General features: G+C 54.3%; 2 protein-coding genes across 7 annotated transcripts; both read left to right on the forward strand.

The window, feature by feature from the left end:
- Positions 1–1,266: 1,266 nt before the first annotated feature.
- IFITM10 (interferon induced transmembrane protein 10) lies at positions 1,267–14,351 on the forward strand. 2 transcript variants are annotated; one of them, XM_009903782.2, is made up of 3 exons: positions 1,267–1,432; positions 2,770–3,184; positions 14,047–14,351. In XM_009903782.2, exons 1-3 carry the CDS (start codon positions 1,320–1,322, stop codon positions 14,194–14,196), a joined length of 678 nt encoding a protein of 225 aa, XP_009902084.1. In that variant the 5' UTR covers positions 1,267–1,319; the 3' UTR covers positions 14,197–14,351. The 2 variants fall into 2 exon arrangements, with proteins under 2 accessions (XP_009902084.1, XP_054027766.1); XM_054171791.1 differs by having other exon boundaries at positions 1,423–1,500.
- A 13,442-nt stretch (positions 14,352–27,793) lies between these two features.
- On the forward strand, positions 27,794–74,525 carry DUSP8 (dual specificity phosphatase 8). Of its 5 annotated transcripts, none has more exons than XM_054171797.1 (7): positions 27,794–27,970; positions 44,493–44,899; positions 52,407–52,545; positions 68,948–69,114; positions 72,540–72,699; positions 72,913–73,036; positions 73,397–74,525. In XM_054171797.1, the coding sequence occupies exons 2-7, from the start codon at positions 44,669–44,671 to the stop codon at positions 74,493–74,495; spliced, it is 1,920 nt and encodes a 639-aa protein (XP_054027772.1). In that variant the 5' UTR covers positions 27,794–27,970; positions 44,493–44,668; the 3' UTR covers positions 74,496–74,525. The 5 variants fall into 5 exon arrangements, with proteins under 5 accessions (XP_054027772.1, XP_054027771.1, XP_054027773.1 ...); XM_054171796.1 differs by lacking the exon at positions 27,794–27,970 and adding an exon at positions 29,040–29,119; XM_054171798.1 differs by lacking the exon at positions 27,794–27,970 and adding an exon at positions 29,458–29,516.
- Positions 74,526–119,600: the final 45,075 nt, after the last annotated feature.

Below are 119,600 nucleotides of genomic sequence, written 5' to 3' on the forward strand. Positions count from 1 at the left end.
GAGAGCCCCAGGGCTGGTCACAGGCACTCGTGGCTCTAATCAAGCCCTCTTTGCTCTGGCAGGACCCAGCACTGCTCCAGCAGCCATAAATCCCCTACCAGAGGACAATTTGTCCTCTTTGTAACAGCGTAGGCACCTTCAGGAGGATCTTCAGTGGCAACTGGACCCACTCCAGCCTGGGAGCGCTGTGGCTGCACAAGAAGTGTCCTCACATCACACCAGCCCACGGGGAGGAACACGAGGGGGGTGTCCCTACACAGGAGCCAGACCTGCCTGTGAACAGGGGAGGGAATTTCCATCCCTCTGCCTGAGCTCAGCACTTTGTGGGCAGCCTTAAGGCGTTTCCAGAGGATTCCCCTTCCCCTGCAGGTAGGGCTGGCACCAACTCCTGCGCTGCCCAGCCTGTCTCCGGCGCTCTGGGACTTCTCTGCTCCCCTTCCCCAGCGCCTCGGCTGAGCCCAGTGCCTCCAAGCCACCTGCAGCAGGCGGGGCTCTGCTGCTGTAAGGTGACACGGTGTGTCCTCCTGTCCTCACCCTCTCCGTGCCACGCCTGCCTCCTCCCGGACGACCTGACAGCTGTCCCGGTGCCGCCAGGTGCTCTTCGCCATCACGTCCCGGGGGAGGGGGGTGCTAGGGCAGCACCCCGCAGCCAGGTTTCCATGCAGCTCCCAGGGCAGCAGGAGGCAGCAAGCGTTTCCCTGGTGCTGTGCCAAGCCCAGGCACAGCCACATCCTGCCGGGCTTGTCCATCCTCGGTGACATCTCCACCTCCCCCCACTACAGCAGCAGCATCCCCTGGCCCCGGGCTGCTCCCGCCCCTGCCCGCCCCGGGCTGCTGAGCGCCGGCAGGATTTATCACCCCCCCCCACGGGGGTCTCTCTCTTTCCATTCATCCCCCCACAACCACAGCACGTCTGGTCCCCACAGCACTGCGTCACCACCACCTCCCCTTGTCCCAGCTGTCCCCACACACTCCTGCCACCGCACTTGCTTTAGGTTTTCACTCAGGCCCGTGGGAGCAAAGCCACAACCAGAGCTGCTGCCAGTCCCCACTGCAAAGATCGCTGTGGGTGATGCTGGGGAGACAGGGGCTGAGCATCCCCTCCAGATGGCCGAGGCCCAGGGGATGTCTTCTCTCCAGCGAGGTGCTACCAGGATGCTCCAAGCAGGAGGTGACGTCCCCGTGGGGGGGGACAGGAGGAGAAGGGCTGAGACACGGAGGAGCTCTCCTGCGTGGAGTATGCTTGGAGGAGAGGAAGGAGGGGGGGGGCCTGCAGGTTGACCTCCCCATCCCCAAGGCTCTTTGACCACCCTTAGCCCATGGGTGCCCCCCCGCCCTCCTCCCTCCCCTCCTCCCGCAACTCCAGCGCCGAGGAAGCCGAGCCGGAGGCAGTGCTGAGCCGGATATGCAGCGACTCCCCGCATCCCTCCTTGTGAGTATCCCCGGCTCCTCCTGATGCCTTCGGAGGAGACGGATGGACGGACAGACGGGCAGCCTGAGGTGGACTGGTCTCTCTTATTTGCAAAGCTGGGGTGGGAGTGGTGGTGGTGGGGAGGAACCTCTTCCCAAATCCCCTTCCCTATCCTCTGTCTTCATCCTCCTCCTCCTCCTCTTTCTCCTCCTCCTCCTCTCCGGCCACGCTATGATCTCCAGGGGTCTTTTCTAGCCCCCCACCATGCTGGGATTTTGGGATCCTGTGATATTACCCTTCCCCCCCCCCGCAAAAAAAAATGTAAAACATAAAGGGAGATGGGGGTGGGAACCTGCTGGCAGGTGGAAGAGGAATCAGGAAATGCAATCCCATCTGGAATCCCGCAGGGATGAGGACTCAGCCCCCGAAACATAATATCCTCCCCACAAAATAACCCCTCCGCCACCGAGGAGGGAGGGAAGGCAAGGGGCAGGGCTGCTCTGCCGCACCGGGAGACCCCCTTGCATCCCGGAGCGGGACAGAAAGCAGAAGCGCCCCCCCCTCCCCGCCTACAGACAGACGGATAGACCGACTGACAGACAGACAGGCGGGGAGGGCTGCGGTGGGGGTGTGTGTGTGTGCAGCAGGGCTGGCTGAAACTACCCTGGAGCCCCCCACCCAGACACCCCCCCCGCCACCTCCCCGCGCCCCCCCTCCCAGCTCCTCCCAAGTGTTTCTTTCTGCTTTTATTTGTTTCTTTCTTCTTTGGCTGGGGCTGGGGATGAGGACGGGGATGAGGATGGGGATGGGGGCGTGTGTGTTAATCTATTTCCCCACTCGTGACTTCAGCGCGGGTCACGCAGGACAGCGGGCAGCGGAGGGGGGGGCACAAACACACACGACACGACGAGGGCGAAAGGGAGGGATGCTGCCCGCTGCCGCCTCTTGCTGCCCGTTACTGCCAGGTCCTGCCCGCCCCTGCCTGCTCCTGCCCGCTCCTGCCCGCCCCTGCCCACTCCTTTCCCCCCTGCCCGCCCCTGCCCGCCCCTGCCGGTGCCGGCGGCAGCCCGGGCTCGGCGGTCTCTGGGTGTAGCTCCCTCCTCCTCCCCCTGCCGCCTGCCCTCCTCTCCTCTCCTCCCTCTCTCCTCTGCCCACTCCCCCACTCCTCTCCCCGCTCTCTCCTCTGCCTCCCGGTCCCTCTCTTTCCTGTGTCCCCCCGCATCTCCCCCTTTCCCCCCTTTCTCTTCTCCCTCCTCCCCCAGCCCCCCCTCACCCCGGGCTCTCCAGCCCCTCAGCCCCGTTTTTCACGGCGGGGGGTGTGCGTGTTGGTTGTTTGGGGTTTTTTTCCGCTTTGCCAGGGCAGAGCGCGGTGACACCGCGGCAGCCACCACGGAGAGGACACAGGATCCCCCGCTGGGCCCGCCCTGCCCCTTCGAGGGGGTGGCCTGGACGCCGAGACCCCCCCAGGGCCCCCCGCAAGGCTGCTTCGCCTGCATCGCCAAGCCCCCAGCTCTCCGGCAGGCTTCGCCCGTCCTGTCTCCTTCCTCCGCCGTTTATCTCATGGAGAGCAAGAGCTGCAAAGGGGACAGCCTGCGGCCGGCGGTCCCGTGCAAGCACTCGGTGGAGAAGAAGACCATGACCAACCCCACCACCGTCATCGAGATCTACCCTGACACCACCGAGGTGAACGACTACTATCTCTGGTCCATCTTCAACTTCGTATACCTCAACTTCTGCTGCCTCGGCTTCATCGCCTTGGCCTATTCCTTGAAAGTGAGTGCTGGGGGGGAAGGGGTGGCAGGGCAGCTGGGGAGCGCTTCAGGGGTCGTGCCTGACGGCAGTGCAGGTCTGTGCCGCCCAGAAGGAGAGGTTTCAGAACCTGAAGGGTCAGGCTGGGAGAGCCGAGGTGTGTTTGGGAGCCGCGGGGGGCGATGTTGCATGGGGGGTGGGGAGAGGCGCCTTGACTCGCTGTGGGACCCTCGGAGCCTCCTCTGGGCCACGGTGGCTTGGTGCCAGGCAGGCAACATGAGGCTGGCTTGGCTCATGCTGCACCTGCAGGCTCCCCAGCCCTCGGTCCCTTCTTCAGCATCCTTCTGTCTCTTAGAGATCATCAGCATGGGATCCAGCAGTGCTGGGTGGTCAGGCAGAAGCAGGAGAAAGCAGCAGGCCAGGATCAGCCAGCAGCTGGTGGGGGAGAGGCTGCCAAGGGGCAAGGCAACCCTGCCCCTTTCCTTCTTGCCTTCTCTCTGATTAAAACTGGTGGCCAGCTTCCCCTCCAACTCCTATAAACCCCAAGGCAAGCCCCAGAGACCTGCCAGCACCATGGGAACAAGCCCTGGCTAGCCGAGGAGGTGGCTGAGAGTGCAGGAGGGCTTCACCTCACTCAGCATCAGGGCTGGGGGGACAGAGAGATGTGTGAAGCATAACCCGTGGTGGGCAAGGAGAGGGTGACAGCGTGGAGCATTGCCCATGATGGGCAAGGAGAGGGTGACAGCATGGAGCACTGCCCACGGTGGGCATGGAGAGGGCAGTAGTGTGGAGCACAGCCCATGGTGGGCATGGAGAGGGCAATGGCATGGAAAACCACACATGGTGGGGATGAGAGGGTGACAGTGTTGAGCACAGCCCATAATGAGGAGGGCAGTGATGATGGGGAGCACAGCCCTTGCTGGAGATGGAGAGTGTGTTGGCAAGGAAAACAACCCCTAGTGGGGATGAGAGCGTGACAGTGTGGAGAACAACCCATGGTGGGGATGGAGAGGGTGACAGTGTGGAGAACAACCCATGGTGGGGATGGAGAGGGTGACAGTGTGGAGAACAACCCGTGGTGGGGATGGAGAGGGTGACAGCATGAAGCACTGCCCACGGCGGCAATGGAAGAGGGCAGTGGTGTGGAGCACAGCCCATGGTGGAGATGGGACCAGGTTACAGGCAGTAGCTGCAGGGGCGAGCAGCCCCTCAGCAGCTGCCAGGAGAGAGGGGCCTGGGCTGCCCTCCCCATCCCTGCCTGCCGGATGTAAGCCAAGCGAAAGGCTGCGCGGAGAGCCCGGGGCGGCGGGGCGGCCCGGCAGGAGGAGCCGGCTGATTCGCTTTGGCAGGCAGCGTTTAGAGGAAGGCCAGGGCAGGATGAGCTTCGTCACAGCAGCAGATCGATTAACCCCTGTCAGCTCCCGCGCTGGCCTGCCAGTGCCCAGCGCTGCAAGGAGCCTGCTCCCCAGCCAGCAGGGAGGCAAAGGGACGTGGCCATGGCACCTGTGCCCTGGGCTCGCCCAGCGCTGCCAGCGTGGAGCCTGCCTCCCTTCCCCTTCCCCACGGTGGGAGCTGAGCACCTCTCACCATCCCTGGAATCATGCTGGGACTCAGTGTCACCATGGGCAGAGCCAGGCAGGCAGCAGCAGCAGCCTGGCACAAGTGGGAGGGGGAGTCCATTAACACCCCCCACTCTATTGGGCAGTGAGGGAAGGATCTGATTTCCTCCTTGGCTTTCTATCTTTGCTCATCTGAATTTGCCCTCAACAATCAGAGTCTTTCCTGTGCAAGAGGACAGCCACAGCAGGCTTAAGAAAGGGTATCACGACCCCAGGATGTGGTGGGAGCTGCAGTGGGTACCTGGGGAGTTGTGGTCCCTCAGCTGCTGGGGGCAGGACCAGGCTGACCCATCCCCAGGGGACAGGATGCAGCAGGACCTGCCACCAACAAGGGCCCTTCACTATCCTTGATGACATGAGGTGGAAGGAAAGGGCAAAGCCCAGAAGGAACCTGGGTCTGGAGTCCCACATGGGCTACAAAGGTCTGGAGAACATCAATGTGAAGGCAGTGGTGAGGGAAGGGAATTTGGTCCAGATCAGGGTAAGGAAGCCAGAAGATGGCTGTCAAAACCCAGCCCTTGCTGGTGGACTGCAGAGGCAGTAACTGATCTGGTGTAATGGTGATACCCAAAGTGGTGTGGAGCTGAGCAGGTAGAAATGACCAAGCTCTGGTCTTGGAGCTGCCAGCCAGTGGGCTGTGACTGTGGCAGGGTGAGAAGAGAAACAAAATGTCCCTCAGATGTACAGGACAGGACTACCAAGTGGTCAAAGGGATGGCAAGTGCCCTCACAGGCTGCTGTCGGGATGGGTGCTGGGGCTTTAGCAAAAGGTCTGTGCTGGGATGTTGAGGAAGAGGAGTTCCTTCCTCACTCATAGCTACTGCAGAGACCTTCACAACATCCCAGCCAGGCTGAATGTTAGGGCTGGTTTCAGCTCTTAGAGCCAACACAGCTTTTTTCCAGAAGTTCAGGGAGAGCAGGAGCAAGAAATGCCCTGGGGACAGATGTCCCTTTGAACAGACTCCTCTTGCACCTCTGCAATTAAATCCAAGGACAGCTCAGCAGCAGATCCTCAAGCCCCAGCCCTTCCAGGATGCCTGTGCTCTGCAGAGACCAAGCAAGGTGCTGTGGTAGGGAGGGGAGCAGCACCTTCCCCTCCCTGAGCTCACTCTGGGACTTCTGTGGCAAGTGGAGGTGCAGACTCCCTGGCTGAAGGGCCACCAGCGCACTGGTGACACTCAGTGGTTCCTGTGTCGTGGGTTCTGCATTTCCTTTCATTAACTGAAACATCTGGCAGCACCAGGAACCACTGCTCTCAGCAGCAGCAACAGGATTTTCACCACCCTGCCATAAACATCATCTGCAGCATCTTAGGTCCTGAGCTCAGTTTTGGGCCCCTCACTACAAGAAAGAAGGAGAAGGTCCAGAGAAGGACAACAGGGCTGGGGAAGGGTCTGGAGAACAGGGCTGGTGAGAAGCAGATAAGGGACCTGGGGTGGTTTGCCCTGGAGAAAAGGAGGCTGAGGGGAAGACCTTCTGGCTCACTACAACTCCCTGTAAGGAGGTTGGAGCCAGGTGATTGTTGGTCTCTTCTCCCTAGTGACAACTGACAGGAGGAGAGGAAATGGCCTCAGGTTGCACCAGGGGAGGTTTAGCTTGGGCATGAGGAGCAATTTCTTTCCTGAAAGGCTTGTCAAGGGCTAGAAGAGGCTGCACAGGGTGGTGGAGTCACCATCCCTTGTCACCATGCAGATGTGGTGCTTGGGGTGGGCTTGGCAGAGTAAGGTTAGTGATTGGACTTGATGATTCATGGATTCATACAATGGGCTGGGTTGGAAGGGACCTCAAAGATCATCTAGTTCCACCCCCCTGCCATGGACAGGGACACCTTCCACTAGCCCAGGCTGCCCAAGGCCTCATCCATGACCTTAAAGGAATTTGCCACCCTAAATGACTCTCTGGTTCTACCTGCCTGGCTCTTTGCATGCGAGCTACGGTCTCCTAGACTCCTTCCTGCAGGCAAATGCGATTTCATGGGCATGTGGTGGGTTAAAATTCCACACCCCCCTCCCCCCCAACATTAACTTTGCCAGACCAGCTCAGCTGGAAGCAAATGAAAGCTGTGCTGACAAGCAAAACTACAATCTACAATGAAATGCAATGACCACCCAAACCCCCAGCCCAGCACCAAAGGGCTTGTGCTCTGATTCAAAGGAACACACAGAGCCAGGTGAGGGCAGAGACTGTGGCACCCAAGCCAAGTACTCCGTGTGACAGCCACCCAGCCAAGCTGTCTGAGGGACAGCACAGCTCAGCTCAGCTCTATTTACACCCAGAGCAGGCCAGATCCTCTCCTGAAGCTGCTTGCTGGGCTGCAACCAGTGGCAGCACCAACTCATGTATCCCTCCAGGGGTTATTTCTAGCACCTCAAGCTTCTCAAGGTCAGAGCACAAACATCTCCCTGGGAGTGTGTGCTGGTGCTGGGGAAGAAGAGCTCAACAGCAGGGCCAGGGAAGTTAGAAACCCTAAAGTAACCTTAACCCCAGCCTAGCACAGGTGTGAGGGCTGCCCCGAGAGCAGCACTTTGGGTTCAGTTTGGTTTGATCAGGACCTGACATTTGGCAGCTTCCTCTTTCCCTCTTCCCCAGCTCCAAGTGGTCATAAAGGACACAGAATTAACCAGCTTGGAAAAGACCTTTGAGATCATGGAGTCCAACCCAGCACCCAGCACCATCTGATCAACTGAACCATGGCACTGAGATGCATCAGGGCTCAGTGGCAAGAGATCTCTCTTCAAGCTTTAGGAGGCCCTTCTGTGGAGACCACCAGGGCTGGCCAAGTCCTCCTCAGTGCTCATTGTGCCACGAGGGAGTAGATCAGAGGGGCTGGGGGCTGAGACAAGCCATGGTACCAGTATCTGGATATCTCCTTGGGGTTGTATGGAGATGCAGATGGCAAGAAGTCCCTCTGTGAGCCTGGGGGGTTGCTCTCAGAGCTTTTTCTGCCCCTTGAAGCCACCAAAATATGAGGTGTGACAGCACTCCAGGAGCTCTCCTGGCTGTGTTCTGCCCAGCCCTTAGCAAGCAGCTCCAGGCATGGTTGGTTGTCTCCCCCTCTCACCACTTCCTCCTATGGAGTGGAAGCTGAGCAGCACAAACCCATGGCTGCTTATTAACCCCATGAAGCTGCACCTGACCTCTCAGGCAGGCTCTCAGCCCACTTTTCAGGGGGGGCAATGGTTTGTGGGGATGTGAGACATGCAGGGGTGACAGCCCTGGGATGCCAGGGTGGAGGAACTGGAGAGCTCTTGACCAACTTCCAGAGCAAACAAATCCAAGGATCCTCTCCAGAGCTCCTTATGTGCAGGGATGGAGAGGTCTGCACAGAAACAGGTTTGCATCCAGCCAGCTGGGAGCTGCGTGCTGGGAGCTGGGCTGCCTTAAATGCTCCTTAGGCTGCTCAGCACCAAACCATCAGTGCCCTCCTCCATGCTGAGGCAGCACTTTTTCCTCTGGCTCCCAAGAAAGAGGGAGGCCAAGTCCCAGGACAGAGAGAGGGGAAGTGGCTGCTTGGGAAAGGACTAGAGAAGAAGTGAGGTGGTGCACTTGGAGAGGAAGCTGAAGGCAAAACCCCAAGGAGAGGAAGGGCAGGGAATGGTGGTCAGAAGGAGGAGGGAAAGAGCCCTTTGGGAAGTGGCATGCTGGAAATGTTGGAGGACAGGTTGAGGTGGAGATAGTGGAGGACAAGGTGAGATGCAGAGAGAGGAGGACAAGGTGAGATGCAGAGAGTGGAGGACAAGGTGGCCTGGAGATAGTAAAGGACAGGCTGAGATGGAAATAATGGGGGACATGGTAAACTGGAGATGGTGAAGGACAAGGACAGCAGCAGGGAGGTGCCTGGCAAGCAGGGATGAGGGAAAGACCACCACTACCTTTTGCTGGTGGGAGAGGGGAGGAGAGAGGCTGGCACAAGAAAAGCAAGCTGTGTTGCATGGAGGAAGAAAGGAACTGTGTAAGCTGCCAAGCTGGAGCAGAGGTGAGCTCTGTGCTCTGTGGGATCTCCAGAGGGGCCTTGGGGTGCCTGGGGAAACACCACAGGTAGCAGACGTAGTGATCCTCACACAGGGGTCACCTCAATGCAAAGCAGGGCCAAAAATCTCCCTCAGGTTTTAGAGAAGGTGAGAAAGGTCAAAGTGATGATGAGAAAAGAGTCTGTGATTAAGGGAACACCACAGCTGGGGCTGGGAGGGCTTCAGTCTTCTGACCTTGGGGACCTGTCCCTCAGGGTGCTTCAAGCCTTTGGCTGTGGAAGGCAGCAGCTTCAAGGGCTGCTGGTAGCTCATGTAGCAGCTGCCAGCAGCTGATGGCAGTGGTGACCACAGGAGCATGAAAATGGGAAAGGCTGAGGCTGGGCTGTGAGACAGACACCAGCATCTCCTTAAGGACAAAGCAGGGAAGGAGCTTCTCTGCTCTCCAGGAGAGCTCCTCCTCCAGAGCCCAGCCTGGATGCTGCAGCAGGACATTCAAGCAGGACATCTGGAAGCACCTGGGGGTGCAAGGCTGGGTGGGAGGAGGTGAGGTCACCCTGGGTAGATGTGGGAGGCTGGGGCTTCTTGTGTGCTGCAGGGGCCCTGGCACTTGTCTGGCACTCCAGAGCTCCCTATCACTGTAAATGATGATGGACAACAAGAGATGATCTGCATGAGGGTGACCACAGAGGCTGTAGGGTGGGCAGGAGGAGAGGAAGAGCACCAAAGGCTCAGAGAGGGTGAGGGATCCAGGTGAGCAAGGCCAAAGAGGCTGGAGAAGAGCTAGGGAAGGGAAAGGGCAGGGGACTGCTGGTGATCGAGGTACCATGGGACCATTTGTTTCCACTTCTGCTACTTCATTATCATGATCTTAGAGGTCTTTTCCAATCAAACCAGCTCTGACCCTATGATCCTGTTTGGGCTGCTGGAGATGGGGGCTGTGGGCAGCCTCAGGAGCAGGTGGATGCACCCAGCTAGAGGGACAGGGAGAGGAGGCACCTGGGTGCCCCTTGGCAGGAGTGAAAGCTGGCTGTCAAACCATCATTTGGGCCCAAACAGCAGGAAAAGGGCAGAGGTGGGAAGGACAAAAGAAAAAAGGCTCTGGGAGGAAATGGTGACACTGGGGAGGGCACAGCCCCGGGTGCCCCTTGCCAGAGATGCTCAGCAGCAGCAGCAGGGGCTGGAGCAGGGCCAAAGGCAGAGCCAGGGGAAGTGAAGGACAGGCACTGCTGAAGCACAGCGTGGGAAAGAGCCAAGGCACCACCAGGGTGAACTGGTGTCGGGTGAGAGAGGCTGCTGGGAGAGGCCTGGGCAGGGAAATCAAGGCAGGAAGGTGCCCTGGGGACAGGTGGAGTGGGAGAGAGCTCCTGGGGCCGAGAGAATGTGGCCCCCACAAAGGCAAAGCGAGTGGCTGGGCTGTGGGAGGCTTGCAGAGCTCGGCGTGCCAGCCATGCCAGCCTGCTGGAGGAGCCTCTGTCTGCCTGGCAAACGCAGGCAGCCAGCTCTGGCTTGCCTGTGGCAGAGCAGCCTCTCCCAGTCACAACTGGGCTCTAATGGAGGAGGAGGCAAAGGGCACTTGCTTTGCACAGGGTTTGCCTCCGGCAGCCCTGCTGCTGAGAAGAGGAAATTGCTGGAGAGCTTCAAAGAACCTGCCAGGAGCAGCAGGAGATGTTCCTGGCCTGAATCCAGTGCTCCTGGGGCTCTGGGTGCAGGGACCTCCACCTTCTCACTGGTGGGTGGGTGAGGAAGTCCTGGGGTTAGGGGCAGGACACTAAACCCCTCCAAGGTGAGTCATGCCAGGCAGGCAGCTGACACCATGAGGCTGTGAGCCCCCAGGGTGCCAGTGTGCTGCCTTCCCAGAGGTCACCTCCCCTCCTGGGAGCTCCAGCCAGAGGTGGTGTGTGACTGTCCCCTCTCCCTGCTCTCAGGAGGATGCCCTGTAGCTGCCAAGCACCCAGCAGTGGTGATGGGTGGGTGGGCACAGCTCCAGCTGGGCACAGCTCCAGCTGAGGGCACGGCGGCACCGCAGGGCTTACTACGAGGAGGAAAACAGAGCTCTTGTTCTTGCCCCTGTGCCTGCTGGTGCCAGCTCCTGTGAGCCTCCTGCCAGCAGCAGCCTCCCCAGCCGTGGCCCAGGATTAAGGAAGAGCAGGGGGTGCTTGTGCAGAGAGGTCCTCACTGCTTTAAGAGTGGTTGAGGGTCTGAGATGCGGGTTTGGAGGCTCCAAGGACCAGCGTGGCTCAGTGGGAAGGAGGGGTTCAGCAACCCTTCCCTGCATCCAGCATGTGGCAGAAGGCTCTCAGGATGGCCCTGGTGGGTTGGCACTGCAGGAGGGAGAGAAAAAAGGCCTCTAAGATGTGATCTGAATCCATCACAGAGGCTTCTTGCAAAGCTCCTGGTCTGCAGAAGTCTGTCAGTGTTTCTAGGTAGGATTCTGAGGCTGACACCAATCCTAGCATCAAGTCAGCCAGGTCCTGGCAGGGCTCACACTGCCAGCAGCAAAGGGCCCTGACCCCATGGCACAAAGTGGGCAGTGAGGCTGGCACAGGTACCCCATGCCAACCCCTGCTTGGGGAGGGGCAAGGGAAGAGGGGTAAAGTCTCCTGCTCCTTCCTCCCACACCCTCATGTCCCCAGCTGCCTGGCTCTGCAGGGCACTTGCTGGCTGAAGGGACAGGTTGGGGACAGGGACACATCCCTGTGAGGGAGGGCTGGAGCCTGAGCCCTTAGCTGCTGGACTTGAACCGCAGAGCTGCTGCTGGCAGGCAGTGCCCTCAGCTGCCTGGCCGTGCCACCGCTGCCTGCTCACGTTATTCCCTGCCTGGAGATGCCATCTGCCGCCTGGTAGTGCCATCCTTGCCTGGAGTGCCGTCGCTGCCCTGCAGTGCCATCTGCTGCCTGGCGATGCCGTCGCTGCCTGCTCACGGTATTTGCTGCCTGGCGACGCCATCTGCTGCCCGCTACTGCCATGTGCCGGCTGTGCCACCACTGCCCACTAGTGCCATGTGCCGGCTGTGCCACCACTGCCCGCTAGTGCCCTGTGCCGGCTGTGCCACCCACTGCCCGCTAGTGCCGTGTGCTGGCTGTGCCACCACTGCCCGCTAGTGCCGTGTGCCGGCTGTGCCACCCACTGCCCGCTAGTGCCCTGTGCCGGCTGTGCCACCCACTGCCCGCTAGTGCCATGTGCCGGCTGTGCCACCACTGCCCGCTAGTGCCCTGTGCCGGCTGTGCCACCCACTGCCCGCTAGTGCCGTGTGCTGGCTGTGCCACCCACTGCCCGCTAGTGCCCTGTGCCGGCTGTGCCACCCACTGCCCGCTAGTGCCATGTGCCGGCTGTGCCACCACTGCCCGCTAGTGCCCTGTGCCGGCTGTGCCACCCACTGCCCGCTAGTGCCGTGTGCTGGCTGTGCCACCCACTGCCCGCTAGTGCCCTGTGCCGGCTGTGCCACCACTGCCCGCTAGTGCCCTGTGCTGGCTGTGCCACCCACTGCCCGCTAGTGCCCTGTGCCGGCTGTGCCACCACTGCCCGCTAGTGCCGTGTGTTCCGGCTGTGCCACCCACTGCCCGCTAGTGCCATGTGCCAGCTGTGCCACCACTGCCCGCTAGTGCCATGTGCCAGCTGTGCCACCACTGCCCGCTAGTGCCCTGTGCCGGCTGTGCCACCCACTGCCCGCTAGTGCCATGTGCCGGCTGTGCCACCACTGCCCGCTAGTGCCATGTGCCGGCTGTGCCACCACTGCCCGCTAGTGCCATGTGCCGGCTGTGCCACCACTGCCCGCTAGTGCCGTGTGTCCCGGCTGTGCCACCACTGCCCGCTAGTGCCGTGTGCCGGCTGTGCCACCACTGCCCGCTAGTGCCATGTGCCGGCTGTGCCACCACTGCCCGCTAGTGCCCTGTGCCGGCTGTGCCACCACTGCCCGCTAGTGCCCTGTGCCGGCTGTGCCACCCACTGCCCGCTAGTGCCCTGTGCCGGCTGTGCCACCACTGCCCGCTAGTGCCGTGTGCCGGCTGTGCCACCACTGCCCGCTAGTGCCATGTGCCGGCTGTGCCACCACTGCCCACTAGTGCCATGTGTCCCGGCTGTGCCACCACTGCCCGCTAGTGCCGTGTGCCGGCTGTGCCACCACTGCCCCCGGTGCCATTCCTGACTGCAGTGGCATTGCTGCCTTGCTGTGCCATCCACTGCATCTTAGTGCCGTCCCTGCTGGTTTGTGGCACCCCGGCTGTGCCATCTGCTGCCCTGCAGTGTTATTGCTGTCTGGCTGTGCCATGCACTGCTTGGCACCGCCTGGTATTGCCATTCTGGCTTGCTAGTGCCATTGCTGCCTGGCTGTGCCATCTGCTTGCCTGGTAATGCCATCACTGCCTGCTAGTGGCATTGCTGCCTGGCAGTGCCACCCACCACCCTGGAATGCCATTGCTACCTGCCAGTGGCATCACTGTCTGGCTGTGGCCCCCACTTGCCTGGTAATGCCATCACTGCCTGCTAGTGGCATTGCTGCCTGGCAGTGCCACCTGCTGACTATTTGTGCCATCCACTGCCTGCTGGTGCCATCACTGCCTGGCAGTGCCATGCAGCCTGGAGGAGGTGGGTTCAGGCCAGTGACAGGGACAGCAGTGCACCAACCCTTGCCCCAGGAGCAGCCCGGGGAAAGCCCCAGCCTGCAGGAGGACAACGAAGAGAGCCCAGGGCGCTGTCAGGGCTGAGGGCTGCTGGTGGCAGGGACACCAGAGGAGCTGCAGAGACCTGCAAAAGGATCTCATCAACCCAAGGCTGCTTAATATGCTGGAGGCTGAGCACAGCCCAGGAGCTGCAGTGGGAGGCTGTGCCAGGTTTCACCTGCTCACCGCCAGCCTCGCTCGCAGGCTGGGCAAGCCCAAGCCTGGCGCTGCAGGGCCGGGGGGCTGCAGCGCTCTGGGAAGGGTGCTGGCAGGCATGGGGGGCACAATGGCACCTCAGCTCCCTCAGGCTTTCTCCACAGACCACGGGGACCTGGTTTGTGGCAGCAATGGGGCAGTCTTCCAGGTCATCTCCACTCCCAGGGGCTTCCAGCCTACGGGTTGGACACCGCTTGGCCCCACAGGCTCATCCCACAGCAGAGCTCGGGTGCAAACCTCACCTCAGGGTGCCTCATGCCTCCCCCCTGAGACAGCCAGATGCAAAGAGACAGAGCCCAGCCCTCAGCTGGGCTGCAGAGGGACCTGGGAGGTGTGCTGTGTTTTGTGGGTGTTGCTTGGAGCACCTCCTCAGGATTTCATTTGAGCAGCTTTGGGGTTGGGGTTTTTTTTTTTTGCCCTCAGGTCCGGGATAAGAAACTCCTCAACGACTTAAACGGAGCAGTTGAAGATGCCAAGACAGCCAGGCTTTTTAACATCACCAGCTCAGCCCTTGCCACCTTCTGCATCATCCTCATCTTCATCTTCCTGCGATATCCCCTCACTGACTACTAGAGGGAGGCCAACAGCAGCGGTGGCCGCAGCCCAAATGCCTCTACGCCAGAAGTGTCTGCAGTGGTCTCTTTGGAGCAAGGATGCAAAAAACCACAAACCCACAACCAGAGAGAAAGGAACCAAACCCACAACCAACACTCCACCCTGATGGCAAAAACAAAAAAGAGGCCCAAACAAAAACCCCACAAAAAACCAACCAACCAACCAACCAAGACCCCCAACACACACAGACACACACACAGAGCCAATGAAGACATCAGTACAAATGAAATGGATTTATTAGCCCAGCTGAGCATCCCCAAGCAGGGTGTGAACTGCTGTGGGGAAGGGTCTGGCCTCTTGCATCTGCACAGGGAGGCAAAACAGAGCAAGGAAGATTTATGCCGTGGCCAAGAAGCCGTGTGAGGAGGGTGTGCAAAGCCCTGCGCGCCTCCTGACAGACTGGGGAGCGCTGGGCTCCTTGCTGAGCGGTGGATGGGGGACCCCAGCAGGGCTGGCTCACAACATATCAGGTGTGCTCTGGCTTCCCCCACCGCCCCCAGGTGTGTGGGGAGGTGGTGGTGGTGGTGGGGAGGGGGTCTCTTTTCTTTTTCTTCTCTTGATTTTCACCCAGTGGTTCAAACACATCCCAGCCCCCAGAGAGTGCAAGGGGTGCCCCAAAGCCTCCAGAGGAAGGGTGGAAGGGCAGGTTTCTCCTCGGGCTCTCCTGGCAATGCTGAGAAGGAAGGCACCGTCTGGAGACCTTGCCTAAGCCCCCCTCAGCCGAGTGCTACTGTCTTTCTGTAAGCAGTCAATAAAAGATACCTCTGATATCTGCTGCTGCTGCTGTTCCTTCCAGAGCAGGGCCAGGCTGCTGATCCCTGTGGGCTGGCAGGAGAAAATGGTAATGCCACCAGCAGCTGCTTGGCAGAGATTGAGAGCAGGAGTGAGGGATGCTGCTGCGGGTCAGGGCTGCGAGGAGGAGGATGCAGCTCCAGACGGAAGAGCAGAGACCTCAGCGCCGGTGGATCGGTGGCAAGCAGGCAAAGGCAGCCCAGTGGGCAGCTCTCCCCCTCTTCCCCTGCCAGGACCAGCCTTGAAGGTGGAGATAAATGGCCACAGTCAGAACCTGCTGCTTCTGCAGCTCTTCCTGGCATTGCTGCCAAGGGCCAGGGTTTGGAGCTGCTGAGCTCAGAGCTCTTCCCAGAGCTCTGCCTGCAGAGCTGCAAATCATCGTGCCCTGACTTGGGAGCACCACAGATGAATGGCAGCACCAGGACTAGAAGACAGCTTTCCAACCTCTCTGATCCTTCCTCTCATCTCATAGGCTGCAGCTGCCTCATCTTCTGGCCAAGGGAGACCGGTGGCTGGAGACCAGCCATGGAACCAGGAGGAGGTCACCAAAGTCAAGGTGCAGCAGGAGGTGGAGAATGCAGCCAGGCCGTGCTGGGGCACCTCCTCCTCTGCTCAGGGTGTGGTTAAAGTGGTCTCTGAGGGTTGTGCTGTAGTTTGCTCTGGGGACAGACCATGAGGGTGCTTCCCTGGAAGATGTCACCACCTTCCTGCTCAGGTCTCCACACCTTAGCCCCAGCCTCAGCTTCCTTTGTGGGGGAAGCCATGGGCAGGAGGAGCTGCAGTCCCACCTGCTCCCCACTCTCTGGAGGGCATTCCCACACCAGACCAGATCAGGGGGTCTGGTTTGCACTGAAGTTTCCACTGGCAGCACAGTACATGGTGTCCTGGGAAGGCTCTCAGCCATAAACTGCTCTATGATCACTCAGCCAGAGGTCAAGACTCTTCCCAACCTCTCTCAGTTCCCTGAAGCAAGATCTGAGGGGTCACAGCCCCCAGGTTTCCATCCTAACATATCTAGGGGTTGTCTGCAGTCCTTGTCCCTGGCAGAGGCAAGAGGTGGCCTGTCATGGTGCCTTCAAAGAGGGTGCAGCCAAAGTGACTCACCTTGCAGCCACCCTGAACAGGCACCTGGTAATTGGAGCAAATTAAAGCCCACTGACACGGGGCTAGTTTAGGCAAGACCTGGACTAGTCACCCCAAAATCCTCTGAGGGTGAGGAGGAGCACAGAGGTGAGGTTGCATCACCTTTTTTTCCAAGCCCTGCACCTGCACTGAGCTCACATTGGCCATTCCCAAGGTCTTGGCTCAAAGTCCAGCAGTCAGCACTTGCAGCCCAGAGAGCCAGTCCCAGCCTGGGCTGCAGCAAGAGAAGCAGAGCCAGCAGGGGCAGGGAGGGGATTCTCCCCCTCTGCTCTGCTCTGGGGAGACCACACCTGGAGCTGTGTCCAGTTCTGGAGCCCCTAGTACAGGAAGGATCTGGAGGTGCTGGAAGGTGTCCAGAGAAGGGCCACGAGGATGAGCAGAGGGCTGGAGATGCTCTGCTCTGAGGACAGACTGAGGGAGTTGGAATTGTTCAGTCTGGAGAAGAGAAGACTCCAAGGAGACCTAATTGTGGCCTTCCAGTATCTGAAGGGGGCTCCAAGAAAGCTGGGGAGGGACTTTTGAGGGTGTCAGGGAGGGATAGGACTGGGGGGAATGGAACAAAACCAGAAATGGGTAGATTGAGATTGGATGTCAGGAAGAAATTGTTCCCCATGAGGGTGGTGAGAGCCTGGCACAGGTTGCCCAGGGAGGTGGTGGAAGCCTCATCCCTGGAGGTGTTTGCAGCCAGGCTGGATGTGGCTGTGAGCAACCTGCTGCAGTGTGAGGTGTCCCTGGCCATGGCAGGGAGGTTGGAACTGGCTGAGCCTTGGGGTCCCTTCCAACCCTGACAATTCTATGATTCTAAGTACACTTAAAGTAACAGAGCATTTCCCTTCCCCCCTTCTGTTAATAATTCTTATCCTTTTCTGTCTGATTATCCTACACATTGAAACCAAAATGATCCTGTCCTGCTCTGCAGGGGGGTTGGACTCCATGACCTCTGAAGGTCCCTTCCCACCCCTAACAACCTGTGACCCTGTGATCTCTGGAGGTCCCTTCTCACCCCTAGCATCCTGTGCTCACTGGAGGTCCCTTCCAACCCCTAGCATCCTGTGCTCTCTGAAGGTCCCTTCCAACCCCTAGCATCCTGTGCTCCTGTGATCTCTGGAGGTCCCTTCCAACCCCTAGCATTCTAGGACTCTCTGATTCCTCTCTGTCATCTGGGCCACATTGCAAGCTCTCTGGGATTAAAGCCCCACATCCTCCCCCTGCCCAGCTCCTCTGTCTCCTGGGGACAGTGCCAGTGTCCCCATCTCCCATGCCCCGCTTGGCAGGCAGGCGCGGGGCTGCTCCGATAAGAGCAGAGCTGACACAAAGTTGGCCGTGACCCAGAGGCAGCCTTCCCTCCCCTTAACGAGTGTGACAAATGAGTTCCCATCATCCCTTCCCCTGACAGACCTTCTTATCTGCAGCGAAAGGGAAGCTGCCGTAATGAACCGCGGGGGGGGGATGGAATATTCAAGCAGCTGACTCGGCAGCATTTCTCCCTGCGCAGCCCCCCGGGGCTGGAGAGGGTGGGCTGCTCTCAGCAGGCATCGTAGTTGTTAGCTGCTGGCCGTGATGTAGGAGGGGAAGCAGGTCACAGGGCCGCCCAGCCCTGCCTCAGCCAAGAGCTGGCATGGGCATGGGCCTGCTGGAGCAGGGTCAAGAGGAGGCCACCATCAAAGGGATGGAGAACTTCTCCTATGGGGACAGGCTGAGTGGGGCTGTTCAGCCTGGGTTAGTCTGCAGAGGAGAAGGCTGAGAGGGGGTTTAATGCATCATAGAATCATAGAATCAACAAGGTTGGAAAAGACCTCAAAGATCACCAAGTCCAACCTGTCACCCAAGACCTCATGACTGCTAGACCATGGCACCAAGTGCCACGTCCAGTCCCCAGTCTGAGGGCTGGGGGTCAGGAGGCAGGGGACAGGCTCTGCTCAGTTGCACTCTCTGACAGGACAAGGAGCAATGGATGGAAACTCCAGCACAGGAGGTTCCACCACAACATGAGGAGGAACTTCTTCACTGTGAGGATCACAGAGCATTGGAGCAGGCTGCCCAGAGAGGTTGTGGAGTCTCCTTCTTGGAGACTTTCAGGACCTATCTGGATGTGTTCCTGTGTGACCTGTGCTGGATTCTATGCTCCTGCTCTGGCAGGGGGGTTGGTCTTGATGATCTCCAGAGGCACTTTCCAACCCCTAACATCCTCTGATCTATGACCTATGATCTACCACAGCATCCCACCATAGTATCCCACTCCTCTCCTCTCCTCTCCCTCTCCTCTCCCTCTCCTCTCCATCTCCTTTCCCTCTCCTCTCCTCTCCTCTCCTCTCCCTCTCCATCAGTTTAATGGAGCACCCCCAGACCCACATCAGCAGGAGAGCAGCCTCTAAATGGGGAGAATCACAGAATTACAGAATGCTTGGGGGTGGAAGGGACCTTTCAAGGTCAGCTAGTCCAACCCACCTGCAGTGAGCAGAAGCATCTGCAACTAAAGCAGGTCAAAGATTCCTGAAGACCTGGGGAAAGGACTCTGCAGGCCAGGAATGGGGACACACACACACACCAATTTCCAAGCTTGCTTGGGACAAAAACCAAAAGTCATTTATTCATGCAGGGATCTTCCAAGCACAGCAGCAGCAAGGTCCTCAGCATTCACAGAATCCTAGCCACCCAGCATGGTGGAGGTTGGAAGGGACCTCTGGAGATCATCCAGTCCAATCCCCCTGCTACAGCAGGGCACCCACAGCAGCTTGCCCAGGAGCACAATGCCCAGGGAGGGTTGGGAATCTCTCCAGAGAAGGAGGCTCCACAGCCTCTCTGGGCAGCCTGCTCCAGGCCTCCAGCAGCCTCACACCAAAGCTTCAACATTTGATCCAAGTGCACAACTCCCTTCCAGTGTTGGGCAACCCCAAATCACTCTGAGCAACCTGCTCTAGAGGGAGGTGTCCCTGCCTGTGGCAGGGGGGTGGAACTAGATGGCCTTTAAGGTCCCTTCCAACCCAACCCATTCTGTGATTCAAATGAAGGCAGCAAAACCACGTCCCCATACCCCGGCAGGCAGGGACCTCCCAGGCTGCACAGTGGTGCTGAAAACAAACTGCTGAGAGGGAACAAGGGACAGAGAGGCAGCAGACAGAACTCTACAGCTCTTCTAATTGTTTGGGGGCTTGGGTTTGCTCTAGTTTTTTGCCAGGAGTGGGGATTGGTTTGGGGTTTGTTGGTTTGTTTGTGGTTTCATAGAATCATAGAATTGTTAGGGTTGGAAGGGACCTCAAGGCTCAGCCAGTTGCAACCCCCCTGCCATGGCCAGGGACACCTCACACTGCAGCAGGTTGCTCACAGCCACCTCCAGCCTGGCTGCAAACACCTCCAGGGATGAGGCTTCCACCACCTCCCTGGGCAACCTGTGCCAGGCTCTCATAGGGAACAACTTCTTCCTAACATCCAATCTCAATCTCCCCATTTCTAGATTTGTTCCATCCCCCCCAGTCCTATCCCTCCCTGACACCCTCAAAAGTCCCTCCCCAGCTTTCTTGGAGCCCCCTTCAGATCCTGGAAGGCCACAATTAGATCTCCTGGGAGCCTTCTCCTCTCCAGGCTGAAGAGAAGTTTTATTTTGGGTGGGTTTTTTTGGGGGTGGGTTGTTTTGTGGGGGGGCTTTTAATGTAGTTTTGCAGGAAAATTCTGGCAGCTGAGGCTGTGCCAAGGCTGCCACCCGTGGCAGCAGAAGGCAGGCTTCCCAGGGGCGCTGCTCTGCCTCTCCACTCCTGCCGCTCGCCGCGCCGCGCCGCGCTCGCCCCGTCGCACCTCCTCTTGGCTGCGAAGCCCCAGCCCCTGCTCTGGGAACCAAGAGGAGGAGGTGGAAGGGAGGAAGGGCCCAGTGCTGCCTGAGGAGCAGCTTTGGAGCTGGGGAAGAGCCGCTGGTCACATTGCCATGCTGAGATTTTGAATCATGTGCCTTCAGCAAATGGAAGCCTGAGGGCTTGGGGAGGGGTTGGGGTTGGCTTTTTCCTTCAGCTCAAGGGCAGAAATCAGAGAGGCAGAGAATTGTTAGGGTTGGAAGGGACCTCAAGGATCAGCCAGTTCCAACCCCCCTGTCATGGCCAGGGACACCTCACACTGCAGCAGGTTGCTCACAGCCACCTCCAGCCTGGCTGCAAACTCCTCCAGGCATGAGGCTTCCACCACCTCCCTGGGCAACCTGTGCCAGGCTCTCACCACCCTAAATAAGGAAGGGCAGGGAGATGTCCCTTCCATATGGGTCAAAACTGTGAGATTGGGCCTAAAATCCATAGATTCATAGACCCTTCACCAGCTTCATTGCCCTTCTCTGGAGCCACTCCAGCACCTCAAAGTCCTTCCTGTAGCAAGGAGCCCAAACTCAAGCCCAGGATTTGAGGTGCAGCCTCAGCAGTGCCCAGCAGAGCAGGACAATCCTTGCCCTAGATAATTCCTACACTGTTGCTGATCCAAGCCAGGATGCTGATGGCCTTCTTGGCCACCTGGGCACAGGTTGGTTCATGTTCAGCTGGCTGTTGATCAGCACCCCCAGGTCTTCCTCTGCCAGGCATTTTCCTGCCACCCTTCCCCAGGCCTGAGGTGTTTGTGGGATCACTGTGACCCAAGTGCAGAACCTGGCACTTGGCTTCATCCCTCTGGTCTCAGCCCTTCGCTGCAGTCTGGCCAGATCCCTTTGCAGAGCCTTCCTGGCCTCCAGCACATCAGCACTGCCACACAGCTTGCTGTCATCTGCTCACTTGCTGAGGGTGCCTCCATCCCCTCATCCACAGAGTGATCAAAGAAAACTGGCCCCAGTGCTGAGCCCTGAGGAACCCCACTGGTGACCAGCTGCCAACTGGAGTCAACTCCATTCCCCCCCCACCCCTTGGCCCCAGTCACCCAGCCAGTTTTCACCCAGTGAGGAGTTCACCCATCCAAACCATGAGCTGCCAGTTTCTCCAGGAGGATGCTGTGGGGAACAGCGTCAAAGGCTGAAGTCCGGGTAAAACAACAGTGAGAGCCTTTCCCTCATCCACTAAGTGGGTTAGCTTCTCATAGAAGGACATCAGGTTAGTCAAGCCCTTCATAAACCCTCAAAAGCATCAAAGCTGCTGCTGGAAGGTGGCAGGTTCCCCCCGCGGTGCTGCGGGAGGCAGCAGAGAGCTCCCAGGCACCGCTCCGCGGCAGCCAGCAGCTCCTGCTCGGCTCCTGCAAGTTCTCTCCAGAGGAGACTCCACAGCCTCTCTGGGCAGCCTGCTCCAACACCCTCACAGCAAAGAAGTTTCTCCTCATGCTCAGGTGGAAGCTCCTGGGTTCCAGTTTGTGCCCATTGCCCTTTGTCCTGTCGCTGGGCACTGCTGACCAGAGCCTGGCCCCAGCCTCCTGCCCCCCACCTGGTAGCTATCGATGATTCTAAGGCTCTGGGTGGCTCCTGCACCATAAACCAGCCAGGAGCAGGTGGAAGTGAGGTGACAGTGGGACTAGATGATCTTCAAGGTCTCCAAGCAAAACAGTTCTGTGGTTCTGAGACAGCCCCAGCCCTCCACAGGGATGTGCCCTTTGGTGCTTTGGGTCAGACGAGGGTCCAGCCACCACCACACCTTCACCCCCCACACTGGCAGGGAGAGGTGGCCTGGGGACAAGCAGCAGCAGGGCTGGGTGGCAGACCCATGTGTGAGCAACCCCCAGCACGGCTCTGCTGCAGCAGGGACTTGGTGATGCCACCCCTGTGCAAAGGCCACCCCTGTGCAAATGCCACCCCTGTGCAAAGGCCACCCCTGTGCAAATGCCACCCAGCCAGGCCGCAGACAGCACAGCATCAAATTCCAGCTGTGGTGAACTGGTTTGAGTCTGGTCAATAAATGAGGCCCCACAGCTCTCCAGTGTCCAGGGGTTGGTGGTGATCAGCATGGTGAGCTGGAGCTAAAGCAGGTAATAGCCTTCCAGCCCAGCACCAGTATCCACCCATTCCCACCCCGGGGGGGGTGAGCTGCGTGGTGAGTCAGGGCTGGAGCAGCCCTCAGCCTGGATACCCAAAGGAAGAGTCACAGAGATGCAAATGACCACCTCTGCTCTTCTGTGGGGTGTGTCAGCCACCAGCAAAACCCAGCCTGAGCTGTAGCTTCACAGCCCTGCTTCCCAGGAACTCCAGGGGCTAGGGAGCAGAGCCAGGCTGGCAGCAAGCAGCAGCTCTGGCCGCTCTTCCCAGCCATGTGCCGATGTCCTGGGTGACTTTGGCAAACTTCCTTCACCTCTGTGCCTTCCCCTCCAACGCTCTTTCACCAGTTGTTGGCTTCTCTGGGGACTGGAACATCCCTGTGAGGAGGAGAGGCTGAGACACCTGGGGCTGTTGAGCCTGGAGAAGAGCAGCTTGAAAAAGGATCTGATCAATACTCAGAAAGAGCTAAAGGGTGGGGGCCAGGTTCTCATCAGTAGTGCCCAGGGGCAGGACAAGGGGCAGAGGGCACAAACTGGGGCCCAGGAGGTTGCATCTGAATGGGAGGGGAAAATTCTTTACTGTGAGGGAACCCTGGAGCAGGCTGCCCAGAGAGGATGTGGAGTCTCCTTCTCTGGAGAGACTCCAAACCCACCTGGGCATCATGATCCAGGGCAAGCTGCTGTGGGTGCCCTGCTTTAGCAGGAGGGTTGGACTGGATGATCTCCAGAGGTCCCTTCTGGGATTCTCAGAGGAGGAACTGCAGACTTGCTGAGTGCCAGAAGGTGCTGGGCTTGCCTGGGACATGGGCCCCGTGGGCATCCCAGGCTGCAGGAGGAGCGCAGGAGCTGGTGGAGCCTCCTCAGCCCTCCTCTCCGTCGCTGGGCGTGCAGGAGCTGTTGGGCAGGTTGGCCGGTGCAGAACCCTGCCGGGGGGAGGAGGGGAGGCACAGATGGCAGCAGATGCTCTCATCAGTGAAAATGATTGAAGCAAAACACAAAACAACACACACAAAAAACCCTAGCAACTGGTGAGCAGCCGAACAAAAAGCAGCATGGGGGGAGAGAAAAAGGCTCTAGAGCTGAGGGACTCTTGCCTGCAGCCTGACTCCACGCTGCCCTCTGGCCTGGGATAAAGGTTTTCTCATCCCCAGTATGGAGAAGAAAGACCATGCCTTGTCCTGCAGCACGGGGCAGTGAGTATTTAGGCTCAGATACACTGATGTGAATCCATTCGGTGCCTCTCCCCTTCCCCTGCCCCTCTCCTTTCTCTCTCCCCTCTCCCACCACCTTCAAAGGACGACTCTGATCCTGGGTGGCTTCCAGGCACACCAAAACCGCTCTCCTCTCGCTGCCCAGGGCAAAGCCATGTGCCTGCCAGCACAGTGCTAGGGGTGAGGAAGCAGGCACGCATCCTGCACCTGAGGGCTGCAACTTCAAAGCCTTGGTGCTGCTTAGCTTCTGCCACTGGCCTTGGTTCCTCCTGTGCAAAGGTCCTGTTCCTCCACCCCTCCCAGCCCTGGACTTTGGCCCGTCACGTTGGTGCTCAGCAGCTGTGCCCCACGCTTGGCACAGCTCCCTGCTCCTGCCCAGCTTTTCCCAGGCATCTCCAGGGCAGAGGGGATCAGAGGGAAGTGATTCCGTGGACGATGGGGGTTTTTTTTGTCCCTCTTTCCCTCTGGCAGGAGCACAGCCGGAGCTGGGGAGTGAATGCTCCCGAGGCATGCCCGAGCTGAATGGCACAGCATGCAGCCCTGCAGCCGGCTCCTGCCCCGATTCATCATGAGGTGCCTGCTCCTGCGAGGTCCACAAGCAGCCCTGTGCCGTGCTGGGGCCTGGCCACACTGTGCCTGGGCAGATATTTCCATCAGGAGCTCAGAGCCAGAGCTGGGGCAGCTCCCAGAGTGAAGCAGGCAGCTGCCTGGTGGTGCTGCAGGTACCTTTTGCCTGCTCAAGCACCTCAGCTGACTTCACTAACTGCAGTGGCACCATGCTGGGCTTTGCAGGAGAGGGGTATGCTTGGACTCACTGTGGCTGGGCTCCATTCTGGTCATGGGGTGAGAGAGCTGGAGACCTGACTTCTGGGGAGGACATGAGCAGGAGGACAAGAAGGGAGCAATGCCCTTCCCACGCTGGGGTCATAGAATCACAGAACCATTTCAATTGGAAAAGGCCTCTAAGACCATAGAGTCCAACCATCATCTAGCTACCAGGGCTGGTGCTAAACCATGTCCCTCTGCCTCTTTCCAACACCTCCAGGGATGGGGATTCAACCACCTCTCTGGGGAGCCTGTTCTGGTGCTTGAGAAAGCTTCCAGACAAGAAGTTTCTTCTGATGTCCAACCTAAACCTGCCCAGGGGCAATTTGAGGCCATTTCCTCTTGTCCTATCAGTTGTCACTCTGGAGAAGTGATCAACACCCACCAGGCTCCAACCTTGGGCTCCAACCTCCTTTCAGGGAGTTGTAGTGAGCCAGAAGGTCTCCCCTCAGCCTCCTTTTCTCCAGGCTGAACAACCCCAGCTCCCTCAGCAGCTCCTCACCAGCCCTGTTCTCCAGACCCCTTCCCCAGCTACACTGCCCTCCTTTGAGCACACTCCAGCACCTCGGTGCTCTTTCTTGTAGTGGGGGCTGCAAAACTGAACCCAGTCCAGGGGGACAATCCCTTCCCTGCTCCTGCTGGTCACACCATTGCTGATCCAGCCCAGGATGCTGTTGGCCTTCTTGGCCACCTGGACACACACTGACTCATCTTCACACCCCCCAGGTCTTTCTCTGTGGGCAGTTTCCAGCCACTCTGCCCCAGTCCTGGAGCTTTCTGATGTGGTTGTGACCCACGTGCAGGACCAGGTACCAGACCTCATCGAACCTGCACAGTTCCCCACAGTCAATCTGTTTCTCTACAGCATGGGAAGGGAGATACAGAGCCTGGCAAACCCCTTCCTCAGCATCTTGCCATGCTCCACTCTGGGATGTGACAGTGAGGGTGACAGGCTTGGTAGAGCCAGGCTTGGTAGAGCCATGCCAGCCTAAGGGTCAGCTCCAACTGCAGGCTTCAGCATGGCTTGGAGGTGCCAACAGCCCTCTGGTGGGAATGCCAACACTGCCAGCCTCAGGGGGACAGGCTGGCTTGGCTGGGGGCACAAGAAATGGTTAGGGTTAGAACACATAGCAGGGTTAAAAGAAAATCCTTTGGCCATTTGGAGTGCTTGAAGGCTGGCAACAAGTCTCTGCTTTTTTGATGGATAAGAAAGCTGATTTGGCAGCAATTTCTTTTCCCTCATTTTGGTTTCTTTTGGGATCAGGTTCCCATTTTAATCCCTGTAGGCTGCAGGAGGCTCTGCTGCACACTTGGCCTGCTGTGACAGCCTGGGAAACCTTTCAGCCAGGGCTATTGTGTGGGCCAGGGTAGCTGGCATCTGAAACACGGAGTTGGGATGCACCTAAAATCTGGGAAAGAGGGAAAAACAGAGGGGGGTGTGGGAGGGATCATTTTTTTTCCTGCTCTACCTGAATTCAATGACTTTCCTTCAGCAATAAGAGACTTGCTGCAGAATTTCTGCTGGGCTCATGATGATTGTGATGGGGAAGGGGTAGGGCCTGGGGGGTTGATGCTGGCCCTGGGACTGAGACAATAGATTCACATAGGAGCTTGGAGCAGGAGGCTGCTTTGTTCTGCCTGCCTGCCCATAGCAGCATTGCCCAGGCTCTCCCTGCTCCATTTCCCCAGGGGGGAGAGGGGGCTGTGATTCAGAGATGCTGCTTGCCCCACCAGCACACCCCAGCCACCCTGAGCCACCTGGGTGTGCTGGCAGCACTCACACAGCCTGGCTGCCCTCTTCCACCCAGCCACAGGCCCGCACCCCAGCGCTGGGATTTCAGGTCGAGCAGGATTGGGATCTCCGTGGGGTTAGCTGCCGGCTTCGGGAGGCAGGGGAGGTTTTGCAAGGCTCCGTCTCCGCCTGCTCCTGGCCCCAGCCATCCCAGGAGCAGCTCAGGAGCAGTGAATCATTTGTTTTGGTTTCTCCTCACCAGGCTCTTGGCTGCAGTGCCTGGTGCAGCAGCAGTGGGCGTGGGAGAGATGCGCAGCTCGTGGGGTGGTACCTCTGCCACCGGCCCTGAGAACTGGTGTCCCACTGGTGCCCAGCTCTGCCACAGCATCCTCTCTTGGTTGCTGCCACCAGGGACTCTGTATGGGTCAGATCTCCTAAACCCTCACCTCCCAGAGGTGAACCATGGGGTGGTTGAGGAGAAGTTTCTGGAGACGGAGGCTCAAGAGGGAGCTTGGTTTGACCTCTTCTTGGAATGAGAAATCCAAGGCAGGCATCTGGCAGTCCTTTGGGACACTCCATCCTCTGCCTCTCTGAGGCCACACCTTGAGTACTAGGTTCAGGTTTGGGGTCCTCACTACAAGAAAAAGCACTGGGGTGCTGGGGTGGGTCCAGAGAAGGACAATGTCTGGTGGGGAGCCGCTGAGGGAGCTGAGCTTGTGTAGTCTGGAGTAAAGGGGGCTGAGGGGAGACCTTCTCACGCTCTGCAACTCCCTCAAAGGAGGCTGGGTCCAGATGGGGGTTGGTCCTTTCTCCATAGTGACAAGCAACAGGATGAGAGAGAACAGCCCCAGGTTGCACCAGGGGAGGTTTAGGTTGAATATTAGAAGAAACTTTTTCACTGAAAGAGTTCTCTGGAACAGGCTCCCCAGGGAGGTGTTTGAATCCTCATCCCTGGAGGTCTTCAAAAGCCACAGAGAAGTGGTGCTGAGGGACATGGTTTAGCACCAGCCTTGGAGAATTAGAGAGTGGTTGGACTGCATGATCTTAAAGATCTTTTCCAACCAAAATGTTTCTATGATTCTTCCTCACTGCCTCCCCATCCCTTCCTACCACCAGCCCAGCATCCTTCTCCCATCTCCTCCCCTGCCCCATGCCACCAGTTGGCCAGGGAGTGATCATCCTGACAGCCAATCTGGGATGCTTGTTTGGCAGCAGTGTGCCAGGCCCAGGGCTGCAAACATGGATTTTAACTGCACTTGGAAAAGAAAGTGCTGAAATCCTCTTCCTTCAGCAGGCTTTGTGAGCTCCTGGCTCCCTGCCTAGACAATAGCTCTTACAAGGAAGCTTTGGGGTTGTCCAACTCATTTCTTTCACCTTCTTTTTTCCCTCTGTTCACCCCTGAAAAGAGGTTTGGGAAGGGGAGGAAGCAGCCCCAAGGTGAAGCAAGAGGAGTCTTAGCTTTGACCTGCCTGGGGTGCTCCCCATAGCTGCGAGGATGGAGCTGTGCAGGAAAACCAGAATGGGAGGGAGGCCACAGCTTCGTTCCAGCCGTGCCAGGCATGCTCCTGTTCCCACTCCCCCAAGGACCAAGTGCTCCAGAGCTGCTCCACCTCAGCATCCCACCATCAGCTATGGCAACTGGGTTGAAATCCATGCTGTCTGGGTAGAGTGGCCCTGGTTCTGCGTGAGGTTCCTTGCTGAGTGAGCTGATTTTCAGTGGCAGGAGAAGGGTTTGAACTCAGCTCTCCTCCTGCAGCGGGGACAGCGAGGTTTCACAGCATCCCAGGGTTTCTTCCCTCTGGTGCTTCTGCAAGAAATGACCATCCCGGGAAAGATTTTGCCACCAGCAAGGGTGGGAGCTCGACTGCTCTGCTGAGCAAGCTGCTGGCTGCCTGTCTGGAGAGACAAGAGTTAATTTTAAAGCATCCGGCAGCAGTATCAGCAGGGAGGAAGGTTCCCTTGATTTCCTAAGCACAACCTAAGCTCCTAAACCCTAATCCCCCTCTAAGCTGGAGCTGCCAGGCCAGGGACAAGGACAGAGAACAACCCCTGTGACACTAGCCAAAGTGGCCACACAGCTGTTCAGTGACACCACAGCAGGATGGAGGTGAGTCCACTATGCCCAGGAAGATGATCCACGGGCCAGGATCCTCCTCCTCCCCCCCTTCCCCCAGCTTTTGGGCTGTTCTTTGCCGTGTTGTCCTCTGAGAACACGCTCGCATTGATGGCCATTGTTTGCCAGCTCAGGTGCTTCACAAGGAGCCCTGGGGGGCTGTCTCAGCAGTCACCCAGCTGCTCCAGGTTCGGTGATGGGGGTGTCTGAGGTGGGCACGGCTGGCATCTGAACCACAGGCAGGGTGCTCTGCCGGGTGGGAGGGGTGGCCCTGCTTGTGGGAGAGCTTCAGGTTGAGCCTTGCCAAACACACAGCCCGGGAACCATAGGATCATGGAATGGTTTGGGTTGGAAGAGACCTTCAAGATCATCTGCCCCCCACGCCCCCACACCCCCCTTGCAGTCAGCAGGGACATCTTCAGCCAGAGCAGGTTGCTCAGAGCCCCCAGAACAACCTGGGCTTGGACCCTTCCAGGGATTGGGACATCTTCTGCAGGCTTCTCTGCCACCACCCGACCTGGCCTAGGACACTCCAGGGATAAGGAGCCACCTATGAACCAAGAATCCATCAAGACAGCAGGTTTGCCAGGAGCAGCAGGATGCTGGAGGAGAGGGGGAGTCCCCCAGCAACCTCCACAACCAGGAGGGTCACCCCGAAAACAACAACAACATCTCCCCCCCACCCCCAACGGTGTCCCCCAACCTCCCTGCCAGGGAGCATCCCCGGGGCCCCTCCGAGGTGGGACCCCCCCGGCAGCAGCCGGGGATGAGATAAGAGGCTGAGCTGGTGGTAGTAGGGGGAGGGGGGGGGAATCATCTCCCGCTCCCTCCGCGCCTCTCCGCGCCCGCGGGGCTGACGTCACCCTGCCCCTGCTCGGCTCTCGCTGATTGGCTGAGGGTGACGTCAACGCTTTGCCTTTTTTTTTTGCCCTTTTTTTTTTTTTTATTATTCCTTTTCCCCCCTCCCCCCCCCCGTTCCCGAGGCATGACCTCATCGCATTCCCGGCGGTGCGCGGAGCGGCGCGGAACGGCGCGGAGCAGCGCGGAGCCAACCCCCCTCCTTCCCCCCCTTCCCCCCCCCCTCCCCTCCAACGCGGGCTCCGCGCCAGCGGAGAACCCGCGGAGCGGGGGCGGCCGCGCAGGGTCAGTGCCTCACACCCCCACCCCCCCTGTCTATAGGCGCCGGGTCAGTGCATCCCCTATAGGTGTCGGGGTGGGAGGGGGAGCGGGGGGGGAAATGGGGGGGACGGTACAGCCCTTCCGCACGTGCGGAGCCTGCGGACAGCGCGCAACGTATAGATGTGGGTCTGTATGTCTGCATATAGGGGTTGGGACTGTTTTAATGTAAAGACAAAAATGGGGAGGAGAAGGGGGGTGGGGGTGCTGGGAAGGGAGAGGGTGGAGAGAGGGGAGGGTGTCCTCTCTCCGCGGGTGCGCATGTCGGGGGCACTGCGCTTGTTTTGGGGGAGGGCTGTTGAAAATCCTCCTCCTCTCCCCCCCCCACTTCTGCCTCAGAAAGGTGCGTTTGGTGGTGGCGCAGGTGAGGAGGGGGGTCGGGATGGAGGGAAGGGTGGGAATGGAAGCGGTGTGTACTGCGCCGGGTCGGTGTGATGATGATGATGATGATGGTGATAGTGATGATGAAACTGGTTGGAGAGTCGCTGCCGTGTCCTTGGCGTTTAAACGCAGCCGGCATGTGTTCAGCGCGGGGGGGGGTGGGGAGGTTGGATGCAACACTTGGAAGGCGCTGCCGGCCAGGAGGGGGTTAAGCTGCCCCTTTAAAATCACCCCCCTCAGTGTGCATGGACCAATTGATGTCCTCCCTCCCCACCCCCCCACCCCCCCAAAAATTATTACCTAGCGCTCCGCGGTGCTTGCTGGGCTCAGCCCTGGTTGCTGTCACAGCTCCCTGCTCATTTCCCCTATTGATAAATAAGTTCCTTCTCCTTCCTGCTCCCCCCACCGCCACCCCCTTGCCTTTTCTCCTCCCCCAGAATTAAATTCCTGAGCAGGAGCAGAAGCTGATGTCAGTGCTTCAGCTGGCATTGGGGCAGCTCGGTGCACAGGTCAGTCAGCGGCAGCGGCGGTGGCGGCGGCAGGCAGTGCGGTGCGGGACGCGGTGCGGTGCCAGCCTTCCTCGGCAGCTCGGGATTGGGCTGGGCACGGATGCGTTTCTCCTTGCTTCCCACTGCGGTCCTTCCCAACAGCTCCCTGGTGGGAGCTGGGCTCTGGCACGAGCGTGTTGTGGAAGAGACCGTCCCTATCCTAAGCAGCTAGTGGTGGTGTTGACAAACGGCTCGGGAATGGGGCTGGACCTCCGATTTGGGGTATCAAAGCACCTCGCCCCAGCAGATGGTTGGGGTAGCCAGGAAGCCCTGAGCAGGTAGGGCTGAGGATTGCTGCTGGCACTTCAGGGGCCATGTTAACCTTGAAAGCAGCTTTCCCCCGGTGCGGGGTTTAACGCCCGCTGGCATTGTGCTGTCCTCCCGCACCGAGGCGAGAGGCTGGGGGCACGGCTGCCGATGCGCCCGAGCGCCGCTGTGGACAAGCTTTGTTTTGGGAAGGGCTCCATGCTTGGGAACTGGTGCTGCTGGGTTTGGCCTCCCCTCTGCCAGACGGGTGGGTGAGCTGCCGGAGGGTGGCCGTGGCAGGAGGACTCTCTGCAGGAGAGGCTGGTTTGAGGTTTTGGGGTCTGGCTGGGCGGGGGTCCTGCGCTCGCTTTGGTTTTGCTTGCACTGCTTTCCCAAAATGGAATTCCCAAGATGCTTTCTCTACAGCACTGAGAAAAGCCTCCTGGTCATAGCTGCAGGTATTTGGGGTTTTAAAGACCTGGAAGGATTGTGGAGGCGTCTCATCCCCAGTTTCCCTGGCACAGGCATGTCGGTAGAGCCTGGACATGTAGGACCATCTGAATGGCTGGGACAGGAGAGGACAGTTGGGTGCAGGAGCAGCAGATGGATGCCCAAATGCCTCTTTCCTATGGCAGCAGGCAGAAATTCCTGCCCTCTGCCCATCAGCAACGAGCTCAAGCAGCACAAACCAGGGGCTGGAGGGTCTCTGAGGTGAGATGGCAGCAACTCACCCCAAAAGGCTTTTAACCTGGCAGAGTTGCCCCCCGTGGATTTCAATTGTCCCTGCCTTGATGCATGGCAGGGAGTAGGGAAGGAGAAGCTGGATCTAGCCTTGCTGTTTCAAATCCAGCCCTGCGAGCTGGGCAAAGCAAGCAGAATTCTTTAGAAGCATTCACTGGGTGCTCAGCATGGAGGTGTCCTTGCAGATACTGCACCACGCTTGTCTGCAGAGCGGGTTCGTGCAGGCTCCTTGCCGAGAAAGCCACAGAGGTGCCTGCCTCTGGAGAGCTTAGATGCACCCAAAATTAATCACAACGTCACTACTCCTCCAAAGCACCCCTAAGGGCTGGGCAGGTCTTAGCAGTTAAGTGACTGTCCCAAGTGGCCCTTGGGAGGTGGGAGAAAATGAGCTTCTCCCCACAAAAGACTGGAAACCCACTGCAGCTCCGGATCCCTGAAACGACTTCTCTTGGCATGGCTGTGAGCAAGCCCTCGCTCCATCCCTACCCCTTTCCCTCTGCACCAGCTGCTTCCACCTACGTCAGAGACAGGGAGTGTGTTGTAGGTGCTTTTCCTCTTTGGCTTTGCTTCGTTGCCTTTAAGTGAGGCTGCTCGTAGGGCTCAGAGGTTGGGCTCTGCGGCGCGCAGCTCCCGCGGCCCTGGGCGCAGGCAGGTGCAGAGCGTGTTAAGGCTGTCAGGGGTGGAAGGAGGAAAAGGAGGTGCTCCAGCTCTTGGCAGCTTTGATTTATGGTGGGAGCTCCGATACACTGAATCTGTTCCAGCAAACTGAGTCTTGGAGGGAAGGAGGTGATAAAGAGAAGGAGCTTGCAGATTCAGACTCCTCTCTGCCTGCTAGGACAGCTGGGAGGTTGCACCAAGAGACCTTTTAGCCCTCAGTTCCAGGGGTAATGGCAGCATTAGGGAGGAGATGTCTGCAGAACCCCTCAGATGCTCCCAGGTGGGTCTCACCTCACTCTTTTAACTTGCTGCTATGCAGAGAAGCTGCAATGCCATCATCCTGTGAGGAAAGCTTCCAGCAGCTGCTCTGCATCCTCATACCCTCTGGGGTTTAAAACCTGTTTGTCAAGCTTTACTTTTCTCCTCTGAAGATACACCTGTCCCACCTGATGCTGGGTGGGAAGGAGGCACCTGACGTAATTACATGGCTAGGCTTGGGGAAGGGAGGTGAGTGGCCTGGGAGCAGTCACTGGATAAGAAGCTAAACCAGCTCTCCACTCAAGATTTTCTCAGGCTTGCTCAGGAGACCTGGGCCTTTGTCATATGCAGAATTATAGCACAGCCAGGATAACACTGGCAGTGCCAAGATGCTCTGCGCTGGTGATGTCAGGGGCTACCCTCAAAGCCAGAGAGCAGTGGCAGTGTAGGTTCTCAGAGGAACAGCAAGTGGTATATTGCACCTTGGTGATGGCCTGATGGCTTTGCCTGCTCCTCTGGTGGAGGAGGAGACCATGGCATGTGTCACATCCCCGTGGGAGAGCTGCTTTTTAAGAAGCCAGGCAAGAGCTGAGACCATGGTGGAACATACCCAGCTCTGGCCAGGGCAAGGTGCCTTGGTTGCCCTATCTCCTCTTCAGCATGAGGTTGTGGAAAGAAAAACATGGTCTTCTCTCTTCCTCTTTCAAGGGATGTTTGTAGACTTTCTACCCCCAAGCCTTTGGGTCAGTGCTGTCCAAGAGGCTCCTTTGGCTCTCAACCATCTGCACTTTGAGCAAGGAGAGGAAGAATGGCAATTCTGGGGGGCTATGCCCAGCACAGAGCCCTACCCAGCCTAGGCTTGGTTCTGCAGGATGGTTTGCTCCATGCCTCTGCTATTTGACTCTTCCTCTGAGGTGCTCTAGACCCAGCTGGACAAGGTAGCCTGGGCAGGTGTGCAGGGGGGATCTTCTGCTGCTTTGCACAGAGCTCCTGTGAGGGGTTTGCTGTGCTGGATCTCCAGTTTCCAGAAGTGAGAAGCAATACTTGTTTGCATGGTGCCTTGGAAGGATCAGGATTTCAGAAGATAGGTGCAGTGGTAGCCCAGACTATGACTGGAGGAGAGCCTGAAGGTGTTCACTAGAAACTGGTCCAGTACATGAAGAGTCTTCTAGCACAAAGAGGGAGCAACAAGAGCAAAGAAGTTCAGGGAGTGTCTGCAGGAAGGTGAAACAAGTGATGCATTTTGCAGTGACTTCAGTGAAGAACATCCCAGCAACCCATCTGGGGCTGGAAATCCTGCCTTGATTCCCTCTTTTCTTCCCACTCCTCCAAGCTGTTAGCTGGGGGGGGGGGTGGAAACCCTCACAGGTCTTGTTTGCCCACCTTGTTCTGTACATGCTCGACTCACCTGCCTTGGTTGTACCTTTTTCAAACCAAGCCTTCAGGTCTCTTGGGCAGAGACTTTGTGTTCTTCAGGAGTTTCTCCAGAGCCCTTGGGGGTGCTGCAGCTCTTTGTGCAGCATTTCTGCCTGCTGACTTATGAGGACCATCATTTCTGAGCCTGCTGGTGGCAGGGAACAAGTTCTTTGGCAACAAGAAGGGCAAGACAACCTGTTCTGGTGTTGGTGTTAGCTCTGCTTTAAGGGAGAGAGGGGTTGGACCAGCTGAGCTCCTGAGGTCTCCTTCAACCTAAATCATGCCATGACTGCTCCAGAAATAGCCAGCAGCCTGCTGCTCCCAGGCTTTCATAAAGTACCTGCTGTTAGGCAGTGATGGAGAGGGGACGTGAAACGAGGTCCTTTGATCCTGTGTGGAGCTTCCAATGACAGCATGCCGCTGGCATCCTCCAGCCCCTCCACAAGAGGTGTCCTCCAGCCCTGCTGCTGATGCAGTGCGTCCTTCCGCTCCGGCCCCGCCGCTCCGCCTTACTCACCCGCCCTGGAGGTGTGTGGTGTGCCTCCATCCAGGGCTTCTCACCTCACCTTTCTTCTGCCTCCTCGTGAGAGGAGAGCTGTGCCTGGCAATTCAGCTGATGCAGCAGAAGCTCTGCTGGAGGTTTCAGCCCTGTTTGTTGCGCTAAACCCCGCGCCTGCCTCGGCCACACATCTCCCGCTGCAACCCAGCCCCTCCTGGCTGACACCAGGCGCTCTGCTCCAGACAAAGAGTGTCCAGCGGTCTCTGGGGGTGTGCTGTGGAAAAGAAGCGACCACCAAGTCTCCAGCGTCACCTGATTGTTTTGGCGTTGCCTCTAGCAGCCCTCATTTCCAAGCTGGAGATGGCAGCCTGGTCCTGCCCGAGCCGGAGCCTGAGTGGAGTTATTCAATGCCATCTTCATCTGCCTTGGCCGGCAGCCCTGCGCGGGGAGCGGACGGGCACAGCCTGAGCCTCGCTTGGCACTTGAGGCTGTTGAGTAGAGGGCTGGCATGGAGAGGGTGCCAGCGCTGCTGACTTGTGAGCTAGCCTGTGAGAAACCAGGTTAACTGCTTTGCTGCTGGCTGAGGACCTTGCAGAGCTGTCCCTGGCAGCTTTGCTAGCTCAGCAAGGGCTGAGAGCTAGGAGCCAAGCCAGCTTGGAGCTCTCCTTTACACCTCACCTGCAGCTCACCTCAGCTTTGGCTCTTCTGGTGGAAAGTTAGGAGGACATGGCAGGGCAGGAAGGTGACCCAGAGGGACAAGCCTCCAGCCAGGGCTGAGTTGTTCGGTGGGGTGGTGAGGGGACAAAGCCCCTCCCATGCACTGGGGGAGGTTGACTGCTGCAAAAAGCAAAGCCCCAAATGCAAATCTCTGACTGGGCAGAATCTCCCCAGACATGTCCTTTTGTAAAGCACTACCAAGCATTGTGCCATTAAAAATAGATCAGCGTGTTCTCCACTCGCTGCCTGAGTGCTGATGCCTGTAGTTCTGTGTCATCCTTGCAATCCCTTCTGCTTTGAGCTTGGCTGCCTCTTTGTCTGGCACCTGAGCAAGGTTCATTCAGCAGTAAGTGATACAAAGATAAGCATGAGCTCAGTTGGAGTCTAGCAGGATGGGGCAGGAAGGTGAAGAGAACTGAATTGGTCCTTGCTGGGGGGGGTCAATCAGCAGCCCTAAAGGTTTGATGTGATCACCCATGGTCAGAAGCAGAGATGAGTGAGCCCTGCTGGCATGGGAACAAGTTGGAGGATGTTGAAGCTCTGAGTGAGCATCATGATATATCTCCAGGGCTTCCCCTCTCCCCTCAAATCATGGGGTGGCTTAAGTTGGAAGGGACTTTAAAGATCAGCCAGTTCCAGCCACCCTGCCATAGGCAGGGACACCTTCTATTAGACCACAAAGCCTCATCCAGTCTGGTCTTAAATACTTCCAGAGATGTGATGTCACACATCTATATGTATGTCACAGAGTCCCAGCATGGTGGCTACTGGAAGGGACCTCTGGAGATCATCTAGTCCAGCAGAGTCAGCTACAGCACCTTGCCCAGGATCACAATGTCTGGGTAGGTTTGGAATCTCTCCAGAGAAGGAGATTCCACAACCTCTCTGGGCAGCCTGCTCCAGGCCTCCAGCACCCCCAGAGCAAAGAAACTTCAACATCTGCCAGGAGTTGGTGAGGGGAACGTTGCTGCTCATTTCCCACAGTGAAGTTTGCTACCCAGAGTAGCAGTGAAGCTGTGGATGAAGAGGGAAGGCTCATGCTGCAAAATGCTGCAGGACCCAATGCTCCACAAAGAGGCCAGGCTGTAGAAGAGCTATGGCTGTGACTTGACATGGGCAATGGACACATGCTTGTCCAGGCTGGTGAGGATGGAGGAAGAGCTGCAGAGTGCTTTGTTTGACCCTCACCTCAGATTAAGAGCACAAAACCAGCTGGCCATGAGTCACAGCCCCCAAAGGAAGAGGAGAGAGTGGGGCAGGGCCAGCAGCTTGGGCTTTGCCTGCCTTGTGTGTTCTTTCTAGATAAAGGTAATCCTCTGAAACCCAGGGTTGGTGCCTCCTCATTGGAGCTGTGGTGAGAGGTGGCTCCTGAGCTGACAAGCGCTAATTCATCCCCAACCTGGGAGCAGTTTGGCTATTGTGTGCGCAGAGGGGATTCTGTGAGCCTTCAGCCAGGTCAGAAGAGTCTTGCAAAACCTATTTACTGCCCTGGGGAGTATCTTATCCCGTGGAAAAGCAGTGTAGCTCCTGGCATTTGAGCTGGATTCTGGGTCTCCTGAGGAGGGCCAGAGTCTGAGCGCGTGTAGGGTGACGTAAGTGTGGACGTTGACCTCTGCTGGCTGGAAGCCTGGGCTGGGATCTGCACCTGCACCTCAGTTTGCACCAGTTGTCATCAGAAAGTGTGTAAAACCCTTCCTGGGGCAGCAACGTTGTTGTCCTTCAGGGCCCTGTTTGTCACTTGACTATGGGGACTCAAGGTGCTGTGCTGCCAGTGGATCATCGCCCCCTGTGTTTGCTGGGTGCTTGCCTCACCCATGGCTGTCCCTGGCACTCTGCTGAGATGGGAAAGCTCATGAGGTTTGGGATGGTCCTTAAGTAGTGAAATGCTGCTGTGTTTATCTGCAGCCTGGAAGAGCCACAGCTTAATCCTGTGCTGTCTTCCACTTAGCATGGAGGTGGGGTGGGAAAATAGTACACAGGTCCTGGAAACCCTTTCTCCAGGAGGCTGTAAATGCACCCAGCAGGTATTTATGGTGTCTGGTGTCCTAGGATGAGAGAGACAGACCAGCTCTGCAGAAACATCTCACTGCATACCTTTCTGGGCTGCTTTTGCCTGCTCTTGTTGCAAAAAGGCAAACAAGCCCCTGGAGAGCCTCAAGCTAAGCTTGTTGGGCTCATGGGATCATGATGGGGCAAATGATGGGAGGAGTATCAGGCAATGGGCAGCATCAGGAGGACTAGATTTCCCTTCTGCAGTGGGCCATGTCCCCTGTGTGCCAAGCTACTCAAAGCAGAAGCTCTGAGGTGAGAGCCTGGACAGCTCTTGGCTTGGCAGGACGAGGATGGAAGTGAGATAGCTTTGGTATTAGAAAGCAGCCTGCTTGGGAGCTCCATCCCCAGCATGAGCAAGAGCATGGAGACCCTTTGGTCTTGGCTTTTGTAGGCTTTAAAATGAAAGCTTTTGTTTCTGCTGAAGGTAGAAACCATCTAAATCATGTTAGAGGCTCTAGTCTAAGAGGAGCAGGTGCTGGCCTTGTCATCTAGGGTCCTGCTAAATAACCTTCCCTGCTCTCTGTCCCCATTGCCTTTTCCTGATGCAACCTCCAGGCTGACCACCTCCAGTGCAGTCAGAGGTTGTTCTGGGAATGGACAGGCTGCAAATCCTTAAAGCACATGGATCACTTTGGTGGAAGCAGGCTAGGAGGTGACTGTTTGCAGTCATTGCCCATCCAAAGCTACTGGTGGTGGGAGGGGATGAGAGACAAATACCAGGTGGTGGGAGAGGACGAGGAACCCCCTTTGCTTGGCTGAACTTCAACCAGAAGAGCTGGTGTGCACTGGGGGGTGAGGGCTGCATGACAAAGACTCTTCCTGCAGCTAGGTAAAACTTGTCCCTTTTCCTTTCATCCCTTTGTTCCCATGGCTGAGCTGCTCAATGCCACCAGCCACCCACCCAAGTCTGACCACCCCATGCCAGCCTCACCAGGTGCCTCCACACCGTGCCCCTCACCCAGTGTGAATGCACCACCTGGCCTTTGCTGAAGGACATCCTGGTCCTTTGGCCATGTCCTCCAGTGGGGAAAAAACCCCCTCCTGTCCCGAGGGCTGCAGGTGCAGAAGGGAAGATGGGAGGCGAGCAGGTGCAGCTGGGGTGCCTGCAGCTCTTTGCAGGGCTCCTCACCGTGCTGCTCCCAGCCTACGGGGATGGAAAGGAGACTGCGGCACAGGGAGGAGGAGGGGAAAAAATAACCAAACAAAAATCGGGAGCTGAGCAAGAGGCTGGTCCTGAAGCCCTGCTGAAGGAGCAGCAGCTGCCTCCTGCGGTGTGCTGCGTGGAGAAGGGGAGGCTGCCCCTGCCCCCCTTCCCAAAGCCCTCCGTGCATGGAGGGCTGAGAGAGGCTCTGCTTCCAGGGGGAAGCTGTCTGCAGAGAGCTGAGGTGGGGATGTGGAGTCAGCAGGGATGAGGCTGGAGAGGGAATGGGGATGGATGGAGCAGTCCTCTGCCTATCCTGGAAAACCCCGGGTGGGTCTGGGGGGGAGAGGAGCCAGGGCAGTGGACTGTATCACCATCTCCCCTCCATCTTCACGCTGCTGGGGTTTGAGAGATGTCTCTCCCCGTTCTTAAGGTTCACCAGGGAAAGGTGGACAAGCAGACTCGTGCCTGGATTAGTGGATGTGGACGGTAGGGTTTCCTAGCATCGTTTTAAGGAGGAAAAGGTGGGGGTGGGAATGCTCTATTCTTTCCATCCTCCAGCAGAGAAATCTTTTGTGCTGCCTTTTAAAGGGACCTCGAGTAGCTGGTAAGGAACCATCGGTGGTTACATCACCTCCACAGCGGCTACTGCAGGCACCTGACAGCTTTGTCCCACTGCCACCCTGGGGAGTCATTACTGCTCCAAATTCCTCACCCCTGGAGAAAGGTTTCCTCTCTCGCTGGGGGGGGGAGGGAGAGGGGGGCGGGGGGAAGAAGCCGCTACGCAGTTTCCCATGCTGTGAGTGGCAGGAGGAGATGAGGAGATGGGCTTGAGCTTCGCAGCAGATGGATTAGAGCAGGGGGGGACACGCCTTGGAGGTTCCCAAGCCCACCTCATTTGCTAAGCTGGGTTCAGCAGCCCGCGCAGGACCTCGGCATCTTTCCCGGGGCGAGCCCAAGGCGCTGCAGTAGCATCGCCTCGGGCCGGAGACGCAGCCGTTGCCTGGCAGCTGCGGGTTTCCAGGGAAACCAGAGGAGCTAACTTGTTAATGAGCCCCACGTCCCTGATTGCTGCTGCAAAATAACAATAATTAGCCATCGGCCCCTGATTTAGGAATCCCTCACACAGCAGGAGCCTGCCGAGGGGAGCTCGCTGAGTGCCGAGGCACTCGGACGAAGGGGGATGAGGAGAGAGAAAAAGTGGTGGAGGGCTCGGAGCAAACGCCACGGTTTACATCTTAACCTGGCTCTGGAGAGCTGGGGCTGGTGGGGGTCTGCTGACAGAGTCCCAGTCAGTGAGCCTGGGCTGGTGGCAAGGCTGACCTGGATGAATGGAGGAGCATCTCACTGCAGGGCTCAGAGGACTTTGCCCATGCGGGCTGCAGGAGGAAAAAGAAGGTTGCTTAGCTCAGTGCTGCTGGTCCCCAGTGGAGGTGGCAGCTCTTCAGGAGCAGCTGCTTTCGTGGCTTCCTGGGCACAAACCAGCAGGCATTCCTCTGTGGTGCTCATAGCCCCTGGGAAACTCCAGGGGGAGATGCCAGCTGGGGGGAGTGTGCTGTAGGTCCTGTCTCGCTTGCAGGGTGGGAAGGTGTTCCTGGGGTCACACAGGCAAGCAAGGGGAGCTTCTCCTCAGCTGAACCATGCATGGAGAGTAGAGCTCACCAGGACACAACTCCTAGCTTGGTGCAAAGGGTGGACATGTTGGTTAGTGAGGTCTATGGCTGCTACAGAGACATGCTGGCCTTCTAATTGATGTCTCCAGGACAAGAGAAACCAGATCTGCACCCTTCCCATAACACATCTCTCAGGGACATTGTGCAAGACAAGAAGAGACTGAGGGAAGTAGCCTCCACCTCAGTGACCTGTGTTGAGCCAGCAGAGGGCTGAGCTCCCGAGGCCCATCAGGCCACACAGATAAGCAGCCTGGGGCATATTTTGGGGTTTCTCACTCTCTTGCTTGTCCTGACCAGAAGAACACCTGCCCTTGCCACACACATCTCTGTCATGCTCGTGGCTCCCATGGCCAGCGCCCCTCACGTGACACAACACACCCCAGGAGGTGGCACAGGGGACAGAGTCCTGAGCAGCAGGCAGTTGGCCCAGCCCATGTGCTAAGCTCTGCCCATCTTTCTGTCCCTCAGCTGCAGTGTGGCCTCTCCTGCTTGGCTGTCCCCATTCAGCTAAGCCATGTGCCCATCTCCTCATTACAGGCACTCCAGGGAGAGGTGGAATTAAAGGATTATGGTAATGTTCTTCAGGAACACTCAAGAAGATTAAGATGGCTTTAATAAACTGATAAGAGAGGGACACAGCTATGTTTCTGAAACCCTAATTTAGGTTCCAGGTTAACCTTTTCCCCTGGTCTCCTGTCACCATGGTGAGAAGCCTCTTACTTCAGCAGTGCTCCATGGCTATGCCTGTTCCTTCAGCTTCTCTTCTGATCCATCTGAGCAGAAGGACATCTTTCTTCCTTTTCTCATTGCCTTCCCAAGTATGGAGGCATGAGAGCCTTGTTCTTCTCAGAGACCACCTTACATACAGCCTGTGAGATACTGTGAAGGTCTTGTAGGGTCTACTGCTCTCTGGGATACCTGGTAGTTGGGGATAGACTCACCACCCCTCAGTTTGGCTTCAGAACGTCCTGTGGTTGCTGGCAGAGCAGTGGCTCATCTGCCTTTGACCTGGCTGGACATACCCTTAGAGAAGTCCTTGTGTCTTGGATCTAATGGCAAGGTTACAGCTCCTATCACCACACTCAGACATCTCCATCCCTTGTAAAGAAAGAGAAGCAGAATGGACCAACCTTGCCCTGTCTTCCTCAGGAAGAGCTGAGAGTGGGACCTGGCTGCTGTGTGTGGTACCAGGTTCACTTGGGCGTGCTGGAGTGGACATTCATCTGGTTGTCCTGCAGCAGGGCAGCTATTAGCTGAGCTGGGAAACCTCTTTGTCCATCTTCTCCAATCTCCAGGGAAGTGGTGGAGTCACCATCACTGGAGGTGTTTAGGAAGAGACTGGATGGGGTGCTTGGTGCCATGGTTTAGCTGATTAGTGCTGGGTGAGAGGTTGGACTTGATGATCTCTGAGGTCTCTTCCAACCTGGTTAATTCCATTCTATTCTATTCTATTCTATTCTATTCTATTCTATTCTATTCTATTCTATTCTATTCTATTCTATTCTATTCTATTCTCCCAAGCTCCTGGTCATCTGCCAGAACTTCACACATGGAATCCCTTTTCTGCAGGGGTTTCTCTCAGAGCAGTTAGGTGATGGAGGATCTGTTCTTTCCCAGACCACTTTGCCCATGTCCAAGGTGCCCAAAGCTCCCTACCTGGAGAGCAGACACCACCTTAGCTGCAGAGGTACAGCACAGTGCATGCCCTCACGTTGGATCACTCCTTCCTCCCACTTCAAACTTCCCCTCCCATCCCTCTGCTGGGGGATTATCCCTGCCTTTCATGTCTGCTGACTCGCTCCCATCCCCTTTTGCTTTCTTGGATGCGATGGGAAGAGCCAAGAAGAATTCACAGCTTGGTGTCCCGATGGGGATGGGATGCAGAAAGTGGTTTGGGGAGTGGGGTGTGAAAGGGAGCTGGAAGGGGAAGCAGGCTCATTTGCATCCTTTCTGAGTGCCCTGGCTCTATAGCCAAGCGACAGCAGGGGGGCTTCTGGCAAGGCAGCAGCGACGTAATGAGGTGTGTCATCTCCCAGCAGGAGCCAGCCTCGCTCCCCTTCACACCCCCTAATTAGAACTGTTTCCATTTTGAAGCCCCCCCTGGAGCAGTGCTGGGGGGGGAGGGGGAGCAGGGGTCCTGTGGCAGGGGGGAGGAGATCCCCAGCTGCCCACCGTGGGGGCAGCTCTAATTGGAGCTGGTGTGAGGAGCCACAGAGCTGGCATGGGGCTGGTGATGGCCCTGCCATGGTGCCAAGGGGCTGCCAAAACACTTGGTGCCGTTTGAGGGAACAGCCTCAAGTGGCACCAGGGGAGAGTTAGGCTGGAGATGAGGAAAAACTTCTTCACCAAAAGGGTCACTATGCATTGGACCAGGCTGCCCAGGGAGGTGGTGGAGTCACCATCCCTGGAGGTGTTTAAAAGATGTTTGGATGAGGAGCTTAGGGACATGGTCTGACAGTTGTGTGCAAAGAGATGTTAGGGTATGCTTGGACTCAGTGTTCTTAAGGTCTTTTCCAACTAGGGGAGTCTATGATCCCCTGTTAGGAGGAGCCATCCCCATTGCAGCTTTTAAGGGGCTGCCACCCACCCTGTAATTTGGATTGGTGCATTAACAGAGGCAGCAGGGGGGTGATACAGGGACACAGGAAGCCTCCTGTTGGCAGCTTGGATCCTGAAATGGAAGTCTGGGACATCTACCTCCTGCTTTGGGAGGCAGGTCTGGCAGTCTGAGGAAGTCTAGAAATGGAAATGTCTAAAGGGTGGGGGTCATGAGAATCAGGATGGGCTCTTTTCCCTGTAGACAGAAACAAGGCAAGGGGCAGCAGGCACAAACTGGAACCCAGGAGGTTCCACCTGAACAAGAGGAAAAAATTCTTTTCTGTGAGGGTGCTGGAGCCCTGGAGTAGCTCTCCAGAGGGGTTGTGGAGTCTCCTTGTCTGGAGAGATTCCAAACCCACTTGGCCACTGTGATCCTGGGCAAGCTGCTGTGAGTGGTCCTGCTTTAGCAGGGCAGTTGGACTGGATGATCTCCATCCTCATCTTCTGTGGCTTTCCCTGAGTTCCCTGCAAGCTGGCTGTGTTCTCCTGGTTGGGTGGCTGGTAACTGAGGTCCCTGCTTTTTCCCCTACTAGGACACACTACTTGTACCCTACTCAAATGTCTCTTTTTTATCTTGAGCAACCAATACAGTAGGTGCTCATCCCATTGTGGCCTCATAGGAGGAACTTGGATCCCAAGGATGGAGCCTGGGACCTCTCCCCTTGCTTTGGTAGGCAGATCTGGCAGCCCAGGGAAGAAGGGAAGCTGTTCATGCTGGAGTCATGAGCCAGAGTAAATGCTGGAATCCCCATCCTTGTGTTCTGTGGCTTTCCACCTGTTTCCTGCAAGCTGGCTGTGTCCTCCAGGTTTGGTGGCTGGTAGCTGAGGTCCCTGTTTTTTCACCCTACTAGGACACACTACTTGTGTCCTACTTGAGTATCTCTTTCAGGTCCTGAGCTACCACTGCAGCAGGTGCCTGCACCAACAGGAGCTTTGAGTGCAGGAGCTTCCAAGAACCGCTGGCTTACTCAGATCAGGGTGACTCTTAAGCCTCCTCTAGCCAGTGGACCAAATCCTGGCCCTGCAGAAGTCAATGAAAATCTCTGTGCTGGCCTTTTCAGGCTTGTTATTCATAGTCCTCCTAATTCAGCTGCATTAAGGCTTGCACAGAACAGCTTGTGGGTTCTGGCAGGAACAAGAGGAGCCTGGTAGCAGCCCAGGCTTATTTTCTGAATGACTGCAGCAGCATTAAAAGCTAATGCCATTAAAACCTGCCTGCAATGACGTGTGCCATTAAACCCTCAGAAGACACCCTGAGCTGAATGCTTCCCAGCCTGCCTATGGCTCTTGCAGATCCCATGGAGGAAGCTCATTCTTCTGGTAGCACTTCAGAAAGCACCAGGCTTGACTCTCCACAGCAAGAGAGATGGAGCCCAGATATGTACCCCTCTACATGAACCCCCTTTCAGTTAGGTGCTGGGCAGCAGTAGCCACTTTGAGGCCATCTCAGTCCAAATACAGCTTCTCAAGACCTCTGCCCTAATGCCTGACCTGTTACTTCAAAGCAGGAGTGAAGGTCAGCTCACCTTCTTGGCTTCCAAGGGAGGTCATCTTCTCTTGACTTGCCAGGAGGCAAGCTGGCAAGACAGCCATGAGCAGGCTCTGATAGAAAAGCAGGAGAAATCCAGTGTGAAGTGACAGATCTGGGGGAGCAAACCTGCTTTGGTGCTGTGTCTGATGGGCCCCGCACCAGCTATTACCATGCAGCAGCAAAACCTCAGAGCTGAGCTAAGCTGCTTCTGTGAAACCATTAGCTCTGTGCTCAGCAGAGGTCAGAAGCAGCAAATTGAGTGCAAGGAGGTGCTGGGCTGTGAACAGGGAAAGGAGAAGGCATCTTGCCCAGCACAGATCCCTGGTGCGCTTGCCGCTCAAACGTGGTGCGGTGGGGAGCACCGGGGTGGCAAAAGGCATCTGTGCAACCAGTGGTTCTGCAGATGCTGTGACCTGAAAGGGTCCTAAAGGAGGCCTCAATGTGGTGAGAACCTTGGGGAAGGTGCTTAGAGAACAGGTATGCACAGCCTCTCCTGGCGTGAGTAGTAAGGGTCACCTGGAGGAGCCAGCGGTTAGCAGCTTTGGAACAAAGCAGCGGAGTTCTTCATCCTAGCTCTGCTCCCTCTCACCAGCCACTGTGCCTGCTAAAAGCTGACATGGCTTCAAAAGCAATTAGACAAAGTCAAGCTCAGCTCAGCTCTGCTGAGGGCAAGTAAATACAAAGAGAATATCTGTGACCTGGGTGGCTCTGGAGCCACAGATACCCATGGGCTGGGAGGGCAATACCTGGAGAGTGGCTTGTTGAGCTCTGACACTCTTCTGAAGGCATCTTCTGAAGGCCAAGCTTCTGGGGACTTGGCCCAAGGTGAAGGTCACATCCTGCCCAACTGACCAGCTCTTTTCTCCTTTCCTGTCTTTCCAGGTTCAGCACAATGAGTTGGCATCCTGGGTGTTAGCAGTGTGAGGAGCCCAGGCCAGGTGCTGCCCCGCTCACCCCTTCCCCCCTTGCTCATCGGCCTCGGGGAGACAGGTGCTGGCGTCCCAGCCCTGCCCTTCCGCCCCTTGCCCCCCACTCTCCACAGAGGGGACGGGCCCGTTATGGCAGGGGACAGGCTCCCACGCAAGGTGATGGACCCCAAGAAGCTGGCCAGCCTCCTGAGGAACGGAGCAGAGGGCACCCTGGTCATCGACAGCCGCTCCTTCGTGGAGTACAACTCCTGGCACGTCCTCAGCTCCGTCAACATCTGCTGCTCCAAGCTGGTCAAGAGAAGGCTCCAGCAGGACAAGGTTTCCATCACAGAGCTCATCCAGCCTGCCTCCAAGATGAAGGTAGGAGATCTGGCCTTCACTTTTCCTGGGGGGAAAAGGGGGAGATTGGTGGTGGGATGCAAACTGGCCTAAGGCTCGGTCTGTGCTTGGTACATGAAACCTCTTCCTCCATCCTGTCACTCCAGCATCTGCTGGTGTTTCTCTGGCACTCTTAGGAGAGCTGGAGCCTGAGCTCATGTGGCCACAGGGCTGTCCTCAGGTAGCTGTTCATTTCCCACACCCCAGTGAGGTGGTTCCCTGCTCCAGGAGCCCTCCCCAGGCAAGTCTAACAGGTATATCAGCCTTGGGACTTGTCCTGTGCCAGCAAACAACCCCCCAAAGCCTTCCTGGAGCCGTAAGCTTAATCCCCTGCTAAAAACTCTTCCCCTCCCCTCTGTCATCTCTAACTCCATTCAGGGACATGTAATCCTCCTCCCCTGTGACGCCAGAAGCTCTTATCCGGTGTCATGGCACATTATCTCTCCCAGACTCCTCTCTCTATCGCTCCTGGTTAAATAATAGAGGTGGCTCTGAGCCACCGAGCTGGGCTGCAGGCTCCGGGTGCCCCGCGGTGCCATAGGCTGGGTCCTGCCCTCCGCCGAGATGCTGCTGGCGGTGCTGCTGGGTACCGCTGGGTGCCAGGCAGCAGGACAAGCCGGAGGGTGGCTTGCCATCGCAGCTCGCCCCGCCACCGGCTCGCTTTTACCGCTCTTCACCCCCCCACCCCCCCTCCATCCCCCGCCTTGTAATTTTATGGCAAAGCGAGGGTAATTCAGGCGATTAATCAAATGCTGGGCCCAGCTGGAGCCATCTGCAGCGTGTGTTCCCCCCCCTCCCGCTCCGCCGCCACGAAGCCACCGCTGCCCGCATTGGCTGCCGGTGACATCACCCCGGCGGGATCAAGGGGAAGCGTAGCGCGGAGGCGGGGGGCGGAGGGGGGGGCTCGGCCTCACGCCAATCTGCCGCCGTGATGCTGCGGGGCTGCGCGATTTGCAGGGGATTGCGGCGCTTGATTCCTGAAGGGCTTTAGCCGCTCTCGAATCCCCGGGAGAATCAAGCAGAATAATCAGTTTTTCGCAGGCTTGGGAGGGAGAGCGGCGCCGCTGCCCTCCTCCCGGCGAGGGTCACCTCTGCAGTGGCCAGCGTCACGTGGAGCCGCAGCAGCAGCGGCAAAAACGATGATGCGCAAGGGAAAGGGGGGAGGAAGAAGAGGAGGATGATGGGGAAGAGGGAAGCATGGAAGAGTTAGTGTCAGCTGATGCCATCCGCCGGCAAACCTGCTGATGCAGAGGAGCGGCGGCTCCCAAAGGGCTTGGTCCATCTTAGCTCTGTCCCCGAAGGAGAAGGAATCTCCTCCTCCTCTTCCTCCATCCTGGATCATTGTGTAGCGGTCCAGGCACCGGCTGGGGACGTGCTGACGACGAGGGGTGCTCAGGGGGTGGAGGAGAGGCTTTGTCGCCGTCTTTAATTGAGGGCTTTTGCCTTTTCCTGCTCTTTTCTGGCTGAAATCTCGGCGGGCGCAGCGGCGGGCAGGAGGCAGCGTGTCCCCGCGGCTGCTCTGCGCAGCCTCCACCGCGCCGGCTCTCCGGAATTAATGAGGCTTCAGGGCACCCTTGTGAGGTTAAGCCACTTGCCCTGGGAAGCTGGAAGGCGGGGGGACAAGGGAGATCACAGCCGTATCCTTAGCTGGCATAAAGCAGGGGTGGTGTCCACTGCTCGGGGTGTCCAGGTCCTTCCTCTTGCAACTGTGCATTTTGGGGGAAAGGTTTCTTGTCCTCCCTTCTCCTTCCCCTGCACCTCTGATTTCAGCTGCTTGGGTCATGGATGTATTTTCAGACCCTCGGATCTCAATATGATCTGCTGCCTCGAGGTGCACACAGCCTTGGAGGAGGATGCTGAAACCTGGTTTAGACCCCCAAAAGCTGGTTTAGACTCTCGTGACTCCCATATCATTTCCCTGCCTCCACCTGCCATCAACCAGGGCTGGGGGAGGCAGTGGGACAAAGCAGGGGGAGGAGGGGGAGGACAGGGGGCACGGCTGGCGTTGGGAGCAGATGGCAGGAAGGGTGACATCAGTGGCTCGATTGTCCAGCCCCATTATTCCTCCTGACGGCCTCCCGCCCTCCTCCTGTTTCCTGCTCCCAGCCGGCCAGGGCTGCCAAAACAAAGGCAGCCTGCGGGGATGAGGGGCTGCCCGGGCAGGGAAAGGGCAGCCCTGAGCCCCCACCTCATCCCACTCCTCCTTGCCTGCCCCATGCAAAGAGAGATTCATAGAATAGTTTGGGTTGGAAGGCACTTCAGAGATCATCCAGTTCCACCAGCCCAGGTTGCTCAAGGCCTCATCCAGCCTGGCCTTGAACACCTCCAGGGAGGGGGTATCCATGACCTCCCTGGGCAACCTGTTCCAGTGCCTCATCAGTGTAAAGAATTACTTCCTGATGTCCAGTCTAGATCTACCTGCTAGATCAACCAGAGCATCCCAGCTTGGTGATACCCAGCGTGGGGATCGCCGCTGGGGAAGGAGGCAGGAGCTGATCCAGAGCAAAGCTTTTGGGCAACCCCTCTTGTGTGTCCCTTCTGCTCCTCCTGACTGAGTGCAAATTGGGTGGGGGAGAGGGTTTGTGCAGTATTCATGCTCCTCTTTTCCATACTGCTCTTGATGGAGGGTACCATTAACCATGCTTCTGGATGGGCTGCCCAGGGAGGTGGTGGAGTCACCGTCCCTGGAGGGGTTCAAGAGGGGATTGGATGTGGCACTTGGTGCCATGGTTTAGTAGTCACGAGGTGTTGGGTGACAGATTGGACTTGATGATCTTTGAGGTCTTTTCCAGCCTTATTGATTCTATGAATGGTCTGGCTTGGATTGGATCTTAAAGCTCATAGAATGATCTTGGTTGGAAGAGGCTAGTAAGATCTTTCAGTCCAACCATTAACCCAGCACTGCCAGGTCATCACTACACCATCTCCCTCAGCACCACAATCTGCATGGGTTTGAAATCCCTCCAGGGATGGAGACTCCCCCACTGCCCTGGCCAGCCTGGTCGAGGGGTTTATGACCTATCTAATTCCAGCCCCCCTGCCATGGACAGGGACACCTTCCACTAGATCAGGCTGTTTAAAGCCCCATCCAGCACGGCCTTGAACACCTCCAGGGAGGATGCTGCAGTTTGGAGTGGTGCAGCTCCTGGCTGTTTTCCCTTTTTGGTGCAAGAGAAGGAGCACCTGGTTGAAAAGGGGAAATAAAAATCCCTTTCTTTCTTCAGTGAAATATTCTGAGGTGCTGTGGGACATGGTTTAGTGGGGACCTGGCAGTGCTGGGTTCGTGGTTGGACTCCATGATTTCAAAGGTCTTTTCAAAACAAGGTGTTTTCTGTGGCCCTCTGCCTGTGATCATGGGCACAGATGAGCCACCACCCCCCAAGACCCCGCTGTGCACCATTGTCCCATGGTGCTGGGAAAAAAACACAGCAGCAGTTCCTTTCCCAATTAGCAATAGGTTCTCTCCACACACACACACATAATGGCATCACCAAGTGTCCTCCTCTGGTTCTGGGTTTGAACCTTTCCCCCCAATACCAAGAATACACTCTCCCAATACTAAATTCCAGTCACAACTGGAATAATTCAGCTCCTCAGGGCAGTTTGGGGGGCAGAGGTTATGGGAAATTCCTGCTTGGGGTTTTCACTAGCGTTTCTTGAGGGAAATGCTGAAGATTTCACTTCTCCAAGATGCCCTTGGAAAGTCTTTCCAGCTCTCTCGACCTCTTCTGGCTTCCTGAAACGCAGCTCTCTCCAGGGCAGCTGTGGCCCTGGTTTGGGGCATGGCAAGGGGCTCTTCAGGCAATGGGAATATTCATTTCTTTGAGTTGGGAGCATGGCTCAGCAAGCAGCTGTTTGGCTTGAGGGAAGGCTGGGGCTCATTTCTGAGCCTTGTGCCTGGCTGCTCTTCATGTTGATGGCAGCCCTGTGATTTCAGCTGGGTGATTCACCGTGTTTTGAAGCGATATGTGACCGAGATGTCGGTAGTAATTGGGGTAATAATAATAATAGCTTGCTCTTATCTTAGCCTGGATCACCTGGAGAGCAGCAGCAGCCCTGCTTGGCAGCCAGGGAGAGGTGGAGCAGGGACCTGGACTGTGTTGAATCACCCAGTGCCCTGGATCAAATCCCCACAAGGAAATTTGCCTCCAGGCAGAACCGGGAAGGACCGTGGAGGGAAGGCTGAGCGTCACGCTGGGCTTGGCATGAAGGCAGTGAATGGTCTCAGCTAGGGTTTAGTTGGGTGGTCCTGCTCCTGGCTGGCCACCCCTCCCAAGCTGAGATGCTGATTGGTAGGAGGTTTGTCGTAGAATCATAGAATGCTTTAGGTTGGAAGGGACCTTTAAAGGCCACCCAGTCCAACCTCCTCTCTATGGTGAGCTGAGACATCTGGGGGCACCTCCAGTGCTGGGGTGGGCCAGCAGCTTTTTGAAGGCACACAGGGGGGTGCAAGCCCCTCTCAACAAGGGACAGCAAGTCTTTTGACCCCACACAGATGTTTGGGGAACCTTTCTGGAGTGGGGGTGTGAACCTCCTTTAAGTGAACCTGCCTTGGCAGGGGGGTTGGACTTGATGGTCTCCAAAGGTTCCTTCCAGCCCCTGTCACTGTGTGATTCTGTGTGGTGCCTGGCAGTTTGGTTACTTCAGCAGGCTTGGGGTGATGGACAACCTCCATGGAGTTGTGCTGCTCCTTGGAGGATCTCCTCTGTTCTCAGCCATACCCCAGCACCCAGCAGAGGCAGGAATCTGGCCATGAGCATCTCTTCAGCATTACCTTCCTCCTCTCCCTTGGTCACCTTTTCCCCTCCAGATGTACAAGGCCAGAGACAGGACCGTGCCTGCCCTGAGGTTCCTGGAGCTGGTTCAACCTCTCCCTCCCCTTTCTTTCCCTTTGTGGCCAGGAGCTGTGGTGCCGACGCAGGCTGCTCGTGTGCTCCTCGGGACCATCCCAGCAGCATCCTCACCCTGGCAGGCTGGGGAGGTGCTCTCTGCATCCAGGCCACTGGAGGCCGGGGCTGGTTTGGCTTTTCCATCCGGTGCAAGCCTGCAACTCTAATAAGATGTAAAGCGTGTCGCACATCCCTGCCGTCGCCCGGCAACCCCAAGCTAATGGCCCAAACAAAGCCTCCCCGTGCCGAGGGAACACTAAATCCTATTGTGGGATCATTCTGCTCAGCCAGAGCTGCTATCTCCCCCTGTGCCTGGGCCATGCAGCCAGGATGAGCCCCTCTCCCACCATAACTAGATGTGTCCCCCCACCGCCTCACTGTGTTCTTAGGGGAGATGCTTTTGCTGGCACAGAGCTTCAGGCTGGGAATGGGGTTTGGGGGATGGGGTTTGGGGGATGGGGTTTTGGGAATGAGGCTTTGGGGGTGTGTTGGCAATGGGGCTTGAAGGGATAATGGCCCTATTAAGGGTTGGTGGGCTCCTGGCTCTCAGCTGGCTTGGTGTTTCATACAATGATAGAATTATTTCTGTTGGAAGAGACCTCTACAACCATCAAGTCCAACCATTAACCTAGCACCACCATGGCCATTAAACCATGTCCTGAAGTGCCATTGCCACACGTTTCTTGAGCATGTCCAGGGCCTGTTCCAATGCCTGACCACTCTTTCAGGAAAGAATTCTTTCCTAATCTTCAACCCTTAGCACATTTTCAGAGGCCATTTCCTCTCCTTCCATCACCTGATGCTAGGGAGAAGAGACCAACCCTCACCTGTCTGCACCCTCCCTTCAGGGAGCTGTAGAGAGCAGTGACTCCCCCTTCAGAGACCAAACAATCCTGGTTCCCTCAGCTGCTCCTCATCAGACCTGTCCTCTAGACCATTCACCAGCTTGGTTGCCCTTCTCTGGACACTCTCAGCAGTTTCCCTCCAGCTGTGCTTGGGGTAGGCTCTTGTGAGCATCCTGCTTCAGGGATGGCCAAGGAAGAGAAGCTGGTGTGGATCTTTCAGCTGGCTTTGGTCATTTTCCAGTGCCTTCTTTTGAAATTGCCACATCATTTTCTCACCCTGCCACTGCCTTTCCCTCCCTCCCATCATCCCAGTGACCTGTGGGACCAGTTTTGCTCACCAGTGCCTGGGGACAGGCAGCTCCCTTGAGCTCCAGCCCCCCCCCCCCCCCCCCCCAGCAAATTTCTAGCGCAGAGCTGTGTGTGGTGCTCCAGGAGGATTTCTGTCAGTGCAGGGCTGTCCTCCTGCTGCAGCAAGCAGACATGATGAGCTCAGCTGAATGGCTGCACCCCATGCTTTGATTTGGATGGAGCTCACGTTGCCAAGCAGGGAAGCACCTGCAGCAGGGTGAGAAAGCAGCAAACACATCAACAGCATCCCTGAGCCAAGCCCAGAGAGAGCACGGCAGGGAGACAGCAAGAGGAGGCAGGTGGCCAGGAGTGGTTCCTTGCTCAAGTGGTCTCCTGAAGAGATTTTGGAGAGGACCAGGAAGCAGGTAGGCAATGGGCAGTGCCAGCAAAAGCCCAGGGGCACAGACCCTCCTTTTCTGCCTGCCACTGCTTCCTCCTCCTTATCCCAGGATGTGCTGGATGTGCCTTACCCCTGTGCCATCCCTGCACTCAGCAGATACACTGAGCCCTGCCTCTGTGAAGATTTTTATCTCCTTTTTAATGCATGGACCTTCAAGTAGGCACAGGAATGGTGCTGAGTGCTTTCACTGCAAGCCAGCCAGCACCAGGCATGGGGGGGACTCCTGCCTGCAGCCAGCTGCCTGTCCACAGGGTGCCCCACCAGCTCAACAGCCACTGCAGGGTCTCTGCAGTGCTGGGTGGCAGGGCTGGGTGCTGTCTGTGGCACCTAAAGTCCCACAAGAGCAGCCCAGGAGCTGCTTGCCATCTCCCCAGGGCATCTCTGCAGCATGCAAGCCCAATGCAAAAGGAAGTAAGGAGATATTCAGCCTGGAGAAGAGAAGGCTCCAGAGAAACCTTCTAGCTGCATTTCAGTATCTGAAGGGGACCTGCAGGAAAGCTGGGGAGGGGCTGTTCAGAAGGGCTTGTGGTGAGAGGACAATGGGCAACGATTTGAAACTGGAGACAGTCAAGATCAGCCTTGACATGGCCCTGGGCAGTCTGATCTAGTTGGAGGTGTGTCTGCTGACTGCAGAGGGGTTGGACAGGTTGACCTTTGATGGTCTCTTCCAACCCAATGCAGCCTGTGAATCTGAATCTGTCAAGAGCATCCCCCTGAATGTCCACCAAGATAAAGAAGGGATTTTTCTTCTCCTTCAGCCCTCAGGCATGATCTGCAAGCTCGGGCTGAGCTTCCAGAGGGGTGGTGCCTACGGAGGTGTTACCGTGCTGGGCATGGTGTCTCTAGGCTCAGCCCTGAGAAGCCGTTGGCAGCTTCTGGGGGTGGTGTGGAGCTGGGGCCTTCTGCTTGCGTGACCACAAACTCAGCTTTGCTTCCCGTGGTGGTATGAGCAGAGGCAGCCTCAGAACTCATCTCTCTGACACTCAGTTTTCACCTTTTCTCTGCAGGTGGAGGCTGAGGAGCACCAGGACGTGGTGGTCTATGACCAGAGCACGCGGGACGTGGCCGGCTTGGCTGCTGACAGCTTCCTCTCCATCCTCCTGGGCAAGCTGGACAGCTGTTTCCACAGTGTCTCTATCCTCACAGGTAGGAGCCTTGGGTTACTACCACTTCACCTGGTGCTTGTGCCCTTAGCCTGGAGTTATGGACACGTGTCCATCTGCATTTGCTTTCCTGGCCACCTGTGGCTGTGTTGGTGGAGGAACATCCCCACACGTGGACTAAGAATGCTTGACCCTCCCTGTACATTCATTCCTTTGTCCCCACAACTGCATCTGCTGGCCAGGGTGAGTGAGAGAGGAGAGTCCTGAGGGGTTGTGATGGCATGGATCCAACCACCTAGAAGGTGCCTGTTGTTCCCCAGCCCCTGCACTTCTCTGTTCCCAGTGAACACTGCAAGGGCTGGATCTGGCTCCCTCTCCTGCTCTTAGAGGGAGGGCAGGAGAGGGAATCTGTGGATGTGCTGGGAAGGAGAAGGAGAAGGAGGAGGGCAGAGGCAGATAGTGGTCATGGGGTGAGTGAGGATCTGCTGGAGGTGATGCTGTCCAGGTGAGCACACAGGCAGGAGGAGGCCCTAATGACAGCCCCACCGCAGAGCAAAGCAGGGGGCAGGCAATCTGTGGGCAAAATGCTCCCACCCAGCAGAGAGGAGGAGGAAGAGCTGCTGAAGGGATAGCTAAAGCTGCCTCCCTCAAGGCTGACTGCCCACCTGCCTGCTTTCTGCCCATGGAGGGGTGGGCAGGTGCTGCCCCACACAGGCTCTGGTCCCACTGAGCTCAGCCAGGCTCCTGGATAGTGCTGGAAGCAGTGAGATGGGATCAACTCCGTTCCCTGAGCTTGTCTTCATCCTGTGGCAACTGGGGACTGCTTTGGGGCCCAGGTGGTGGGATACCAACCTCTGTGTCCTTGGGAGCAGCTGTTCCCACAAACCCAGCCACGTGGCAGACCCTGGGAAGGGGTAGCTGTGATGAGGTAGGTGGCACAAGCCAGTGGCATTGAGGGAGCCCTGCCCATGCAAGGGCACTGCCTTCAAAGAGCTGTTGAACTAGAGCCATCTGTGTTGTGGTGAGGAGAGCAGAGACAGAGTGGGAATAAATCCCCTGGTTGAAGAGTTTCAAAAGCAAGCAGGGGCTGCACAAAGTCAAAGTTAATTCCCACGGCCCAGGAGCTCTGCCGAGGCTTCGGTGCTGGAGGACACTGGCCTGAGCCTGCTTTGGCAACCCCCAGCCCAGCAGCCCTGCCTGTGGCCCCAAGGTCGTCATGGCATAAACAAGGACAAAGCTTGATGAGTGGTGCAAGAGAAGGAGAAGGTGGATTTGGTGACATCTGGGAAGGAACCTGCTTAGTCACCAGCACGGGTCAGGAAACAGCCTTCAGGACGTGACCTTGGCACTCCCCAGCGCTTTCCCAGGGCTGGGCGAGAGGCAGTGCTGTGGCAGCAAACCCCCCACTCCCTCAGCCCTCCTTGGGAAAGAGGGAGGTGGCCCAGAAAGCCCCAGGGCCTTCTCCTTCCTAGGAAAGTGAGGGGAGCCTTGGGGGACCCCTGTGGTACTAGTGCACCCCAATGGCAGGACTCACAGGGGCACTCTGAGCCCTCCACGAGTAAACCTGCACCCGCCTTGGGCACACACATCCTCCATCCTTAGGGCAGCCTTCATCTTCAATGCATTCTCCATCTCCAGGGTGGCCATTTCCATCCTCCTGGGCTCCAGGAGCCCAGACCCTCAACCTGAAAGCTTCAGCCTCCTTAAGCAGCCCTGGTATGGAACACAGGCCACCAGTAGCTGGAGAAAACGGGAACTGAAATGTAGAAGAGTGGGTTTTGGGGTGGGGGCAGGGTTTGACATGGAAACCATGACTGGAAGTGGCTGCAGAGAGCATCCAGGGGTAGGCTGCCACAGATGACACAGCTTCCTCCTGCCTGTGGTCTGGGTTGGCTTAGAAGCAGCTCCACAGGGCTTGGGAAGTTTGGGATGGGATGTGAGGCCAGGTCTGATTCTGGACCCTCACCCTGGTGGGGGTTGACTCCTTGGTCTGTCCATTCTAGGCTCAGGCACCTTGTCCTGCCCCAAACCATCCTGTGTCCAAGGTTGAGGTCCTCACTTGTGACCCTGGTGGGGACATGGGCTGCTGAAATCTCAGGATCCTGTCCCTAAAAGGATGCCAGCACCCCAAAAATCCCCATCCTGATGATCCCCAGCCCACAGTGGCAGCCCTTCTGTGCTCCCCAGCCCTGACAGATGTGCCACACATCCTTGCCTCAGTGTCCCTATCTTTTGACTACTCTTTCTTGCCTCCATCTCATCATTTTTGTGATAGCACTGGGGAGAATGGAACAAAACCAGAAATGTGTAGATTGAGATTGGAGGTTAGGAAGCAGTTGTTCCCCATGAGGGTGGTGAGAGCCTGGCACAGGTTGCCCAGGGAGGTGGTGGAAGCCTCATCCCTGGAGGTGTTTGCAGCCAGGCTGGAGGTGGCTGTGAGCAACCTGCTGTGGTGTGAGGTGTCCCTGCCCATGGCAGGGGGTTTGGGACTGGCTGCTCCTTGAGGTCCCTTCCAACCCTAACAACTCTGTGATTCTTCAGAGCCTTGAAGCAGCTGACAGAGGCTGATGGGCAAGAACAGGGGGAGCTGGGGGTGGCAGGAGCGGCAGCAGGGATCCCCTCAAGGGTTAACAGCCCAGCAAGCAACGATTCCAGCAGGGCTGGGAAGGAGGAATCTGAGTCAATTATTCCCAGTCTTGGAAATCATCAGCTTCTCTTCTCTTTAACTTCTTTTCTTTTCTTTTTTTTTTTTTTGCTTTTCTTTTCTTTTCTTTTCTTTAATTGTGTCAGTATAAATAGTGCTGCTCACTGCCCTCCATCCGTGGGAGCAGAGAGCCTGTTGATTTATATGGTTTTCCTGACATCACATGAAGTGGTGGAAAACTGAATGGAGCCAACATTTTTCCTGCATTACGTAATGCCCCCTCCCTCCCTCCCAGCCCAGCTCTGCTATTCCTGCAGGAGCCTGACTGTTCTTTAACCTTTGTTTACTTCAGCACAAACCCTCAGGGTTTTGCCTTTTTTATGCTATTTTTTTTTTGCCTTTTCTTTGCTTTTTTTTTTTTTTCCCCTCCCATCCCCCACTCTTCTCTTTCCCCCTCTGCAAAGCCCAGCTTGGGTTTTATTAACAGCCATTATCTGTTTATGAAGCAGCAGCAGCAGCAGCAGCAGCAGCAACGTCTGGCTCCATCACTCCCTGATGGCTCCTGCTTGCCATTTCTTGTGTTGGAGCCTGGCCAGGGCTGTGGTGTTTGTGTGTGTGTGGTGCTGAGTTCCTGGGTGCTGAGCTTCCCCAGCTCCTCTCTGTTTGTCCAGCTGTCATGGAGGGTGGGGAGATTTTCCTTCGCTCCCATTTGGTGACTAAAAGTGACAGCTGAGGGCTCGGGCTGCTCAGCCCCACGATGCTTGGGCACGCATCCTGTCCTTCCTGCCGGTCCTTGGGCTGGGTGCTTTCTCTGTAGGTCAGCTGGGGACAACAGCAGGGTGGCAGTAGAGGTCCCCACAGCCTGGAGTGCTGGGCTTGGGACCCCCATGCAGCGCAGAGGCTCTTCCCATCACCATGTCGTGCTTTGTCGTGGCGATATCGCGCTCCGACCTGAAACTGGCCCCTCGCTCGCGTTCCCAGCCGGAGTCATGAGCTTTTCATCTGGCTCAGCAGCGTCTGTGAGATCATCTTCAGCACCCCCCCAACACCCCACACCACCACCCCCCCAGCACCCCCCACCCCCCTCTGCTTTGTACCAATTCTTCAAGGAATGTTTAAATTTTCCAGTCCTGTTCTTTCTAAATTTGGAGAGTCTGTTTACTCCCCGGATTCGGAAAGAATGTCCCAAGATCAGCAGCGAGAAATCCCTCCCAGCCCTCTGCTCACCATCCTCCTCCTCCTCAGGGCAGTGCTGGCCAGGACCCAGCTCCCTGCCAAGTGGGAAGAGCTGTCAGTGCCTGGTGGTGGTGATCTGGAGGGGGCTGGGATTTGGGGGATTTCAGGGGGGAATCTACCCAAGGCAGGTGACTTCAGAGCGGATAAAATGAGGTGGTGAGGAAGGAAAGGGGATTTCCACTGCAGGAGCTGCCTCAGGCAGGAGAGGGTGCAGCCCTGGCTGGAATTATCTTTAGAAACAAGGACTCTGGGAGAAAGGATTTTAATAAAATAAAGAAAAAATGCCTCTTTTTTTTTTCCCTCTTCTTTTTCCCTTCTCCCCTCTTTTTTTCCCTTCTCCCCTCTTCTTTTTCCCTTCTCCCCTCTTCTTTTTCCCTTCTCCCCTCTTTTTTCCCCTTCTCCCCTCTTTTTTTTCCTTCTCCCCTCTTTTTTTCCGTCTCCCCTCTTTTTTCCCTTCTCCCCTCTTTTTTTTCCTTCTCCCCTCTTTTTTTTCCTTCTCCCCTCTTTTTTTTCTTCTCCCCTCTTTTTTTTCCTTCTCCCCTCTTTTTTTTCCTTCTCCCCTCTTTTTTTTCCTTCTCCCCTCTTTTTTTTCCTTCTCCCCTCTTTTTTTTCCTTCTCCCCTCTTTTTTTTTCCTTCTCCCCTCTTTTTTTTTCCTTCTCCCCTCTTTTTTTTCCTTCTCCCCTCTTTTTTCCTTTTTTTTCTTTTCTCCCTCCTTTTTTCCCTTTTTTCCTCTTTTTTCCCTCTCCTTTTCCTCTTTTTTTTTCCTTTCTTTTCCCTCCTTTTTTTCCTCCTTTTTTTTTTTTGTGTGTGGCTGCATAGGGACAGAAAGGAGGTTAAACATCAGCTGAATGTGGCTTTGCTCCTCCTTGGCTGCAAAGATCGTGATGCTTTTGTATGTTGCCCCATGAGAAGCCACATGCCAGCCTCACATCCCCCTTGCTGCCTTCTCCTCTGGAAAGGTGTCAGGTTGGGGCTGGTTTAAAGGAGAGGAGAAGATGAATTAAATCAACTAAGCCAGGCAGATGCCAAAGCAGTATCTAGGCAGGGCAGAGCAGGGAGGGATTTGCCTTTAGTCAGAGGTCCAGGGGCTGAAGATGGCAATCTGCACCCAAAAAGCAGCTGAAGTACAAATGAGTCCACAAAGGTTCTCATGGCTGATGCTGGAGCTAAAAGCAAGGTCCAGAACCAGAATCAAGGCAGCTTCACAAACCCAAAGTTAAGACAAAAATAACCTAAGGGCTAAGGAAAAGGAGACAGCTCAAGCACCCACACCTTGGTCATCAGTCAGAAGCTGTTTGGTGGGAGTGGGGAGGCAGGACCCCACTGTACCTAGTTATAGGGTGGTCACCTTCCTCATTGCCCACTCTGGACAGCATCATGGCTTCATCTGTCTCCTGGGGACATAGCACATGCAGGTCATAAAGTCCTCTGACTCCAGCAGAGCCCCCGCTCAATGGATGGGCCTGAAGACGTGTAGCTGAAGCATTAGGGCTAATTTAGGTACCCTCAGGCTGCAAGGTCTAAGAGCACTTGTGGACCTGGTGGCATGAATCACAGAATTATTAGGGTTGGAAGGGACCTCAAGGATCATCTAGTTCCAACCCCCCCCTGCCATGGGCAGGGACCCCTCACACTAGATCCATCAGATGTAGCCACAAGATGCTGCCTCTGACCCTCCCACAAGCCCCTCTGCCCACCCGTGGACATCCCCATCTCATATCATGCTGTGCCGAGCCAGAAGCAGCACATCCTCAGCTGGCAGGAGTGTGGGTATGAGTAAGGAGGGATCAGGGATGGGGTGGGTTGGGATGGGATGGGGGAAAATGCTCATATGAGACTTGCAATTTGCTTCTCCCAGGTTTGGGAGTTTTGAAGAACCAATTTTATAGCTAGTGAGAATGGGGGTCCTGGTCCTTCATCTACAAACTGCCCATGTGATCCTTAGGAACAGAAGAAGGATAAGAAGTGCTGGCAGGGGTTTATGCCCAGCTTTTCTCAGGGATGACCAGTGGTGATGCTTTTCTCCTGACTGTCCAGAGGACTGGGCACAGGGTGCTCTGGGCAGCCTGGTGGGAGAGGTGCTTTGTTAAGCATCTAATGGTAACACCAAGGATTGTGATTCTTACAGTCCTGGAGGTTTAGGTGACTCCCTGAACCCACCTCCCTCTTGCTCTAAACATCCCTGGGCTCGTGGCACCAGAGGAATTGTGTTCCTTCCTGCAGTAAAGCATCTGGGATGACTTTGGCCAGGGCAGGACCATGTTTTCTTGCCCTCTAGCCCTACGTCCTGTGGGTGCTGGCATCCAGCCCTGACCACCCAGCCCAGCTGTGGCCTTAGGGAGCGCTCCCAGTCTCCACAGCCCAAGGGGACACGTCACCAGGGTAAGATGCCCCCTTCCCACCCTCTGCCATGACCAGGAGATGCCTGGGAGGGTTTTGGCCCCAGTGGCCCTGGTGGCTGCATCCCTGGGAGGGGTTAAGCCAGGTCATGTATGTGCGAGCTGATTGTATTCCAGACCCATGCTCTAAACCTCCCTCTTTAGCAACGCTGTCGTCAGACAACATGTTTTCCCGATTCTATAATTACCCTGAGGAGCTTCCCCTCCCCCTCCAGCAGCGTTTTTCACCATCAGACCCAGAAAAGGCGAGCAAAAGGGCCCAAGGTGGAGAGGGATGGAGGAGAAGGGGCTGAGGGAAGAGCAGCTCTCGCTGGCTGCCGCTCACAGAGCCGCCCTGTGCTTGCGTTTCTCATGGCTGGAAAGCCGGCAGGAGGAAGGCGACTTCCCCACTGAGAGATCCCCACGGGCAGGAGCTGCTGCCCAGTTATGGTTTCCTTCCTTTGGAGAAGTCTGCCTCCCCTCATCCACCCAACCTTGCCCTGGCCGCACTCGTGAAAGATCAGCCCTGGGTGGGGAGAGGAACTGCTGGCCGCTGCCCAGCTGGGCTGGTGCCAGGACGTGGGTACTGTCACCCTGGGTGTGTCAGTGCTGAACAGGGGCTCACTCTTCTGCCTGAGCTTGCAGAAGGACAACGAAGTCTCTGACCTGGGGCAGCAGAGGTGTGACAAGCAGGACCAGGGAAGCGATTGTGCCTCTGTGCTAAGCAATGGTGAGGTTACACCTTGGGTACTGGGTTTGGTTTTTGGGGCACTCACTAAAAGGAGGACATGGAGGGGCTGGAGTATGTCCTGAGGGAGTCAGGCAAGCAGAAGGCAGCAGTGGAAGGAAGGTGCCTGCTTGTGCACTGCTGGCTTGAGCACAGGTTCACGACTGCACTCCTTAATGGATCACATGCTCCCTGCAGCATCTCCCTCACCTGGCTCAGAGCAGCCAGACAGACACTGCCCTGCATGACCCCACCATGCTTCCCACACCAGTGGAGCTCCAACCACAGCTGATAGAGCAAGTCACAGCTGAAATCACAGAATGACAGAATGGTGGAGGTTGGAAGTGACCTCTGGAGATGATCCAGTCCAACCCTCCTGCCAGAGCAGGATCCCCCACAGCAGCTTGCCCAGGAGCACAATGCCCAGGTGGGTTTGGAATCCCTCCAGAGAAGGAGACTCCACAACCTCTCTGGGCAGCCTGCTCCAGGACTCCATCACCCTCACACCAAAGAATTTTTTCCTCCTGTTCAGATGGAACCTCCTGGGTTCCAATTTGTGCCCATTGTCCCTTGTCCTATGACTGGCACCACTGAGTCTGGCCCCAGCCTCTTGCCCCCAACCCTTTAACTCTTGTTGAGCACTGATCAGATCCTCTCTCAGGCTGCTGTGAATTGCAGCTGGCACTGCCCACCAGCACCGTGCATCCTCCCTAGCCTGGATGAAGGTGGCAAACGCTGGGGAGCACAGATCCCCTGGGTAGCTGCTGCAGGAGCTGCTTCCCCAGCATGGCTCTTGGGGGAACGCTGCTCCTCTCTCTCCCAGCCTAGTTGGAGCAGGCTTTGAATTCTCTCCAACCTCTGACCCACATCTGATAATAATCAAACCATATTTGTTACAACAACAAGGCTCGTTAGGAGGCTGGCTCCACTCGGCTGGGGGGGGAGGGGACAGCACTTAGTTCATGCCAATGACCTCATCTCATGTGATGTCATTCAAAGGAAAAACACTGAAGTCACTCACATATGGCTCAGCCTGGGGTTTTTCAGCCTGTAAAGCTGCAGATTTTCAAAGGCACAATACATGCCTCCCCCCTCCCTCCCTTCCCTCCTCGCTTACTATAATCCTGAATGATTTTCTGGAGGCCTGGGCTCAGACCAATAAACTCATAAGGAGCTGTGTGGAGATGTCTTAAGGAGTCCCATGAGTGGGAAGAGGGGGGACAAGTAATTCTGACCTCCAGGACAAACACAAAGGAGAAAAATACATCACCCCCCCCACCTCCTGCTTTAGAAGCCATGGCTGGTGGGTAGACCCCCAGGGGGGACTGTGGACAGAAATGTTTTACACTGAGGGTGGTGAGACCCTTGGGGATTGCCCAGAAAGGTGGTAGATGTCCCATCCCTGGAACTACTGCAGGTCAAGTTGTTTGGGGCCCTGAGCAACCTGCAGATGTCCCTTGCTGACTGCAGGGCAGCTGGACTAGATCTCCTCTGCGGGTCCCTTCCAACCCAAACCATTCTATGGTTCCTATATGTCCCTTCTAGCTGAACATGTGAGAAGGCTTTACCAGAGAGTGCATCTCCTCCAGCTCCCAGTCCTGCTCTGCTGGGATTAAGCAGTTAACTCCATCTGCCGTGGGTGCACACAGGTGTGAGCAGCTCAGTGCCAGCCCCATTCCCCACCAGCTGCTGGGGCATGGTCATCTCCAGCTGTTTGCAGCTACTCCAGGATAAGCATCTCTCCTGGGTGATCCTCTCTGTGGGGGCATCAAGAGGAAAGACAAACTGGAGCTTAGGGATCTGCTGCCTGGTCCACAGCTCTGCCCTACACAGATAAGCCCAGCTAAGATCCTTTATTCCTGGAACCATTCCAGGTTGTTTGGGGCTCTGAGCAACCTTCTCTCTTGAAGATGTCCTTGCTGACTGCAGGGAGGTTGGACTAGGTGACCTTAAAAGGTCCTTTCCAACCCATACCAGCCTGTGATTCTATGATGCTATGGTGTTAAGTAATTCTGTGTGTGTGTGCCTCAGTTTCCCCTTTGGCGAAGCCAAGATCGTGGCATTGCTCTTCAGATTTGGGATTCCCACTGAAACATCTCCCAGGGGATTCAGGTCAACCCTGCCAGAAGCAGCAGTGGGAAGGGGGGCAGGGCCCCCACCGTGAGGGTTCTGGGGGTACAGCAGGGATGGAGAGCAACGCTTGGGAGGTTCTGACTGTTAAGAGGAGATGTGAGCATCACCACCTTCTTTCCGACTCCCTTATTCATAAATTTCCTCCTTCAGGGCCAAATCCTGCGCTGCTCACAGATCAGCCTGGGCGGGGAGGAAAATGGGGGTTGTGCCTTTAAGCTGGGGGGGCTGCGCTGCGTGTCTGTGTGCTGAGTAAGGAATGCGGCCGCATGCCTGACCCGTTAGCTATGAGCGCGGCGGCGGATGGAGCGGCGGGGCCGCGGTTGCTGCGCCGGGGCTGAGCTCCGCCACCGGCCACCGAGGCAGGAGGAAGACGAAGGTGGCTGGGGAGAAGAGGGGCTACACAAGCCTCCCCCCCGCCACCCCCAAACCCTCCTTGCCTTTTTTTTAAGATTTTTTTTTTTTTTAAGGCTTTTCGTATTTTCAGCCTGAAGGTTGGAGCCACGGGCGGTTGTTGGGGTGGGTTTTTTGTGGGGGGCCTTGGGGTTAGTGGTTTTTTAAGCTGCTGTTTGAAGGAGGGAAGAAGTGCCCCAGCGAGCCTGAATGCCCGTGGATGTAATGATCGCTCCCTCCGAGGACCAGTTCTGGCCAGACATGCGCGAAGGGCAGATGAAGCTGAAAATAAGGGTGCGGAGGATGAAGGAGAGCAGGGAGATGAGAGGTTGGTCCGCCCGGCCGGCTCCGTTCTTGCCCGGGAAGATGGAGGGGGGATGAGGGGAACGAGCCTGCCTTTGCCCGGGGGCTGGAGCCCCTTTTGTGGAGCGGAGCCGGCGAGCAGGGGGCGAGCGGTCGGCAGCTGCCAGCCCCGGGCAAGGTGCGGAGGCAGCTGGGCTGGTCCTGCTGGAAAGGAGCTGCGTGGGGAGGGGGCAACTTCTTCGGACTGTGGGTCCCGCTTGGGGTCCCCTCAGGCTGACCTGGCCTTTTGGGGATTGCTCTGGGAGTCCCCTGAAGCCTCTTCCGTCCTGGCAAGCTGGGTGAGGGTGTGGAAGGAGCAGAGGAGAAGGGAAGGAAGAAAGCTGCAGGAGCCAGGGCAGGCTCTGCCGCCAGCATCTCGTGTGAAAGAGGGTAGGCTTAGATTAGGTTTTGAAACAAAATGAAGTCTTTATTATGAGTGTGGTGAGGCAGAGGAACAGAGAGGTGGTAGGTGCCCCATCTCTGGAATTGTTCAGTGCTGGTCTGGATGAGGCTTTGAGCAACCTGGGCTAGTGGAAGGTGTCCCTGCCCATGGCAAGGGGGTTGGAAGTAGATGATCTTTGAGGTCCCTTCCCACCCAAACCATTCTGTGGTTCTGTGATGTGATCTCGGCTGGTTTGGGTGCTGGTTTGGAGGGGTCACCACATCTCGAGCAAAGAGGGGGTGGTGGCGGTGGGGGAAGGATGAAGAGAGTGAGGGGAGCTGGAAGAGCTCTGTGCTGCTGCTGCCCGCAGCCAGGCAGCTGCCCGACGGAGCCATTTCGCTTCACTGAGGCTGCTGCTGCCTGCCCATCTTTCGGGGGCTTTCAGCCTGACAAGGGGGTTTGCAGTGCTTCCACACACCCCCCCAGTGCCAGGGTGAAGGGCGAGTGGAGGAAGGGGATATTAACTGGAGCAGCTTAAAAATATGCAGAGCCTGGAATGACCTAGATTAGCGAAGGGTTGGATCAAGAAACTTCCCCTCCATCTCCACTTAAAATGGGAGCCTGCTAAAAGTGCTTGACAGGTTTTTGTGGCACGAAGCACATAACCCAGTGATGGTGTCATTAGCAATAAGTCACTCCTGGAAATGACACATTTCTCTTTACTTAGAACGAGTAAGGCTGGTCCAAAGCAGGCACAGTCACTGGAGGGAAATCAAGCCCAGCAGCTCGGGGAGCGTGGCTGTGGTTGTGTGGGTGGAGGGCTTCCTTTCTGCAGCTTTTCCTCTGTGTTTGTTTTGTTTTGTTTTAAGGACATTTTCTGCTTGCTTGAGAGAAAGGGAGTAGGGTCTGGGACCAGCCTGTGAGGCTGGGGTGGGCTGGCACGGGTTGGGAGGCAGCAGGGTGATGTAGCAGCAGATGGGCAGAGGCTGTGCAGGGTGACCACTGGGGAAACGGGGAATTCGCAAGAATCCATAATAGGGCTGATTCATCTGCTCTCTCATCCCCACTGCTTAGGGGAACAAAAAAAATATATGGAGCCAGCAACAGGGTGATGAAATTTGGTGCTGAATGAAGGGAGGGTGAAACCTGCGCTGGGGGAAAGCACGGAGGCTGGGCAGGGGAGTGTGGAGGGGAAAGGGGACCAGGCATGCAGCAGAGATTGCTCTCCGGTGAGCTGGGGGGAAGCAAAGGAGCATTAGCCAAGACAGGGCGAGCTGGCCAGGCTGGGTGGCACTGGGACTTTACCCAGGTGGGTGGGAAGGCTGTGCAAGCAAGTGGGCACTGGGCAACGCTGGCAGGGCTAGGGAAAATCCCAGGGGACTGCAGGGGGACCAGCGAGGAGGAAGGCAGGGGGAAAACGCAGAAGCGTTGGAGGCGGCGGCGGGAAGTGCCGAGGGAGCCCCGCAGCGCCGTGAGTAAGGGTGGCAAGCAGCAGTGTTTCATCACGCCGCCGGCTCAGCTGCCGGCCCCAACAGGCTCCCACCCAGCCTTTCACCGACAGGGACTTTCCCAGCGGCTCCGAGGGCCAGGCCCCTCTGCTTTCCCTGCCTCCGTTCTATCCCAACGCTCAGGCTCGCTGCCCTGCCAAGGCTCGGGGGCTTTGTGAGTCCCCCCCAGCTCCCATCGTCTCCCGCCGTGCCTCAGTTCGGCAAGGTGGTTTGACACTCGGGGATGGCTGTGCCAGAGCACCGGGAGCAGCGCGATGCCAGGGGCGTGGGGCGATGAGGAGGGGGCTTTGAGGCATGCCTGGCGGCCAGCGAGGCAGCTCAGCGGTGCCGGAGCCGTGCTGGCACGGTGGCAGCCCCGGCGCGTGCCCGCTGCCCCTCGCCACGTGCCGGCCTGGCAGCCGCTCCCGGCCACCGCAGGCATCCTAATGAGAGCTGGGCACAGCTCGGCCTCTCGCAGCCCCTTCAGATGCCAGCAGCTTCTGGGTCGAGGGTCTCCAGCGTGAGCGCAGAGGTGAGCTCTGCCGGTGGGGCCGGAGGCTGCTGCCAAAGCTCCAGCGCCTGGGTGGGGGGAATTGGTCTCTGAGCAGCTCCCGGTCCTGCTCTTGAGCACTCCATACAGAAGCACTGAGGCTGGGCTATAAGCCACCTCTTTAATACCCACAGTGGGTCTCCTGCCAGCTGCTGGTGTAACAGCTAGGGGGGTAACAAGGTAGCGTGTGGTGGCTGCTGGCCCAAGGAGGGTTTGTAGCTCCAGCTGGGGCTGTTCCCCTCCTTGCTGACTGATGGCACGGTAGGGTCACTACTTTTTCTGTTTCCTCCTGGAAGCTTTGGGTTGAAAGTGGTGGAGTCCCCATCCCTGGAGGGATCTAAAAGCCATGTAGATGTGGTGCTGAGGGACATGATTTAGCAGTGGACCTGGTAGTGCTGGGTTAATGGTTAGACTTGATGATCTTGCAGGTCTTTTCCAGCCTATGATGCTCCACCATGCATATGGGAGCCTGGTGACCATGACATATGCCTGCTGCTCAGGATGTCCCTGGCCATGCATTTAGGAGACTCATGGGGTTGGTGGTGTTCAAGAGGCAGGTGGTTCTCCCAGAGGGTGTGGGTTTGGGGTGCAGTAGGTGCCCTTTTTCAGCTTCTTGCAGTCATCTGGGCACAGCATTGTGACCAGTGGTTTAAAGGGACTCTGAAGGAGTTGAGCCCACAGGGATGGAGGCCAGTGGGCAGTTTGCAGCTATCAGAGTGAGACATGAGAGGGTTTTCAAGCTCAGTCATCTCTCTGTTTCCACTTTACCCCTGCAGCCTTGGAAGGTGTCCTGGTGTGGGACACAGGGAGCAGCAGGGAGCTGGCACAGCCCTGCTTAATATGCCCCACACCTCCCTTTTATCCCCAGCAGCATCTCTCCTCACTTCCATGCAGCTCAACAGATTGCAAATCCCCAAAGCTGGGGCTTACCACCAGGAGGAAAATGATGCCACACCACATCCCTGTCCTAGCCAGGACTTTGTCAACTTCTGAATCATCCTCCCTGCACCACCACTGCTGCCCTGCCTTGGCAAAGAGGTGATGGGCAATGCCTGAGATATTGTCAGTGTCCCAACCGTGAGTTGGATGTCCCCAGAGACCACCTGAAGGGGACAGCCAAGTCAGCAGAGGGGTCCCCAGGTGTAGCAGTCCAATACCTCTCTCCTTCCACCTTCTGAACCTCTTCCATGCCCATCAGCCCAGCACCAGGACTGAGGCTTTTTGTTCACATTGGCTGTAGCTGTCTCAGGGTCCTCTCCAGTTGCTGGTGCAGAGGCTGGCAGCAGGGTTCCTCATTCTGCAGGTTGCTGCTCAAGGGGAAATCCACAGGGCTCCCCAGCAGCTGTTTGCTGCCACAGCCATGCAGATCAGGGCTGAGGACCTGCAGAGCCTAGCAGGAGGTGGAAGGGTGGCCAGCACCCCCTGAGTGGAGCCTGGGATGGGGGATGAAGTGAGGTTTCAGTCATTGCCCTCTTCTGGCATTAGGTTGCTGCAACATCCCCTGCCTCAGTTTCCCTCTTTCCTCTGGGGTATGACAGCACTCCTCTCCCTGGAGAAAGCTGCATTTCTCTTCAGCCCCAGCTTGAGCTGAACACTTCTGAGGGGTTTTATGTCTCTTAAGGCTCCTCCCTCCTCCATTTTCAGACAGGGGCAGTGAAGGCATCCCCAGTTCTCTCTTAGTTCCTCAAACATCCCCACTTCTCCTGCTGAGCCCCACCTCTGTTTCAGGTAGATGCAGGAAGACACTGGGGTTTTCCAGGGAATAACTCAGGAGTGCTGGAGCCACGAGCAGTGCAGGGACCAGCTCCTCCTCAGCAAACCTGTGCCAGGCTCGAGGGGAGCATCAGGAAGACACCAGAGATCCCCCAGCACCACGTCACATCCAAATCCTTCCTGAGCTTAATCCCACACGTGCCAAGAGAAACAGTGCTCCCAGCACCAGCATTGGGAGTTAAGAGGGAAGACTCCAAAGCCCCAGTGCTGCCCAGCTCCTCACCCCATGGGGCTCCTCCACTCTCTCCCAGCCAAAGCTGGGATCCACTGCTCAGGGTGCAGAGGGGGGAAAGCCCAGGTAACATTTGGAGCCCAGCCAGGGACATTCACTGCCTTTGGGATTGTTTTGAGGAGCTGCTTTGCTCTCTAAAAATGAAAGGCATGCTGGAGCAGCCGGGGTGGGGTGGGGTGAGCGTGGCTTGGAGGTTGGGATGGTGTCGGGTACCCAGCTCCACATCTAGGGTTTCCCCCAAGCCTGAGCTGCCCTCAGCAACTACAAATGTGGGGGAAATGAGGACAGGCAGGATGGGAGTGTGCCCAGCCTCCCAGGCTCAGGGTTGTGTTTGGGGCACACAGAGTGAGCTATGGGCATCATTTTGGGTGCCAGCATCCTCCGGTCTTTGCAGACATCCCTGCCTGCTCCACAGCCCCTCTGCCTGGACTTCCCTGAGCAGGGCTGGCAGAGCCTCTGCTGCCAAGCAAGTGCCAGCAGAAGTGGATGAGGGAAAGAGAGTGGCATGCCCTGGCCTGCTCTGGCTGTGACATCACCCCACACTCCCCACTTTGAAAGGGCAGCACAAAGCTGGGCATGACCCTGGGCAGCTCCTGATGGGGTATGACTGAGCACATGAGGCTGGGGACATGGGGATCAGGCCTCAGGGCTGTGCTTGCCTGCACCCTGCTCCCCCAGAAGGTGCCAGGTTCCTCTGGAGAAATGCCCCTGTTGTTTTGCCTGGGGGTCAAACCTGAGCCCCACTCAACCCTGTGTGCTGCAGGCGTCTCATGGGGCGGCTGAAGGAAACCCCCCACAGGGGTTCTGCTTGAGCATCCCCCAAGCATCAAGGAGGTGTGCTGAAGCGCTGGGTGAAGGAGGGGGGCGGCACAGGGAGGTGGCACACGTGGGCATGGGGCTCTGGCCTGGGAGCTAGGCTCCTCGGCAGCGGGGCCGCAGCAGTGCGAGGATGAGCAGTAACCGGAGCTGTGCTGCACCTGCGCTGGGCCTCCTGCTTTCCCTCTGATTTAATGTCCCAGTTGAGAGGTGATGTCATTTCAGAGGGAGCCAGAGAAGAGGAAGTGCTGGAGAAGATAAGGTGCTTTAACTCTTCCCCTTCCTGGCTTGGCTGGGCTTTGAAGCTGGGAGCTGTGTCAGCTGCCAGCCAGGAGTACATCAGAGAGAGGAGGAAAGAGGTTGGTTGGAGGATACCTTCCTCTTGGGGCAGTGGGAGCTGCTGAGGTGAATGGTGATGGAGGACCTTGGATGTTCACAGATGGTATCAACATGATTTTGTGTGCTCCTCCGGCTTCTCCATCACCTTCATCTCTCAGAGATGTGGGATGGGTTGTCTGCAGTACCAGGCATGCCCCATCACAGCTTGGGTGTCACACCAGCAGCCAGGGAAGTGCTGCAGGAGGATCAGAAGAAATGCTGTGAAGGTGCTGGAGAGGATAGATAGAGGCTGTGACAAGGTTGCCTTGCTCCTGAAGACTGAATGGAAAGGTCCTTACCAAAGACTCATTAAAAGGTCTTGGTTAGCTGTGGAGATGGGCAAGGGATTCCCATGGCCCTGAGTGCAGAGACTTGGACTTTCAGAAGGCTCTCCAGGGGTACATCCTGATGCCTCTGACAGTCAAAAGCAGTCAAGCCCCAAAGTCTTCTCTGGTCTCTGTGGTCCAGTGTGGTGGAAGTCACGGGCTTGACAGGGCTGGCTAGAGGTGACATCTCTCAGAAGCCACAATGCATAAGTGTAGCTGTTGTGGCAAGGGTTAGGCTGAGCTCCATCAACCCAGGGAGCTTTGAGCCTCAGTGGCCTTGCTTGTCTTCATCCTGTCCTGCTGGGTTTTGCAATCAAAAGGTGACCCTGGTTGTCCTCACAGTGCTGCAGGCAGCCAAGAGGTCGTGAAGAGCAGGAGGGGTGTGGGATGCCTCACGTGTGCATTCGTGCCCATCTTCAGCAGGAAAAATCAGAGCTGGCTCTCCATTCCTTTCTCCATGTGTGTGGCACAGTCATCACAAGGTGTCTGCGCTGCTCTGCCACCACTGCTGGCTTCTTGCTCCTCCAGGCTCTGTTCTCAGTGTCGCAGGGTTATCAGCGCTTTGCCCCAGCCCAGGCCTCGGGGTGGCAGATACTGGATGGTCTCTCAGCCTCACTGCTATGAGCTCAATGTCCTCATTTTCTCCACAGGAGGCTTTGCCACCTTCTCATCCTGCTTCCCAGGGCTCTGTGAGGGGAAGCCAGCTGCCATCCTGCCCATGAGCATCTCCCAGCCATGCTTGCCCGTGGCCAACGTTGGCCCCACACGCATCCTGCCACATCTCTACCTGGGCTCCCAGAAGGACGTCCTAAACAAGGTATGGCCCTGCTGAGGGGACATGTCTGCCCTGTCCCATCAGGGACCCCAGAATGGAGAGGACTGAGGGCATTAGGGATTCCTTTCCTGCCTGGTAGGAGAACCGTGGGTGGGGGGTCTGACCCTACCAGAAGGCTGAAGGGAAGGAGTGCGCAGGCAGAGCCTGGTGGAACTGGACAGGATGAGCTGTCTTGCCCTACCTGAAGGGAGGTTGTAGCCAGGTGGGGATCAGCCTCTTCTCCCAGGCAACCAGTGGCAGAAGGAGAGGACACAGTCTCAAGCTGTGCCAGGGGAAGTTTAGGCTGGATGCTAGGAAGGAATTCGTCACAGAGATTGGCCATTGGAATGTGCTGCCCAGGGAGGTGGTGGAGTCACCATCACTGGAAGTGTTTAAAAAGAGACTGGATGAGGCACTCAGTGCCATGATTGAGTTGATTAGATGGTGCTGGGTGATAGGTTGGACTGGATGATCTCAAAAGTCTTTTCCAACCCAGTTAATTTAGGTATTCAAGAGGGGATTGGACATGGCACTTGGTGCCATGGTTTAGTACTCATGAGGTCTTGGGTGACAGGTTGGACTTGATGATCTTTGAGGTCTTTTCCAACCTTATTGATTCTATGATTCTAATTCTGTATAATTGATGAGCTTTGGGGTGGCCAGACTCTTTCCAAGTGTAATCATAGAATGGTTTGAGTTGTGAGTGACCTATAAAGGTCATCCAGTCCAAATCCTCTGCAGTGAGCAGGGATAGCTTCAAGCACAGCAGTTTGCTCAGAGCCCCAAACAACCTGACCTAGAATGTTTCCAGGGATGAGGCATCTACCACCTCTCTGGGCAACCTGGGACAGGGTGTCACCAACCTCAAAGTACCTGTAGCATACCCAGGGGCAAGAGGAGCACAGCTGGAAGAACACTTGGGTATGGAGGAGGAGTTACCACAGCTGGAGGGAGATGTGGGACACGAGCCAGCTTCGCGCCCACCTGCCTGACCAGTGAGATAACACCAATGTCAGCAACCCTGGGATCTCCTTGGAAGCCAAAGACAGCAGGAGAAAGGAGAAAAGAGGGACAGATGCTGGAAGGGCTGTGCTGGGACATCACACCAGGGTAGGAGTTCTGTTTAAAGGGAAAAATCACACCAATAAGACAGAAAGGAATTGCAGTGGAAACGCTGCCAGGCAGCCTGGCTGCCGCGGGCAGGAGGGAGCCAGACAGGGCTCCTTGTCCTCACCCAGGGCAGGCAGGGGGGGAGAGGGACCATGACGCCAGAGCAGGACTGGAGACAGAAAGGAGGGAGAGTGGAATTATATACAGGGAGTAGAAGGAAATGGGAGAGAAAAATGCCAGGAATGTGAGCCCAGGAGCTGGGCTGACTCCGTGGAGCCAAGGCTGCGCTCTGCTGGGCCAGGCAGGAACCGGCTGCAGGAGAAGCCAGGGACGAAACCCTGGTGTGGTCTCCTGAGGAGCCAATGTCAGGCAGGGAAATTGGTGTTTTCCATCCCTCCCCTTCTCCTAGGAGGGTTGTGTCCATCCCTTGGAGCTGTGTGGCCAGAAGCAGAGCAGGGTCAAGTGTGGAGCCATGCATAGATGATGCTTCTCTGCTCCAGGGTGTTGCAGAGGAGACCTCCCACATGCAGGCTCCACACACTCTGATGTGTGGAAGGATTCTTTTCATCTCCATGTTTTCTCCTCCTGTTTCATTTTGGGTCTTCCCTGCAATAGCCCAGACCAGGCACTGAGACCCAGCAGCTGGCACAAGTGTTCCCCCATTTTTTTATGAGCCACCTACCCCCAGCTGTACAGTTGGGATGGAGATAGAGACAGGGGTCAGGTGAGCCATGAATCTGGTGTCAGCACTGCATAATGGTGAAGCTGACCATGGCCCTAGGAAGGAAGGAAAGGAGGTTGGTGTGGGTGCAGCAGTATGCACCCAGCAAGCCAGTTCCCTGCTGGGTGACTCATGGGTTGAACCTTACCCCCTCATTGCAGTTTGTCATCTGACCCTATTTACCTAAGGTCTCCCTTCTACTGTTGCATTTACTGAGTCAGAAATATGGGCAGTGAGGGTGGCCATTAAGTGGCCAAAGCAGAAAAGACATGGGAAACAAGTCCAGTCCCAGAATCCCAGCCTGGTTTGGGTTGGAAGGGACCTTTTAAGGGTGCTTTTAAGGTCATCTACTCCAACCCTCCTGCAGTCAGCAGGGACATCTGCAAACTAGAGCAGGTTGCTCAGAGACCCATACAACCTGACCTGGGATGGTTCCAGGAATCTCCCACCTCTCTGGGCAACCTGGACCAGGCTTTCACCACCCTCAGTGGCAAACATTTGTTCCTTCTCTCCCCTCTGAATCTCTCTCTTTTAGTTCAAACCATCATCCCTCGTCCTGTCACAACAGGCCCTGCTCAAAAGTCTCTCCCCAGCTTTCTGGTCCAGTTTCACCCCAGTGCCAGAATGAGGGAGGAGAAGTTTCCCCTTGCCACCTGCCTGTGCCCTAACACAAGAGTTTGTGTTCACAGTGAAGAAATGTGAATGATTCACAAGTCTGAGAACAAATCCTGATGTGTTTCTGAGCAGTGTGGGAGCAAAGCCATGCACTGACATTGGTTAGCATGGGGTGCTGCCACTGACTCACCCCACTGCTGGTGAGATACCCCCTCTCTCCCTCAGCAGATACTCTTAAAGCTTTCAGCCAGAGATTTGGCTGGGTTTCTTTCTTGTATTTTGCTGTTCCTCTCCTGCTTAAATCCTTGGATTTTCTCCTCTGGGACCCCCTTTCCATGGGTCCTTGGTCTTGCTTACTTGTGTTTGGACCAAAGCAAAGATCACAGGATGCTAGGGGTTGGAAGGGACCTCTGAAGATCATCAAGTCCAACCTCCTGCCAGAGCAGGATCATAGAATCCAGCACAGGTCACACGGGAGTGCATCCAGATGGGGCTTGATAGTCTCCACAGAAGGAGACTCCACAACCTCTCTGGGCAGCCTGTTCCAGTGCTCTGTGACCCTCACAGTGAAGAAGTTCCTCCCCATGTTGAGGTGGAACCTCCTCTGCTGCAGTTTACATCCATTGCTCCTTGTCCTACCCCAGGGTGCAAGTGAGCAGAGCCTGTCCCCTGCCTCCTGACCCCCAGCCCTCAGATATTTAGAAACATTTATTAAGTCCCCTCTTAGTCTTCTCCAGACTCATCAGCTCCAGGGCACTCAGCCTCTCCTCCTAAGATCAGCTGAGGTTCAAACCTGTGCCATCAAAATTAATACAACCTTCTCTCTGCTGTGCCACTATCAGCTAGGCCAAGGCAACGCTGGGAGACCCACAGGAGCAAATATTGGGATGGGAAAAGGCAAGGGAGGGCATGGCAAGGCAGATCTTCAGCACTCAGCGCTGCCTGAGCCCAGCTGATCGTTGGTCCTCTTCTTTCCCACCAGGACTTGATGACGCAGAACGGGATAAGCTACGTCCTCAACGCCAGCAACTCCTGTCCCAAGCCAGACTTCATCTGTGATAGTCACTTCATGCGCATTCCTGTCAATGACAACTACTGTGAGAAGCTGCTCCCCTGGCTGGACAAGTCCATTGAGTTCATTGGTGAGCATGAGTCATTGGTGGTTACAGTGGTTGCAGACTTTCCACTTCTCAGCTTTCAAAGCTCCTCTTCTTTTCTCAATGATCTTGCTTCCAGCAACCCTTGTCCTTTCACACGCAAGGGTTGAGGGCCTGGGAGGGAGGCTGGAGTCCTTTTGCTTGCCCTCTCTTGACAGCATTGTTGCTTTTCTCCCTGTTTCCTCTGCCGTGCTCCAGACAAGGCCAAGGTGTCCAGCTGCCAGGTGATTGTGCACTGCTTGGCTGGGATCTCCCGCTCGGCCACCATCGCCATCGCCTACATCATGAAGACCATGGGTATGTCGTCAGATGATGCTTACAGGTGAGTTTTCCCCACAGGGCAGGCAGAGCTGATGCTGGGAAGGAAAGCAGGCTGGGCCCAGAAGGAGAGGTTGGGAGCTCCTTACAGCCCTGTCTCCAGTTAACTGTTTCCCAATGAAACCAAACTAAACCTGCCTTCATCAAGTGCGTGCAAGGAGGAATAGCTTGGGGCTGTAACATGGAGGGAGGAGACAGTCCCAGCTCTACCCCTGGGGCATCCTGAGGATCCCCAACACCCCTTTCTTCAGAGGGTGTGGTCAGATCATCTTGGGTGATGCTGCTTCTGCCCAAAGACGCTGAGAGCAGGGGTGACCCACCGAAGGGCCAAGCACCAACCGGGGCTGTCTGTGTCTCTTCGCAGGTTTGTGAAGGACCGTCGCCCGTCCATCTCGCCCAACTTCAACTTTCTGGGCCAGCTCCTGGAGTACGAGAGGAGCCTGAAGCTCCTCAAGGCCCTGAAGTCAAAGGGTGACCGGGTTGAGGGAGACACCCAGCAGGACCCAGCGGAGGCAGCTGAGAGCAGCCGGCACCCCCCCCCCCCACCTACCTCAGAGAAGGCCGAGGAGGTGCCGAGAGGCACCGCTGCGGCATCCCCCCACGGTGACTGCGAGCGGCAGGGCGGCGCCCCCAAGGTCCTGTCGCCCACCACCCTGCAGCAGGGGCTCAACGGCTTGCACCTCTCCTCCGAGCGCATCCAGGACACCAACCGCCTGAAGCGCTCCTTCTCCTTGGACATCAAGTCCGCCTACTCCCCCAGCCTTCGCCAGGACCCACCCGGACCCCCCGGACCCGGGGACGCCCCAAAACTCTGCAAGCTGGACAGCCCCTCGGGCCCCGGCGGCCTCGGCCCCTTCTCCCCGGGGGCGGACAGCCCCGACCGGCCGAACGGGCCGGACCTGCTGCTGGAGGCTAAGGTGAGGCAGCGGCGGAAGCACCGGCACGCCGCGGGCTCGCCGGCACACGGGCTCAGCCTCAACGTCGGCGGGGCCAGCGCTGCCCGCAAGAGCCCCGGCGCCGAGGACGGGCTGCCGCCACGGCTCGCCCAACCGAGCGCCGCTCCCGGCGCCACCAGCACCAGCAGCACGTGGAGCGGGGTGCACCTGGAGTCCCCCAGCACGCCGTCGGGCGAGGCCGGCTGGTACTTTGGCGTCGACTCCGGCAGCACCGGCGGGAGCGGCGGGAGCCTGTTCGCCGGGGGCAGCCCCTACCCGGCGCCGTTCGGCTGCGGCGGGGTGGCAGGCGGCTGCGAGATCAGACTGAGGGACAAGGCGCGGGCCGAGCCGCGGGACGGGCGGCACAGCTGGCATGAGGAAGCCGGCGCCGAGAAGCAGTTCAAGCGGAGGAGCTGCCAGATGGAGTTCGAGGAGACCATGTCGGAGGGCAGGGCCCGCGAAGAGCTGGGCAAAATCAGCAAACAGTCCAGCTTTTCGGGCAGCATGGAGATCATCGAGGTGTCCTGACACCCACTCGGGGTGCCTGGAGACGGGGGGCGGGGGGTGGGTGGCGGAGGGGATGGGGTGGGTATTTAAGCTGGGGGGAGAGAGGAGGGGAGGGGAGGGGGGTGGCCGGGGTCCGGGGGTGGGAATATTTATACCTGCGCGTGCATTTTCGGGAGCGCATGCGCGGAGACGGAAGCGGAGGCAGAAGAGGCTTTCCAGAGTCCGGGAAACACGACGGAGGATGTTTAGTGTCCCACCCTGCTCCTTGTTTCCCCCTCCCCCCCTCCCATCCCCAGCAGGTCCCAGCCCCTCCATTCGGGCTGTCAAATTCAACCGGGGAAGGGGCGTGGGGCACGCAGCACCTGGGGCAGGGGGAAGGCCACAAGCCGCCCCCTTCCCCCACCTCCCGGGGCACTAAGCACGCTCCCCCGTGTTTCTCTGGCTAACTATCCTAAAAATGCTGCACTGGAGCAGCCCTATACATATATAAATATATATTATATATAATATAAAGATAAAAACAAAACAAAAAAAAACCAACAACAACAACAACAAAAAAGTGGGGGGAAAAAAAAACACAGACAAAAAAAAAAAAGAGGCAGAAAACACAGACACAAAGGAGAAAAAAAAATTACAAAAACCAAACCAAAACCCACAAAGGTAAATGGTTTTCCTGCGATTTTTATCGAGAGGTAAATAATATTTGGATTGTTGTTTCTTTTGTTTGTTTGTTTGTTTCGTTTTGTTTTGGGTTTAATTTATTGAAGCTGTTCATTCTGGCAATGATTTGCAGACAATGTGGGGCGGTACTTTCAGCTCTATTTTTACTGTGTATGGTATTTAAAATCTGAAATACGAGTTTCTAAGCAATATCTGAGGCCTGTGGCTCCTTCTCTAGCTCATGTCGACGACAAAAAGGGTTTTTTTTTCCACTCCCCCCCCTCCTCCCCCACCCACCCACCCACCCACACACCTTCTTCCCTCTGGGCACAGTGACAAAGGGGACCGGAGACTCTCCTGGGCACTTTTTCTATGAATGAACAAGCAACTGAGCAAACCATAAACACTTCTTACAACAAACTGAGCCAGAAAAAAAACCACAACTCTATTCTGGAAGCTGCTGCCGCTTCTTCATCCCTTGGTCTCTGTTTGCTTATCCCCATCCTGGTCATCGTCCCCATCATGGTCATCATCCCCCCCTCCCCCCTCCATCCTGGCTTTCGCCCAGTCCCAGCCATCATCCCTGTCCCCAGTCATTGGCCCCAGCCCAGCGACCAGCCTGTTGCAGCTGTGCTCCCTCCCCCTCCCTCTCCTGGGCTGCCTATCCTCACTTGGGAGGGTGAGGAGGGAGTCACCCAACGTGGAGGGAAGGGTGCTGGGTGTCGCCTGCAGCTGCATTGGAAGCTGCCACAGCGGAGGCAGGGAGGGGAGTCTGGGGGTAGGTGGGATTTCCGCTCAGAGGATATCTTGCCTGCCTCAGCCACTTCAGCTCCCCCTTGCCTCAGCCAGCTTGCTTGGGGGAGGTATGGGCACTATTTTCCCTTTGGGAGTGGTGTTTTTTCAGGCTTCCTTCATCCTTCTCTTCACACCCAGAAAACTCATGGGGAGTGTGCTTGCAGGTGCCAGGACTCCCCCAGCCCTATTCCATCCAGTGGGTGATAAACCAGCTGGACACACAGCTCTGCAAGCACACAGGGGTGGGGGCACAACCAACCAATTTCAGAGGCAGTTGGCTGCTTCCCCTCATTTTGGTGGGGAGCTGAGCCCTTGCCCCCAAAGCCCAGCATCAGGCTTGCTGAGAAGCTGCTTTCTGGAGCTGTAGGCACTCCTCTGCCTCCGCTGCTAAGCACTCCTCTCCCTGTGGCTGTCGTTGCTTTCCTCCTCGTCCTGCGCTAGTTTGCGAAGCTGATACCTCAGGGGTCTCTGTCCGTGCATGTCTGTGTCCTGTGTCAGCCTTGGAGTGTCAGGGGGTTTGTTTCTGGGTCCCCTTTCCCCTCGTTCCTCCTCTTGTTGTTCGTTTCCCTCTCTAAGTCAAGCTGCACGTGGCAAAACCAAATGAGCTCAGGTTTAAAACTGAAGGCAAAGCAGAGGCGTGAGGAGCTGTGGCGGTGTGAGGAGGGGCTGCTGGCTTTGGCAGGTTGCTCTCCCAACCACCTCTGTGCCTGCAGCCGAGCTGAGGCTCCCCAGCAGCTCTTCACTCTCCTCAGGCTGCCTTTAGTTTTTTCCTGGTTTTCCATGGGGCCATTTGGTGAGGTGCTGGGGATCTCTACATGCTCCTGCTGGTGCCATGAGGTGTGGCAAGGAGGGGAAAGGGTGGCTGGAGAGCCAGGGACTGCCTGCTTCTCTTCCCACAATGCTTTTGATGAGGGTGAGAGATGTTACAGGCATCCCTAGAGAGCCCACCCCACCCAGTAGTGCCTCCAGCAATCACCTCAAACCAGCTCAGTGTTGCCAGCCTGAACGTTTCTCCCTTCTGGCCATGAATGGATGCTGACACCATCTTCTAGGCTCCCTTTTTAGATTCCAGTAGGCATTTGAGTCTATCCCATGAGCCAGGCAGCTATTCAGCACTCACAGCATTGCCTCCTAAGCAGACATCGATGTCAAGTCAAAGGAGGGAAGGGAAAAGGCTTTGTCCTCTGTCCAGTAAGCCTCCTGAGCCCAGGTTGGTGTCATTTGTCTCCTGCCCAAGCAGTGCTGCTGGATCCCTTCCTCTCCTGCTGCCCTAGCATGGCAGGCATCATCACCTGCTGACCTCTGCTCCATACCACTCAGCTTTTGTGCATCCCATAGTCCTCCAGGGTTGCTGCCAGCATGGGCCAGCTGAGCCCAGGTCAAGCAAGCTGCTATCAGGAGCTGGTTAGGTGTAGCACTACAAAATCAGCCTCTGAAATCGGAGCAAAGGGAAGCAGGTTTTGAGTTGAGTAGAACCACAGCTGCCACCAGACATCCATGGCCCACCTCTGCAGCCTCATTTTGATGCACTTTGCATTCCTCCTTCCCCCTTATGTTGGGCACATGCTCTAGCAGCCCTCCTGTGTGCAATATTTTAAGGCTACATCCAGCAAATATGCTTTGATGGAGTAGCCCTCCCCGAGTGTGTCCTGCCAGTGCTGTCCCAGAGGCACCAGGGTCACTGGGTGGCTTGCAATTAGCTGATTTTTGTGAATCAGCCTCTGACAGGCACTTTGTGCATGAATCAGAGTGAGCTGGGAGTGAGCTTGAGGATGGATGTGCTGGCTGGTAGCCCTTCCCATCATCTCTCAGCCAAGCCTTTTCATGGGCTCTCACAGCCAGATGACCCCACCCAAAGGCTCCCTGGAACCAAAAGTCATCTTTCCATGCAGGTCTGCTGAGAGTGTGTGTCTTGGTAGGGACCCATGGTGGCAGAAGTGTGAGGAGAGGTGAGGAAAAGCCTGGCCTTTCGAGGAAGGAACCAACAAAGCTGTCAAGAGTGCCCAATGGGCACAGCAGCTGCTATGGTTGAGCTTTGCAGCACACAAAGGATGGAGCCAACCACAGCTTTCCTTCAGGCTAGAAGGGCCATTACACCCTTCCCTCCATCCCCTGAGTGTCCCTAGGGCCAAGCCCCGTGGCCATCTCCTTCCCCACCACCCTTTTGGGTGGCTGAGTGAAGCTGGCAGGAGGGCAGCCATCAGCTTGGCAACACTGAGCCAGAGGCTTGGGTCAGAGCAGGCTCGTCCCCAGCCTCAGCAGCAGCATCCCCAGCCCCTGCTGCCTTCCCAGCCCTTCTCTTTGTCTGCTTGTTTCTTTGGATGTCCATCCCCATTACATCTGCCCCTTAGGAGACAATGTCCCCCAGACCCCCTCCCCACTCCTGCTGTCCCCTTCCCCCTCTCACCCTTAATACTAATGATAATAAGCTATCAGTGTTGTCATTGCAATCTATGAATGATAGATTTGAGTATTTATGATTATTATTATGATTATTATGATTATTATGGTTATGATTCTGTACTTTTTTGCTTCCTACTCTCTGTACGTTGCTCTTTGTTTCTCTGTTGTGAATAAACGCAAGGCCCCAGCACACCTTCTCTCTGCTCCCCGCAGCCTGGCACAGCTCCTGGCTGTCCCAAGGCCCCAGGGAGGCAAACCCTTGTCAGAGGAGCTGGAGGGTGATGCTTCCTAAGGGTACAAAGACACCCAAACCCGGGGCAGATCCATTCCCTGACCTCTTCCCTTCCTGCAGCTCCTCTTCCCCATGCTCATGTTAGCAAGAGGCAGGATCCTACCGGCACCACGGATGGAGGATTAAATGGCACAGGCTGAAAGCTCTTGTAGCAGCTTTAAGGAGTGTTGGCCAGGCACCCAGCTCATGGAGTCAGCTCCCTTCAGGTTTGGTCCTCTCACCTTCTTCTACTGCTTGCATCTCCAAGGGGCTTCTTGCTCTGCTGGGGGAGATGGTTTGCAAAGCTCTCCCTGCCCAGCCAAGGCCTGGCACTGATGCTCCGTAGCAGCCAGGTGCCTTGAGCTTTTGGGGCTTGAGTGTCCTCTTCATGCCAGTGATCTCCCTTTGCTCAGGGACAGCACAGTCTGGGGAGGACACACAGCCAGTGGCAGAGCAGCAAGGAGAGACGTGAGGGGCTCTGCTACCTGGAGGGATGCAGAAAGGGGCTGGAGATGGCTCCCATCCCGGGACTGGATTTGGCCTTTACCCAGCACTGGTGTGTCATAAGCAGACAGAGTCCGGTGCTGCTTTTTCACACCCATGTCCTGGGCTCCTGGTACAAGCTGGAGGTTGCCAGGTGACTGTAAGGTGTAGGAGGAGACTTCAGGGAAGGGAAGAGGAACCCTGTTTGCACCATGGTACAAAACACTCTCCCTGTTGCGCCAGCCTCATGAAGAGTCATTTTAATTTGCAGGGTTTGACATCCCCCTTCTCCAAGTGGCCTGGGCACAGTCTCTTGTCTCTGTCATGGCTTTGCTCCACCGTGGGTTGGGTCCTTCTCATCACGCTGCGCTGAACTCATTCCCGAGGTTGCTCTGAGACCGCACCGGAGAGCAGAGAGCTCAGGTCTCGCCCCTCTCTCAGGGGACTCTGGCAGACCCCCGCTGGGGTCCCGGTCCGGCGTCACCCTTCCTACCTCACCTGCCTTTGGGGGCAGTCACGGGCGGGGAGGGAGCAGGCAGGTCCCCGACCACGCCGGGGCTGAGCCTTCTCAGCTCCCATCCTTGTCCCTGCAGGATCAGGCCCTTCCTCAGCAAGCACAACACGGGGAGGGGGGGGCTGCTCCCGCCCTGGGGACTCCCAAGCAGGGAGGAGAGGCTCTGGCCACCAGCCCCACCATGCTCCCTTCCTCGCCAGTGCCAACATCAGACGCGGGGAGACACCCTGCCCCTGCCTCCTCTTCCTTTATTTATTACCAGAGGCTGTAAACAGCAGTGGCTTTTCTACCCTCGACTTTCTTTTCCTTTCTTTTGTATTTTGGAACAACGTGTTGTAATAAATACCCAAATAGGTGTTTTAACAGCTGGGTCTCAGTCTTGGTTTTTGAGGGGGCAGACTTTCTCAGGGTGGGGCTGGAGGGTCATCTCTGGGGGGGTGTGGGGGGTGTGGGGAGGGTGAGGGACCTCTGGCTGCATCTGATTGTGGAGAACTGAACACACCACCAGAGCTGGAAACACAGCCAGACCCAGACACACAACCAGAACCACAGCTATGTATAGGGTCCAGGAGCTGAAAGCTGCAGCAGGACTGAGAGCAGAAGTAAGACTCATGGCTGAGGGAGCTGGAGGGTAACAATTAATCAGGACATTCAAGAGCCCATGGACTATAAAGAGCCACTCACAGGGTTTCTGATGGCCAAGTGTGTGATACACAGCCCTGAAGCTCCAGCCAGGCACCTGAGCAGCCTCTTTCTAAGTGGAAAGGACTGGCCAGGTCTTGCTGCAGATAAGTAGATGAACATGTGGGGGGTGGCACAGATTGCCAGGCTAAAGAGCATAAAGGCATGGAGTGTTTGCATTGAAATACATTCTGTTATTAATAATAATAATGATTTGGGGTTTATTTTGCTTTCTCCTGCCGTGGTGTAGCCCCACAGACAGGCAGCCAAACCCTACAGACATTCCCCAGGCCTCCCACAGCCAGCTGAGCCTCTTCCCCACAGCAGCAGCCCCATTTCGGCTGGGCTGTGTTGGAGCAGAGGGTGGTGGAAGTGATTCCCTGCTCCCTTCCACAGCAGGTTTGCTTGGGAGGGAGGAGAAAGTGTGAGCAGGCTCCCTGCTGCCCTGGCTCCAGAGCTCTGAAGCACTTATTGACTTAAATGCAGAAGGGACATCATCCCCATGGCTCCTTTCCATGGGCAGGGCTGAATTCCCTGGGCTGGTATAAATCCACTCCCCTCATCCAGCTGCTATTGCACTTTGATGGTGAGGCCACACCTTGAGCACTGGGTTCAGTTTTGGGCTCCTCACTACAAGGAGGACAATGAGGTGCTGGGACACATCCAGAGATTGGAAACAAAGCTGGGGAAGGGTCTGGAGAGCAGGGCTAGTGAGGAGCAGCTGAAGGAACTGGGGGTGTTCAGCCTGGAGGTGTTCAGGCTGAGGAGGGGAGACCTTCTTGCACCTTCACAGCAAAGTTGATTTTCCCTCATAGAATCACAGAACTCTTGAGGTTGGAAGAAACCTTTGGGATCATCAAGTCCAACCACTCATCGAGAGCTCACTGTCCCACCACTACTGCGGAGCTACCACTAACCCATGCCCCCATCCACATGTCTTTTAAGTACCTCCAGGGATGGTGACTCCACCAGCTCCCTGGGCAGCCTGTTCCAGAGCCTGGTAACCCTTTCTGTGAAGAAATTTTCCCCAATATCCAACCTGAACCTCCATTGGCACAGCTTGAGGTCTTCTCCTCTTGTCCTTTCACTTGTTGCATGTGAGAAGAGACTGACCTCCTCCTCCCTCTAACCTCCTTCACCCTTGGTTCCACTTTGTGCCTTGTCCTTATCCCTTGTCCCACCACTGGAGAGAGCCTGGTCCCTATAGCTATTGATGAGCAGCGAGAAGATCTTCTCTCAGTCCACTCTTCTTCAGGATAGCCAAACCTAAACCCCACCCAACCAAACCTGAAGCCCACCCTGCAGAGCTTCCTCCCCCTGCCCAGGCTCTGCCTCTCCTCTGGCTCCTCGAGGTTTGCAGAGCAGAAACCATTACTGCAACGAGAAACCCAGGAACGTCCTTTTTCCAGCTCTCGGGCTTTTATTGACTGCCAGTGGCTGCCAAGCCTATAAATAAATGTTCCTGGAGCTAAATATAGCAGCCCTGCAATAGGCCCTGGCTATTTATTTAGCTTGTGGCCTCTTTGAAAGCTTGCCAGTCCAGGCTGCCTTTACCTTCACACCGCCCCACCCCAGGCTGCGGCCACCCACCGCGGGGGCACGGCTGAGTCAGCGCGGGGAGAAGGGGTCACGAAAGCCAGTCCTGTCTCCTCGGCAGGGCTTGGAGAAGCAAGGTGGCAGGGGCTGGCAGATGAAGCACTTTCAGCTCCCTATACCCCTGCCCAGAGAGCTGGGGGGGCGGTCCTCAGGAGGGGCATTTGCTGGAGTCGTTGGGCAGGGGCTGAGCCGGCCGCGAGCCAGTTTCCTCTCCTGGGAGGACTTGGGACCTTTTTCCAGAAGTGGAGCCTGGAAAATAGAATTTATCATCTCTGCAGGGCTTGCCAGCACTGGGTAATGTGCATTGCTTTTCCACACTTTGCAGGAGTGCTCCTGGTGCGTGGAGATGCTGCGGTTCAGGCTTGAAGGCGCATGGAGCGACCCCCACGCCTGCACCCTGCTCAAGCCAGGACGCTCAAGCCTGTACCCCAAGCCATGTCATGCCTGGGACCTGGTCTCTGGCTCCAGCTGCAGACAGGATCTCGGGCAATGCTGCAGCTATGTCATTCAGTGCTCCTAGTGGGACTTCCTGGCTTAAGGAGTGTGTCTAGGAGATGCCATTGCCACGCCAGTGAGACCTTAGGCGGGCTCTGAGCCCCTCCAGAGCCCTGTTGGTTTGCTCCAAACGTGATGGAAAGCAAGGTGAGGACTGCTCTTGTGCTGCAGACACTGCCCTACACTCTGAGCCTGACAGAAATACGATGCTGCTCACCTTGAGCTGTGACAACTTCCCTGCAGCTCCATGCCAGCAAGGGGAAAAACTCCCTCACTCCCTGGAAAGCCACCGGAGCTCCTGGAACGATCCAAGGCATGCACAATGCTCAGCACTCACAGGGAGTTCTGCTAAACATGAGCTAATCCTTACAACACCCATGGGAAGGAGAAAAGCAATTATTGTTATTGGGCTTGATTCTTCCTTCCCTGCGTACCCCTGCAGGTGGGGATCAGCCCTACCAAATCCAGAGAGCTCTGGAACTCAGAGGAGGATCCCACTCGCTCCAGCTTGTGCAAATAGGAAACCTGGAGCAAAGACAGCAGGGTTTTTGCCAAAGGCCACCCAGGAAGGCAGAGTTGCAGCCAAACTCCAAGTGCAAGGGGGAAATCCTGCCCCCCACCCCCAAAGTCCTACTGCAGTGCCACCAGGCTACCGTTCCCTGGCTGAGTAATTCTGGGCTCCTGGTGGGTCTGCACCTGTGGGGTGCCAGAGGGACACAAAGGCTTTTTGTCACTGCTTACCTTCCTTTCCACAAAGCCTGGAGCACACATCATATGAGCAGCAGCTGGGGGAACTGGAGTTGTTTAATCTGGAGAAGATGAGGCTGAGGAGAGACCTTCTGTCTCTCTACAACTCCCTGAGAGGAGGCTGCAGCCAGGTGGGGGGGTGGGCAGTGTTTTCTCCATGGTAACAAGTGACAGGACAAGAGGAGATTGTCTCAAGTTGCACCAGGGAAGAGGTTGGATGTTAGAAGAAACTTCTTCACTGAAAGGCTTCTCAAGCCCTGGAACAGGCTCCCCCAGGGGGGTGGTTGAATCTCCCTTGCTGGCCATGTTTGAACACCACTGAGATGTGGTGCTGAGGGTCATGGCTTAGCAGTGACTTGGTAGAGTTAGACACCAGTTGGACTTGATGAGCTTCAAGGTCTTTTCCAACCAAAATGGTCCTGTGATTGTAAAGTCACCTCACAAAATGCTGAGATACCTGGAAGCAGATGCAGACATGGCTTGATTTGGAGTCCCAAAACTCCCACCTGTGACCTCTCTTCTGGAATCACAGCCCTGGACCTGCTTTGTCATGTGGTTGGCCACATCAGCCCCCAGCCACCATGTGAGCTGTGGGCAGTGAAGTGCTGATGGAGCTGATGGGCCAGTCCCTGGGCTTGTCCCAGCCATGCAGCTTTGGAGTAAAGCTGGCTTGGAGAGGCAAGGTGCTGCTGGGGTCCCTCCTGGGGTGCAAGGTTCCTCTTAGGGCACAGAGGTAGCTGGTTGGGATTCCCTGGGTGAGAATGGAGACCACAATGAGGGTCAGCTGCCTGGCCAGGCCCTTTGCAGGGAGAAAGGGCAGTTTTGAGGGGGTTGGCTAAAACCAGCAACGCTGCCTGGCCACTCTTCCCTTCAGCTGAAACCTGTGCACTCAGTGTCTGAGTGGAAACACCATCTGCTGGCGGTACCCAGATGATGTCATTCAGTTTTCCAGGCTTCTGGGCTGAGCTGGAGATGACTGGAGATGCTTTATTTAGAAGGAGGCCAAGCCCAGGAAAGCCCAGGCCTTGCAGCACCTCTTGGCCATCTCCCCTCCCTGCTGATGCAACCCTGGCTGCAGCAGGGACATTAGGCAGCCTTGGAGGAGGTGGCTCTCAAGAAGCTCAGAGTGGGACCTGCTGGGTTGTGGGAAGGGAGGATGCTTCAGGGGGTGAGTCAGGAAGAGTCTCAGTCTCTGCTGCCTGTTGTTCAGGGGAATGGAGATCCTCCAGGCCCAATGCACATAGCCAAGGAGCACCCCCATCTCCCCAGGTGTCTTTTCTCTTCCTCCAGCTCCCTGAGAAACTCAATCTGCTCTCCCAACCCTCCTCATCCTCACACTTGTCATCTCCAGTCTGGGTTACTGCAACCAAGCCTCAGGCTGGCTCCAGGGAGGGGAGGGTTAGTTGGAAAGCAAACATTTCCCCCTGCTGACACCCCTTAACCTGCCTCCTCTTCCTCAGCAGCATCTCCTGATGGCTGGGGAGCTAAGAATAGCCCAGGCCGGCTCCAGGCTGGTGCTGTTTGCTCAGTGACTCAGAGCTGGCCGGGCAGGCACTTACTCAAAGGGCTCCATTACTCATCTGTCTGCCTTGCCCCAAGGATGGGGTTTGTGTCTCTCTCCCTTGCCTCTCCTTTAAGGATCCTTCATTGCTTTCTTTTTAACGAAGCCACCATCCACAAAGAGAGGTAATTATCCTGCTGTGGCTTTACCCCCACCCAAACTGCTGCAACCCTCAGCCATCACGCTGGGAGCCCCTTGGTATTGCTCCTGCCAGGAGAGAGGTGTGGGGGCAGGAGCAAGGCAAGAGAAAATGCCTCCCAAAAATCACATTCCATGCCACCAGGGTGAGTGTGCAAACAAAAATCCTCCCCTCCAGAAGCTGTCCTTGGTGAATTACAGAAGGGTTTGGGTGGGAAGGGACCTGCAAAGCTCATCTAGCCCAGCTCTCCTGGCAGGGAGCAGGGACATCTTCAACCAGAGTAGGCTGCTCAGAGCCCAGAGAACCTGACCCTGAGTCTGTCTAGGGATGGCTGTCCTGGTTTCCCAGGCCAGCCACAGGCTGCAGGCTCTTAGCAGCTTGGAGTCAGCCAGGGCAGCTGGCTACAGGTGACCCCAGACCAAGAACACCATGCTCAGTATAAACAGAGGGGTTTCCTGCTTTTGCTGTTCCTCTTCTGCTTCTCCTCCTGCTCCCATGGACTGCTGTACCTCTGCTGGGCTGAGTACAACTTTGTTTGCTCTATGTTGGGATTATTTGGGCTGTTTCATTGAATCCATTTTCATCTCAACCAACAGCTCTTCTCTCCTGATCCCCTTTTCTCTGCTGGGGAGGGGTCATCAGGTGGTAGAGCAACTGCTGGAGTTTGGCCCCATATATGCACTAAATGTAGGCAATGGGACACCTACCACCTCTGTAGGCAGCCTGGGTCAGGGTCTCACCACCCCCAGTGTCAAATACTTCTTTCTTTTCTCCAGTCTGAATCTCCCTCTTTTAGTCTCAAACCATCACCCCTTGCCCTGTCACAACAGGCCCTGCTCTAAAGTCTGTCCCCTTCTTTCTCAGAAGCCCCTTTAAGTGCCAATGGCCACAGGAAGGTCTCCCTGGAGCCTGCTCTTCTCTAGGCTGAGCAACCCCAATTGCCTTAGCCTGTCCTCACAGCAAAGGGCTTCCAGCCCTTGCATCATTGCTGTGGCCTCCTCTGGACTTGCTCCAACAATGCTGATGTGGATCTGACTGTACCCAAAGCCAGCTGGCCCCTCGGATGCCCATGGCATGACCCAGCTGCTCCCATCTTGCCCACAGCCCACACTAATTGCCACCCTCCTTCTCCTCCTCGGTACCACCATCCCCCATGGGTGCTGTGGTGTCTACAAAACATCTTGGTGAATTCCAGCAGGCCTCCATGGTAAAAAGTGGCTCCATTTGCAAACAACAAAAAGGCATCCATCTGGTTTGTTCCCCTGAGGCACTCTCTGAGTCACAGCCAGCCCTGCTGGGAACAGAGCTGCATCCTGACCAGTGCACATCTGTGTCTGCTGCTGCTGGGGGAGGACACAGCTCCTCTGCCTGCCCTGCAGCCATGGGGATGGTTGCTTGGGATGTGCCAAGCCTGGTGTGGGCAGCAGAGCTGGAGGAGGTGCAGGGAGATGGTGTTTTATTCTCCTGCTGCTGTTTCAGCCCCTTAGTCTTTTTTCCCTCTTCTTCCACTTCTTCTAACCCTGCTGCTTCACAGCATCACTCTCCAAGCCTTCCATCATCAGGAAGCCCAAAATGCTCCAATGAAGCCTTGGCAGAAGCAAGAGGGTTACATGGGAGCAGACACAGCCCCTGGGCTGAGGCACCCCAAGCCAGGTCTGCTTTGTGTCTTGCAGACACACGAGGAAGGTGCAAATAGCTCTTCCACCTTGCATGGAAGTGGGCAGCAGCTGCTCTGGATTTGTGCTGGAGCTGGGGCACTTCACCTCAGCACCCTGCCCTGTGTCTCCATATGAGAGATGCTGAGGTCCTGATCCTGTACTACTGTGCAAGGGGAGTCTTTCCAGCCATGATGATTGGGCTCCTCATGCCTCCCCACAAAGCCCTGCATGGGAGAGCTGGGCTCAGGCTTCAGAGAGGATGATGTGCCCACCTCAAAGCACTGGGCTCAGTCCAGGCTGGTAGCAGCCAAGAATGCAGGACAGAGGAAAGTGGAAGCCTGGACATCTGCTTATGGGCTGGAATTGAAGCCCCTGCACTCCCCCCTGGTGAGCACATGCTTGTGTTTGTGTGAGGAGAGGCTTCTTTGGTGTCAGTGTGCTGGAGTCCTGGAGCAGGCTGCCCAGAGAGGTTGTGGAGTCTCCTTCTCTGGAGAGCTTTACACCCCCACTTGGCCATAGTCATCAGGGCGAGCTGCTGTGGGTGCCCTGCTTTAGGATGATCTCCAGAGGTCCCTTCCAGCCCCCACCAGTGTCCCAGTTACCCCCTCTCAACATCAATCCATGTGCCCATCTGGCTAGGCTGTCCCATAGGAGAGCAGGACCAAGCTGCCAGGCCTGCTCCTGCCTCTGAGACCCAACTGCTGTCCCTCAGCATCTCTCACTCCATCAAGGGCTGCCAAGCAGCTGGTGGCAACCCTGACAACCAAGGGCACAGCAAAGCCAGGATGTGCCAGAGGAGGCAACAGGCATTGGTGGCCCAAACCAGAGCTTTGTGGAACACCTTTCCTTGGCACCTGCCTCAAAGCCGGGCACTGAGCAGGGCTGGAGGGAAGTCCTTGAGCTGAGTCTGGAGCAAAAGCCGTGCCCTGGCCCTGCAGATCCCCGCAGCCCTGGCAGCTCCCAGCCTGCAGCGAGGTCTGTGAGCAGCCTCTAGTGGCAGCTCCGGACGGCTCCTGCGCTCCTCAACGCCGCTTGGTCTGCGCAAAACCAGGCGGCAGGAGGGGAAGTTTATCCTCGTTCCACAGAGCTGCAGAATCCCAGCATGGAAGCGACCTCTGGAGATCATCCAGTCCAATCCCCTGCTAAAACAGGGGCAACCACAGCAGCTTGCCCAGGAGCACAATGCCCGGGTGGGTTTGGAATCTCTCTAGAGAAGGAGACTCCACAACCTCTCTGGGCAGCCTGCTCCAGGGCCCCAGCAGCCTCACACTGAAGAATGTTCTCCTCTGGTTCAGAGGGAACCTCCTGGGTTCTAGTCTGTGCCCACTGCCCCTTTGTCTTGTCTGTGGGGACCACTGAAAAGAGTCCAGCCCCATCCTCTTGCCCCCCACCCCATGACTATTGATCAGCAATGCCAAGATCCCTTCTCAGCCAGGAAGGGCTCCAAGAGCTATTTCTGTCCTGCTTCATGAACCTGGACCATATGGTTCAAGTTGTTTCCATCTCTAAAGCCACAGAGGACCAGGTTTGGGCCAACCTAAGGCACCAAGCAGTGAGATGCTGGCAGGTGGCTGCAAAAGGTGCTGCAGTCCTCTTTACTTCTAGAGGATCTGCTGTGCACCCCAAAAGTGCCATCCCAACCAGTCCCCTTTACCAGGGCAGGAGAGGCGAGTGACAATCTGCCAACACCTTCCGCACTGTGTGTCCCGTTTATGACCCAGGGATGTGGCCTCCAACCCTGGAAACTGATTGGAGCTGAGCAGCAGTCCTCTCTGGCTTATTCTGGGGGGTGGTGCAGGAATGCTGCTTACTTCAGCCTGGCTGCAAGGCTCAGCTTTGGCTTGGCCTCAGCATCCCCTGGGCGCAGTGCAGTGACGAAGCGTCTGCCTTCGGGCCGCGGGAGCCTCCACGCAGCCACTGCTCAGCAGACTTGGTGGTGCCCTGAGCAAGGGCCAGACTGCCTTGTCTCCAGCCAGGGAACATTAACCTTCCCCCAGCAGAGACATTCCTCAGACCTTGCTGATGCCAAGCACAAGTACATCATAAATTCAAAGTGCTGCTGGGGCCAGCTCTCCCTACCCTGCTCTCCCTCTTAATTGCTGCCCAGGCCGTCCATTAGGGACAGCAGCCAGGAGGGGCAGGAGATGCTTCTCGCCAAACATCTCACCACAAAGCTCTGGGACAGGCTGGCACAGATGACCAGGGTAATTTGTCATGTGTCCCTCTCAACAACCTGGAGCTTTGTGCCTGCTGGGTGAGCCCAGAGAGCTGTGGCTTCAGCCCTGGGGGACACACTGAGAGGGGAGCACAGAGAGGATGGACAAGTTTACTAGAAAGAAATTCTTTCCAGTGAGGCTGGGGAGACACTGGAACAGGCTGCCCAGGGAGCTTGTGGATGCCCTCTTCCTGGAGGTGTTCAGGGCCTGATTGGATGAGGTCTTGAGTGACCTGAGCTAGTGGAAGGTTCCCCCAGGGGAACTGGGGGAATGTGGCCAGTAGGATTTGCAGAGGAATTATCCTCTTCCTGCCCCCCATCCCCCCAGTTTCCCACAGCTAAGCAAAGCACTGAAAGCCCTGCAAGAACTGTGTGACCTAGAGGACTAATTATGGTGCCAAGGTGGGAGAAGGGAAGGCAGAAGGCTCACAGTCTTCCCTGTGCATCCCACTGTGGTGGCCCAGGGACACTACAGCCCCAGCAGGTACCACTTAACCTACCAGTGCCTTCTCCCTGATGGAAATTGCTCTTCTCCCATCTCCAACACCATAGAATCACAGCATGGTTTGGGTTGGAAGGGACCTTAAAGGTCATCTTGTCTCAGTGGGCAGGGACACCTCTCATCTAGATCAGGCTGCTCAAGGTCTCATCCAACCTGGCCTTGAACACCCCCAGGGAGGAGGCATCCACAACCTCCCTGGGCAGCCAGTTCCAGAGTCTCACCACCCTCATACTGAAGAGCTTCTTCCTAAGATCCAGTCAAACCCTATTCCAACCCTTCTTCCTCAGCTTCAAACCATTCCCCCTTGTCCTGCCATTGAACACCCTCATGAAAAGTCCCTCAGCAGCCTTCCTGTAGGATCCCTTCAGGTATTGGAAGGCAACTCTGAGGTCCCTCTGGAGTCTTCCCTTCTCCAGGCTGACCACCCCCAGCTTCCTCAGCCTGTTATCATAGCAGATGTGCTTCAGCCCTTGGATCCCCGCTGTGACCTTCCTCTGGACTCTAACAGCTCTGTGTCCTTCTGATGGGCACGCCGGAAAAACCAACCCTTGATACACCTCCACACCAAAGCAGCAGCCCATGCAGAGAGAAGGAATGACACAGATCCCTCTGGTGGCCTCCTGCAGCAGGCACTGCTGCTGCCAGAGCTGCTCTGGATGCTTCCTGCGGGGCAGACAGGCTGCCCTTGGCTCTGGTGCCCACCGCAGCTCTCCGCAATGAGCTCACCCCTCCATTATCGCTGATGCAGGCAGGCAGGAGGCTCTCAGAAGCACAGCTATCGATCCGAGCCTCTTGCATGTCCGTCCCCACCGGGCCTCTGGTTTCAGGAACTCTCTTTGCCTCTCCTTGACACCTCTCTGCAGCCTCTGGGAATACTCTTCTGAAGGACCTCAGAGCTGGAAGGCAAGGGAAAAGCCGCTGGGACTGCAGCAAGGACAGGCCACCTGCTTCCTTTGTGTACTTTATTCATCCCCTTCATCTTCCTCAGTGGAGGAAGGGAAGGAGACTTCCCTCAGGTTAAGGTTCACAGATGGATAGAATGGTTTGGGTTGGAAAGGACATTAAAGACCATGCAGCTCCAAACCCCCTGCCATGGGCAGGGACACCTCCCACTAGCCCAGGTTGCTCAAGGTCTCACCCAGCCTGGCCTTGGACACCTCTGGGGAAGGGGCAGCCACAACCTTGGAGCCTGTAGACCCCCTGAAGAAACCTCCACGCTCAGCCAGATCCCTGGTGGCCCACAGGGGTTTTCATCTCTTCCATTAAAGCCTAGTCACACAGCCCCAGTTTGCAGGTGAGAAGCACACCCTGGAGCACCCTGGTCTCATGAAAGGACCAAAGGCTGCACTTCCACACCCCCTTAAAGATAAACTCCAAGGAGTTGTTTCAGCCTGTTGCATGTACACGAATGAAGGTCATATGGTGGCATTTAAGTGATGGCACTGCTGGATCCTCACAAATCAAAGACATTTGCCCTGGGCAAAGCTTTCTCATCTCCTGCATTTCACATAGCAGCACCTTGTCATGCACAGGCACCAGAACTGAGCTGAGTTCTTGCCCTTACTGCCCTTGCAGTAATCTGAGGCCAGGTCACCTCCCCTTGCTACCACTGCCAAGTAGACATGGAATAAAGCTGACCTTCCTCTACAGCTTTTACTGGAGAAATCAACACTTCCTATACATAGAAAAATCAATGACATGCCACTTCCCAAACAAATCCCCACTGCTCTGAGCCACCTGCATCCATGCAGCCTCACATGGCCACCTGTGCACCCCAAACCTTCTCCAGCAGCTCCAGAGAGAGCTCCCACCAGCCCTGGCACTGTGGGCTCAGCTCTGGGCTGCTTTTGAGAAGCACTCTGTTTCTGCTGGTTGTCTGCAAGTTGGCTGTCACCCACCCCCATTTTCCAGGTACCTGCTCCAGAGGTACCTCTCTTTCTCCTGTGTCAGAGATGGAGAAACCAAGTGAGGAAGTGGATAGCATTAGAATCAGAGAATTGTCAGGGTGGGAAGAGAACTCAAGGATTATCCAGTTCCAACCCCCCTGCCATGGTCAGGGACACCTCACACTACAGCAGGTTGCTCACAGCCACATCCAGCCTGGCTGCAAAATCCTCTAGGCATGAGGCTTCCACCACCTCCCTGGGCAACCTGTGCCAGTCTCTCACCACCCTCATGGGCAACAACTTCCTAATGTCTAATCTAAATCTTCCCTCCCTTAGCTTGAATCCATTCCCTTTAGTCTATCCCTCCCTGCCACCCTCACAAGTCCCTCCCCAGATTTCTTGGAGCCCTCTTCAGATACTGGAAGGCCACAATTAGGTCTCCTTGGAGCCTTCTCTTCTCCAGACTGAACAGCCCCAACTCCTTCAGTCTGTCCTGACAGCAGAGCAGCTCCAGCCCTCTGCTCATCCTCGTGGCCCTTCTCTGACACCTTCCAGCATCTCCAGATCTTTCCTGTAATAGGGGCTCCAGAACTGGACACAGAGCTCCAGGTGGGGTCTCACGGGTACTGTGTAGAGGGGGAGAATCCCCTCTCTCGACCTGCTGGCCACACTTCTCTTGATGCAACCCAGGATCTGTTTGGCTTTCTGGGCTGCAAGTGCACACTGGCAGCTCATACTGAGCTTCTCATCCACCAGCACTCCCAAGTCCTTTCTTCAGGACTCCCGACCATGCAGGCCAAACCACTCCACCTCTCCATACTCCTCAATCCCTCTTAAAGCCACTTTTTCTCTTCAGAAAGACGACTAACCCACCGCCCCTGGAAAGCGTGCAGGGAATTGCCTTCCTACGAGCGCTCCCCTCCAGCTGCAGCATCGCCTGTGGCCATCAGATGGCGCCATTGAGTCGTCTCGGGATGTGAAGCCCTGAGGACAGCAGCCTGGCAGCGGGGATGGCACTGGAGGTTTGCTCTGTCTCACGGGCAGGGAATTGGTCCCGATCCAAATATGACCAAATAAAGAGAGATTTGGTTGAACTCTTTTCTAGCAGAGATGTTGGCAAAGTAAAGCAAATGTGGAGGCTCTGCTCCTCCCTGCTGCCTTTGCAAGCACCTGTGTCAGGGATTTGACTGGGGTTAGAGTTTAGAACAGAACAGAGCAGAACAGAACAGAATAGAATAGAATAGACCAGGTTGGAAAAGACCTTTGAGATCATCCAGCCCAACCTATCACCCAACACCATCTGATCAACTCAACCATGGCATCAAGTGCCTCATCCAGGCTCTTTTTAAACACTTCCAGTGATGGTGACTCCACCACCTCCCTGAGCAGCACATTCCCATGGCCAATCTCTCTTTCTGGGAAGAATATCTTCCTCACACCCAGCCTAAACTTCTCCTGGCACAGCTGGAGACTGTGTCCTCTTGTTCTGCTGCTGCTTGCCTGGGAGAAGAGACCAACCCCCACCTGGCTACAACCTCCCTTCAGGTAGTTGTAGAGAGCAAGAAGGTCTCCCCTGAGCCTCCTTTTCTCCAGGCTAAGCAGCCCCAGCTCCCTCAGCCTCTCCTCACAGGGCTGTGCTCCAGACCCCTCCCCAGCTTCATTGTTCTTTTCTGGACACCTTCAAGTCTCTCAATGTCCTTCTTCAATTGAGGAGCCCAGAACTGGACACAGGACTCAAGGTGCTGCCTGACAGTGCTGAGCACAGGGCAGAATGACTTCCCTGCTCCTGCTGGCCACACTATTTCTGATGCAGGCCAGGATGCCCTTGGCCTTCTTGGCCACCTGGGCACACTGCTGGCTCATGTTCAGCTGTTGCCAACCAGTCCCCTCAGGTCCCTTTCTGCCTGGCTGCTCTCAGCCACTCTGACCCCAGGCTGTCTTGGGTTTACAGTGTAAATTCAGTGCTCTTTTCTGTATATAAAATTAGAGAGATTTGAATTGATTGGTAAGGAAAGATAAAGGGGGGGGGGGGGAGGGGGAGAAAGGAAGGAGATATGGAATTAAGGAAGGAAACCTGCAAGTCTGAATTTCCTTGCCTGTATGACAATCTCTGCTTCCTAACCTGTACTTGTAAGCCACCCCCATGCTCTTTCATTCCCCTTCTCACTTGCCCTCCTATCTCTCAAAGCTAACAAAGCAAGCTTTTAAGTGTGGTACTAATCAAACAGGTTGGCCTTGCCTAATCCCATGGGATTAAAGGCAAATCCAACAGGATATGAAAAATCTAGATATGGAAACCAGGATGAAAAAGGACCCAAGAGCTACTAACTCAGGCTGCTTCACAAATTCCCTCCTGGTTTGCTTTTAAATTCCATATCCAATTACTTCTGAAGGTATGACAAAGGTGTCCGTGAGGAGGAGCAGAGGGCTGGAGCTGCTCTGAGGACAGACTGAGGGAGTTGGGGTTGTTGAGGCTGGAGAGGAGAAGGCTCCCAGGAGACCTGATTGTGGCCTTCCAGTATCTGAAGGGGGCTCCAAGAAAGCTGGGGAGGGACTTCTTAGGGTGTCAGGGAGGGATAGGACTGGGGGGTGAATGGAATAAAACCAGAAATGGGTAGATTGAGGTTGGATGTGAGGAAGAAGTTGTTCCCCATGAGGGTGATGAGAGCCTAGCACAGGTTGCCCAGGGAGGTGGTGGAAGCCTCATCCCTGGAGGTTTTGAAGGCCAGGCTGGCTGTGGCTGTGAGCAACCTGCTGTAGTGTGAGGTGTCCCTGCCCATGGGAGGGGAGTTGGATCTGGCTGCTCCTTGAGGTCCCTTTCCAACCCTGACACGTCTATGATTCTCTGCTCTAAGTCAGTGAAAGAAAGAGAAGCTTCAGGACAGTAAAATACACTTTTCCTCTACTCCTGTTCCAGCAGTTAATCACAGAAATAGGTTGAGCAGCCACTGCTCTGTCAGTGATGCCTGAGCTGATAGCAGCAAAGGCAGGAACAGCAGCTTCTTTGTGTCTTACTGAAACTCTCCCCCTCCGAGGGGGCAAGGGGTCACTGATTGCATAGGCTTTGCTCTATTGCACACCCTCAGCTATTGTTGAGTCCACTTGGAGAGCAACAGAGTGAATGTGCCCTTGGAAGCAAACCTTTCTTTTTTAATGATTATTATTATTATTGCTTGAATTCAGACTCTGGGTCTTTGGAGAGCACCTGTGCCTTTGGGGCAGCGTATGGAATGTGCTGGGTGAAGGCTGTGCTGGAATCCGTGCCGTTTACACTGGCACCCCCTGAAATATGATCATCTTTGTGGCCATCTCCTAATCCTTGTAAAGGGATTTGCATGGTACAGGAAGATTTACAATGTAATGGATTAGTATTTCATAATCTGGGCCAAGGGGAAGAAACTTCAAATATTTCCCATTTTCTTTACTGCACCCCAAACTCCTTTTCCACATCTGAGAGCACACCACTGGGGAGGCTGTTGGGGGGTGGGGGGTTGGAGAGGTGTTTTCTTTCTTTTACACAAGCTGTGACATTGAGCTCTCTCTTGTGGACTCTGTTTCATCCTGGTTTCTAAGCATGTGTAGCTTTACCCTCTACCTGCACCACTCTTTTGTGCTCGCTGTGCTGCTTAGTGTTGGAAAGCAAAGAGAGTGTGCTGAGGGAAACTGTGCAGCAAGCAAATGAAACATTTGATGAGGAGGTTATTAAGTGCCTGTGACATCTTTTTTTCCCCCCCTAATATATTTTACACAGGGCAAAGAGAGAAAATGATTAAAAATTAAGCAAGCAAATTACTCCTTGGTCAGTCGTGCAGCCAGAGCTCCAGCTCTCTCTTTTTTGTTGTTATCAGTTTAAACCATTGGAGGTTACACACAGAGGAGATCAAGACTGGAGGCAGCTTCTCAAAGGCCTTTTCTAAGAAGCCCAAAGTGTCTGAAATTTTACACTACACTCCTTGGGTGCTAAACTCAGCCCTGACCAAGAATGGCTTCCAAAAGCACAGAGAGTATCACCTCCTATGCTCAGTCCACCCTTAGCAGTATTGTTGCATCTTTGGTTAAATTCATGATGCAAACTCTTTGTAGAAAGCAGTCTTGGGAAGTCTTTAGGATGTGTAGCCATGAGGCTCTCACAAAGCATTGCATTGCAGGTTCTGCTCAGCTGCACCCTGGGATAGGACAAGGGGCAAGGGATAGAAACCACAGCACAGGAGGTTTCGTCTCAACATGAGGAGGAACTTCTTCACTGTGAGGCTTACAGAGCACTGGAACAGGCTGCCCAGAGGGGTTGTGGAGTCTCCTTCTCTGGAGACTTTCAAGACCCATCTGGTTGTGTTCTTGTGCTGGATTCTATGGTCCTGCTCTGGCAGGGGGGTTGGACTCAAACTTCAGAAGTCCCTTCCAACCCCTAATATCCTGTGAGTCTGTGATCACTTAGCAATGCAAAAGCACAGCTGCAGCAGTGCTAGGTGCAACAGAAAGAGGTACAGAAACAAAGGAGCCTTACTACAAGTAAAAGCTCATTAGCAACAGTGATGTTCTTACACTTTTATTACACTCTCATCTGAAGAGTGCACACAGACTCCTCTTTCCCAGAATCACAGACTTGTAAGAACTGGAAGGGACCTCAAGGCTCAGACAGTTCCAATCCCCCTGCCATGGGCAGGGACACCCCACACTGCATCAAGTTGCTCACAGCCACATCCAGCCTGGCTGCAAAAACCTCCAGGGATGAGGCTTCCACCACCTCCCTGGACAACCCATTCCAGGCCTTCACCACTCTCATGGGGAAGAACTTCCTCTTCATATCCCGCCTGAATCTCCCCACCTCCAGCTTCGTTCCATTCCCCCTAGTCCTATCACTACCTGAGATCCTGAGAAGTCCCTCCCCAGCCTTCTTGTAGCCCCCTTCAGATACTGGAAGGCCACAATTAGGTCACCTTGGAGCCTTCTCTTCTCCAGACTGAACAGCCCCAACTCCTTCAGTCTGTCCTCACAGGAGAGGTGCTCCAGCCCTCTGCTCATCCTCATGGCCCTTCTCTGGACACCTTCCAGCACCTCCACATCCCTCTTGTAATAGGGGCTCCAGAACTGGAGGCAGTACTCCAGGTGGGGTCTCAGCAGATCTGAGCAGAGGGGGAGAATCCCCTCCCTTGCCCTGCTGGCCACACTTCTCTTGCTGCAGCCCAGGATCTGATTGGCTTTCTGGGCTGCAAGTGCACACTGAGAGCTCCTGGTGAGCTTCTCCTCCCCCAGCACCCCCAAGTCCCTCTACTCAGGGCTGCTTTCCAGCCAGTCCCTGCCCAGCCTGGATGTGTGCCTGGGATTGCCTCCACCCAGCTGCAGGACCCTGCCCTTGGTCTTGTCGACCCTCACGAGGTTGGCTTGTGCCCACCTCTCCAGCCTGTCCAGGTCCCTCTGGCTGGGACCATGTGCAGTAAATCAAATGGCTGTTAGAGCAGCCAGCCCTTGTGAGGCACAGAAAAAACTCACCAAGGTTAGCCTTTCCCTCTTTGTGCCAGCTTGCTCCAACTCCTCTGGGCTTAGCTGTTTTGTGGAGAGATGTTTTTTTTTTTTTTGGGCCTCCTTAGGGTTGTTTCTTTCAGTTTGTTTCACTGAAAACTAAGATGGAGGGGAAAAAAACCAAACCAACAAAACAATGGAAAACATCCTTCCAGCAAAACTGCAAACTCCTCCTGATGAATATTAATCGCTGCTCCTTCCCTAGGTGCTGCTTGGAGGTATTATGAGTAGTAGCTATGTGTGTTAAATCTCCCATTCTTTGCACCAGCTTCTTCTCTTTTTTCCTTTTGGCTTTTTCCCTTTAATAAATAAATAAATCAGCCAATGGCAAGGGCCCAGACCGACGCTGTCTCCCTCGGCTAATCCAAGGCCGGCAGAGGGATAATTTGATTAAACTGAGACCCTAATTTATTTAGCTTTAGTTCTGGATCAACCTCTCCTTAATAGAGTGCTGTCGTCTCCGATTGTTTGATGGAAATTAAAGTGACACAAATACCATGGGACTTTTTCAATCTGATTAGTCAGCTAACTTGCATCAATACTACCCCAGCCATCAGGCGCTGGCGTCCTTCCTTTCACCGGCCTCGCTAACAACTGACAAGTCCTCCTTGAAGCCTGGGCACCCACGCTGCCACTCAGACCCCCACACTTAACCCATCAGCCCGCCTCAATGGCTCTTGCTTGACAAGGTGCCCACACCTTTTTCCATTGCTGTTCGCCAGACAAAGCTAAATATTGTTTTATTAGCAATCAATAGCCTGTTAATCCCAAACGATTTCGCAAATCCACTGAGCTCTCAAGCTGATTATAAACCTTTGGGGGCTGGGGTTGGGGGGGGTTTCTCTCCCCCCCCCCCCCCCCCCCCAAGCTGCTAAATTTCAGATGGATTTTCCCTTCTCTTCCCAACCCTCCCTGCTCTGATATGGGACATTGTAGCTGGTGAGCAAAGCTGCAAAGAGCTCTGTTGTCTTTAATGTTGCAAAGAGTTCTGTTGTCTTTAGTGTTGCCTTTAACTGGAGGTTTCCAAATGTCCATTTCAGATGGATTTTTCCTCTCTCCTCTCAACCCTCCCTGCTCTGATATGGGACATTGTAGCTGGTGAGCAAAGCTGCAAAGAGCTCTGTTGTCTTTAATGTTGCAAAGAGTTCTGTTGTCTTTAGTGTTGCCTTTAACTGGAGGTTTCCAAATGTCCATTTCAGATGGATTTTTCCTCTCTCCTCTCAACCCTCCCTGCTCTGATATGGGACATTGTAGCTGGTGAGCAAAGCTGCAAAGAGCTCTGTTGTCTTTAATGTTGCAAAGAGCTCTGCTGTCTTTAGTGTTGCCTTTAACTGGAGGTTTCCAAATGTTCATTTCAGATGGATTTTCCCCTCTCCTCCCAACCCTCCCTGCTCTGATATGGGACATTGTAGCTGGGGAGCAAAGCTGCAAAGAGTTCTGTTGTCTTTAATGTTGCAAAGAGTTCTGTTGTCTTTAAAGTTGCAAAGAGCTCGGCTGTCTTTAGTGTTGCCTTTAAGTAGATGTTTACAAGTGTCAGTTTCAGATGGGTTTTCGCCTTTCCTATATGGGACACATTGTAGCTGGTGAGCAAAGCTGCGAAGGGCTCTGCTGTCTTTAGTGTTGCCTTTAAGTAGGTGTTTACAAGTGTCAGTTTCAGATGGGTTTTCGCCTTTCCTATATGGGACACATTGTGGCCGGTAAGCAAAGCAGCAAAGGGGAAAGAACCCTGTTGTGTTTAGTGTTGCCTTTAACTGGAGGTTTCCAAATGTCCATTTCAGATGGATTTTTCCCCTGTCCTCCCAACCCTGCCTGCTCTGATATGGGATATTGTAGCTGGTGAGCCAAGCTGCGAAGGGAAAAGGGCTCTGTTGCCTTTAAGTAGATCTTTCCAAGTGTCAGTTTCTGATGGATTTTCCCCTCTCCTATATGGGACACATTGTAGCTGGTGAGCAAAGCTGCGAAGGGCTCTGTTGTCTTTAGTGTTGCCTTTAACTGGTCTCGTTTACGAGCGTCAGTTTCAGATGGGTTTTCGCCCCTCCTATACGGGACATATTGTAGCCGGTAAGCAAAACAGCAAAGGGGAAAGAACCCTGTTGTGTTTAGTGTTGCCTTTAACTGCAGCTTTCCAAATGTCAACGTTTTGCAGTTGAAACCTGCTCCGACCCAGGTCACCCTCAGCAGATTTACTTCTTCTCTGCCACAGGAGCCTGGGAGTCTGCTCTGCTGCAAGCTGCACAAGGGGAAAGGGCTGCTGGCTCACCCAGCTGCAACCCAGGGACACACTCTGCTGCCCAGCATCTCATGTTCTGAGCCAGCTCTACTCAAGCCCTTTGCATCAGCCTCTGGGCTGTTTCAAGGAACCATAGAATCAATAAGGTTGGAAAAGACCTCAAAGATCACCAAGTCCAACCTGTCACCCAAGACCTCCTGAAACTAAACCATGGCACCAAGTGCCACATCCAATCCCCTCTTGAACACCTTTCATGTAGCTGTAGCTGACACAGCCAACGCCACTGGAGTGCATCAGCTGAAGCCTGTGGGCTGTCCTTGCCAGCTCTGGCAGAGACCATCAGAGGCTGCATGGAAACCTCTGTGTCGGTTTTCAGAGGTTTCAGCCTGAGCCCTTCCTTTTTGCTGTCCAGGATTTGCTGATCCCAGCGTTTGTGGTGGTGAGAGGAAACCACCAGGCAACCTCACAGCTGCATTAGCAGCTTTCTACCATGGGATATGTTGTCAGCGATGGCTTTGGAACCACAACCGCTATAAAATGGTGAGGACCCCTAAAACCTTCATGCAAAACTCCACTGGAGCCTGAAGTGGCTGCCTGTAAGAGCAGAGCATCTTAACAAAAGTACCAAAACGTTTAGGCAATGAATGAATAGCGGGGGGGGGGGGGGGGGGGGGGGGGTACGATGAAACAAACCACCACAACCCAGTTTGGACTGTCCACTTTTTCTGCATGTTTTGGGTGAATCCGAGAAAATAATCTGCCCTGAGCAGGTAAAATTCTTTTGGTTATGAGCTCTTCCTCGTATCCAGGCACAGGAATCATTTTGCCCTTTTTGTCTAAAATCCACGGTACAAAGCCAAGTGTTTTCCCCCTGCAGGGGATGCGCTTCCCGAAACCTTTCCCTTTTCAAGGGAGTTTGCTGCTGCGGACACAGGAGGGCAGTGCAGTCCTGATTTGGATTCAGAAGCCTAAGCAGCAGATGGTGTTTGACATAAAGCAAGTTCAGAGCAAGTCCTAGCAAAGCCTCCACACCAATCAAAGGATAGTTTCTACTCTCTCATAGACTCATAGAATTGTTAGGGTTGGAAGGGACCTCAAGGATCAGCCAGTTCCAACCCCACTGCCACGGCCAGGGACACCTCACACTACAGCAGGTTGCTCACAGCCACCTCCAGCCTGGCTGCAAAAACCTCCAGGGATGAGGCTTCCACCACCTCCCTGGGCAACCTGTGCCAGTGTCTCACCACCCTCATGGGGAACACATCCAATCTCAGTCTCCTCATTTCTAGCCCCTCCTGATAAACGTGAGCATGAGGTGCTGGAAGTCTCATCCCTGGAGGTTTTGAAGGCCAGGCTGGATGTGGCTGTGAGCAATCTGCTCTAGTGTGAGGTGTCCCTACCCATGGCAGGGGGGCTGGAACTGGATGATCCTTGAGGTCCCTTCCAACCCTGACAACTCTATGATTCTATGCCAGTAAAACACCACCAAACTCCCAGAGCCATTTAAAAGGGACTTTTCTAAGCAATTACTCAGAATGAGAGGATCCTATTTGCTTTTTCTTCTGCTATTTCATGCAGAGCATTCCTGAAGCACCCCTGTCCTCCCACCCACCATCTTCAGGAAGCTGGGTTGGACAACTAAGAAGGTCAGCAAATAATGGATGTCAAGCATGTCAAAATAATTAGATCATTGCCTAGCAGACAAACTCTTTTGAAGACTAAGATCCAAGGTTTATCTCCTGTGTAGCCAGAGGATATGCAGGCTAGAATAGAATTAACCAGGTTGGAAAAGACCTTTGAGATCATCCAGCCCAACCTATCACCCAACACCATCTGATCAACTCAACCATGGCACCAAGTGCCTCATCCAGGCTCTTTTTAAACACTTCCAGTGATGGTGACTCCACCACCTCCCTGGGCAGCACATCCCAATGGCCAATCTCTCTTTCTGGGAAGAATTTCTTCCTCACATCCAGCCTGAACCTCCCCTGGCACAGCTTGAGACTGTGTCCTCTTGTTCTGGTGCTGCTTGCCTGGGAGAAGGGACCAACCCCCACCTGGCTACAACCTCCCTTTCAGGTAGTAGTAGACATCAAGAAGGTCTCACCTGAGCCTCCTCTTCTCCAGGTTAAACACCCCCAGCTCCCTCAGCCTCTCCTCACAGGGCTGTGCTCCAAACCCCTCCCCAGCTTTGTTGCCCTTCCCTGGACATGTTCCAGCAACTCAACATCTTTCTTAAACTGAAGGGCTGAGACAAAGAGGTGAATGCACAGAAACATAGCCCCCAATCCTAGAATCCATTTCTCCATAACTATTTCCAGCCAGCAGAACCAAGACCAAGCAAGCAAAGCAATCTGACCTCAGAAGAAAAGATAAAGTGAACTGCAAACAGCGCTCAGATTCCATCTCCCTCATCAACATGCTCCAAATGCCTTCTGCAGCCAGAGCAGGAGAGGAGCAGGAGAGGAGCAGGAGAGGAGCAGGAGAGGAGCAGGAGAGGAGCAGGAGAGGAGCAGGAGAGGAGCAGGAGAGGAGCAGGAGAGCCTTGCCAGTGAGCCAAAAAAACCCACCCTTGGGACCAGAAAAAAAGACAAATTCTCAACAGCAGGACGGAGGGGGTGTGTGATGGGGGGGAAAGCCATATCAATTTCATTGCCATTTGTCATTGTTAAGCTTCAAGTTTAAGGAAGTTTCATTGCCCATAAATACTCAGATCATCAGCAGCTGCACATGATATCGTTTTTAAGAGCCTGGTTGCATAACACACATTTCCCCTGAGCTTTGTCCTAAGCTGCAGCCTGACAGGCATCAGCTAGAGCCAGCTTGCTGGTTTAAAGCAGCCTGTGCCTCGCTTCTTGCATTTGGCAGCTGAACCAAACCTGACAAAGCCACCCGAAAAGAATTGGTAAAAGGTTAGGCTAGAGACTGACTGTTTCCAAATTGGAATACTAATGATGATCTTTAATGAAGCCTGACAGTACAATCTGTTTCTTATTGTTCCCTAAGTGCTGGCTACTGATCATATTCACTGGCTTTAGGTGCCGGGGACAGGCAGGGACAAATGGGCCCCACTGGTGAGCAGGGCTGTGCACAGCTGATCTTTCAACAAGGATTAAATGAATTAAAATGATTCTCTCCCATCAGAAGACTCAATCTTTTGATTTGTTATCATCATAGTGGTTATTAATTTTGAATGATGCCTAATTGGTGCCACTGCTGTTTGGGTCAGCTGGCTTAGTAATCTTCTTAGAGAGCAGCAAAGAATACGCAGTTTGAGTAGCTCTGGCAGGGAGCAGGGGAGCTGAAGGAGGGGGCAGAGGGGGGTGGAATCACCAGCTTGGTATAATACCTCTCATAATGTGTAAGAACAATGGGCAAAATAGGCAAAATACCTGCAAGAGCCAGCTGGTGCAAACTGACTTTGCTTTATTCATTTCACTGCTTGTAATACCAAAACAAAGGAACTCTCTCATAAGGAGAGCAGTAAAGACAGGGCTGATAAAGAAGCACAGTCAGGAATACTTCATTTCCTGCTGGTATGCTCAGGGTTGGGCAGGAGTCAGAGGGAGGCCCAGGCTGATCAAGGAGGTCACCACTAGGCTTCAGAGACAGAACTTGCACACGTTGCCTGTTCCCTGATCTGCCTGATTCAGAGTACAGCCCTTGCTCCACAAACATCTCCCATTTCTTCACACAGTCTTCTGTAAACCCATACCAAAGACCAGAAGATTAGGACCAGGAGGATCTGGTCTCCTATTCATTTATTTTGTTTTAAGGGACTCAAGCACTTTGACACAGCAGTGGGAGTTTCACAGGTCACAAAAGCAGCTGCATTTTGAGCAAGGTTGCCCATCAGCTTGGTTTGGGCTGGATGCATTGCCCCCACAGTTACACTCCAAGAGTGCCCAAACCAGGCTCCAGTTCAAGAGGGACAGGGATCTGCCCAAGAGAGCCCAACAGAAGTCTTCATCATCCTTAATGAAGGGACTGGAGCACTGCCCTGAGAGGAGAGGCTGAGGGACCTGAGGCTTTTTGGTCTGGAGAAGAGAAGAGTGAGAGGGGATTTAATAAATGTTTATCAATATCTGAGGGCTGGGGGTCAGAAGGGAGGGGACAGGCTCTGCTCACTGGCACCCTGGGACAGGACAAGGGGCAATGGATAGAAACTACAGCACACTTCAATGTGGGGAGGGACTTCTTCACTGTGTGGCTCACAGAGCACTGGAACAGGCTGCCCAGAGAGGTTGTGGAGTCTCCTTCTCTGGAGACTTTCAAGACCCATCTGGATGTGTTCCTGTGTGACCTGTGCTGGATACTATGGTCCTGCTCTGGCAGGGGGGTTGGACTCAATGACCTTCAGAGGTCCCTTCCAACCCCTAGCATCCTGTGACCATCCCTCTGGGTGGATGTGGGACTTCTTGTTTGTTGTTTAGATTGACAGGGCAAGATAGAGACCATGTGTTGTGCCTTATAGCAGACACCTTCATGAGGTGAGAGTTAGGTGGAATCCAGTCTTTATATTTTTAGAAACATATGATCACCTTTATGCACACAGAAAGTTTTAGTCCTGAGAACCATATTAGTCCTTTAAGGTTGTCTAAGTGCTTGGTTTTTCTTCTCTAACTCCCAATTAAAACCACTCTGAACATTTTGGTATCAAAGAGAGATGGTAGCTGTGTTGTCCATAACAGCCAACTGCTCCAAACCCCCAGAAGATCCAGGAAGACAACACACACAAACATTAGAAAAGGAACTCTGCAACCAGGATCAGAAAGGAGATCCAACAGCTGCCCTCCCAGCCTAAACCACAGTGATACTTCTGGCCACATCCATTACAATCTCTTCTTCCAAACAGGACAATGCAACCTGGCAAGTTCTGATTATTTCAAGCTTCTCCTGAGTAAATTCCTATCCCTGCTGAAGCACTGCTTAGAACAGTGCAGGATCAGAAGCCTCCAAGAGCTTTTATTTTCCCCCCTTTGATTCAGGTCTGACTGTAAAATTGCCACTTACTTTACAAGCTCTAAAAGAAAGGGGGGAAAAAAGAAGTCAGCAGCATAACTACATCAAAGGAAAGCAACATGGGAAGAGAAAACTTTGTGTGTACATTGAAAACAGGGCTTCAATAGAGCCAGGCTGAAGGATTTGCAGAGAATGCTCTCCTCTCTTTCTAGCCACCATGATTTCCACCCACAACCTGATTGGAGACTGTCAGGGTTGGGGGTTTTTTTGTGTGTAAAGAAAAGTCAAGCTTCTGATGGTGGTTTGCAGTTTATATGGCGACAGGCTTTCTGGAATTCCCCCTTCTCCCCACTCTTTTTGTTCCTCTAAATACTTTCCCTGCTGGAAAATGCACTGATTCCAAACAGCTTCTAATGGCTAAGTCCCCTAGCAAATGTCTTAAGTACCTGATTGTGAATAACACCTTGTCCCAGGAATTGGTCAGTTGTTAACCTTTAACCCTGGGCACTGCCATGCAGGAGGGATCCGCTTAAAATTCTCTTTGTAAAGATACACAAGGAGCAGCATTAAGGCTGTTTGACCTCAGGATTTGCTGAAGGTAACTTCTGGATGCAGTTTTCTCACATCCTTCTGCGTTTGCCAATACCTCTTTAAACAACCACCCAAACTCACTGACTGTTCACAGTGCATCTGGGGGTTTGCCCCCTCCACTTTGTGATCCCATTTCACAGCGAGGGAAACTGAGGATTCCTTCCAGAACAAGCTGCAAACAATTTAGGATTCAGAAGTGCCTAAGAAAGCAGCAGTGTGTACTTCCCCTGGGATGGTGGAGGTAAGCTGTCTTTGACAACTGAGCTTTAGCAGAGCTGTCCAAGGGGCCTGAAATCCTTCACTGGCAAAGGTGAAAAGCTAGGTACAGACCTGCCTTATGCATGTAGCTACAAAGAAATCCATACAGTGCAGAGAGATGCCTTAACATCCTTATGTAAGGAAAACATTATCTAGGGCAAACAGACAGAATATCACTGTTGCAGACAGGCACAAGCCCTGTGAGGAGAGGCTGAGGGAGCTGAGGTTGCTTAGCCTGGAGAAGAGGAGGCTCAGGGGAGACCTTCTTGCTCTCTACAACTACCTGAAAGGAGGCTGTAGCCAGGTGGGGGTTGGTCTCTTCTCCCAGGCAACCAGCCCCAGAACAAGAGGACACAGTCTCAAGCTGCACCAGGGGAGGTTTAGTCTGGAGGTGAGGAGAAAGTTCTTCCCAGAAAGAGTAATTGGCCATTGGAATGTGCTGCCCAGGGAGGTGGTGGAGTCACCACCCCTGGAGGTGCTCAAAAAAGGATTGGATGTGGCACTTGGAGCCATGGTTTAGTTGATTAGATGGTGTTGGGTGAGAGGTTGGACTTGGTGATCTCTGAGGTCTTTTCCAACCTGGTTGATTCTATGAAAATTCCCTTGGAAAAGGAAGCAATTACAATTGCTTGAGGTTCTCTTTCAATAAGAAGTCAGATTTATTTGTTTGGGTATTTTTTTTCAGATACCTTCCATCTAGGTTGCAAGAGTGAGGGTGCTGAAAAAAGCTGTGCACCATGCATAAACTAAGCCACAGGATGGATGCAGAGTTACAACTTCCCTCTGGGGGTAGTTACTAGCAAGCAACAACAGAATCGCAGAATCACCAAGGTTGGAAGAGACCTCAAAGATCATCAAGTCCACCCTGTCACCACAGACCTCATGACTAAACCATGGCACCAAGTGCCACGTCCAGACCCCTCTTGGACACCTCCAGGGATGGTGACTCCACCACTTCCCTGGGCAGCACATCCCAACGGCTAACGACTCTCTCAGTGAAGAACTTTCTCCTCACCTCCAGTCTAAACTTCCCCTGGTGCAGCTTGAGACTGTGTCCTCTTGTTCTGGTGCTGCTTGCCTGGGAGAAGAGACCAACCCCCACCTGGCTACAACCTCCCTTCAGGTAGTTGTGGACAGCAATAAGGTCTCTGAGCCTCCTCTTCCTCAGGCTAAACAACCCCAGCTCCCCTTTCCTCCACTAACCCGGGAGTGAATACACAGCAGCATGGAGTTGCTTGTATGGTGAAGGAACTTTTTAAAGCAAATATCAGCAAATCAGACAAAATACAAAGCAGAAAGCTGTCCTTAACTTCTGAAACAGCCAAAGCCCCAAAGAGATCACTCTCCCTCAGAAGCCCTGGATTTTGTTCTCCCTGGCTGCCTTTAGACTGCATGCTCTTTCGTGGAAGGGCGTGTTGGTTGGTTGTGACCAGGAAGAAACACAGGTTGATTATACTGCTCTGCTTTAAATTTTATTCAGAAGTTCACATAAATGTTAAGCAAGTGTTAATTAAGCTCCCCTTTCGCCCTCCTGCTGCAGTTTCCCAGGCAGCTGGGGTGGAGGGGCAAACCCCCACTTCGGCCGTGGGTGCCTAAAGACCGAACCAACAGGATTTATTAACTTCATATCTAGCAGTGAGAGGAGTTTCTGTCAGACCTACCACAGCCCTAATAGATCTCCTACTGGGCCACAAACACCGGTACAAATGGCAGGGCTGCCAGCACAATCGCAGTGTGAATGGGCCTAAATTAGCCAGCCCCCTGATAACCAGTTTACTAACACCTGTATTAGTACTGTATCACTGCTGAGGAGGACCGCTGTTAGACAAGGCGTAATCCCATAAGCTTGTCATTTGCATAGCCCTCATTAGCTGATGAAAACCTGAAGGAGGAGGCAGGTTTTTGCAGCCGGTGGGTCCATTCCGATGCTCCAGCTGCCTGGGTGGCTCAGTAATGAAGCAAGGGTGGTGAATGTGAGGTTTATATGTATGGAAGGGATTAAGAGTATTAGAGTTTGTGTGAACCGATGTTGCCATATTCTCTCTACTGGATCACAGTAATTGGATGGGAGGAGCAAGAGTGGATCCATTAGTTTTGTCTGTTTGCCCAGGAGCTGGGTGCTAGAGATTCAATTTTGCTTCCTTTTGCTCCTTTGCTTTTGTGAAGCATGGCTGCTTTGTCTGGGCGAGCCCTTAGCACCTCTGTACACTACCCACACTAAGGCGATTCAGCCACAAAGAAGAAACCTCGGAGACAGCCCCCAGAAAATGCAGCCTAGACTCAAGTACTACTTGAGGGCAGCACAATCCTGCCTAGCCCAATCCTGGGAGAGAAAGCAAGAGATAATTGAAATCTATAAACACCTCTGGAGCCTTTTTATTATTTTATTAGTTCTCCACATTTGGGTCTTAACAAACCTCATCATCAAAGAAGCCCTGAGCTCCTTACAAGAAAAACTGAATGGCTTGAAATTTCACTGACTTAAGGAGCAATTGTTTGAGAGCATTTGTTGGGCTGGCATAATTCTAATGCAGAAAAAGAAGAAGAAGAAGAAGAAGAAAAATCCATTTCCTACATTATTTGTACAGCTGGAGTAATCATTCTGTGTGAGCAACGATGCAACACACAAAGGGAAAAACAAAATGACATTTGCAAGATTGTCCTTCCCATAGTGCCAACAACAGTGCTAACAATGCACCTTCAGTGACAGCAAGAAGAAAACATGCTAAAGAGGTCAGGAAAGCCTGATGCCAAAGGCAGGCTGGGCAGGAGGGGAAGGCACAATAGGCACTGATTAGAAACCCAGTGGCTTGCAGGGGAATATTTTAACGCTTCCCACATAGGCCAAGTCGTTTCAGCAGCAACCTGGAGAATGCTTTCTCCTTGGAGAGCTTAGCTTTGGAAAAATGACTACAGAAAGGAAGCAGAGGAGGCACAGAGGAGATGGAAGTGTTCAAAGAGAGCCACAACAACAGAAGCAGCACCCACAGGCAGCAGTGTTTTTCTGCTTTTTAAACAAAGATTGCTTCATTCCCAAAGCTTAACAGCAACTTTCCATTAATTACACTTCCCTGAAGTTTGGTAGTGAAGTTTGCTTTTATATTGCCTCTGTGGTTTGTGTTTTCATCCCAAACAATGGCACAAGGGTTTTTAGGTGAACTAAGAGAAAATAAAAGGTGCTAGAGTTAGAGATGTGTTAGAGAAAAGTGAAGAGATCCTGGTCTTTCTGGCTAAGTAAGTGTTAGAACAGCCAAACACACAGTGCCAGAGCTATCAGAAGGAATAACATGTGAGTTGTCCTTGTGGCACTACAGGATTTCCTCTTTGGAACAGTGTTATATCAGCATGAAACTACAATGACAGAGCCTCTGTTTATTAAGCAGGGATTTGGTCTCTATTACTGACTGGAGACTGACTGACTACTAACTCTGTGTTACTTACTGGAGAAGAGGAGACCTCATTGCTCTCTACAACGACCTGAAGGGAGGTTGCAGCCAGCTGGGGGTTGGTCTCTTCTCCCAGGCAACCAGCACCAGAACAAGAGGACACAGTCTCAAGCTGCACCAGGGGAAGTTTAGTCTGGATGTTCTTCACAAAAAGAGAGATTGGCCATTGGAATGTGCTGCCCAGGGAGGTGGTGGAGTCACCATCACTGGAAGTGTTTAAAAAGAGCCTGGATGAGGCACTTAGTGCCATGGTTTAGTTGATCGGATGGTGTCGGGTGATAGGTTGGAGTGGATGATCTCAAAGGTCTTTTCCAACCTGGTTAATTCTGTATTCTGGACTCCAGGAACAGTCAAAATAGTCACATGCATTTTAGTGATGCTGTGATCATCTATTGCTTTCCACCTGGATTTTATAAAGGAAGGTGACTCTAAAGTGGTTCTAAAAGTGGACTCAGACAGCAATGTTTAAATTTGAGAAAGCCCAACATCTACTTCTTGATTCCATACCTGAATTATATAGACTTGATAATGCCTACAGCAGGCTGTGAGCTGACCTGGTGAGGCAGCTTAAGGGTGAGAAGAGACACACTGAAAGTAGTTTCTCATCTTCTTAGGCCATTGGAAGACAAGGACAGGTACAACCAACCTTCCTGTCTGCTGGGCCCTCTGAAATTCAGGGGCACCCCTCTCAAACAGACTTGGTTGCCCAAGGCCTCATGCAATCTGGGTTTAAACACCTCCAGTGAGGGGGCATCCACAACCACTCTGGGCAACCTATTCCAGAGTCTCACCAGCCTCATACTGAAGAACTTCTTCCTAAGCTCCAGTCTAACCCTGCTCTCCTTCAGCTTCAATCCGTTCTCCCTAGTCCTATCACTAGACACCTTGAAGTCCTTCCCCAGCCTTCCTGTAGGATCTCTGCACGCAGCTCTGGGGTCCCCACCCCTGGAGTCTTTTCTCCAGGAAAAGGACCCATGATCTTCTACAATGACTGCAATAAGCTGTAGGAGAAGGCTGCCTAATGAATCAGGCTGTGGCTGCACTGTGGTAAATTCCAGAGAGCATAACAACAGCCCCAGTTGTTTGTCTGAATCATCTCGTGATGCTGCATGCACATTTAGCTGATGTACCAACACTAATGTACCATGCTCTCCTTGGAGCTGCAGTTGTAAAACAGCTCACCAAAAAGGAAACAGCTCTAGTGCCAGGCTCAGGAATGATAATCCCACAGATGCAAATCATTAATCACAGAATGATTCAAGGTAATTACCAACGAGGGATCTGTTCTATGGGGTCGGTGGCTATGTGGTTAGATGCTCTTCTTTTCACACAAAGCAGACAGCAGTTGCCTGATGCTGAAATCTCTCTGCACCCACCCAGATAAGGGCCTAATAAAAGAGCAGTGTTCAGCCAACCTGTGTTCAGCACAGCACTGTCAGTGTTACCCTCATTTTTCCATCCTTATCCTGGAATCCTCATGATCAGTAGCCTCAGCACACAGCAAAAATAAAGGGACCCCGCACCATGCATGGACTTCAAACAGAGAGCTCTCCCTGGAGCCTCTAACAGCCGATGTGGCCATCAGAGAGGAGGGCTACAATAGCACTACCTGGAACATCAGAAACTTCCCAGTCTGAGCTTGTCACTGCCCACAGGCTTGGGGGGTTTGCTGCAGAACAGGCAGAGTGGCTGGAGGTGTATGTTGTGACATGGAATGCTGGGAGAGTTCGTGGAGGGCACCTCCATCCTCACAGTGGTGAGAACAGCCAGCCCCAAACAGCTGCCTCCATGCAGCTGTGCTGGCCCCTTTCCCCTCAGGAAAAGGGTTCCCACTGCCCAAGACCCCACAGCTGCACAGCATCAGCTGTAGTGGACACTCAATGAGAATCATTTCAGCTCTAAAAGGAAAATCAAAGTGTCAGTTCAGGATGACTCTGGAGAGAACAGCTGAGGCTCAGCTGCACTTGCATGGCCGAGGCACCATGGCTGATTTAATTCTTCTTTGCTCCCTGTCCTTTCAGTTTTCCTACTAATAACTTCCAGGGGTCTGCATTTCCTTCTGGGAGCAGGCTTTTATATTCCCTTATAACACAGTGCCCCATTGCACCACTACCAATCAGTTTTCACTCCTGGGACACTTTGGTGACTGGCACCTTAAAAACTCACAGCACTTTACTATTTCTTGTCCAGCATTGTTTTATCATTACACAACAAGTACACAAACAAAAAAACAGAAAGGATGGGAGCTGAGGCCACGAGGCCCTTTGTGATCTGCTATATGAAATGCAACAAGGAGAGAGCTTATTTAATGTGGCCTGGCAATGAATCATTCAAACAGAATCAGAATGTCTTCAATCAGAGTGGGACAACAAGAAGCAGAAAAGAAGGTTCATCAACTTAATGGACTCTTATTCTTTGGATTTTGGACCACAACATGAGATCTGAGGGCACTGCAAGGTCCTGGTCCACTGAAGATGTTGCTTGCTGACACTAATGTAGTTGGGCTGCATAATTGTTAGAGGTCCCTTCTCCAAACAGTGCAGACTACTGCCACATAAAGCCACACAGTTCTTCTGCAGCCACTCAGCATTGAGCAAGGCTGCAGGTTGATTTTTATATCTTCTCATTAAGCTACACTTGGGTTACCAGCCTAAGCCTGAAGTCAAGACTTCTGCTATGCTAGACAGAAGGAGAGTGTGAGAAGAGTGTCCTTGAGAGAAAGAGGTGTGATACCCAGACAAAATAAGCCCACGGTTTTGGATCACTTAACTGTCAATCAGCTGTCAAAGCACTGTGACTTACTCTCTACCAGAACTTTGTTACTCTTTACTATTCCTTCCCTTACATCACGAGAGTGGGAGGTGCCAGCTGGTCAACGGCTCAACCCCAGACGCAGACCCCTTTCTCTTCCCTTCCTCGCACTCCCGCCAAGCACCGAGCGGCATAGCTGACTCTGAAGAGTCTGATCCTGAGGAGCCTGTATGTGCCTACAGACACCTTACATCTACCTAAACCACAATTAACCAATGCTTGGGGCAGGGGGGGGGGAGGTGGAAAAGGCTTTGGGGGGAACAATACATGGATTTGAAAAGTTTGAGTTTAGCTGAACACATGCTTGCATTATTTAACACACGTTCACCCCTTGTTCTGCCTGCTCTGTCCCCACCATTTACTGCTAAACAGGTCTCTTATCTTTATTGATCACTTAATTTATCTTTTCTTAACTCCCCTTGCTCCGTCTGGTGCTGTGTGTCCAAGGTATTGAGACTAAACATCCGTCTGTTCATACTGTCATGACTGGTTTGCCTCTGAAAGAATAGGGGGAGCAGGTGGTGTGACTAAGTAGACCCTCGACAGAATAGGGGCACCATTGCTGCGCCCTGTCCCAACCTGCCAGCCATTCCCCACCCTCCCAACTGTTCCACATTAAAGCAGTCAACTGTGGCTTTACAGTCCAAGTTTTACACAACTGTTTTACAAACCAGGAAGAATTTCTTTTGTTGAAAATCTTTTGTTAGGCAGCGCAGGACGGGGAGGGGAGCAGGGTGGAGGGAGTGGAGAAAGCTCAGTTCTGAGCCCGAGCGCATTTTAATGTGTATGTAGATATGCACTGCCCGGTGTGCCAAGCTGCTGAGCTCCCTCCCTCTCTCTGTGTCTGTGCTGCTCCTAAGCTCTCTTTGAAAGCAGTTGCAAAACATGCCCTTCAAATGCATCCACCTCTTTCATTTCCTTGGGGTCTTCAAGCCATTCCCCTTCACTACTGTTTATGGTACAGTCTTGGCTTATTAGAGCAAGCACAACCAAAAAGAACCAAGTGAAAGGAATTGTGATCATTATTTCTGGTTTCTTTTTTTTTCCCCCAATAGAAACAGAATATCCATTGGGCAGGGTTGGGAAATCATCATCATTTATACTATAAAGGCAGGTAAACATCCTGAAAGAAAAGTGCAGATGATGCTTCAACCACATCCCCGTTTCCCAGCAATCCTACTACAGGCATCGTAGGATAGGATAGGATAGGAATAGGATGGGATAGGGATGGGATAGGGATGGGATAGGGATGGGATAGGGATGGGATAGGGATAGGGATGGGATAGGGATGGGATAGGGATGGGATAGGGATGGGATGGGATAGGATAGGGATGGGATAGGATAGGGATGGGATAGGATAGGGATGGGATAGGATAGGGATGGGATAGGATAGGGATGGGATAGGATAGGGATGGGATAGGATAGGGATGGGATAGGGATAGAATAGGATAGGGATAGAATAGGATAGGGATAGAATAGGATAGACCCAGTTGGCAAAGATCTTTGAGATCATGAAGTCCAATCTATCACCCAACACCATCTAATCAACTAAACCATGGCACCAAGTGCCTCATCCACTCTCCTCTTAAACACTTCCAGTGATGGTGACTCCACCACCGCCCTGGGTGCCGCTTCTGACCTCCCACACCACATTTCAACCCACATGTAGCAAAGCACGTGGATTATCACTGAGGTAACATACCCTGAAATGGTCTGGCCCACAAGAGACAGAACAATTAGGAACTCAAAAAATACCAGTGGAACCCAGGAAAAAGCAAACATCTGTTACAACTGTGACACTGACCCAGTGGCACCACCAGGGTGTTACAACGAGTTGTATAAAAACATGGAACCTGCCAAATTCTTCTTGTTTGCCTTCCCCCCCAGCCCCCTCCTCCCTGTGAGAATTCACAAATGAGCTCATTCACAGGTTTTGCCAAGCCAAACACAGCATTTGAGGCTTTCTTCACGTTTTCTAAGGAAAAGGACAGGTTTATGCAGAGTCATATTTTGTACTACAAGCATTTTTCCACCCTCAAAAAAGCTCTATTCCAGGCAAAACTGCAAACCAGAGAGACAGATCACCTTGCCTCCTTCTGAAAGATGTTGCAGCCACTCAAGACTTGGAACTGTGCACACACAAAAACCCCCAAACTTTGGCTTCTCTTTCCTTTCCTTCAGAGACTTATCTGTCTTCCTATCCTTCCCCCTCCCCATCAGACTGCAGTGAAAAGACAAAAGCTGAGACCCTGCTCCTGTAGCAGTCGAAGGCAAACTTTCTGAGGCCTGAATTTCACCCAAACTGTTGATGCATGCAGCAGTGTGGTGGGCTGAAATTCCACACACACACACCCCCAACAGTAACTTGACCACAAGCAACCAGGGAAATGAGCAACTCCTGCCTAAAGAAAGAAGGATCCACGTTTGTTAATTAATCCAGCACAGTTTTCTGGCAGGAGAGTGATCCTCTCAAATACACAAGCAACTGACCCTTCAGTTCAACTGATGTAAAGAGTACAGTTCAGATTCATGAGGGGTTTAGCCTTCCTAATCCAGACTAAAGCATAAGAATACCCAAAAAATACTAAACTAAAAGTCAGAGCTACAATTCAATGCTTTGGCATGAGGCATATGTTAAAAAAAGGAGAAGGGTGTCTTCAGAGAAATTCTGTCTGACATATGTCCACAGTCCCTTTGGGAGCCTAGTAGTTAGGTCACTCAGAAGACTTGGTTTCAACCCTTCCCTTTCAAGAAAGGACCTGGAGGGCTTCTACAGAAAGCCTTAAAGCCACCAGGTTATGTGATTGCAGGGATGCTATACCATTGCCAGTCTGTCAAATGACTGCAATTCCATTATACATTAAGAGTCAATGGTCTTCAAAGCCAACATCAGAAGCACCTGCCCAAGGATTAGTGTCCTACTCATGAGGTTTTTATCAGGAACAGTGTGGCCAGCAGGAGCAGGGAAGTAATTCTGCCCTGTACTCAGCACTGGTTAGGCCACACCTGGAGTCCTGTGTCCAGTTCTGGGCCCCTCCGTTTAGGAAAGATGTTGAGTTGCTGGAAGGTGTCCAGAGAAGGGCAACAAAGCTGGGGAGGGGTCTGGAGCACAGCCCTGTGAGGAGAGGCTGAGGGAGCTGGGGTTGCTTAGCCTGGAGAAGAGAAGGCTTAGGGGAGACCTTCTTGCTGTCTACAACTACCTGAAGGGAGGTTGTAGCCAGGTGGGGGTTGGTCTCTTCTCCCAGGCAACCAGCACCAGAACAAGAGGACACAGTCTCAAGCTGCACCAGGGAAGGATTAGGCTGGATGTTAGGAAGAAGTTCTTCCCAGCAAGCGAGATTGACCATTGGAATGTGCTGCCCAGGGAGGTGGTGGAGTCACCATCCCTGGAGGTGTTTAAGAAGAGCCACCACAGAGCTTGACAGAAAGGCACATTTTCAGAGAGGCTTATTTCTGGCAAGGCACAGATATTGTTGGTCAGAATAGGTCATATTGGCTGGATCTGCTGTTAGGTGGTGACAGCCAAAAGCTCTCTAGAATCAACAGTGCTTCCTTTCAAAGAAAAATCAAATGAATGGAAGAAACCCCAGCACAGAGATACAAGAAGCAGCTTTACAAGACAGTCAGAGGCTAACCCAAGCTTTCTCTCCTGGGATATACAATCCCCAAGGTATTTTATATGGATTTTGAGGCTTCTGCAAAGCAGCACTGTCACTTGCTACATCTATCAAACTTGATTAATCTTGCTTATAAGTCACATACTGGTATCCTCAATATGTATAACGCCTTCATTTTACTTTCCAAGTGGATAAATCAAAATAGAGGGGGAAGGGGGGGGGGGGGGATAAAAATCATATTAGCTTCAACTTATCCAATTGCAAATGCAATATTTGTGTAATTGTGCATAATGGTTTAAAGTATAATTTAATACATCCCTTTAACAACCCACAAATTATCACTTGACAACTCGAAATAATGGGTCTTTTTGTTACAAACAGAAAGCATGTGAAGACTAAAGGTTAAACAGGTCTTTTCATCATGATAAATCACTGGTTAATGAGCCTGGCATTGTTGGGTATTATACTTGCTCACTTTAATGCCATTACCTTCTGGTTGTAAAGCTGACACTACTAATGATCTTCATTCTTTGAACTTTTCCACAATATTGACTGGTTGCATGGAGCAGATGTTACTTGGATTTGACTGCAGAAGTGGCCAATTCTTCTAAGGCTTGGAGCAGCCCTGAAAAGAATGATGCCAAGCACAATGTATTTTGATATCTCTTAAGTCAAAAGAGATTCTTCTCTAAGGGTCAGATATTGCTCTTTCCAGTTTCTGGGTAGCACACAAAAGCCAGCCCCAGAGATCAATATTCTTAATGTGTTTTCCTGCAATTCTTTCTTTTCTAAAGCAAACAAATAAATGATGTAATGAATCAACACCCTAAAAAAAAAAGAGAGTTTGTCTCTAGCCTCTGGTCTTGTACAAATCACTGCTCCTGCACTACAGTGTGCAGAAATAAAACAATCCCTCCAGTTCTCTATTCCACAGCTTTCTCTGGTCTTAGCTGAAGGAGCTGCATTAAAGCTGACAAAGCAGGATGCAGAAGGCCTGCACACAGCTTTGTGTACCCACATCCAACACTTTTTATTCCAGAGGGAAGGAAGCCCAGCAGACTTTCACTAGTAGTCATAGAAGAAGCTGGTAGTCACTTGACACCACTTTAACATATCAGGGCTGTCTTTATTTCTGCAAGGGACTAGTCTCAAGCAAACTCTCAGGGGCTTGGGAGCAAGGTGGAAGAATTAACAGGGAGAAAGCAAGGATCACCAAGTTCAGTTTAAAACTGAAGCAGGGTGGAAGCTTTGTGTTTATCTCCATTCTTTATCTCCATCCTGACCTTGCCCTTTTCCTGCACCTCCTTCTTGCTCCGTTTCTGTCATTACTGGCTTCTAGAAAATGTGAGGCATAGGGCATTCAACCCTTAGGAAGGCAGAGAGAGATTCATCTCAGTTAACAAGATCTGTGCCAGAAAGATTTCGCTGCAGTAGGAAACAGAAATGGGGACAGCTTAGCTTGCCAGCCCCAATGCCCCCTCAGCCCACAACATCCTTCACACAGACACATTCCTTGGGTGCTTCTGTGCAGCAGCAAGCACAAAAGCTGCATGGTTTAGCTTTTATAAAGACCATACTCTGCCCTCTTTGCCCTAATATGTCTGGTGGGTTAAAGATTCCTCCCAACATCAACTTTGCCAGACCAACTCAGAAGCAAATGAAGCTGTGTTTACAAGCAAAAGCTACACTCTACACTGGAATGCAATGAATATGTACAAATTATACAGGATTTACAAGATTATACAGATATTTGCAATTAATAAACAGCACAAGGACCAGGGGAAGCTACTAGCTTCTCCCTCCCTGCCTCCCCTTACCCCCCACCCCGCACAAAAGGGACAGGAGAAAGGAGCAGAGAAGTTACACTTAGCCAAGGCCAGCCAAAAGCACGTTACCTCTCCCAAGTGAAGCAAACCAGCCAGAGATCAGAAGAGAAGAAGGAAGAATTGTTATGGTACAGCTCCTCATATTCTAGACATTTACCCCAAAGACTTGGTTTAGAATAATCTTTTGGTTTCCTTTTTACACCCAAAAGTGATTTATTGATATTTTTCTACTTTTCTGCTCAAAACCTGTAACTAAATCTCAAAGGCATAGCCTAAAAGCACCACAATATGTTATGCCCTAACATACTTTCTACTTTTTCTTTTTCTTAAGTAAGGATTTGTTTCTCTCTTCTTTCCCTGAGTTTGGGGAGAATGGAGAATGAGGATGTGATTGATTTCTATAAACACCATTCTGGTTATGGAATTAAGCTTTATGTAAGGTGAATTCAAAACCAAAACAACCAAACAAGCAAAAACCCCCAGCAATTTCTCTAAGGAAAAAAAAATGAAGTACTAACAAACATCCACACTAAACCAACCCAAGCTCTAAAAGGGGTTTGGCACATCCTGCTAACGACTCACCGCTGGAACAAAGAATTAACGTTGGGCTTGGTTTTATTCCTGCAAGTTTAATGCTGTGGGTTTAATCCTGAACCTGCATGGGAAGCTTCAGAAACTTTTCACCAATATTAACCTCACAATATAAAAAGGATAAGCGTGGGCATCATTCCTGCCTGTCACCTCAGGTCCCACCAAACTCAGCTGGGTTTAAAGGAACCCTTTTCCTACGGGGATGTCTATCACATCAGTGCCTGAGCTTCCCTGAGCTGCAAAAGAGGCTCTCTCACTTGCAGAGCTTAGAGCTACTCATGTGCAGGATGGAATCCTGAACAAGTGAACCAAAGCCTTCAACAAAAAGATTTCACTTGAGAAATAAATTAAGCAGACAAAATTAATTGATTTAATGAATAATGGAGGGGGGGGGGGTGTGCTATCAACTGTGGGTAGTATCGACATTTCCCTCCCCCCCTTTGCTTATCAATTTAAGGATTTCCTATTTTACTGATTAAAAAAAAAAAAAAAACTAACAAAAGGACAGTGACTGCTGCCATGAAAGACAAAAAAAAAGCCCTTTGACTCTCGTGGACCACACACAAGTGCTCCAAGATTCTTTTACAACCAATTCCATTCCTATTATTTAATGCCAGCATTGCAGGCTGCGCTCTCGCTCCCTGCGTTGCCTTCTCATGCATCCCTTTATCCTTTTTTTTTTTTTTTCTTCTACTTTTAGGACCTATTTCTGATTTCTTTCTTTCTTTTCTTGGATGGCAAGACTAGTGGCTGGAACATCTGCATTCATCAAGACATTCAGATACAGTTTCTTGCCACATAACCAGAGCACTTCTGCAGTATTTGGGCTGCTAAAAACCACTCCTGGTAAACACTTCAACACGAGCTGGGGCAAAGAAAGGCTCTGTTAGACAAACCACAGAGGCAGACCCATTGGGAGGGTAATTTTCACAGAAGGTGGGGAGCTTCTTTAATCAGAGATGTTAGCTCATTGCATATTTGTGCCTCTACATCCTAAGTAACTCCACGGCTGATGTGTATGAAAAGCAGAACTGTGCACCAGGGTAGTTTTCCTGAAGCTATCTTGGCTTCAGGGTCTCCTTTCTCTTGACAGAAACTCTCTTTCACATAATTCTCATTCTCTATCAGCAGATTTGTGGTTTAAACAGCGCTGTCTTGACTTCATGCTCCTATTCCAGCGCCTCAAGCCACGATTCCTGCTTACTTTGCCTGCCAAAACCATGAATCCCAATTAAAGTAGCATGTTTATAAAAACTGGGGCAATACCTTCACTTATTTCATTATTTCTTTAAGAAATTTCATTTCAAGGTGGAGGAAAAGAAAAAAAGATGAAAAGGGGGGCAAAAAGTCTATACAATTTATTGTGTGTCTCCACAAGCCTCAGAGTGTGACGTGGCATGATGTGTGGTATTTATATGTGTGTTACCCAGGGGTTAGCTATGAAAGTGCAGGAAAAGCTATGCTTTAGCAGCAGAATTGGCTGAAAAGACTTTCAGGCAACCCCACAGAATGTTTTCCCAGAATACACCCCTACAACCTTCTCTGCCTATCACCCCCCTATTACTTGACCACATTCACCCCCACTGGCCCTTTGCCTTTGACCTTTCTCTGCCACTGCCTCTGATTTTGTATTTGTTTTCTGAGGGCCTATTATCAATCACTTTTAAGTACCCTTAAGCAGAACATTTAATCTAGGCATGTGAAAGTAGGGGCTCTTTCCATGGAAAGAAGTTATTGTAAGCCAGACATAGTTTGCATCCCTTGAGACAGTAAAGCCAAAGAGGAAAATTAAAATGCAATAAATAGGGGAAATAAAGAAGTTACACATGGTCCAGTTGCCAGAACTTGCATGAGGTTTGAAGTGCCTCACAGTGTTATCCCCTCTGATAACCCACAATCCAAGGCTCCTGCTTGGAAAAGTTCAAGTGCTGGTGTCAGCTAATTTCTCTTGTACCAAAATGTTGCATTTTATTTCCACTGATTAGCATAAAATTGTTCCCATTGTCTCAGCCACACAGGCACACAATGGTGCCAAAGATCTCTGCAGTGGGGAGTTTCTGGGTATTTCCAGCTCCTGGCTTTGCTTTAGAATTCATTAGCCACAGAAACAGCACATGCTCTGTGCTGGATTTCCACATACACATCAAGAAAAACATTATTTGTCCACTGTTGCCTCACTGGAAGTTTTAATTATCTTAATTATCAGTGGCTAGAGACTGAAGCCATAATTTGCCCACGTAAAAGAATAAACAGATAAATAAAACCTGTTATCTGCCAATATCTGCTTTTACCTGCCAATATATACTACACAAAACTTTCTCCAGTGTGTCTGTCCCTGAATGTCCTCAGTCATCAAGAAAATTGCACACACATGCTGGGAAGCATCCAAAAGGTTATTAGAAATGGCTGCCAATAGCTACTGTTGCACACTCTCCTTCCTCTCTTTACTTCTCTTCCATTTCCCTGCTACTGCCTTTCCATCTACCTGGTTGGAGTTATCCTTGCTCCCACTCTTATGGAAAAGCTTTTGTAAAACAAAGATGAAAGAAGGGCTTTCCACTTCTAGCAGGGAGTGATGTGCTCTGCAGCCAGCCCGTGTCCTCCAAGGGAAATGAGGAGGAGGGGCTCCTCACATTGGATTAAGGAGAAGCCCAGTTCTTCTGCCCTA

This window comes from Dryobates pubescens, chromosome 22, assembly GCF_014839835.1.
Source record: "Dryobates pubescens isolate bDryPub1 chromosome 22, bDryPub1.pri, whole genome shotgun sequence".
Lineage (NCBI taxonomy): Eukaryota > Metazoa > Chordata > Aves > Piciformes > Picidae > Dryobates > Dryobates pubescens.

What these genes read in the sequence shown, in the direction of transcription:
- IFITM10 (XM_009903782.2), top strand. Translation starts at nt 1,320, where the DNA reads ATGGGTGCCCCCCCGCCCTCCTCCCTCCCCTCCTCCCGCAACTCCAGC. An exon ending in GACTCCCCGCATCCCTCCTT is followed by an intron (nt 1,433 to 2,769) that starts GTGAGTATCCCC and finishes CCGCTTTGCCAG; the next exon opens with GGCAGAGCGCGGTGACACCG. An exon ending in CCTTGGCCTATTCCTTGAAA is followed by an intron (nt 3,185 to 14,046) that starts GTGAGTGCTGGG and finishes TTTTGCCCTCAG; the next exon opens with GTCCGGGATAAGAAACTCCT.
- DUSP8 (XM_054171797.1), top strand. Translation starts at nt 44,669, where the DNA reads ATGGCAGGGGACAGGCTCCCACGCAAGGTGATGGACCCCAAGAAGCTG. An exon ending in CAGTGTCTCTATCCTCACAG is followed by an intron (nt 52,546 to 68,947) that starts GTAGGAGCCTTG and finishes TTTTCTCCACAG; the next exon opens with GAGGCTTTGCCACCTTCTCA. An exon ending in CAAGTCCATTGAGTTCATTG is followed by an intron (nt 72,700 to 72,912) that starts GTGAGCATGAGT and finishes GCCGTGCTCCAG; the next exon opens with ACAAGGCCAAGGTGTCCAGC.